The sequence below is a fragment of the Anser brachyrhynchus genome (genome assembly GCF_964034855.1).
Source record: "Anser brachyrhynchus genome assembly, chromosome: 3".
Taxonomy (NCBI): domain Eukaryota; kingdom Metazoa; phylum Chordata; class Aves; order Anseriformes; family Anatidae; genus Anser; species Anser brachyrhynchus.
In genome coordinates, this window is record NC_137696.1 from 119,698,106 (window position 1) to 119,841,353 (window position 143,248).

General features: G+C 39.2%; 1 protein-coding gene and 2 long non-coding RNA genes across 4 annotated transcripts; 1 reads left to right on the top strand and 2 right to left on the bottom strand.

The window, feature by feature from the left end:
- Positions 1 to 15,463: 15,463 nt before the first annotated feature.
- On the top strand, positions 15,464 to 114,831 carry PTCHD4 (patched domain containing 4). Of its 2 annotated transcripts, none has more exons than XM_080584916.1 (3): positions 15,464 to 16,222; positions 41,785 to 42,265; positions 103,274 to 114,831. In XM_080584916.1, the coding sequence occupies exons 1-3, from the start codon at positions 15,623 to 15,625 to the stop codon at positions 104,905 to 104,907; spliced, it is 2,715 nt and encodes a 904-aa protein (XP_080441042.1). In that variant the 5' UTR covers positions 15,464 to 15,622; the 3' UTR covers positions 104,908 to 114,831. The 2 variants fall into 2 exon arrangements, with proteins under 2 accessions (XP_080441042.1, XP_080441043.1); XM_080584917.1 differs by having other exon boundaries at positions 15,464 to 16,048.
- On the bottom strand, positions 48,545 to 70,972 carry LOC308191590. Its single transcript, XR_013948155.1, has 3 exons — positions 66,146 to 70,972; positions 61,372 to 61,451; positions 48,545 to 52,536 (listed from the first exon to the last, which is right to left on the bottom strand). It is a non-coding gene; the product is annotated as an uncharacterized lncRNA (long non-coding RNA).
- A 14,040-nt stretch (positions 114,832 to 128,871) lies between the features above and the next one.
- LOC308193646 lies at positions 128,872 to 142,215 on the bottom strand. The gene is made up of 3 exons (XR_013949835.1): positions 141,004 to 142,215; positions 131,713 to 131,888; positions 128,872 to 130,715 (listed from the first exon to the last, which is right to left on the bottom strand). It is a non-coding gene; the product is annotated as an uncharacterized lncRNA (long non-coding RNA).
- Between the last annotated feature and the right edge of the window lie 1,033 nt (positions 142,216 to 143,248).

The following is a 143,248-nucleotide window of genomic DNA, read 5'->3' on the forward strand; positions in this document are numbered from 1 at the left end:
GAATGCCAAGGGCATGGAATTAACCTTCAGACTTCCTGCTGGTCAGCTTCTCTGCCTGTGCTGGTTTTCCCAAGGCTGCTTTTGCAGGAATGGCATTGAAAAAAAAAATAAATAAATAAAATAAAATATATTTTTTTTATTTTTTAAAAAGCACTCCTTCTTTCTGTATGACTGAAAGAAAAACACCCAAGATAAAAAACAAACAAACAAAAAAAAAACCACTTTCACAGGGGAGTGCTTATATGGAGATGAGCCTTAATCTCCTTTGGACAGCAGCCTGGGCTTTAATTCATGTAGGAATGCCTGAACATCTGATGGTTGATGTGTGAAAAATGCACTTCCATGGGGGAGATTGATGTGGGCATGAAGAGAAAGTGCCAGCCTGTCATGATGAGGCCATTTTGGGATTACCTCATGATAGATAGGTCCAGTTCTTTGTGTTTGCTGAGAATTGTATATGTTCACAGAGCCATGTTGACATCCAAACAGAGGGGGAAGAGACTTACTGAAACACTCCCCAAAGGGAATGTTTCATGTCCAAAAAAAATGTTTCTTGCCCAAAGGGAAACTTTCATGTCCTTCCTGACTGGGTTTTTAATCCCCATTGCAGTGAGATTTATTAGGTAGACCACCTGGGTGAATGATGGTAGCTGACAACACCAGTGACCACTATAACCTCCAAGGGTATGTTCGTTGTACCTGACCAGCCACCTGGAGGTTAGGTATATGGTCTGAACTTATCATTCAGGAATCATCGATAGTCCCAACACAAACAACCATATCCAAAGGCTATTTCGTCCCATGCTAACAAAAATATCTAGTATAAGTCTGAGACAAACCTCCTGCTCAAGATTTCTTGTTGATTGTTAAAGGACTTACCTAACTAGATGTTAATAGGCACAAAAGCTTTAAACAGCTAATGATAGGTAAGTTGTGTCCCATCCCATAAATGAAGTTCATGACTTCTTATTGCATAATAATTCAATATTACAATACAAAATACACTGTAAACTTTGAAGTTATAGGTAAAATCGATAGCTAATAAAATGCTAAAAATCAATTATATAAGACAAAATGATGACATTTTCAATTAGGTTTTTGCTTCAACAATAAATATCCTTAATATTTAATTTGAAATCGACACCTCTGTTAATTTACTCAGAATAGCCTAGGAATTAGATATATAGTTACTGCTATATATATAAATCATTTAAACTAAAACAATTTCAAACAGCTCAGAGTTCTTACTAAAGTTATAAAAGAGTGAAGCCAGTTAACCCATGAAGGGCATGGAGCAAGTAACAGAAGTGGAATTTACAACCTAAATTGATGCCAATGCCACTAGACTCTGTCAGGGTCAATGCAGAATATTTTCTACTTATTCCAATGATACAGTCAACTTTTTTTAGGTGCTAGTTCATTCAAAGTAAGGAAACCAACTGGGAATCAAAGTGGGAACATTCTTTATTCCAGTCTGGAAGGATTATATGGGATAGGATACAATTTAGCTATCATTAGGTGTAGAGAATATGGAGCTCTGAAGCAAACAGTGCAATTTATTTATACAGATTATAGTTTAAGTTCATCCTAGATGCAAAACATGTCTTTAAAATCTCTTCTGCTTTGCTTATGCATCTATGACATTCAAGATAATTTTATTTAACTAATAAAAATGATTCTTATAATGCTTGGTTTCTGTACTCTAATTAAATTCCAGGATCCATGCAAAAGCTATTTGGCACTTACTGTTGGGGGGGGAAGGGAAAGTTAATTAACTCTTAAGTAAATAAGCAATTTATCATTCACACTTTTTCAACAAAACAGAAATTAAAAAATAAATAACCTAAATGTAGGTAATTCTGAGTTATTCTGTGTATTTGCTTAACTAAATTCATATAAATAGACAATATCCAGTATTTGCAAAAGGGTGTCCCTGATTCTGAAAATTAACCACTGAAAATTCTGACCACTGAAAATTAACGTAAGAATATACCACGCTGGTTTTCATATTTATTATTGCATTTTGTGAATTCTTAAGAAGGGTAAGGTTGAAGAAATATGTTCTGCTTCATGGATGATAAGCTCCATCAGGAGGAACCCCTTCATTAGGAGCAACTCCATCAGGGGGAACCCGTCTATCAGGAGGAACTTCAAAGCAGAGACCACTGAGAAACTCATAGCAGACTCATAAAACCTTTCAGTGCTGGAAGTCACACCCCTTCTCTGGACAGTCTTATCAGTTCATTGTGTTAAAAGTTTTTGGTGTAAGAACGACTTTTTTGCAGAAGTTTATTTCATGTTATTCTATTTACCAAGGACACATAAAACATTAAATCTTCCTTCTTTTTAACTAAATTCCACATATTTTGGAAAAAAAAATAATGTCGGCTTTGGTCTTTACTATAGCATATGCAGACTGCAAGGAATATTTTCTTAGAGGGAGCAGTACTGTCTCAAGCTGAAAGTACTGAAGTAGAGCATGAAGAGCTGAGAAGTCTGCAGAGGGAAGAAGGTTTAGGATTAGGGAGACATCTCATAAATACTCAGGAAGCCACCTTTTTCTAGCCATTAACTGGAAATACACACATCTGATAGAAACAGGTCCAGGAGATTCCTAAAACACCTTAATGGTAACTTCTTGGTACAGGTACTAAGGGAGCCATCTAGGAAAGGTGCCCTCCTAGATTTGTTGCTGGTAAACAGAGAGGGTCTCATAGGTGAAGTGGCAATTGGTGGCCATCTTGGCAATAGTGACCATGAAGTACACAAGTCTAAAATCTTTAGTGACAGGATAAAAAATGCCACCAAAACTTCAGCCCTGCACATGGGGAGAGCAGACTTCAGGCTGCTCAGGAAACCAGTTAGTGAGATCCCCTGGGAAAGTGCTTTTGAAGGCATTGGGGTCCACCAGTGCTGGTCAATTTTTAAGTACCACCTCTTAAGAGCACAGGAACAGGCAATTCCAAAATGCCAGAAGTCAAGCTTGTGGGGTAGAAGGTCAGCTTTGCTGAGCAGAGATCTTCTTCTGGAGCTTAGACAGAAAGAAAGTGTATGGCCACTAGAAGCAAGGTCTGGAAACGTGGGAGGTCTACAGAGATGCTGTTCACTATTGTATGGAGAAAATTAATGTAGTCAAAGCTCAGTTAGAGTTGAAGCAGTCCAGTACTACTGTGAAGAATAAAAAAAGGGCTTTTTAAAATATGTTAATAGCAAAAGGATGGCCAGAGATAACATTAGTCTATTACTTGATGAAGATGGTCACCTCACAAATAGGGACATAGACAAAGCAGAGTTTTTTAATGCCTTCTACATCTCTGTATTCAGCCATCTGATGATGGGCTCTGAGAGCCCTGGAGCCCTGAGTTGGAGAACCATGACCATGGTAATGATAAACTCCCAGCTAACCCTGAACCTGTGTGGGATTTGCTGCTCCACCTGGATGCATATAAGTGTATGGTGCCCAATGGGATTCATCCCAGGATACTCAGAGAGATGCCTGATGTCATTGCAAGATCTTTCCCAATTATTTTTCAATGGTATTGGGAATCTGGAGAGGTCACAGTCAATTGGAAGCTGGCAAATGTTGTCCCAATTTTCAAGAAGGGCAAGAAAGAAGATCCTAGTAATTACAGGCCTATCAGTCTTACTTCAGTGCTTGGTAAAATTATAGAAAACAATTATTCTGGGAGTTATTGAAAAACACCTGAAAGACAATAATGTCACTGGTCACAGCCAACACAGGTTCACAAAGAGAAAACTTCTGCACCCAGAGAGTGGTCGGGCACTGGGACAGGCTCCCCAAGGCACTGGTCACAGCGCTGAGCCTGCCAGAGTTCAAGAAGCGTTTGGACAATACTCTCAGACATAGGGTCTGGTTTTGGGGTGGTCCTGTGTAGAGCCAGGAGTTGAACCCAATGATCCCTGTGGGTCCTTTTCAACTCAGGATATTTTATGGTTCTATGATTCTAAGTTAAGAGAAGCACCTAATGAGTTTCATAGCTACTGATGTTTGAGCTGGACAACCTGACTACACAGGAGATAGAACTAGAAATATATAAACAGAGATGAATTTGCTTTTGAAAAGTTTTGTTTATCTTTTATTGCAATTTAATTAAATGCTATTGAGATCAAATGATGAGGTTTCTACTGTAGTAGTTACTCAGGCAATCATTTTCATGCTGATGATGACAGAATCTTGAAGTCAAACCCAATAATTAAATTCAGCAAAGAACATCAGAGGAAAAATATTGACTGAAACATCAATTCATGTTTTTTTCAGGAGGTACAATATCTCATGCATTGCAGTGGAACCAGTTTGTAGTGAAGTCAATCTGATGCATATCATGGCTTGTTTTGGGGTAACAAGTATGACAGAAGTGGGCACCAATTTCTGAAGATTCCTGTCATAAAGATATGAATTTGCAAAGGATCAAGGAGGAGGTCATTATTGCAGTGATAGAGATTTCTGTAAGTTGAGGTCAGTAAGGAGACAGTGATGTTTTATGTCCTCTTCAGGGTGGGAGAAGGGAGACAGTCACATTGTCTAAAGGTAAATGCCCAACTTAGTTTCTCTTCTTATATTTACCTATAAGCAATGGAAAAGATCCTTCAACAAATGAAATGAACAAAAGGATGATGATGGCCTTTTTTAAATCAATAAGTAGGAATCAAAGTTCAGAGCAGATTGGTTATCATGAAACAACACTGAGATAAGATTTTTCAAATAGTAATTGGTCCTCAAGTTATGCCCTCAGAATAAAAGTCCAAGCCTGGGCTGCCCTGTATGCTTGTGGATTGAAATGTGCTTCTGCTTCACCTCTTTGTGATTTACAAAACACTGGGGCTAAGATCAGCCATTTCAGGCTTTAAAATGTAAGCTGAAGGATTATGTGACTCACCATAGAAACATATCCTATATGACACAGTAAAAAAAAAAAATATTAATCCAGATGTTTTGTATCCATTATTATTATTGGAGTGTAAAAACATGTGTTCAGTCAAATTACGTGCATTTCTTTCACCCTGTTTAGATTTCTATCCCATTCTCTCATCTTTTCATCCCCCACTCCATTTGGTTCCACTTGCAAATGTAATAATTCTATTTCCTGTTTGATCATCCAAGGCATAACTCAAAATATTCAGTAACACCTAACCAAAGAAAGAGTTCTGAAAAATCTTTCACAGTCCAGCCATTTGGAAAACGAAAAAATCATAATTACTTCCATGCAGTCATTCTATGACCAGTTTTTCACCCACCTTATTTTGGTTTTACCAGAAGAATGTCTCTGCAGTCCTTTTGGGAGAAAATAATATCAAATAATGTCAGTAGACATCCTAAAATGAAGTATATTACTACCTCATCTTCCCTCTTCTGAAGCCTTCTATGATAAGAAATAAATCCATTTGTCATTTTTTTCTTAGAAAAAACATGACTACTCATTTTTCCCTATGTCCTTTCAAATTGTTATTGTTCAGTTTTACCTGTTGTTGTTTTGTTTTTGAATTGAATTGAATTGAACAGAACTGAAGTACGGCTGGCTGGTCAATATTCTTTGGGTTTTTCTTCCTACTCTTCCCTTTTAAGAATGCTCATTGCATTTACTTTTTCCTGTGTTATGGAATCTCATCTGACTTCCAGGAGTTCATGGACACTGAACAATAGCACCAAGATATTTTTCTTTAAATTATCTAAGAATCCAATTTGAATACACCTAAGTGTTCTCTGCAACCTTTTCTATTTTTTTTGTCTACTCTGCTTTTTAGTTTTTAGTTTCTGACATTCACTTTTTTAGCCATCTGATATGATACGGTTACAGTTGACCCTCTTGCTGAAAATGGAAGCAAAAAGCTATCAATTATTTAAACCTTCTTAAGGCTTCTAACAAGTAAGATTGAAAAGAAGTTTCTTAAAATACCTGTCTTGCTGAAAGATCAAGAATATCCAAGCTAAGAAAATGTTAATGAGTTGGTGTATAGCAGTGCCCATTCCCTCCCATCAATCAGCAGAGGTTTTTCTTCTCCTAGCCCAGAATAATACTGGACTCTTGCAACACAGAATGAATGCTGGGATGAAGTACTCTGTCCTTGTGTACAATAGTTTGTAGAAACCTGAGGTTTATGGTGATGTCTAGAATCCAGCAAAGACAGAAGAAACTGGCTTAAGGAGGTGATTTTAGGAAAGCAATACATGCAGAAGGGAGAGGAAGAAATGGAGGGACACAGTGTTTGTGTACCTGGGTGGGCTGTGAATGATGTGATATTCTTAAAATTTTGGGGGATAGGTGTAGTACATGTCAGGTCTTAATTGCCTATAAATATTCTCACTGTTCTAGCTATCTGTACTAACTCCCATATTTCAAAAAATTCCAGGCTCATTTGGGACTGGAGTGTTTTTCCTGCACTTGCTACTTCTCTTTATTCTTTTGTATTCCTTGTCTCCTATAGAAGTTTTCTGAAATGACACCTCTGGTTTTGACAGAGCTACTCAACACAGTCATGGAAAACTAGATAGGCTATGTACAGAAGAACAGGAAAATTTTCTGGCTGAGACAACTTTCATGTCCAAGAGTTTCTAGAAAAAACTTTTCCAAAATAACAAAATCCAGGGGATGTTCCAAAGGGTGGGAAACCTGCCGATGCACTTCAATAATAACAAATGATGAACAAGATCTCCTGGGAAAGCCAGTGTAACATCAATAACAAACCAAAAGAAAAAGAAAAAAAGCACAATTAATACAGAATTAATAAAGTGTAAATAATTAATATGGAGTATTACTAATTAATACTAGTCTCCAAATTTTTACAGAAAACATGTCTCATAAAACAAATTCAATTTAAATATTTGATGATTTTCCAAGGCTGGCTAATTAAGGTAACAACAAAGATGTAATATATTTAGACTTCCATACGGTGTTTGACTTTTTGCTGCATAACATTTTGATTAAAAAATTAGCTCCATATATTATAAATAAAGCACGTTATAAAGAGATTAAGAACAGGCTAATTCACAAACCTGAAAAAAGGTTTGTCAATGGGAAATTGTGACAGGGAGAGGATGCTTTTAGTAGGGTTCTGCATAGACTGTTGCTAGGTCTGTTGCTATCCCATATTTCTGAAAGGCAGTTTGCAATCACCATTGGTAATATTTGCAGATAACAAAAAGACTGTCAGCATGCTAAATAATGCAGAGAACGGAGCAACAGTGCACAGCAATACCCATCACTCAGCAAGTTGATCCCAGACAAGGTTATATAGCTAGCAGTGAGGAGCAATGGTGAGGAGGATCCTCAGGGCTTAACATGTGAACCTCTCTACATGAGCTCTGATGTATCAGGAAAGGGTTTGCAACTTCTGTAGAGAGCAGACTAGCAAACAGGGCAGGGAGGTGAGTCTTTGCTCAGGGACACGCTTTTTCCCTCTCTCTGCCACCCCATTGTTCATATGTGATTTCTCCAGTATAGCTTTTCCTCGGAACAAATCCAATTTGCTTGGATTGACTCCTGAAGAAACACCTGTTGTTTTGGCTCCTCTTCATTCCTATTCACCTTTATAAAAATATATTGTCTCTATTGAAAGAGGATTCTTCATTGTTCACTCACAGGTATTAAACTGCTAAGCAGTTTTTCTCACTATTAAATCCATTAAATTAGTCCAGTGCAACAAAAATATCATACTCCAACTCAGAATTGCCTTCACCAGTGCATATAGTGTGTATACTGTGTCAAAAATTATGAGCATCCAGAGTTTTCTTTAAAGTCAAGATGCAATCTAAGTTAAATTCTTACTTTGCCAGGATTTGGGTCCTAAAAACTGAATTTCCAGCTGGTGTAAATGTGGAGAAGATCACTGAGTTCCTGGTTTTATGGAGAAGTAACGGTCCTTCCTTTTCCTAATGGCATGCTTTTCTTTTCTTGTCTATTTCTCAGTTCCAGCCATTCATAATCCACTCTTCTATTTATCTATTTTATAGTTATCCCACAGGAGTAATGTGAAATATAATCAATCAGTGTTTGTAAAGCACTCTGAGGCTATCAGATGGAAGGAAGTGTATAAATGCAAATTTTTACGATTGCTGTTACACTGCTGCCAAGAGACCTGCAAACAGAATCAGGCCCTCCTATATTCAGAGATACACAGACTTAGTCACACCTTGTGAAAGCAGTCAGAAGATAAAAGCTGAGGTAGCGATAGGAAAACATAAGTTTAATGAAGTGTAAGAAAGGATGATTCTAGGACTGTTTACTAGTTTAAGACTGAATCCTTTGCTCTTCCACAGATTTTTGCCCAGTTTTGCTCCTGTGATTTACTACGATACCTAGATTTGGAGTGTCTACAAGAGCGATCTACATTGATCTTAAGGCGGTGACCTAGTGTTTGCTCTTACCATCTTTGTTATTTAATGCAGTTTTTTTAAGGTGCAATCCATGTGGTCATAATTAGCATCCACTTAACAATAAGTAGATTTTGTGTGATGACAGAAATTATGCCCAAGTGTTTCTCTCCATTGACAACAAGGTAGGCCCAGGCAACTGTCTCACATGTGGACATCTACATTTGTTTAAGCAAATCCCATCTTACAATTCCCTCTGTCAGTAAATTAAACAGTGCCAGGGAACATTCCCAAGCAGCGGAATGCAATCATCTAATTTCTTCAATTTGTAGAACGGTCCCTGGAATGATTTTGGCTCAGGACAACCAGAGCTTTCCCAACCCAGACTTGAGTGTGGTTCAAGATCCAGCACCAACCAGGGACCATTCTGAGCTGTCAGTTTGGATGCAGCTACCCTATTGCAGAGGCTGAGAAACTTTAATGTCATAGACACAGCCAGACTGTGCCAGCTGGCCCCAGGGCTAGAAAATGGGCCCTGGCACTGCTTAACCTACTAGGATAGTCATATCCACAACTCAACATCCATCATAACTGTGGCTGGAAACATTTAGCAGTTTGACAAAATAGACCCAGTGATCCCAAGCTGGTAAGACGCTTACAGCCCCAATGGATCTAAGCCATTTGAGTAACATCCTGTAGAAACTATGTGGCAGGAACAGGACCAGATCCCCTCCAAACCACATTCAATTGCTACACATTCCCTCAGTCTATTTCAGTACCTTTTTGTGTTGTTTTTTGAATTCCACATTACTCTTAATACAAACAGGCAGAAAGAAAGAAGCTGTGCTTGGACATTTGGCAGGTTTGCTTTCCATGAACCCTGTTCTGCTGGTCCCCTATTATAAATAAATTAAGGCAATGCAGCTTTTAGTAATAATTAAGTGCTTCATCTTGAGATTCTTTTCTTATGTAATTCATTCATTAATCCTCATGATTCTTTTTACCTTTCGGTGAAAGTGCCATGCCCTTTACCTCCAAATATACCTCCAAACAGCCAAAAACAGCACTAGATCAGATTTATTGCATATATTCTGATTTCATGTTGGTCTAAAGAAATAAAATCCTGACACTGGCTGCACTTAAATGATACCTTTGCTCCTTCCCATCAGTTTTGATATCAGCTTCTCTAACTGCATTCAGCCCTGTCCTCAGAGGACTCACAGCAAAGGCCATCTCAGGCCATCTTAGAAAAGGCAGTCAGGCTGGCAAAATTAGCAGAGCTAGCTTGTGATAGAGGAGCATCAGGAAGTCTCTTAGGAGGAGGTTTTATGATGATGGTCTCTTCTATAAGACCAATAGTATCGCCTTTTCATTTTGAACACAGCTTTGTAAGCAGAAAATGACACTGACACCTGGCACCAACTTCTGATTTGGGTTAAATAACAAGACTATCCTCAATTTACAAGAAGGAATTGAAATAATGCAAGGCAAGTATCCAAGATGTTGTCAGACTGAGGATTAATACCATCCATTTTCTTACTGGGATTCCTGTACTTAGGAGTGTCTTTTCCAGCTTCCTTGGGATCTGTAGCATTAAAAATACATTGCAATAGCATCACCAGGTCAGCTTGAAAACCCACAGGATAGATAGAGTCTCTTTATAAAGCCCTCAAGGAGGACACTCATAGCAGGTATAATTTACACTTCCATAGATCTCCATCTAGAGATGGATTTTAACAGACATCTTTGTTTTCAAAGTACTTTTCCAAATAGTCAGGGACATGAAAATAAAGACATATGGCGCCTGAAGAAATGAATATTCATTGTTAGTATTTTATGATCATAGGAAGCACAGTAACAAGAGCTGAAAATACGAGTTTTAATTTTTGCAGAAGTGATAAGGAGAGACATGTGGGAATGTCTTTGATTTTTTCACTCATCTGAGGTAGATTTCTCAGTCATTTCCATTTTCTCTAGCTGAATCAATATTTTCTCTCTCACAAAAGAAAACAAAACCACAACTTAACCTCCCCACCCACACAAAACATATTACTTAACTGTCTGCTGCTCCCAGCTATCTTTGCAAGCTGTCTTCTGTTAGCATTTTAATTTTTCAGTCCTCTCAAGAAATATAATACATTGACATTATGCATTTTGTGAAGCTTTTATTTGTCACAGATCTCTCAGGTCTTTGCTAACAGTAGAGGCTTTTATCAGGTAACAGTGTGAATTAACTATAGCTGCTTGGAAAATGGCAAGCATATTTTTACAACCAAAAAAAACCAACTAACAAACATAAGCAGGAGCAAAGCATGTTTATTGCTTTCTAGTACACTTCCAATAATTCTTCCAATTTCTGGAAAAAAAAATGAAAACAGAAAGTATTTAGAAAGTTATTCAGAAAAAAAAAAAATATTTAAAGCCTATTCCCAAAAGCTTGATTTTTGAACTGGCAGATTTTACTTTTCAAAACTAAAAGATAGTGTTTGTTGTAGGAGAGGCAAAACAATTGAGTAAATGCAGAGTGAAGCAGTAGCTTTATGCACAATATTTTTCAAAACCTCTTTTTCATATGTGAAAACATTTCATATGTGACAAATTTTATTCAAAAAATATTAACCTTTAGATATCCCTGGCTTGGCAATCTTTACTTACATGAGTACTTACATGAGTTACCCATTTGAGCAATGTCGCCAACTGCCTTGTACTTACCCAAGGAAATAACACCTAATTGGGGATTTAAAACTTTTATACTAAAGCTGAACACTTGAAAAAATATCAAAACATAAAGGATCTGATACCTGCTTCCTCCCATACAAGAATTTCAAAGATTCTTTAAGCACCTACTTTTGCTTCTAGTATTACAGCCTTGTCTCCTTACCCACAAGCTGACTGACCATGGCTTTTGTTAATCTTGGTTGTTTCTGCATAACACCTCCACAATTTATGAGTGAAGGTTTATGGGTCCTAAAGTGTCTAACAACCTCCCCAAAGGACATCAGTCACCTCAGTGTTTTGTACCCTCTGTTTCAGCAGTCAGCAGGTTTTTCTCAAATGTTGTCAAAGGACAAAACAGCAAACTCAAACACAAGCGTGTTTTTTTGTTTGTGTGTGTATGTGTGTGTCTGTCTGTTTTCATTTGTTTATTCATTTTCCTCTGGAGCTTGCCCTAGCTATTACATCCTTCCTCCCATGCCCTCATTCCCCTGCACTATCCTCTCCCTTTTCTTACCCCTGCCTCCTTGCCCAGCTGCTGCCTAGAGCAGGTCCTGCAATGCGAGGAAGGTCAGAACTTAACTGAGAATTGTGAACAAAGGATTTCCTCTTAAAATCCACACCCCTAAAACTAAATTCACAGTCACACTAGAGATTTTCCCACTCTGAGGTCAGAAAATCATTTAAGTGTATGGCCACAGACTGCCTGTCTGTGTCAAGCCTTTTATCTACGCTTATATACATAGCCTCTGTGGCTACTCTAATTAATGACACTATTTATTGTCTTTCAGTACCTTTAACTGTTACTATACCCACCCCACTATTAAACAACAACGACTCAAAATCACTATGTCAATAGTATTCTATGTGTATTTACTTCTTTGTAAATAAATTCCTTGCTTGTGAATAAATGTATGGCAAGCTGGCTCTTGGGCAGCCAGCTCTTCCTTCTTCTGTACCTAATCAGTGTGCCTGTGACTTAGGATATCTCTGCATGTAAATTTGTATTGCTTTGTCTATCTGATACATCATGTTTTTCTAAACTTGTGTCTACCTTTCCCTGTGCTCTTTTTATTATTATTAATTTTATTTTATTTTATTTTTGTGCAAAATGATTTATTCCCAAATAATTTGAGTCCCTTCTGGGAGTAGTTATCTCAAATTTATTTTCCCCAGTTATAATTGCTGGGGATAATTTTTCCAAACTAAGTCTCGTTTCAAATATTTCTGAGAGTATTTTGAATCTCTTTGTGGTTTGTTGTTTCTCTGGGCTCTAGACCCTGTGAACCAACATTCAGCTCCCCCAGCTAACATTCCTGATGTGTTTGGTTTTCCTCTTTAAAGAGGATTCATATGAGGACACCAGGGGTGTATAAATATCAACATATCCCAAAGCTGTTTTCAGAATAGGTGTTGATGCACTGCTTGTTTCTGAGGCACACTTCAAACTGACTTTGATTTTGCCATTTGAGATGACCAGCAAAATGCACCGTTCACTTCATCATCTATGTTAGCTGTGGGTACTAATGCCAGATCACACTTGGCTGTTGTGTACTCCAACAGGCAAGACCCACCATCAGTGGTGTTTGGAAATACCTATCTTCCTGCCCAGCAAGGAAGCAGCACGTGCTCAGCAACACCTTTCACCACGTTTCTTTATTCTCTCTTTGCATGATCGGTGCTTCAGCAGCACCATGTCTGAGTGCTCCTGGCTGACAGCATCTGAGAAGACAGAAGTTGGAGAAGGCCCAGAGAAACTACAGAGAAAAAACAGCCTTTATGTTACCTTATTTAGACAGTAGAAGGACCTGCTCCTCCTAGGGTGATCTGGATTATTTGTGCTGGGTTCCTGAAATCTTCCTCTGGTCACCAGGAAGATCTGGCCAACTTCCTGAACAACGATGAACTCTGTGGAGAGCTTCCTGGGCAAGGCTGTGGCATCCAAGAGATGTGACTGCAGCTTTCTCCCTGCTGGATCAGGTAGCAGCACCACATAAACCACAAAGAGTACCAAGAACCCAAAAGCTCCAGGCAGAGATCCTGCAGCCTGTGCTGAAGCCCTCAACGTGTAGGTTTCCCTGCCAGTAGCACCCACAGTTAGATATTATGACATACTTTGTCAAAGGCTGTTATAAGCCCGCCTGTGTAGCAATGAGGAATCAGGTTCTGACTTCCCACTCAAGGTCTCGCTCATGTGTGTAAGTACAAAGGCTCAATAAAGCCTTTACATTTAGACTTTATTCACTGGGAGCACTCAACCATTGGCATAAGTGCATCATAAAATAGACAAAGAGCTGTAATTTGTACCAATGGAGCTTAGCATTTCCTAGGGTTGTTGAGGCAGATTTCCATCCTGGGGAATGCTTTAAGCTGAGCAAATGGGAGGCTGATGGGGTCTTTTGCATGGTATTTCCCACCTTCAACCGGTCCTTCTTGCTCTCTGTAAGAACACCAGCCCACATTTGCAAGCACCTCCAGATCATCAGTATCTAGGCCACTAAATAAAAACAGCCTGAATTTGAAAGGCGTGATGTGCTTGCAGCAACCATTCAAATATTTTTTTTAAATAAGCCAGTTTCACCAAAGCAGCTGTGAATGTAACCACAGATTTTAGTGAGGTAGGTTACTAAACCAATACTTCTGGACTACCTATTGCATCACTTAGAAGATGTTCATCTTTCCACACCTCTGCAGGACCTCAGGCTTCCAGTTTGAACGAATCACTGGCTCTGTGACTGAATACAAGCCCTACAAAGCCCTCAAAGATGGGGTGCTCCTGCGTATGTCATGTCCATCCACACAGAAGGGTGGGGTGTAAGGGGGTTAGCATGGAAGGGATTGATGAAATAAATGGGTTTTCTCCAAAACACTGACAGTTACCTCAAGCTGAGCACAGTCTGCTTCTCATCTTGGGCAGAGTGTGCTGAGAGTCTCAAGCTCCCCAGTTTCCACTCTCCCTCTCCTTGTTTCAGGAAGGGTTTATGACAGCAGAACCTTGCTCTCTCAGGCTTTGCACAGTGTTCCTGGTCCCATCCCAAAAACAATCCAATTACTTCTTGACAAAACTAGCTAAAGTATAGCAGGAATTTGATGGTGGGGATGCACCAAGAAGAGATCCAATTCTGGGGGGTTGGTTTTAATTATATTCCTATGACTTAGACTTACGATTTAAATATAAGCCTCCTGCAAGGCAAATCCTTCCTTTTCTCCTGCCTTGCCTGCAAGGGGCTGTCAGGACTGCCAGGGGTGGATCTGCTGTCCCAAGCAGTCCTGAACGAAGCTCCTGGAGGAGCAGAGCTTCCTGCCTGGAGAGTTGGTGGGCAGCCCTCCTGCTGCAAACGCGTGCATTTCTCTGCTGCTCTCCCTCGGCCCTGGGAGCTGCAGAATTTCTCTGCTCTTATGTAATGGACTGCCGGTGGCTTTGCTTGGAAAACCTCCTTTTTTTTTTTTTTCCCAGCCGGAGGGGGTCAGGACCCTGTCCTACCTCTGCTGGGTCACAGCTCATGAAGCTGCTGGCCGTGGGGGCAGAGATGCCGGGCAGAAGGGCTGCAGAAGGGAGCACCGGGGCAGCTTCTCCCCTTTGCCCCAAGCATCTCCCGGAGCCACTTTTTCCCTCGTAGCACCGTGGGGCAGCTTCTCCCGGGCGACCTCGGGCTGCAAACTAGGGAAAAAGGAATGGGGGCAAATTTGGGCTGGGGGGCTTTGCCTGGAGCGGTTCGTGTGTCCCCTCCCAGAGCCCAGGGGGAGGCTGGGGTAGGGCTGGATGCCTCGGGGGGGTGGGGGTGGTGGCCGGGGGGGGGTGGGATGCAGCAGCCTTGGGACCGGGACACAGGGAGCGCAGCGTGGCTGCTGCCGTGGAAAGAGCTTCGGAAAGTGTCCGGGCAAAGCCCTCCTCCGGCAGCCGGAGGGGAGCAGGGGGACCCGGGGGGGTCGGGCGGGGATGGGGCGGGGGGATAGGGACGTGGGGGGGGCACGGTGGGGTAGGGGGATGTTAAAATGCGGCATCATCCTCTCTCCCCGGCAAATTCCCCACGCATGTGTGTGAGGGGGGAGGAAAGAGGGGTGCAAAGCGGTGTTTCGGAGCCGGGGGGGGGCGGTTTCGGGGAGGGGGGGGTCCGCAGCCGGCTCTGGCTGCACCGCCCGGAGAAGCGGGGCTGCGCGGAGCGGGCACTGCAGAGCCGGCGGCGCTCCCGGTGCAATGCCCGAGCCTCGGAGGGGAAAGGGGGGCACCCGGGAAAGGGTGGTGGTGGAGGGGGATGCTACTCGATCGGGGGGAGGGAGGAAGAGAAAAAGAGAGCGAGGGAAAAAAAAAAAAAAAAAAGAAAAGGCAAGGAAAAAAAAAGCGAGGAAAAAAAAAAGGCAAGGACTCCCCCCCCCCCCCCCCCCCCCCCCCCTCCTTTCTCTGCCCGGTCCCTTCCACCCCGACACACACACACCACACACACACACACACACCCCATTGATCAATATTTGGCTGTCTTGCTGCAACTTGCTGCAGTCTTTTAAAGGAGTAGTAGAGCGAGAGAGGGAGAGAGAAAGGGAAACTGACAGGAAGGGGTAAGGAGCTACACATGTCACATGTGCTTTCTAAGACGGCCAGGAGCATCTGCAGGCTGGATCTGGTGGAGGATGCTGCGGCAGGTGATACACAGAGGGCTCCAGTCGTTTTTCTACAAGCTGGGCTTATTCGTGAGCAGGCATCCGGTGTTTTTCCTCACTGTGCCCGCAGTCCTGACCATCATCTTCGGCTTCAGCCTGCTCAACCGCTTCCAGCCTGACACTGACCTGGAGAGCCTGGTAGCCCCCAGCCACAGCCTGGCCAAGATCGAGAGGAGCTTAGCCAGCAGCCTTTTCTCCCTCGATCAATCCAAAAGCCAGCTGTATTCGGACTTGCACACCCCGGGGAGGTATGGCAGGGTGATTCTCCTCTCCAAACCCGGAGGCAATATTTTGCATCAGGCTGATGTGATCCTGCAGATCCACCGAGCCGTGCTGGAAATGAAGGTGAACTACAAAGGCTATAATTATACTTTTTCCCATCTGTGTGTATTGAGAAATCAGGATAAGAAATGCGTGCTGGATGATATTATTTCAGTGCTAGAGGATCTGAGGCAGGCTGCCCTCTCCAATAAGACAACAGCCAGGGTGCAAGTGAGCTATCCCAACACTAAATTAAAGGTATGCTCTTACTGCATGCTTTTGCCAATTAAAGAGGCAGCACTTCATTTCTTGTCCTAAACAGCAGGAGAAATATAATCATATCTATCTCTTTCTCTCTAAATATGTGTGATCTGGGCTTTCCTCGGGAAGCAGCTGAAACTGGTGCCTTGCTATTGTTCTGTACGAGGAGGGAGGGCGGGGGACACGGTACGCTAAGGAACCGGGAGCAGCAGGGAGTGGAGAACAGCCTCGGGACCGGGAGAGACCTTGCAATGCCTTGAGGGATTAATGTATCAGGAAAAGGGACAGGAGGTCGTGAACTTGGGGATGGGGGGCTTAGGGGGGGCTCACTGTCACCTATTCCAGCCTCACTGTCGTGGCAGGGTAATTTATCTTTAATATGGCCAGAAAAAAAGGTTTTCCTCAATGGCACAGCAAGCTCCTGTGTCTCCCTGCCTCTGCGAGTGCCGTAGGAGCAGCGGGAGGTTTGGGCCAGGAGAGGTTCCAGGTGTCCTGCCTTCTTTTTCTGTTTCTTTACCTGCATGCAAAGAACGGGAAGGGAGGTGGAATTTTTTCTCTCTGTGTGAAAATAATTAGACCTGGTGCTGACTGATGCGCTGGAGTTTTGGGACAGATCCCATCAGCTAGAGGCTTCCAGCAGAGGCGAAATGAGGTAAAAGGTGAAAGAAGTTTCAGTCCTTCAGTCCTAAAATAATAAATAATTCAGCACAACTATCTCAGGAATATTCCCCTTGCACACCAGCACCTCTTGCCTTCTGACAGGGAGCAATCGGGCTCACTAACCTGCTATGAGCAAATAAGGTGTAAAGTTTGCAGGTGGAGGGTGGAAGAAATTTCTGCAAATTACAGCATATCTGCATGCTCCCCCAACCATCGCAGGATTTGCTTAACAGAGTTTAACAAAATCCTTAAGATGCTAGATACTCATGCTCAGGACGTAGGGAAGAAGACATAGTCCTTACCGTAGCCCCTCAAGGATGGGGGAGATAGTGCTCTTGCAAGTACCATCCACATCCTGAAGTTATCATTTGTTTCTTACTGTTTGTTTACTAGGAAAAAAAAAAAAAAAAAAAAAGGGAAAGGAAAACCAAAAAAAGTTAAGTCAGTCCCTGCCCCAAAAACTAAACCAGAAGTGCAGATTGTTTTTATTGGTCTTTTTCCTTCAGTAAAAGGGCTGGTTGGGACACATGGGATTTGGTCCCACTGCTGGACATGTTACAGTAATTGCTTTGTGCAGAGTTGTGGCTGTTTGAGCATGTGGAAATGGAAAGGTGTCCTTGCTGCTGTCAGAAAGTCCTGAGTGCAAGGAGTGCTAGAAACACCGAGTTACTCTGGATTAAATACCCCTGAATAATTTTTGTCATTTAGTTCATTATGAAGAAAATTCTGCTATTATGAAATAAATGTGCCTTCATTCCACTTTTTTTATTTATTTTTAAAGTTGAGATAAAGCTAATTTGGTGGAGACATGGATAATCTGGATTAATATTGCTATCACCCAGCCTCGTACAGAAATAGTTATTCTACTCTTAATCCAGATTAATTTCCTCATGTAGAGTAACCCTAAATGAGCCTGTCACAACTAGGTTGGGTCACTTGTGATGTGTTTTTTACCAAGAGTGTGCCTACAGCTCATCCTTTTTTAAAGATAAAAACAAAGTTAAAAAAAAAAAAGTGGCATGAATTAGAGATTTAATGGAATATAAGAGTGATTGGTAGATAATTCACATGGACAAATGTTTTCCCAAAGCATGGCACCTCCAATCCTCCAACTAGTTGTTGTGTAAGGAGTAGATGTCCTTAAGTATCTAGCTTTAAAGTGGGATAAAGCTGGGAGCTTCCTACCCACCTCTCAGTAAAGGAAGGTAAACCACCAAAATCTGTGGGTACACTTTAGAGAAAAACTAAAAAATACAACCTGTGTCTGTGGAAAGGCAGAGTCCCTGATGCTGCTGGGAAAAAGACACACACTTTGCAAGAGGTTTTCTTTCTCTGGTACAGCAAGGACTCATTTGTGGCATTGTGGTCAGCCATGAACCTTGGCTGGCCTTCAGCTACCCCATGTCCTCAGAGATTCATCTTCGCTGGTCTCTTTGACTCCAGCTGCTGGGGATAAATTACTGCTTTGCATAGATTAATTATCCAGGTGAGCTCCCATTCTGTCATCTCAGTGCCCCATCTATGAAGATACAGGGTTAGGAAGCTGAGGGGAAACATTTCTTGTTCTCCTTCAAGCCATGGCCAAAATCCCAGTTTAATCCAGGCTCCTGGATTTATTTACTGCCCCCCCCCGTCTCTGCACCTCTGAGAGAAGGCTGTGGAAACCTAGGCCTGTGCCACTTGCTCCAGGGCTGTCTAACCATGAACACCTTGGATGCTACACCCACTAAGGTAGATCAGTGTCTGGATGTCCAGCAAAGGCAACAACCCCAGTGGCTGTAGCCATGAGGTTTCTAATCTCTTTTTGAGTCACGACACGAGTTGTGGCCAGACCTAATGGGAATGCAAACCAGAGAGCCAAGTCTGCCTGCCCTTACCTGGTTCATCACACCGACCAGTCCATATCCTTGGGTGCTATCTCAGCTAAACTTCCCTGTAAGCCATAAAGACCTAGCAGGGTCTTCTAGGGCTTCCTCATTTTTTGTTTAATATTATTAGATTTTTTTGTCTTGTTCTTTTATGAACAACATCAGATTGAATAAAATTCTTCTAAGAAAGATCCTGTGGGTTTACAAACCATGAAGCTATCCCATCTGTGTGGTTAGTCTGCATCTGACATGGGGCAAGTGTCAACCTGGGCTTGTTTAGGAACCACAGTGAAAGTCTTGAGCTGTTCCAGCCCCTCTCCTGCTCTGTCTGGGACCTGCAAAACCTCTTGAACTCTTTTCCTTCTCTATACGCCAGATTTCATCAAACTGCTCTGGTTTTGAAACAGCTGGTTTGGGGCAAAGTGTAATGAAACTGCTTGGTTTTTCCTGAGAAAATCTGTCTTCGTAGAGTAATGATCATTTAATCTTTACTTGCTGAAGTATTGGAAGGGCTTATGGCCTTGAATACATCTATCTTCACTTCCCCTCCATAAGGAGGGAAGTCCTGGTCTCTCCATTCGACAGAGGAGGAGCAGAGAGATGGCACTTAACATCCACAGTGCAGATTGCAGCATGTTTTCAAATGCCTAAGGTGGGTTTAAAATCCACTCTGGCAAAGCAGGGGTCAATGTAGACAGGTTTACTCCTCTGAGAGGCCAGGTGAACCAAGATGTACGGAAATCCCAGCTCCCGTTGCTTTGGGGCAGTCCAGCACTGTTACAGCCATTGCTACGTGATGCTGCAGTCTGCAGCCCAGCCAGAAAAGTGCCTTGCCCAAGGTCATGCAGATAGAACGTGGCAAGCAGGAAACCATAGCTGGATGTATGAAGCCTGGATGGAGACTTCTGAGATATGTCGTGGGGCAAGATTGCTCATGTTTTCCCTAGGCCAGGTGGTGCAGCAATGTTCCTGTACTTGGGGTGTGGATTGTGCCCTTATCACATAGACCAGGCAAATCTACACTGAGCACTGACCCTTGTAAACTGTGAATTCACAAGTGTGGTCCCAGGTATGATGTTTGTCTGGTAGTCATCCCAGACAGTACCAGGGAATGGCTTGGGAGATAGTACGAGTCAGGGTCCGTTCTCAGTATTCATAACTACTCTGTTTGTTCTGGGGATAATAGTGTGTATCTGCTTGGTTATGTGTTGCCCCTGACACATGGCCAGAGGTCTGAGGCATATTTTATTTATTAGTATGGACAGGCTTATTGATTACATGGGGATTGCTTCTTGTGTACTGTCAGATACGAGGAAGGAAACTGTGTTTAACCCTGATTTGTCAGCAAGCCCAGCAAATTTGCTGTCTTTGTCAGGGAACAATAATTTAAAGAGAGCACTGCAAAGAATGAAAATTATTTCAAAACACAGTCCTAACCTGGAAAAAAATACATATGTGAAAGCATTTTTTCCAAGTATTTCACTTTTACTCTTTCTTTTCACGTTTATTGTCTGAGAAAAGATAGTAACTTGGAACTTATTTCTCTGAGATCAGAACAAATACAACAACTGCTGGTTAGAAGGAGCCTTTGAGAGCAGATTGGTTTTCGTAATACTGCCTTCAATTATTTAAGTATCAGTCATTTATGAACACTACACTAAACAGCAGCCAATAAAACAGACATCTCAATTTCCAGAATTGTGATAAGCACATCAACAGGATATTGAATCCTTTATTGCTCAAGTAGAAAAGTTACTTGCATTCACTTAACATCTTGAAACCTGTAATTGTGGATTTGTTACTGGCCAGATTCTCTCTTTTTTTCTCACTCTAGCAGCTGTACTTCTTAATGAGTCTAGCTCCATTTGCATTTGTGGAGTTTTTGCTGCTCTAAGATTAATCCCTCCTTAGATAGCCCTGGCAGAGCATCATTGGACAGAGGGGATATAAGACCACACCCCACCCAGAGCAGAGCGGACATCTGCATATCAGCAGTAGCCACAAACTGATTATTGCTTCTGCAAAGTTTTTTCAGGTATGAGGTCACTCCGACAGCAAGTACAAGTGTTCTCCAGATGCTTCCTTGGTGGCAGTGCAGCTCTGTACCCATTCATGGTCCCTCCTGCCCCAAGCCAAGCCTGTGGCTCAGGATCCTGTGAAGTGCTTTTTGGCTGGCAAAAGCTGCTAAGTCAAATCAAAACAATAAAATGTGAGCAGGGAGAGGATCAGAAGAGGAAGGCTGGAGGCAGCAGATAGTTTTCATCTCAGCCTCTCGGATCAAGACATGATTGGGCAGGCTGCACTTGGAGCAGCTGCTCGGTAGCATGAAAGCAAGGCAGAATATTTTTGAAGGCAAGCGGCTTCTTCTGGCTCACAGGCTGGGAAAACGTATTTCAAAACAAAACAACACCAAAACAACCCTGTTGCTCTTCCAGCTGCGTTTTTGTACTCTCCAGCAGGACGAGGCAGGGCTTTGGACCCACCTTGCTGGAGGGGCTGGTGGAGCTGCTGTCTGCAGTGGGTTTAGCTGTGTCCTTGACACAAGATGTCCCTGCAGCTCTTATGGTCAGACAGCCTGCTTCCTCACTGTGGGCAAGAAATGAAGCATTTCTTGCATGTTTAGGAAAATCATCCACTCCTTCATGCACTCAATACATTAAGAAAGGTCTCTTCCATAGCTCTGCTAGACTGGGCTCTTGTCTAAAAGGAAGGTCAGACCATCAGCCCTGACTGGGCTAGGGACATGTAACAGAATTAGTCTGTACCAGGACAAGCTGTCCTAAAGCTAAAAATAAAATAAAAATAAAAATAAAAATAAAAATAAAAATAAAAATAAAAATAAAAATAAAAATAAAAATAAAAATAAAATAAAATAGCAGGAATAGAGCAGAAACCTCTCAAAGCAATGTTAAGTTTTAGGGTGTTCTTTTTGCACTGGCATTCTTCAGGGCAACACATCACAGCCATAAATTTCCTCTGGGATAAATTCCACCTTCACTCTAGCAGGGCAATGGACAGCAGGTTCCTTGTGTTGGGGTCTCATTCCTTCCCCTCTAACAGTTGAGTTTAATGGCCACGATGATAAATACAAAGAAAATATTCTCCAGTTGCTCAGGGATTCAGTAGTGCAAAGCTTGGGTGGATAACTCATACTCAGAGGTCTGACCACTGACGGGGACAAGAGCCTTTAAACTCAGTCCTGCTAACTAGGGATTAATAACAGGAGCAAATTTAATGATGTCTCAACCTTACTATTACTTTTCAAGCATGTGACATACGATGCAGTTGTGTAAAGAGGCGAAGTCTAAGAATCAGGCAGCTGTGAGACATACTGTAATGCAGGCAGGGTATAGCACCACAGAGTCAGAGCTGTCTGGTATCAGAGAGAGGACGTGGTCTCCTCTAACATGGCAGATGCTGGTTTTAATTTTGGCTTTGCCCTTGACCTCACAGACGACCCTGGTCAGCTGCTTCATGCCTTTCCTTCCCAGCTATTCCGCTCTTTAGTTTTGTCAGCACTTGCGGGGAGGGACAGCCTTTTATGCAATGCCAGGCCATTTGGAGACCTTGCCGTGATGTGAATAATAATAAAGGAGCAATTGGAAGGTTGTTTGGGTTGAGAGAAAAGGAAGATGCAATTCCAAGTCCCTGTGGTGAGTAATAACTTCTCACCACTTTGGATCTGGGCTGAATGTCAACCAGTAGCCAAAGGTGGAAAGTCCAGTAACACTTTGTTGTCTTCCTATGATAGCTGTTCCTCTGTGGAGAGAAAAAAAAATAATATATATAATATATATATATATATATAAGCATATATATAAAAAAATATTTGTTAAATATTCAGAGTTAAACTCATAGCTTCATCCTGTAATGTGCGGGACGCTAAAAATGCCTCATTTTCTCTAGACGTCCTCAAACAGTGTTTCTATGCTGACATAACATCTTCTAAACTCAGCCATTCCCAATGTCTTTCTTTCCAAAATATGTTCGGAAAGGAGAGGAGAGGAAAGAAAAGGAGAGGGGAGAACAGGACAGGACATGACAGGACAGGACAGGAGACCCTTAAAAGTTGGAGGAACACTGTAAGGACAAGATGTCCGAAGTTCTTATATTTAACATCCTATATGTATACGTGTGTATACATGTTGCATACATGTCATTCTTAGTAAATAAAAATTATGTAGATAAGGTTGTGCTGAATATTTTGAAAATACTAATCTAAAACAAAAACTATATTAAACCTTATCAGATATTAAGAGGTAAAAGAGCCCTATGCAGAGGTCTGCACAGTTATCATTACAGAAATAATGGTGAAAAAAAATGCTGACAGGTTTTCTGAGGGGAATGAAGTAAGTGTTTAAAACCATGATCATACATTTCTATGAAAGCTTTTAATTTATGCAAACCCCACATCCATTGCACACTCCTGGTGCAAGCAGCAAAGCATGCTGTGCGTGACTGAGACTTGAGCTGAAAAGCAGCTTTAAATACCTATGAAACAAAGTCTTCTACAACTTAGGAAAGCAAGTACTGTGTGTAATGGTAAAGAGAAAGGAAGACAGAAAGTACAAGCTATAAAGTCTTTATATCTCTGTTGCTCACTGTTTTAGTCCTGATCTCTGATTTCCTACCTACCAAGGTGCAGGAGGCTCATGTGGAGAATAGATAGTAAAGAAACTGCTTGGTAGAGGAGCTGTGAGGCATCCTGCAAAGGGAGAGAGCAGTGAAAGTGCTCTGCTGTACTGTAGGGATGCTCACATGCAGTGGCACATGTATTAGTCTCACTTTTACACTGGTCGGTCCACTGGGGAGCAGCAGCTTTGGGTGAAATGCTTGGAGATGGTCTTTGATGATACTCGCAAGTATGATGTGGTGGCAGCAGGAAGATTTCCAGCTATAAGAAATTACTGTGGAACCAGCTCAAGGACAAACAGAATAATTTGTCAGTAGGCAACTCTGGTACGGCGCAGAGATTTTGCTGGAGATTTTAATCTCCTTGACCCTGCTCAGGCATTGGTGGGTAGTTCCTGCGCAAGGCCAGTTCTGCAGGTCCAGCAGTGGCTCTGTGAGACATTGGTCAGCCCTCTCACAGCCACGAGGTCAGCCTTTCTCCCTGGTTTTGCATTTCTGGCCCCAAATGTTCCCTCTCCCAGTGCACTCTGCAGCCAGGGAGATGACATGGGATGGCAGATTGTGAGACTGGCACGTCACTACTTGTTTTTTAGTGCAGAAAGGTTTTACTCTGGTAATGGGCTACAATTAAGATGGAAAAAGTCATAGGTGTGTAAAATTTCTTCAATTCATATGAAGGCAGACATTCTGGCATCTCCCAGAATATTTTTTTCTTTAAAAATACCTATTGCACCAGACCCAAAACCAGATTGCTTGTCTACTCTGAGGGCATCTGAGAAGGCAAAGGGTTGTCCTGCCTGCCTGTCCCATGCCTTTGAAGGCAGTGCCACCTCCCAGAGGATTAAAGTGTAATGAAGCCCACCTACCTAAAGTAAGCAATTTGGGATTAAAGATTAAGCACCTAATAAATCAGTCCACTTCAATTAATTTCCTTGTGCAGCTGATGGGAGACCTAGGAGATGCCATTGAATACCACCACGGGAAAGCCTGAATGGCTTATCTATATCCTTCCACAATATACAGGAAACATAAAAATCACCTATAGGTCCAGTTCAGAGGGCACCTAAAAAGTTGCCCATGTGTAAGAGAGGGTCTTGCTTTTCTTGCACCTCATGTAGCTGTTCCCAAGAGTGTTACACAAGTGCTGTCATTCTGGTGGGGAAGTGTCATTCTTTCCATATACATGGTGTGATTTTGCATGTGTGTGAACAGCTAAATAAAGGGTACAGTGATTCTGAAGTGACCATGGACTGTTTTGCTACTTCTGCGCTAAATCACACATTATCTGTGCTGCTTGTAGGGAAGGCCCATAAAATTTCACCTGAATCTTTTTCTCTGAGAAGTTACAGTACTCCTGAAAATAAAAGTCTCTGTGAAATAATGCCTACCTTGCCATTAGTTTTTGTCTTGTGGGGAGAAAAGGGCAGGGTCTGGTAGTTTCTCTTGGACATGCCCCCAGTTAAATACCTATATTTTTCATGATGCAACAGTTCTTTCAAAGTGTTATTTCAGAATTGTTCCAAGATAATTTGCTCTCATACTATTCCATAGATTAGAAAATAGAGGGTAAAAATAATACTTTAAAATGAAATGTTTTCCCACATTTTGAACTGAAATAACTCTCAGAACTTTTTCATGTCAAATTTCAAACTCTGGGGAAGTGGAGAATGCTCCGTTTTAAATAGTGTAGAGAAATGAGGTCTTCAAACTCTGCCCAGCAGGTTTGCTGCATGGCTGAGGACACAACCCAGTCTTGAAGGACGTGAGTGTGCCCCCATCAGAACGCTCTGGCTCTTGTGAACACCATATTTCATTGGAGACCAAGGCACTGTATTGATGGGCCAAGTGATCCGCACTCCCAGACTTCCAAAAGGGTTTAATTCATAAAGCAATATGCAGTTCATTAAGAAGAAAGATGCTGTTAGCAGTACTTCATTATGCAATGCAATCTGTTTGACATGGCCTGAGACTTAAATACAAATCGCCTTTTTCCCAGACGTTTTCCAGGATGGCTTCTTAGAATAGATCTTGATTCATTAACTAAATGCATTAACAATTTCAAAGATGAGCAGATACAACATGAAAATATTTTTTTTCTCCTTAAAATCCACACTCACTTTGCTCACTTTCTTGACTCGTTCTACTGAGAGAAGTGCAAAACTACCCTCAATAGAGACCTCACCACAAACTGTTCTGGATCCAAATGGCAAACACGTTTCATCTCTTCAGGAGCAGTTGGAAAGTGTGGTATTAGATGCTCTACCAATGATGTTTCTTCATTAAAAAACATTAATTATCCTCTCCATTGGTTGATAGTCGGCTGAATATGAACCAGCAGTGTGCTCAGGTGGCCAAGAAGGCCAACAGCATCCTGGCTTGTATCAGAAACAGTGTGGCCAGCAGGTCTAGGGAAGTGATTGTCCCCCTGTACTCGGCTCTGGTGGGGCCACACCTCGAGTACTGTGTTCAGGTTTGGGCCCCTCGCTACAAGAAGGACATGGAGGTGCTCAAGACAGTCCAGAGAAAGGCAACGAAGCTGGTGAGGGGTCAGGAGAACAAGTCTTACGAGGAGCGGCTGAGGGAGCTGGGATTGTTCAGCCTGGAGAAGAGGAGGCTCAGAGGCGACCTTATCGCACTCTACAGGTACCTTAAAGGAGGCTGTAGCGAGGTAGGGATTGGTCTATTCTCCCATGTGCCTGGTGACAGGACGAGGGGGAATGGGCTAAAGTTGCGCCAGGGGAGGTTTAGGTTGGATATTAGGAAGAACTTCTTTACTGAAAGGGTTGTTAGGCATTGGAATGGGCTGCCCAGGGAAGTGGTTGAGTCACCATCCCTGGAGGTCTTTAAAAGATGTTTGGATGTAGCCCTTAGTGATATGGTTTAGTGAAGGACTTGTTAGTGTTAGGTCAGAGGTTGGACTAGGTGATCTTGGAGGTCTCTTCCAACCTAGATGATTCTGCGGTTCTGTGATAACTTATTTTCTATCTGCAAGTAAAACCTGCTGGTCACCCGGTTGACATACACACAGTTATCATTGTAAATTGTATAGGAAGTTGGGGCACAAGCAAAGAAACATGAGCATTGCTGAATACTTACAGATGTCTCTCCAAAGCATTCTTTCCCCAGGCTTCAAGATTACCAAAAGTATTATTAGGCTTTAGGTACATACCCAAAAATAAATTCACAAGCTTGACAAGCTGAAGAGCTCCCAACCCTTCTGAAGTTTTGCATGATTTTTTTTTTTTTAGTAGAATTTAATTTAAAAGAAAAGATTTATTTATTTATTTGTTTGTTTGTTTGTTTATTTACCTCCTAACAGAATCAAGTTTTTATTACTGCAACTTTTGCCATTTTCTTGGTTCTAGTGTTAGATTTCAGAGGTGGGAGGAAAAGGAGTGCATCCTTGAAGGGAAAATGTGTTATATAAATGCCAAATACTATACTAGCATATGTTCAATGATCTTTTCATCAGAATATTCACCTCAAAAAGAGAGTTAAAACAGGTAATTTGTCACTACTTAACAGATCTGTACAAAGCTCCCTTCAGAATGATTCTGACACTTTTTTGTTGGAAAACCCAACTAATCTTTGAAGTAGCAAAAAATGACAGGGAAAAATAAAGGCAGAAAAGGATTTTTTTTTATTTTTTATTTTTTTATTTCCACTTCCTTTAAAGCAGCTAAGTAAAAGGTAACCAAGACAGAGAATAACCCAGGATGAAACTCAAAGAATCAATTACATCCTTAAACCATTGGACCAATTTGAACTGAGTCTTTCTTATAGCCTCTTCAAGCAGAAAACAGGGCAGGAAGGACAGCTGTTACGTAAAGGAACGCTTTGCACAGTGGAATGGTGATTTTGGTGCAGGACCACATCTTCAAGAATTCATATTCTGCTGCAACTCAGATCTTCCTCATCACATTGATTTTTCCATCACAGAGGAGTGCTATGGTGCAGCTGGAGAAATTCAGTCAGAGGCGTTGGAGTTTTATGGGCAATCTCATGCTTCTGTGTAACATTAAGAGGTCAAAGATGTAAAAGGTTTATAAGGTCATTCTAGCCCATTTCCTGGCTAGTATGGGGAAATCCTAATAGAAAAACTAATTCAGATTGGCTTGGATGGGAAATCAGTTATGTGGGTTGGAAAGTGGCTGAAAGATTGTAAATAAAGAATCATGATAAATGATAATGTAACAAGTTTATGGAAGGTATCTTTCATGGTATCTTGAGAATTTGCATTAGGTCTGGTCTCATCTAACATCTCTATTAATTATCGGAAAGTGGAATTGAACTGTGCAGAAATGGAATTCACAGATAGTATTAAACAAGGAGGAGTTGTCAGCACCAGCTGAGTCAGAGAATTTACACAGACACAACTGGAGCAGTTAGGAACTTGAGCAGAAAATAGAACAAGTTTCTGCAGAGTTTTGGTTGCATTCTGGTCCCCACTGGCCAATCTGGGTTTGTCCCTTGAAACAGATTCCTATTAGCTGAGTATTGCAAATGCTGTATTGAAGATACGGTGCTTAAATGGTATGACCAAGGTCAAAGACAAAGTTGATGTGAAAGTCAGGATTTTATAGCCCCCATGGAAAGAGCATTTGGTTTTAATTCTGACTCTGACACTGCTTGGCAAGTATGGATATTTCACTGCTCAGTGCTGTCCTTCATCCTTCGTCTTATTAGCGACCAAGTTCTGCAGGACAAATATCACTCCATACATTGAATTTGAACAGTGCTTCGGATGTTGTAACTGATGTGTTAAATAATCATGGAAGCCTTGGTAGATTTTCCTTTTGTCTTGGTCCTTTTTTTAACTTTCTAGAATGAAATCAGTTTTATTCTGGATTTTTGTGCTGACTGTGAATTTTTAATGGGCTGGACTTGTAGCGGTTTTGCCATTTTGTGCTAAATTCCCCAGGACTTTAAATTGAAAAACCCTCATAAGCATGATGTCACTAATTGGCTCCATGTTGTCCCTGTTGAATTTTGTCATTCGCTAATGAGGTTCTGGTTATGCCAGAGAAAAATTCTTGAAGCAGACAGTGTAAAAGCTCAATTGAACAGGATACTTAAAAATATTCAGCTGGATCTGTTCTGCTGTGTTTTGGTCCCAACTGAGTGCAACTGCAGACCAAAAGCTGCATAAGTCTCCAGGAATACATTGGTGATGTTTGTGAAATGGATTGTGGAGTTGGGCCACTTCTCTTTCTCTTCACAAATGCCCACAACAGCAGGACATTTGCTACAGTGAGTGGTACTTGGTCAGGTCTGGAGAGTCAGACCCTGCCCTACCACCCATACAGGGAGTCACTGTAGGAAAGCGTATCCTAAGTGCCAAAGATGGGATACATTTCTTCTATTTGAGCCTGTTTATGTTCACTGTCTAGTCTAAACAGGGCCCAATGAGTAGCCAGAGAAGGGAATGGCGAACCTTCAGAAGCAATGCATTTCTCTTTTTCTAAACATTTACATCATGAGGAAATAAACTTGCTCATTGGAGACATCACAGATGAGAAAAAATGCTTTGATTATGCATTTACCTTTCAGTTGTTTAAAATTAGGCAGCTGAATTCCACTACACATTCATTTGGAAAAAGAAAAGAAAAATCACATCAAATTTCCATAAGCATGGGAATATACTAAATCTGGAGATCATTACAGCAAAGACTCATGTCAGGTGAAGTGTTTCTGAATGACCAAGGGAATAATCAATATTTGCATTGACTTGAGAGGAAATTTCCCAGCATCTTTTCATGGGGAAATTTGAGGTTTCTTCCCAAGCTTATTGCAGCTTTGTTTCACAGTAAATCTCTCTCAAGGTTTTGGAAAACTTTTATGGAAATTATTATTGGACAGTTGCAAAGGATCTAAAATATATTAATCTGAATAAGGAATTAGCTTTCACTGGAGGATCCAGAATTAAATACCATCCTCCTGTAAAATATATTTCCAGATACTAGCAGTTCATTGCATAAGTGAGACAGAGATTTTGTAGTGTGCTCAGAAGACAAATACTGAGATTCTATCCTCTGGCAATGCTTTGCCATGTGTTTACTCTTTGGCTTATTTTATCAGATTTTTCCCTAAATAGTTATTTCTTTAAAATCCAAAGGTGTCTAAATTACCACAAAACCCCACCATCTGCAGCATTTTTCTTTTAAATTAAAAGGCCAGTCATTACCTTTTCTTCCACAACCAAAACATTTCCAAATAGATTATGCTAATATGAATTATAAAATCACTTTGCACTCCGGGAGATTTTGAAAATACATTTTTTTTTTTTTAACATATATTAAATTAAAGTAACTTTAAAATGTCTATGTGAGGAACAAGTTTTGATGTCTTGCAAGGAAACATTCCAGATATAAAGGCTATAAAGTTATTATTACTATTATTATATACAATGAATACACATTATTATAAGTGTATACTTATATACTGTAGCTGAATATTCTTCCTACTTGGTAGCTTAAAGTCATTCTTAACAATGGAACTGCATTAACATATAAATCTAGGAACAAGTATAACTCAACTTTAAGCATTTAATGCAGGTATTTAAATCGGGATTTGAGAAATTATTGGCTTTAAGAGGATTAATGCTCCCAAGAATGAGACCCTAAGACTGAAGAGACATCTAAGACCAAAATCAGCCTCTGGAGGAACCCCATTTTTCTCATCCACCTCAGCAGGCAGCCAGGTAGCCCCAGCATTTTTAACCAGGCAGGCTCTGTTAGGCAGTGTGAGTCAGGGCTTCCGAGAATAAATTTTGACTTTTCATGTTTTGAGTCTTGTTCTGGTTGAAGAGACACATCCAAATCAGAAACTCTGCTTGAAGTTAATAGCAGCTGTGTACTCACACGAAAGGACAAATACTCAGCCGTGAAATACAGCCACCTTGAGGATGAAATTATTCAGGTGTTGCAGAGCTGACACTGCCACTGAACTACCAGCTTTGAGCTCAAGAATTAAAGAAATCCTGAGCCAGCTGGCAGCAAGGAGGGAATTATTTTTTATTATTTTTTTCTCATTGAATTTTGCATAAACCTGGATTAGTTTTCCAGTTCAGTTTACCTCATTCCACAAAAATTGCTGCTCCGTGAGCTTGACAGGGATGAGGTGCAGACTCAGGAAGGAGAGGGAAGGGTTCCCTCTTTTGGCAGCATCACCAGGTTATACCATGAAATACAGCAACTAGAGAAACTCCAGCAACAGAAGGGAAGAACTTCGGAGCATGGGCAGCTTCTCTAGTTGTGTATTTGTACAGCACCTTGCACAGCGGGGTCTTGGGCCATGCCAGAACCTCATGGTAACCAGTGACTATGGTCTGAACTGAGATCTCAGCATCCTCTGTACCTCTTGTGGTTCCTCTCTGGCCTCAGCAGTGCTAATGCTACATCAAGATGAATTGTTCCCAGCATGTGGAGCTTGATAACGGCAATTGTTACCAGCTCCTGCAATCTCTAGATGAAGGTTTTGGGCTGATGCAAAACGTTCAGGTTGTTGCACACTGTTGTTTAACACTTGTTTATCCTTGCAAATGTGCTCTGTGCTGTCTGAGACAGCATAAGAAGTACCCTCTCCCACAGTGAATGGTTGAAAAAATAAATAAATGCTGGGCCTGTAATGTCAGCAGTCTTCCCGTGGTAGACCTTTGCAGTGATGGGAGGCAATGAGAAGCCCGAAGTGAAGAAGATAACAGGAACTTTTAAAATCTTTTTGTTTATTTATTTATTTATTAGATTGTAATAATAATTAAAGAAAACATTTTAGAGAATCACTGAATACCACCTTCAAGTTTATGGGCTACTATGAAAAAAATATCAAGAAGGCCATGCTTTACAAAGAGATCTCAAGAAGTATTTTGCAAAAAGAAAACTACCTGCTTATATTCATATGTGGGAGTGAAAACTCTCCTTGAATATTTTGAATCCAAAATACCTTAGGTGGGAGTCAGCTATCTCTTATGCAGATCCAGAATCACAGCAAAAGTTATATTTTAGTGTATGAATACCGGTGTACTTAAATGCCTCCTTCCCACTATCCCCTTCCAGATTCAGGACCAACCTTAGGAAATGAAAAAACTCAAAAACATCTGAAACTTGACATTTTTTTGGCTCTCTCCATCTACCAAATGGCCAAGCTCATTAAAATACAGTGTGTGCTGGAGGGGAGGAGGGGGTGCTTTAGAGTAGAGAAATGGCTTCACAACGCCAAGTTTGAGTTATTTTTTTTTTTTAAGAGAGAAAGAGAGCGAGAAAAAAAAAAAAAGATTAATTCTCTCATAAGAAATTTTCAGCAAGAAGCATAAAGTGTTCTTAAGTGTAGCTGCTTTCTACAGTACCTTGTTATACCTTATGGAGTGCTGCATGAATGGAGCTCTCCTGAGCAAGACCTGGGGTGAGAACAAGCAGCACCCTGCATTCAAAGCCTGGGCTTAGCTAAGCCTGCAAACGGCTTAGCTGGAAGTTAACCTCCTAACCACCCTAGCCCCAAAATCTTGTCACATCACGCTTGGCTCTGTGATTTCCAGCATTTCTTTTTTCCTTGCCTTTGATAAAACATTATCGCAGCCTTTCAGTACTTTGGCTGCTGGTCCCCAGAGAAACTGAGAAGAGCAGAGACAAGAGAAAATTAAAGAGATGTTTGCCAACATAAAACATAATTTTTTTTTAAAAAGGCACTCTTTTCTGCGTCATTATTGAAACTTCAGGTTGTAAGAGCTTAAGTGATTCTTGTGGATCGGCTACACTCCTCACTTCTTATTCTCTGCTGTTTATTGTTTAACATTTCCATCATATGAAGTGATAACAAAGGCAAGTCCAATTCCTTTTGCTTCTTGTCAGGTTCTCTTCCCAATTCTTGTGTGTGTTGGACAAAACAATGTAGAGAAAACAATTAAAAGAGGTACACAGTGGGATGCACACAAAGCCAGAAGGTTTATGAACCTGTCAGCAAAAAACTGTGACCCATTTTAGGGACAATTTTTGTCCCCTCAGAAACCCTTCAGCTTGGCTATGTGAGTGCATGAAGTTTTTGTTCCTTTTTTCTTTTGTTGATATAGAAAGACAGAAAGAAGGCAGGAAAGGGGGTTTTATTGATTTTTGGTGTTTTCTACTGTTTTTTTTTGTTTGTTTTTGTTTTTTTTTTTTTTTTACTGTAGGAATTAGATTCTTGTTTAGCCCGTAACTGCATGGACTTCAGGGAAGCTTTAAGATTAAGCCAATACCAGATACAGAAAAAAAATCTGTTGTAATATTGTCCTATTTACACCCATGTGGAGAAAGCCATGGCAGTCTTGAAATAATAAAATGCTCTTGGATGTCACTGGGGGCAAGACAGCTTTGATTCATTAACCTTGCTTATACTTTTCTGCCAATGTCATTCAAATCCCTGCATCTGGGAGAAAGATTTATTTGTTAAAAATTGGACAGGTGTGTTCTTTCTCCCTCTTTCCAGCAGCTCATTTCAGTCTTTTTTTGTTAAACAGCCGGAAGGCCCACAATACCTACAGAACCCCCCAAAGCATTTTCCAGCTGTATTATGGAACAAACTATCTTGGTGTGTCATGCCTTAAACATGAAAACTGGACTACATGGACGATTGGTCTGCATCAAAAAAAATATATTTTTGTTTTGTACTAACTATAATTTTCTTGCCTTCCTTTGAACATTTTTTAGCATTGAGTTTGAGTTGTATGTGAAATTGGAATTAATATGAACTGTTCTTTAATATAAAATATCCATGCTCTAGATTCTGAGAGCTTGCCAAATATGGACGTTGGCAAATGTGTTCTTCTTTGACATGCCTGCACATGTAAGTGTGATGGGTTAATGGTCTATACCCAGACACTGCTGTTTTGCACATCTCCCTTGAGCCAGTGCTCCCTCCTTAGAAATTCATTCCTACTTTTCTCCTTGGCACAAAGAAAATCGTTGGGGATGAACAATAGCTGTGCACAAGACAAGGAAGAAAAGCTCAACTCTTCAAATTGGACCTGAATAGCTGAATTCATGGCTAAGCACCTGCCAGAGGCATAGAAATGGTCCCAGTTTGCACAGCCGGAGGGCCACAACTGTACCATCCAATGCAGAACTCATAAAGCCATGTGGCGTCTCATTTTGTAAGTCAGTCATAAAGCAGGATTTGAAAATATGAAAAATATGAACTCTGTCCATCTTGTTGATGTGAGGAAGCATGGGGATTCTGGGGTAGAAAAACAGTTTGGGGGCAAATTGCTGCACCTTAATATGAAGTTCCTGGTTTGTTGCCCTCCATCCCACTGCTATCGAGCTGGGCTGAAAATAGGGCAGGTGGGAGAATATGTCTCTGCTCAAAAATTTCCAGTAATCAGGCCATGGCTCCTGTGCACAGCAAAGGTAAAACACTCATCTGCAGTCACAGTCCCGGCTGCTTTCCAGACCAGAGGCAGTGCCGGAGTTATTCATGCCACCCCATCCCTCTCCCACACTGCACACCCTTTGCATGTCGACCTGTTCCAGAACAGTGGTGAGACCCTCAGAAATGGGGATGGGGCTTGAAACACCCCTCAGAGGTCCACACATACATCTAGGGTGGCATGGTGGAGCTGCACAGGGCTTGCAAACTCCCATTGCTTGGGAGCAGGCATGGTGTGAAGCATGACCCGGGGGAACAGCATGGAGCTGGGACGGGGAGGGTCAGTCTGGGTGTTAGGGAAAGGTTCTGCACCCAGAGGGTGGTCAGGTACTGGGACAGGCTCCCCAGGGCAGTGGTCATGGCACCAAGCTGCCAAGAAGCATTTGGACAACGCTCTCAGACATAGGGTCTGGTTTTGGGTGGTCCTGTGCAGAGCCAGGAGCTGGACTCCGTGATCCTTGTGGGTCCCTTCCAACCAAGGATATTTTATGATTCTATAATTTTGGGGGTGGAAACACTTGAAACTTTTTATTCTGTGGGGTTGAGCTTAGGGTAGCTGAAGCTGGCCGGGAGCACTCTCCTCTCTGCTCAGCACCCCGGGGAGGTGGGAAGGATCAAGGCGATGCGGGGAGGTGGCAGCCCGCAGTGCTGCTCCCAGGCAGGGCTGCGCTGAGCAGCTGCCAGTGGCACAGCGTGGTTAGGCTGCTCGGCTGCTCACAGGATGCAACTGCTGCCTTCATTACCTCTCACGCTGTATTTTCTCCTTCCAGGCTCTTTAAGGAATCCTGCTGTACAGTCCTACTTTTATTTTTCATTTGCTACAAAGCCTACTTTTTTTTTTTTTTGTATTGTTTAACCACTTTCTTCCTATGTACCCTACAAAGCACACTCCCCAGTCAGTTTGCCCATAACCATCCCTTGGACATGAATCCATTCATGGGTTGGCTGGGGAAACTGCTATTCTGTGTTGATTTTTTTGCTGTCATCCTTCATCTTGCGGTATTTAGGAGCCAGGGTACTGGGATGCAACTCGACTCTTTGCTCTGTGCAAACAGAAAATCTCCACTCACAGGAAAAAGCTGTGAAAAACAGAGTGCTGAGCTCAAGGTGACTGCGTTCAAGGCTTTCCATCCTGGACAGGACAGAGCACAAGCTCAGAGGACAATAGAGCAGTGGGGAGGGAGCTGTGGCTCTGTGCCTGCTGGAAACAAGAGGACAGCAGTATTTTAAGACTGACTTGCTAGATTTACACACCCAGGCTCAGGCACAATTTGAGGGGTCCTGCCAACACGAATTCCCTGGGGAGGGCAAACCAGTGTCACCGACAGCCAGTTGTGCTGAGCCAGCCACTGCATGGCTCTTCCTCTCCTGTCAAGTAAACCATGTCACCAGTCCCCAGGCTGGGTGCCCAAAGCCATCTGTGCCCTTTATCCATCTTACATCCATCCCACAGGGCTGGGGTGCAGCCACCTCACGCTGCCTGCACTGTCAGTGTCAAAGCTATTTCCCTGCTGTGCCCGAAGTCCTGCTGCTGGTGGAGGGAGTATTAAAGAGCAGATAGATCAGCTGTGCCCCAGAATTACTTCCAAGTGCTTGCAGTCCTTTCTGTGCTGCCTGTAACCCCTATCCTCCAGCAATTCCCTTCCCCACACTGGGGAGGTGTGTAGTCACAGCCAGCATGGGTACTACCCAGCAACTTCAAGGACACCACTGTGTCCTTGGTGCAGGTTAGGCCAACCAGGGGCAAAGCTGTTCTGGGATTGAGCTGAGTAATAAATCCATCCCTCTTTTCCCAGAGGAACTGGTCTGGGCTCTGAAATGGACAAAGCAAGAGTTTGACCTTGATAGTGAAGGAGTCAGTTGAGCAAGGAAGAGCTTGAAGATAGGACAAAGAATACAGGGACAAAGAAAACAATACAGGACAAAGAAAAGCACGTGAAGGTGAGATACAGCCTAGGGGGGGAAGGTTTGGTGCAGAGTGAGTTGGTCACTGAGAGCACTTATCTTGTATTTTCTTTCCTGGAGGATGTGCATGGGAAGCAGAAGGAGAAAGGACACCCTTTTAAGGTTTCCCTCCAGCCTCCCCCTTTCAAAAGGTTTCACTTGACAGAGATGCCTAGTTTAAAAACCCAGTGGTGATACCAGATGAACAAAGTGGGGAAGACCACTCAGAAATGCTGCATGTCCAGCACCTGGAGTATTGAATCTCTTCTGCAGAGAAGAGCTCTCTGATAGAAATCACACTTTGCTATTGCACTCTTATGAATTCCTCCATAATTTGGTTTACTTGGAAGGAATGTATCTGGGCTAGGAATGATTTGCATTCTCTGTTATTAATCCTAGGATATATAGATCTCTTGAAATATTTTTCTCCTGTTCTTGTCTCTTTTCAAATTATCTGAATGAAAACTAGAAAACCCAAAACAGTAAGAGAAAGGAGCACGAGCCCAGACTCATCAGAAAGAAATGCAGACATTTCTGGTTGTCTTTTGGGAGTTCTGGGTACACACGTCCTGCACTTAAAAATCACTCTAGTGGTCCTTAATATCTCTAGTAGGGTGTTCAAACTCTGTATATTTGTTAACCTGTGGGACATGCCAGTGAAGGGACCAAAAATGCAGGGATGGCAACTCTGGCAGCTAGCTTTGTTCTTCCATCCTTCGCTGGGGGTGGGTTAATCTCTCCTGACTTCTTAGCCTGATAAAATTTAGGATCAAGTCTAAGTAGTCTTGTGGCTGTGCTGTAAATGGAGAGAGACCTGCATAGGGCAAGTCTGTTTTCAGCTCATACCTTAGGTTGGGGCAGATCATCCTCTGGACGTGCCTGCCTCTTCCCGATGCTTATAAAATTAATTTAGTTGAGTAGCTGGTGAGCTGAATATCACCATTGCCAAATAGCTGGAAATAACTTAATTGCTTTTTATTGCAGCAGAGACCTAGAGTACTATTTCCTAGACAGCTTCTCATGACCATTTTCATACATTTTATTTTTTGTTGAGTGAACATGTCCATTGCTGCATTCCTGTTCCTAGTCAGCTGAGGTGCAAATTTACCTTGAATGTGTTGCCCTTGGGGATCACTTGTTCTGAACTGTTTACCCATAGTTGAGCAGTTCAGAAGAGTTGTAGATTTTCCTGAAGCATACAGGGACAAACACAGCAAGCAGACTGGTGGGTGTGCAAGAGCACCAACACAGCAATGAGGGCAGGCAAACTGTTCTGCTGGCATAGATCAGCATTACATGTGACTGTTTCAAAGGGATGTTTCAGGATTTGTTGGTAATTGGTGGCTTTGCAGTTGGGATCAACTGGTGTAAAGTCTTCATGGATAACTATGTTAGGGGCAGGGACAGAGAAATCTATTTGATGAAGGAGAAGAACTCCCTCCAAAGTTTTACTTTAAGTCTAGAAGGAGGCAAGAGCAAACCAATATGTTAAACCTTAACTAGTGTTACAAAGAAAGAAGTATGGGTTTTTTTGTTTGTTTTGTTTTTACCTTGAAAATCTCAGGTGAACTAAAGCAACAAAATTCATCCTAATCTGTGTGGATTTTAGCGTAATACTTTTTATGACCTGTATTTGGTAGAATAGGAATGTCCTTATCGAGGGAAGAAACGGCTGCATTAATTTCATTAAGATGTTTATCACACAGTATATTTCAACAGACATCCCTGGTTGCCCTCTGCTGAACATTTTTTAGCTTTTAAGATAAAATAGAGTTTAACTAGGATTTCATGCTTTGTCTGTGCATTGCTATAGAATCGTAGAACCATTTTGGTTGAAAAAGACCTTTAAGATCATCAAGTCCAACCATCAACCCAACACAACCAAGTCTACCAATAAACCATGTCCCTTAGTACCATGCCCACTATAATATAGATTGATAATTATCTATCACTCCAGCTGATAAGAGGTATCAGTTAAATAAAAATAAAGAAAAATTGGATGACAAAGACCCTGCAAAGGTGCTTAGAATGGGAGTGCTTTAGCAGTAGGGTGCAAAAACTAGGAGTCGGGGAAAAAGGTCCCAGTGTAATTTAGTAGTAAGGGAGCATTGCTGGTACCCCTTAGGGCTAAATGCACCAAGGATCTGTGACTACATTAGCACCAGTAAAAGATATTTAGCTCAGTAGTAGCAGCTGGTTTCAGCCTGCGATGTCTTGTCAGATGACTTTGTGGTATCTAGGAAAAGAGAGAGTAGTGAGCAAAAAATAATGCAACAGTCTCCACTGAAGTAAAGATTTTTTACTTGGTCCCTGTTTAAAATCAAATATTACATGCCCCAGCAAGTAATTTTTATTTCATACTATTTTTAAACATTCTCTGGAAAGAGTTGACTGCCATCAGAATGGATAATGGGCCTTTTTGTACCCTAGTAGAACAGAGACCAAGAAGATTTGATTAGACAAACAGAAAGAAAGAAAGAAAGAAAGAAAGAAAGAAAGAAAGAAAGAAAGAAAGAAAGAAAGAAAGAGAGAGAGAAAAACACAGAGTTACAGTATAGGAATCTGAAATTCAGTCTCCAGCCATGCTTGTAACCTTGCAAAAGGAAGTTATCATCTTGTGTTGTAGATGCCTTGGAAAAACATGGGTGTTAAAGGGTGCACAGCCAATAAGTATTGTTAACACTCTGTTTTGGTGGTCTGCTTTTCTTTGTATAAGATCAGAGAGCAGCAACATCTGCAGGTAAATCACGTAACGAATCTGCAGTCTGAAACACAAGGCTATTATGAAATTAAAACCAGCATCACATAGACATATACCATGAAGAAGATGCCAATTAATGACAAAAAGTGTTTTTATTGTTGTTGTTTTTGTTTGTTTGTCTATTTGTTTTTCACTGAGGAACTAGGCAGAATGAAGAATCCTGTTCAATTGCTCTTTGGTCTTCAGGCCTCATCTGTAGAGGTCACTGTGGCCTTATTTTGTTTCCCAAGCCTTAGGCCCAGTCCACAAGCTTAGCAATTCATGTCTCTTTCAAGGTTGTCCTGGAGGACGACTGAGAATTTGGGCTGCTGAATAACTCCCCTAAGTGCCTACAAGTCATAAAAGGCTAGTTAGGTCCCCGGATTGGAGGCCACTAGGAAATGGTGAAGGTTTAGGTGGCTATCCTGGGTCTTCATTTTTCTACACTTCAGTCCACATCCGTAAAATGGGATGAATGGCAATAATTTTTCACATCTTTTGTTCTTTCTGAGGTTGTAACCATTGATGTGTTAGCCCTGCCTAGGACCGTTCTCTCTCTTGGAGCATTTGGCAAAGCCAACATGTGAGCTATATTAGAAAAATTCCCCATTTTCCAAATGCCACAGTGGCAGATTTATATTTACATGCTATAAAAGCATCAAAGGCAAAACACTTTCACAGCTAGAAAGCCTTTGTAAGGAAGGGGACGAACAAAACAACCTCAAAGAAATTCACCATCTGTGATTTCCTTGATTCCCTCTGAAAGCTCTCTCTCTATTTTGCTGACATATGAGCTGGGTGCCCTACTGTACATCAGTGTAACAAATAGCCGTTATCTTCCGTTTCATGGGAGATACGGCAGAACATGATTTATTTGTGCCTGCTCTGCTGCCTCTTTTGAAATGTTGCCGTCGTTCGGTGCACTTTTCACAGAGGGGAAGGCAGATGGTCATCGCAAAGTTTCCCGTAACCTTGTGGTGCATGCTGCATAGTGAATCAATGAAATCTGAATTACAGTCCATTGTCTGAGATGGGAGCTGTGCTGCTAAGGTATCCTGCAGTGACTGAAAACGTTTGAATGTCAATACTGCATATATGCTGAGGAAATATGACATTTCTTCCTAAAATTTCAAAGTGGTGCCAAGGGGGATTTTTAACTGCAGAGTTGCATCCGATTTGAGCAGGCACTGCATTGCTGAAGATTTAATTACCAGCTTGGAAACATACCTTTTGTGAGTGTATGAGTATTAGATATGACCCTCCTTAGGAAAAAAAAATGTAGAAATACTGAATCAAAATGGGTTTCTAACATGAAATGCCAGGGAGAAGGATTTTTGGAGTCCAAACAGCACCCGCTGCCCCTCTGTGCTAGCTGTTTCTGCTTATATGACATTTGTAATGAGTCTGCAGGTGATTTGAGAAGCTGGCATTAGACTGCAAATCACCTTTTGTGTCAGCTAGTGCCAGGATACCTCGCCAGAAGCCATTATTTCAATGGGAAATAACAACTGGGAATAGGGAAAAAATGAACTTCTGAAAAGCACTTTGTCACATTCCCTGAGCAAATGCTAGAAACAGTATGAGCTCTTGCCATGAAAGCAAGTGTAGTGAGAAATTTCTCACTGGGAGGATTGCCTCCTTTGCATACCAAGAAACAAGACAAGGTGAGTATATAAAACATTTTCAGCACTGTCTCTCAATTTCTGATATTTATTTGCTGTATGAGCAGATGTCCCAGAAGACATTTATGTTTCATAAAGCCTGGTATCTTGCTTCATTCATTTTTCCACAGGATGGGAATCATGAGGAACAGCAGGAGTAACCTCCTGCACAGGTCTGGCAAATTCAGGTAGCAACCTTAGTGCAGCACAGGTGTTTCTAGAAATGGTTAATGTTTGGCATTATAGAGGATAAAAGCACCTTCCCAAATGCTTCTGGCTTTTTTCAGATGACGGCTCCGTGTGTGTGTAGGGCAGAGCATCTCCCAGATTTAAGCTGTCAGTCAGCTCATTCCTATAGCACATCTAGGCAAAGAGTATTATCTCATGTGACCTCACTGTTGCAAGATGTTTTATATATTAAATGGCTTGAGAATTTTATGTTTTCATTAAATACAAAAGGAAAGAAATCTGAGAACTTTTAATCCCATTTACAGAAAAAAAAAAAAAAGTGAAATGTTGTTATTTGGTGTTCTGCAGACATTTAATCCCTCATTTTAGAGTTATTTTTTCAAAGAGATTATTTGTGCTAGGACATTTTTATCCAATCTACTGAGTCTTCTTCCTTAGTTTGCAACAGGGTTTTGATCTTCTAAATCCACACAAGCTCACCCTGATGTGAAAGGGGCAGATCACGGTTATTCTAGAGAACTGGAATAACCAGTGGCTTAAAAGTTTTATTAATTGTTCTTAAATAAATAAATAAATAAATAATAAAAAAGGAAACAGACCAAAAAAAATAAGCTAAGCAAGCAAACAACCAACAACAACCATCTATCTAAATGTGAGCAGATAACTCTACTAAAATAAAAAAATAATGGAGGGGGGACAGGGGAAGCAGCTGATTCTGAGTGTACCTGGTGTCTCCTTTACTCGTTTTTGTGGAATCTTTATGTCCTAGCATATACTGAAATAAGAGAGACCAGGTAAGGTTTATGTTCTTGAAATATACATATATAATCATAGCTAAATCAAGGGCTAAGGTATATTCTTATTTCTGTGCCATCAAATCCATGAAATCTCAAATAAGCAATTGAAAGAGTCTGATTTTATTTATATTGTTCTAGAGCAAGAGTAGCTATTAAACTTTGCAGATCTACCTACATTGAAGTACTCTTTGTACTGAGGACCCAGAACCCCATTTTTCTGTACATTTCCAACTCTTTAAATCCATTTTCCAAGTGTCAGAAAATTGCAAATCTTCCAGCTTCCAACTTTTCATACTTCAGTAATTGGAGGTTTGTTGTTGTCTGTCAAGTTAAAATGTGGAAAAGCGCTCTTCTCCCCTTGCATGAGGAGCTTGCATGCAACATTTCTGTCCCTGAACATCTGGGACTGCAGTGAGTATCTGGGCAGTCCCTGAGCTGCAGCTCAGAAATGCAAATGAATCTATAATGAATAAGGAACAGAGAGGTGTGGCAGGGACCAGGGATGTGACCCAAAGCCCACTGAAGTGAACAGCACGACTCCTCTTGACTGCAGTGGCCTTTGAGTCAAGCTCTCAGCCCGTCTGTGAAAGAAGGGCAGATTCAATTGGTATCGCTGTGACACATCTTACGCAGGATAACCACATGCTCATCTTTTTACTTTCCCTCCCAGGATGGAAGGAGCAGTTTTATTGGCCACCAGCTCGGAGGGGTCATGGAAGTGCCCAACAGCAAGGACCAGAGAGTCAAATCAGCCAGAGCCATCCAAATCACTTACTACCTCCAAACGTATGGCTCTGTCACCCAGGACCTCATTGGGGAGAAATGGGAGAGTGAATTCTGTAAACTGATGCACAAGATGCAGCTGGATCACCAAGATCTGCAGCTCTACTCACTAGCGTCCTTCAGCCTCTGGAAGGACTTCCACCAGACCAGTCTCTTGGCCAGGGGCAAGATTTTGGTGAGCCTGATGCTGATCCTCCTGACTGCTACCCTCTCGAGCTCCATGAAGGACTGCCTGCGTAGCAAACCTTTCCTGGGACTCTTGGGAGTACTCACTATCTGTATTTCCAGTGTCACTGCGGCAGGGATATTTTTCATTACTGATGGAAAATATAATTCTACTCTGTTGGGAATCCCTTTCTTCGCTATGGGTAATTATTTATCTTCATAATAATAGGATTAACAGAGCTTAATGACAGGATTGTAAATTACATCCTGGGTTATAAAATGCAGATTTTACCTTGAGTGAAAGTCTAAGTTGTTTTCATCTTGTTAAATTGATCTGTGCCTTGCCAAAAAAAAAAAAAAAAAAAGAAAGGAAAAGGAAAACAAAACAAAGCAGTAGCAACAATAAAGAGCAAATGACGCTGCTGGAATCTCGGCCAATATGAGAGGGGGGCAGTTTTATTGATCTCTGTTACAAAACAAAGGAGAAATTGCTATTGAAAACTAGTCAGCTCAGCACAGAAAATGGATACGTGTTGACCTGACTTGGATGGGAGGCCAGCCAAAAGAGTGAGTTAAAATAGGAGGAGAACGTGGAAGGAAAGATTTTAGTGGCCTTCCTAAGGAGGGCTTCTCTTCCAGCTCTGTCTGAGGGGCAGAGGGGAATGGGTTGGTGTAAGAATAAGATTGATGGACTTTATCGCAGAGAGGAGATTACAGCTGTGGTGTTTGCCAGGCTGTAAGCAAAGGGGCTGTCAGTATCTGTAGTACATAATCCCTCAGTTTGTGAAGTCCAAGATCAGCTGCAGAGATTTCCTTTGTGTTGCACCCTGGCAGGGGAAGGTGCAGCCAACAAATGGACATAAAAACAGTTCTTTTAGCTGAATTGTTTTCATTATTTCCACACTCATTCTGTTCCAGCACGTTTATCTCATCTGTGTATTTAATTAGTTTGTTAGGAAGGTATGCTGGAAAGGAAGAGGGAAACATGTCCAGAATGGCTTGCTGAGGCAGTGGTGTTTGGTGCCATCACATTTACATCTGCCAGAGTTTTGTCATATCGTTAGTATGAACCCCACTTATGACTCTATGCAAAGTCTCAACAGAGGCAGCCCAGACCCCCAAACCTTCATGCTCACTTTTTGAGGTCAGAAAACCTTATCTGTGGAAATCTCTCTGCATCTTTACAGTTAATTTCTTAAACTTCATGCTTGCAGTACTCAAGCTTAGCCCTCTGCTACACTAAGAGATAACTAAGTATGCAAAGGCACAAGGTAGAGTTAAGATTTGGAGCAGGTCTTATATTTTTCTTTAAAAACTCACCCCATCAGAAAACAAGTTTTACTTGCTCTTCTTCTCAAGAAAAGTCCCACAGGCATATGCATCTTCCAGCCCTCTGCATTCTATTTCATCTGTCCCCTGCCCATGCATTCATGTCCCTAATCAAGGAGGCAGGCTGCTTCCTTCTTGGTCTTGCACCCACCATCAGCAGCTATCCAGGGTAGGAAGGAGTGGATTGGAGTGGATGGTCAGGAATCCAGCTGCAAAAGGGAAAAGTGAGGTAAAAAAAAAAACAAAAACACATGGATTTGCAAAATTGGTTCAGCTTCATTAATGCAGATAAACAAAGCCATCCCAAAGTCTCTAATTCAGTCATCAGCACTGTTAAATCCTGACAATGACCCCAGAAAGTTTGATGTGTGCCAGTTTTCACTCTTCTATGCATATCCTATGCATGTTTTGATGGCTTGCTGAAATGGTGTGATTTGGATGCAGCATTTGTTTTGGGGAAGAATAGAATTTAGCTGTATGGTCCAGGATTGGACCATTCCTATTAGCTCCAGGACGAGAGAAGAGGACCTGAAACTACTTTGTTTGAGGGATCTGTGTAACAGGATGGAGAAAAGATGAACAGTATCAAAGGGAAGACTCATGCTTGTTATCAGTTAGTGGCAACCATTTTGTTGGGTGTCAGGAGATGCGTATCAACTAAATGGCACTGCCTTGCTTTGTGCAGCAAGCTGAAGTGAAGGCCAAAATATATATATATATATATATGTGTGTATATATATATATATATATATAAACAACCTGAAGTGGTAAAAAGCAACTTCCATTAATTGTTTATTTCTCTGCTGGCATCCTTTTTCAGACAGCTGTGGAGATCAGGGAACATGCTCTTTGCTTGATGGATCCCCGAGTTGCCACTCCCAAGGAACAGCAAACATTATCTGTAGAAACTCATCTTCAGGCTGACCTGAAAAACATCAGCATCCATACATCCCAGGAGCATCAATTGTAATAACAGTACATTGTGCTTAATTCATACATGTGCTGCAGCCCCAGGATTAGACAAGGGTAGGAGTTTCTGAAAGCAGAGTGGCTCAGTTTCCCATTTAGGATGGTGGAAATTTAAGAGTTCACTGTCTAAGGAAAAGTAATATTTATAACTTTCTGTTGTGCTTTGTGCTGTCACTTTTGTCACAGCCACTGCCAAGAGCAAAAGAACAACAACCAAAAAAAACTAAACTCTCTTGAAATGAAACATTTCCAAGGATTGCTTCTGTAACATTATATTGAATAAATTTCATGTTGAGAAAGAATACACTTAAGTAACCTTTTACAAAAATTTCATTCAGGAATCCCAAACTGAATTGGAAATATATTAGAGAAGAGATGTTACAAACAGTTTTTGGAAAATATTAGGGAACAGTTTTTCGGTTTGATCAACTAAAAGATGTGAAGCATGACTTTCCAAAGTCCTACAGGGTTACTCCTGTGAAGAGCCCAATGCCTTTAGTGCCTTGAATGGTGGTGCCAGCTAATGACATCTTGCACTGCCCATGCTATGCCCAGGGCTTCACAGAACTGGGATCTTCACAGGGCAGAGATTTCTATTGAACCTAATTTACTGTGAAGTGATCCAATCATTAGAATAGATTCATTGAAGACCCCAAGGCTATTAATTCTGTAGGGCAATGCATAACAATGGCCCACGTTGTACCAGTGTCCCTTGCTGATAGAAGAAACGAATAACGCATCAAATAATAATTCTGTGAATGTAAATAAAAAGTTTGCAAAACAAAGTTTCCCAGAATTAAAAATACAGATTTACGAGTCAGACTTTCAAAGTCAAGCTACTTAATTGAAGAAGCAGAAGCAGCAGAAGCAGCAGAAGAAGCAGAAGCAGAAACAGAAGGAAAAGAAGCAGAAGAAGCAGAAGAAGCAGAAGCAGAAGCAGCAGAAGCAGAAGAAGAAGCAGAAGAAGCAGAAGCAGAAGAAGAAGAAGGAGAAGGAGGAGAAGGAGGAGAAGGAGAAGAAGGAGAAGAAGAAGAAGAAGAAGGAGAAGAAGGAGAAGAAGAAGAGGAAGAAGAGGAAGAAGAGGAAGAAGAAGAAGAATGAAGGGATGAAGGACAGGGACTCCTGATGGCTCTTGAACAGGAGACATTTATTGCCCTTTTTCACTACTACATACACTTTCCCCATAGTCCCATGCACTGTCCACGTGCACAAATCTGTCATATAATTGGTTAGAGACCCTCAGACACGCGCCTTGAGCCAGCCAGCAATTGGCCACTGCCCAAAACTCATCTTTAACACTGTAGCCAATTTACTTTATCTCAACCTTTCTCAAGTTTTTGTTTCTACCGCTTGTTTCCTCATTATCTCTAATTCAGAGACGTGTGAAACAGCGCGAAGCTACCTGCGAATTCCTTTCCCACAGAAGAAGAAGAAGAAGAAGAAGAAGAAGAAGAAGAAGAAGAAGAAGAAGAAGAAGAAGAAGAAGAAGAAGAAGAAGAAGAAGGAGAAGGAGAAGGAGAAGGAGAAGGAGAAGAAGGAGAAGAAGGAGAAGAAGGAGAAGGAGAAGAAGGAGAAGAAGGAGAAGAAGGAGAAGAAGGAGAAGAAGGAGAAGAAGAAGAAGAAGAAGAAGAAGAAGAAGAAGAAGAGGAAGAGGAAGAGGAAGAGGAAGAAGAGGAAGAAAATAAAATCAGGCATTTACATGGGTAAAACCACTAAGTGCCCGGCAGTGCATTGCTACCCAAAATACATGAACAACATGAATTCTGGCAGCTTTGTAATGATTCAACCTGACATTTGCAAAATCTTAATTTAAAGAGTATTCAGATATTTATTTCTTATTCACTTTATTCAGAAATACACTGTTTCTTCTGACATCCTGAAGAACTAATTTTAATGAAATTCTGTGTTGTTCATCTGCACTTGTACTTTTCTTGCAGAGCAAGATGCTGTCATACAAATAACAGGAATAGAATCATAGAATCATCTAGGTTGGAAAGGATCTTCAAGATCATGAAGCCCAACCATCTCCCTGACCCATTGAGTCCCATCAGTAAACTACATCCTTTAGTGCCAAGTCTACTCGTCACTAATACCTCCATGGATGGGGACTCCACCAATTCCCTGAACAGCCCATTCCAATGTTTGACCACCCTCTCCATGAAGAAATTCTTCCTTACATCCAATCTAAACCTCCCATGGCACAACCTGACACCATTTCCTCATGACCTATCATTTGTCACGTGAGAATAATGCCTGGCCTTCTACAAATATTTAGGTCCATAATTTCTATCCTAGTGCAGAACTTTTTTGTGTTTCAGCAAGTGATAGAAGACTGTATAAAAGTGAAATATTTAATATTATTTATAAATTTAAACTGAATTACTTATACATTAATTATTTACAGCAGTCCTACCTCTAAGAGAATGGTCTGCTAGGAAAAAACATGTCTCTGAATATTAGTGGAAGAGCGTTAGCTCAGGCTGGCTTTTCTTTATTCTTCAGACAGAGAATCTTCAGTCTTAATAAGGCAAGAGGACAGTGGCAGAGAACCCTACTTGCTCTGAGTCCCTTTTCCTAAAACCCTGGTCTTCTCAGCTGCCTCAGGAAATCCGCCTTCCCCAATACAGTATCTACTCTGTTTTGTTCGAGTCATGAGGAGAAACTCTTAAGAAAGACCCTATGCAGCTACTGATCTGAGTGCTAGAATATCCCTCAAACAGGTGCTCACTTTTAGCTCCTTATACTCCAGTCAAATGTCTAAATATAATAAGGTAGTGAAGAGGTATTTTTCTAGCTTCAGGGCTTACTCCTTTAGGAACTGAACTGGACTTAGGTGCTTTTTTATTTATTTGTTTTCTATCTTTTTTGTTTGTTTTTAAGTCTGTTTTCATTAATTGCTATGTGAAGTCAGAATATGGGACAGTTTGGCCTTGCATCTAACAATGATTTATCTTCTAGGACAAATACAAACTGATATTTCTTCTGCAAGCTTGACACTAGCAGATCTATCATCACTGGAGACTTTTAGGAGATAGAGTCTCTGGGTTCTGGATTAGTTCTAGGCATGAGAAATGTACCTAGTTAGATATTACATCTGCCTTTTTTTGTTTGGATTCACAACACAATTTCAAAGAGATGTTACGTACGTGATATAATCGTGGTTCCCCATGTCTAATCATCACTAATTAATATAACCAGAAGGTTAACTACATAATTGAGATATTATTGCTCCCATGATTTGTGTTTTAATGCACAGGAACCAGACTAATATCATCAGAGAGACAATAATTTAACTCAGATGAGAATATGACTATATTTTTAAGTACAGGTATATTAATTATGTAATTTTACACCATAATTATTTTTGGCCAGTCAGTGAAGTACTTCATTATATAATGGAAATCTTATGTAAAAAAAGTAACTACCAAGTACTAGAGTGTAATTATGCTTTTTGTATTATAAAATATATGTGTTAAACAGATGGATTCACAGTGACAGGATTTTTCCTCTCCGTAGTCCTGAAGATTCTAAGATCTTTATGGGAAAGATTCTAAGATCTTTATGGGAAATGCCACTTCTCTCTGAGTCTTAAGGCAACACTAAGCTCAAAGGATGCCCTACAACACATTGTATTATTACTACTACTAACAATGATATTGGTAGTAGTAGTGCAGTAAAGAGGTACAAAATCTATAGGAAGCTAGAGACTACCTGTTTCCATCAGTAAGCCTGTGCCTAATGTGAAAATGCTAAATAGCAAGGTAGAGATTGTGCCTACAGTGCAGACTTTTCTGTTTAAATTCCCGGGTATTCCTTCCCTTGGCTAAGTTATTCAAATGGAAAGAGGAGGCAGAGCAAAATCAGACAAGACTCCAGGCAGTTATTAATATTTCAGGCAGAAGCCATCTAACCTTTTTCAGAGGACAAATATAGCAATTGTTAAAGTTATGACTGGTGATCACCTTTAAGCAAATTTGAGATGTCACAGCATTACCATTAGTGGTAAAATCACAGGAAATTACAGAAAGATGTCATAGTACAAATGTGAAAAGTATTTTGTTTTTAAATCTCAGAAGACAAATGTGAGGGCTGAAGTGCATGCTATCTCTAGTTTACCTGTACTTGACATATCATAGTATTTCTAACCTTAGAAATATTAATTAAAAAAATTAATTAAAAATTAATCTGTAATTTTATATGTTACAGTAGCTCATGTCCCCATCCACTTAGCAAATCATTAAGGATTTTGAAATACCTTGTCCTTTATTAAAAAATTTCTGACCTTGACTCTTACAGTAGGAAATGAGAATAACAACAAAAACACAGGGAAGTGGAAGGAAAAAAACGGAAAGATAAAAAAATATATATTTAAAATAACCTGTTTGAACGGCCGTATCACATAGATGATTCAAATGAATGGCTTTAGATATTTTCCTTATTTGCAAAGATGATTTTCCAATAATCTGTTATACTCCCTAGCAAGTCACAGTTCTACAGGTTGTTTTTGTTGTTGTTGTTGGTTTTGTTTTGGTTTTTTGTTTTTACGTATCTATAGGAAATGAATATTTTCCCCTCCACCCCTCTTTCCCCTGGAACATTATCCTTTCCTGGATTATGAGTAGAAGACCAAGGTCTGTCTGGGATCCTCTGCTACACTCATACCATGCGGTTTGGCCCTGCAGGAATGTCTTGGAGCTGACATGCTTAGGGAGAGATGACAGGACTAGGGCTGTCCCTTATACCCTCAAACACAGGCCAGATGAGGATACCTCGTCACATGTCCTTTGGACCTTCTCATACCCGGGGATGAAAGAGATGCAGAAACAGCACAGCTGGCCTCAGTCCTAACAACAGGGCTTGTAGCACCTAATTCCAGCTGTCCCAAATGTTCTTTCCTTAACTAAAGTGACAAAATCTGTTTCTTTCATAGTCAGTGGAGAGAAGTAGGTGACTCCAAAGTCATGTGAATGAGCTGAGTTAATCTCTAGAGGGTCCTATGCATCTCTACAAAAGCTAAGTTGACTGCTTAGACTTTAACCACTGATGTTACACACACAAGTTGTAAGCTATGCATATATACACGTATATATATAACACAAATATGCATAATCTGACTTGAATCCTTTATAGATTGCAGACTACCTCTTTTTCTGTAGAGACTTAGGGGTAAGTCTCTTCCTCTTATCAACTCAAACGTCATCATCGTTTAGGGCAGTTGCCCCACCCCAGGAGCTGGGTCTGCAGGTCTTCTGGTCAGAGACTGAGGCTCAGCTTAGGTTGAAGCATTTGTCCTTGGATCATTGCCCAAGCACAGAACATCACTACCAGGTCCTCCATAATGACAGAGAAAATACAAAAGACATTGGTGTTTTGTTTTTTTTTTTTTTTTTCTTGAAAGCAGACAGCTAAACTCTTCCTTCTACTGACTCCAGTGTGAACCCATGTGTCCAAGGTGAATTCTCCAGTCTTCCCTCCCCCCTCCCCTTTTCCCTTTTTCTCTCTTTCTTTTGTTAAAACAGCTTTCTCAGCTCTCCATCTGCAGCTAACAGACTAGTAGCTGTCATTTGAGCTGCTTCCAATTTGCTGCAAGCATTTCTGCAAGTCCTTTGAAAAAATAGTTTGATAAAAGAAGAGAACATGTTCTAAGTGAAAAAGTCAAAGGCTGAAAGGAATGGTTTTCTTTTGCACTTGAAAATGTATGTTTAGTACTCTTAATACACAAATTCTGTTCAAATAGTAAAGGATGTTTCCTTTTCAGGTGCCTCATGCATTTGTCTGAACACCTCTTGCTTTCATTTTTCTACCCTTTCATAGCAATCCTCATTCCTACCACTGGGCTATTTAAGGTTCTTTATTGGATACACCTTTTCTGCCCATTGATCTCATTTAACAGGAGTTTCATTCCTTGTACTTAATGTGTATCGATGCACATCACATTTACATTTGGTTCATTCAGGATGGAAAGGAGCTGCATCATGGCAGAAATATTTTAGCTCTACATATATCATCCCTAATAGGGCAATGTCAAATCCAGCCTTGAATAGCAGCATTGCTAGCAGCTCCATAACCTGCCTTGACAGCTTGTTCCAGTGCTTAAATAGCCATACAGTTATAAAGCTATTTCTTAATATTTTCCTTGCTGTGGTTTATGCCTGTAACTTCAGTCTGTCTGGCCTGACCATGGAGAGTAATTTTTCACAGCATATATGCATTTGCAAATACTTTCAGGATATTTTATATGTAGGGCTATGCATACTTTAGCATGGTTATCCTTTCCTACCAGATATTTTTTCCTGGATATTTTACCATGGCTCATACTTTCTTGTGAACTCCATCCATCCATGGTGGCTTCTGGTTTTTGTTGGAACATTGTGGATCCATGGGAAAAAAAAGAAAAGTGGGATAGGCTGAGCTTCAGAAGGATATGCCCTGTGTTGTTGGTGTGTGGAGGAAAAATGTAACCTTGTATTGTCCTTTATTTCAAGCTGGGCAGGAAAGGTGGGCTCTGCTGCCTGAGGCAGCATAGAGTGAGTGATTCTGTGCTCTGTCAAGCACACTGTCTGTTCTCCACGGGTACCTTGTTCCTTTGTAGGAAAACACAAAGTTGAGCTTCCATTTTTGAAGTGAAAATGAAAGGCAGCAAATGCATTTACCTTTTCCTGGAATACATCTTATGTGCAATCAGCCCCTGGAACTCACCACTGCAAAATAGTTATGACCAAAAATTCAGCCTGATTTGGAAAAGGTTGGATTGTTACACAGCTAGTTAAAATTTGTTATTTTGAATAATATTGCAACAGTAAAAAGTAATAGTAAGGAAGAAGTATAAAAATTAATGACCGAGTTCAAAAGCCCAGTTCAAAAATGGTCACAAGGAAATTTCACTTGTGAGGAAATTTTCCCATAGCTGCCCTCTTTCTGTCTGATAATCTTCCCCTGAAGAGTCAGGAAAAGGATACAGAACTGAATGGACCATTTGCTAAACATTTTAAATCATTATTTATCTGCTACTTTCATTGCAATATAAAAACTTAGTACAGAATGAAAAGCTTGAAAAATCTGTTGCAAATGCAAAACCAACTAAGACGACTTTATTTGATATTTTATCATTTATATGTTCTCCATTGTACAACCACTAGCTAGTCAAGGTTTTAATAATTCATTTTTTTCTTCCATTTCTGATCCTTTTTGTAGTCCATTTTTTTCCCATGAAACGACTTCTTGTCTCCAGTGGGACAACTGCCTGCAGTTACATACTGCATGCTGAAGCCACACTGCCTCCAGGCTCATTCTTCCATGAGTGGTAACAAATAATAGCAGCAGCCTGCTTGTTCAACAGATATCTGCCATATCATTGACATAACTCTGTGTTACTGGCCTTCAGACAAAGGTATACGCAGCTCCTGCAGCTGTGACTTTCCATGTGTTAATGCTGCTGGATGTGGTGAAGCAGGCAATGTTTCATCCACGCTTGGCTAACTGCAAGATGAGGAAGGACATGCTATTTTGGATGCTCACAGTGGTGCCGAGGGTTGTACCAGTGATGGGTGTCAGCACAGGGCTGCATGTGGTACCAAGTGAGTAAGACAAAAAATCAGGCTTTTGCAGCTTTGGATCACTAGAGATGCACTTTCATTTTTGTTCTGCCAGAGTGAGGATACCATACTCAGTGCCTTGGCTGAATTTCTGTGTGGATAATTTCATTTCTATCATCTTCAAATTCCGGACCTGTGGAGGCTAGGAGCACTGTGCAGGTGTAGCTCTGTGCAGCAGTGTTAAGCAGCTGCTGGTTTTTACTCAGATGTGGCTGTATTTGACCGGTGAATGCAATGACCACATTACATGTCTTGGCAGTCTCTAAATAATTGTCTTCCCTGAGAATCCGTAACTGCATCCTGGCATGTTCTCATCACATTTCCCTGCAGGCAGCTGCAGTATTTCAGCAGTCTGGAATTTTATGCTCATACCTTACACCTGAAGTCCAAGGAAGCGAAGTATTTCTTTACAGCCTGATATGCCACTTAGACCTGTCTATCCTATACATCCCTACCCATATTCAAACACAAATCTGAAATGGAGATTTTAAATGTTGGAGCTTTTCCTGGTGTTTGAACTCAATTGCTGTTGATACCTTGCTTATGGAGAAAACCATTTTGCTAGCACAGCCATGATGAACCTGTTGTAGGAGGAGTAATGAGCTTCATTCATTAGAAAGAAGCAGTGATATATTTTATTGATATAATATAAAAATTTAACAAAGTTTGATTGTAAATAAAATAGTGACTTAAGGCTCAATGGCAAGGTAGACCCAGTTATCTACTGCACAGAAGATAGGGTTAAATACACTTGCCCAGGAGACTCTCCCATTGAGTCAGGAGGATCAGAACAGACCCCCTTGCATTCTAAACTCCTTTGTTTGCTAACACAACCATAAGACCAACCAGTAGTATGTCAATAGGCAAACTTTACATAAATTCAGAAACAGCAGGTATAACCTACTAGAGGGAGCACTTGCATTGCTTTATGAAGAGGACCAAACAGCAGATTGCTGCACACCCTGTGAGACCCTAGATGATAAAATTTTCTGCTTCTTTACATTTCTAGTTGACATTTCTACTATTATTTTGGAGAAATTATTGTCCTCAAGGGAAGATACAGAGTTGCAGAAGAATGCAGAGAGATGTTGTGTATACCTGGTGCAGAGCCCTGAAGCTTTTGTCCTTCTGCAGTGACTTTTAGAACAGTCTAGCATGAAGTTTTTGGTTAAGGCATTTTAAACCTTTTGAAATTAGACAGAGCCCTGGGAACAAAAAAGCTGTTTGTGCTTGGAGTAGATAGCACAGCAAGAAGAAAGTGCATGAAGAGCAAAACCAAAACTCTTCTAATGCACAATCTTCTCATGGGAGCAGCTGTAAGGGAAGACCCCAAAGGAGAGCTGCTAGCCACATTGCTGAAAACATTACCAGAAGATGGGATGTTGGGGCTAACAAGAACTGATTATGCTAGTCAAAAACAGTGCAAATACCACCCACTTCACACTGCCAATCAACTTCAAGGCACCACTTTTAAGAGCAAGAGAGGTTCTGGACTAACCTAGTCCTCATCTCTATGCAAGAGTACAGCTCAGTGCCTTTTGTAATCCTTTATGTGGGCTTTCAACATCTCTTCCATCAGAGCTAAGAAACAGTGAGAACTGTTAGCCAGCTTTTAAATGAATAACCTTGGTATGAAGGAGAGAAGGCTTTATAATCATAGATACAGATGTTCTACCTCTTTCTCAGGTTATTTGATGTCAAACTCTGAACAATGCAGCTAACGAAGGAAGTCTCAAAAGATCTCTCTATATAGATTGTGACCTCTAATATACTTATTCTTTCCCTGGGGGGAAGTAATAAGATATTACTCTATATATAGATCTCTATATTATAGATCTCTCTATATATCGATCCTCTTTCTTATATATATAGTATAAACGAAAGTAATATATATATACATATATGCAGTAAACAGTCATGATTCAGCTTTCACTGCAGTGAAATCATTAAACCTCATCCACTTGAGACATTCATTCACAAGCTGGAAAAGACATTTTGTCAGCTTTTAGAATATTTTCAGTGCTTCAGGAGACTTTTGCTTGTCTTTTGTGGCCTCTTTTACCCAACCCTGTCACATTTGTATACCACTTCACTGGGACCTGACAGTGTATTACAAAACTGTTGAAAAACAGAGCAATACTTGCAGATGAGGTTCTTCCATGACTTTTGTGTAAATGGTGTCCATGACAGGGTCACTGATCCAGTGATCACTTGAATGGGAAGTGGATTATATGGTGATATCGGAGGTCCCTTATCAACAAAGTTAGTCTGATTTTGTTAGGGATGATCTTTCTTTTCCCATGGAGATGACTGGATTTAACTTCATATGAAAAAATAACAATGACATGTCTCAGGATGATAAATTTTAGCCTAATACCCCTCTATTGAGTTTGGCATATGGCATAATGGGTAAAATTCAAAGGAAGCTTTAGATCATTGAATCCAGCTTCTTGGGACTGCAAAATCTCGATGTTACAATGTCTTAGATCTGAAACACAGTGGATGAGTATCATCCCAGATGATGTTTCTAAAATTTGTGCATCTGATCTAAACTCAAGGGTCATTTCTCCTGTCATAAGGACAACGAATCTAAGAATGACTCTGCCAGGCTATAGATTCGTCTAATTGAATGCCCTATCTCTGGCAATGGCTGGTAACAGATTTCTTGGAAAACAGAGAGGATAGGGAAAGCTCACAGTTCCTGGACTGTTCCCTTAGTTCAAGGATCCACAGATAATAACTGCAGCTAGCAGCTGTCAACAGATTTTCATTCAAGGATTTTGCTACTCAAAAGCCATAGCACCCATATTATGCACAGGTTTTTCTACCATTGACACAGAATTACCAATTTCCTTATTTGAGTTCCTTAAAAAAAAATCGCCCCAAAAAACACAGAAAAATAGACAAACCATCACTGTAATCTAGAAACATATGTGGAACTTAAACATTTATAGCTAACTTAAAATTTAGTTGACAATAGATAAGTAGCCAAAGGCATCATGGAGCAACATCACAAGGTAATTGCTCAAGCCTCTCCAAGACCTTAGCAGAATTCTAAAGCCCCTAATTAACCTCTGTAATCAGTAAATCCAAACTGACCCTTGTTATCTGTTATCTGGATTAGTACAAAGTTACTGAGGGTTATATGAGCTTTATCTACACATAAGGATTGCTTGAAGGCCAACAAACAATTTAAAAATATTTCTTTATCATTTTGTGACTCTCACAAGCATTTGGATTTATGTTTCAAAGAGTCCTCAGAGAACTGAGGATTCAGGTTCACCAAAAGTCAGCAAATTTAGACTGTTATTTCTCAAAAACTCCTTTGAAAAGAGATAGTAAAAAATGTAGCTGTTCCAAGTTTAAGAAACTTTTTTCCTTGAGAATGAAATAAAAAGATATCTGTTTCCAGTTATCATAATGTTTAAATTCTTTACTTTCCATTCTAAAACATTTTTTTTCTTTCATTTTTTCCCACCCATTGAGAAGAGTGAAATAAAACAAATTGGAAAAAAAATCAGTATATGAGGAAATGAAGAATCAAAAACTTCCAGGGATTCCTTTTTCTTTTTAAATTGTAAAATTACAGGAATATATAAAAGATTTAAGTAAAAAAAAATAAATTGTCTCCTAAAAATCTTAATATTGAATCAGATGACAACAAATGTTTTAACACCTTAGATCAAAGATTTATCTGGAAAAATCAGTAAATATGCCATAAAATGGGCTTTTAAATGGTGCAGTAATAATTCCCTTGATATCACAAAAAATAAGCCTTATCAGACACACCTGATTTTTAAAAATGAATCTACAAATTTGCACATGAAAAGAAACTATGCTGCTGTAGCATATTGAGATAATGGCAATTTGATTTACTTCTGCACATTTTGATACATGCGTTTGTACTATGTTAAATCACTGTAGCTTCTATTAAATGTAATCATGAAATATTAATTTGCAATTGTACACTCTTCCTCCTGGGAAGACATTATTAATCAGGCCAAAAGGAATTTCTTTCTCTGTGTTCTGGTGTGAAAAAAATCAATAGTAGCAAAACTCTCAGATAATGCAAAATTTGGCAGATTATAATAATAATGCATCCCACAACATCAGGCAGGCTTCTTTTTGTCAACACGTGCTTCATCACAGATAAGTGCTAGATTATGCATCTAGAAACAAAGAAACTATTCACATTTGAAAGATGAGGAATTGTGTCCTGAAAACAAGAACAGTGATATCATAGCAGATCATGCACTGAACATAAATTCCCAGAGTGCTGCTGTTGTTAACATGGAAGAATGAAATTGAAAATGTGTTAAAGAAGGAACAGGAAGGTGACAATTTGGTGAACAGCATTAGTAAGATGCTAATTAGCATTTTGAATTGATTCACCTGATCAGAAGTAGATTTCTGTAGTGTAAGCAGTATCCATAGCTGAGCTGGTCTCCACAGACTCCTTTAGTCAATGGTGAGAAGAAGTTTGGATGACACTTTTTAGCCCTTTCTGAAGTACTGAAAATAGACTAGAAAACTGGAGTTGTTCACTGGAAGAAATACAACGTTTGTGCTGATGATTTCTTCCTAATTCTATGATCCTTTTGGACTTGTTTTTATGTCTTGGATAACACGCTTTTACACCTTTGTGCTTTCTTCAGTGGTCTGCAGCTTTACATTACACTCAAATTTACTGTATATTTTGTCCTTTTGTGTGCTAGACACTATTTCTTTGTTCTCTTTGGAGAACCCTCACCCTACAAGGAATATATCAGAAATCCAAAATCACTTCTAAAACCTTTCTTCTTAATATATTTTAATAAGTGTTCGAGCTCCACTTACTTATTTGATATACATAGAGGTTTCTAAACTTTTTTTGGTTTATTTTTCCTAGAACAATTCTAGTTTTTAGTCTTTTCGGTGCAGCCATGACTCATCTGGAAAACTCTTGTAGGCCTACATGTCTTTTTATTCAAACAGGTCCAATGCCCTCAAAAAATCTGGAAATCTGTCATTATTCATATGGCTCACTGACCTTTGATCACATTTTCCTTGAACTGATATGATGGTAGTACTGTCTAGGTAGGAGGTCAAAGGGATTTTCTCAAATCAAGACAATGCATCTTTTCCACTAGCTTCTGTTCTCCAGTTACTTCCATCCACACATTGTTCTTAACATTTCTCTTCTGTAAATCCATCCAGTGTTTACTATCTTGTGGGTGGGGTGGAGTCCCAGCAGAGAACCAGTGAAATGCTCATATATCTCTTGAATCATGTGTTGCCTCTCAGCAAAGAGATTAATTTCATCTAGTTCCCTTATCTGGTACCTTGATAAGAGTATTCCTCTTTAATACTTATCTTTCCCTTTGTCTAGACATGAAAGCTAGTTTCAGTGGTTAGTAATTGCTGTACTCTGTCTCTTCAGATGAACATCATGATTAGTTTTTCACCTCCTCAGTTCTTTGACACCCCTTTTTGTGTCTTTCCAATACAAACTGGCAGCAATTCAGTGAAGCTGGTCATGACCGTAATTCCTTTCACACTGCTATGGTAGATGACAAGGATGAGAATTTTGGCTTTATGGAATACAGTGAAGAAGTCATGGTAAGAGCTAAAATTCAAATTCTTGATCTGGGTTGTAGCTCTTGCTTCTTAACGTACTCAGTTTTCTGATAATCATGATCTGAATTTCATAACAGCATAAAAGCCATATCCAGTGTCTCAGATGGTAACATAATGAAGAAATAGATCTCTTAAAGCTTTCTCTCATAACAGCTACACATTTTTGGCTTTCCTTGGTAGCTTGCATTCTTTAAATCATTTCTGGATACTTAATTTCCAGCTTTACAGACTAAAGCAATACCAAATCATTTGTGAACCTAACACTTCCTGGAAATCAGAAAGTGCTGCTTTATGCAATCTGTGTTTAGAAATGTTAACAGAAGGCAGTGATTTTTAAGGAAAATGGAAATAAAACAGTTCTATTGCTTTTTCCTTTTTTTTCCCCAAGTGCATTTTTATTTGCTGCTGAGATATTGCCATATCATTTGACCACTTCCTCACATTCACCTAATCATACATTTTTCTGCCATCCTGTTTTTGCCTCCAACATTCCACGCTTCCTGTGGTCCAAGTAGTTCATAAAATGTTCTTCTTCCATCCTTTATTCCTACAACACTACATGCCCTTTTCTTTTTAGCCTCAAACTGTGATCTTTGTTTCTTTGTTTCCAGCTGTAGAGTTTGATTCTTATTTGAATCAGGCATATGACAAATGAACACAAGCTTCCTCTAACCACTTTGTAGGTCTCTTCTCTGGTTCCTAAAAAATTCAGGATAACTATGTTTCCCCGCCACCTCTTGTTCTTAAAGGCAGCATCCTTGTATGGAAATGCTGCCTGTACTGATAATCCCCAGACGAGGTGACTTTGTGCAACTCTAATCTATAGTCTTCTTGCTGCCTCCTCATATCTGATAACTGTTCTTTAAACAGAAGAACACAATCTTCTCAATGGTAACTAAGTCCTCAACTTCCCTGCACAGAGCATCAGAGGACCCAAGAAAAAAGTAAAGCTACGAGGGGAATTTGCTTCCAGTGCCATCCCATGAACCCTGCAATATGTACTGCCAGATTGCCCAGGTACTGGTTTGTAGCAACTTCTCACTCCAGCCCCTGGAATCTGTGAAAGCACAGCTCTGCAGTGTAGCTGGGTAAGGAGCACCGAAGGACCACACTGACTAGAAAGGCCTCAGCTCTGAGCATCCTGGAACCTTTTTCTATATTGTTGGAAATTATAGAATCAGTGTTTGTATTTTGGAAGGACCCAAAGAGCATCCATTTCCAACCTCCCTGCCATAGGCAGGGACACCTCCCACCAGACCAGGTTGCTCAAAGCCCCAGCCAACCTGGCTTTGAGCACTGACAGGGATGGGGCAACCACAGCTTCTCTGGGCAACCTGTGCCAGTGCCTCACCACCCTCATAGTAAAGAACTTCTTCCTGATATCTAACATACCTACCCTCTTTTATCCCTTATCACTGCATCCCCAACAAAGAGTCCTTGCCCAACTTTCCTGGAGGCCCCCTTTAGGTACTGGAAGGCCACTCTGAGGTCTCCCTGGAGCCTTCTCTTCTCCAGGCTGGACCACCCCAGATCTCTCAGCCTTCTCTCTTTGTTCTTCAGAGAATGCAGTGGTAAAATAAACCAGGCTACAATATTCATCTGCACTTCACTTCTTGGCTTTTGATGGGTGAAGTTCTGTCAGGCACACCAGAAGCTGTGTTACTAACAGCCTAACTGGGTCTGCCCATATTTTCCTTCAGGCAGTATTCAGCTTAGTTTTTGTCCCTCAGACCCTCTCTTATCCTGTCACAGGCAGTCAATGTTTGCTGTAGGAACCTCCACTGACAGAAGGGAGCTCTGAAGAGCTCCACATTGGGTGGCTTTTCAGAACCTCTCTGCCCTTCCTGCTCTGTGATGTTTGGGCCAGGAGGGGTTTACAGGTGTGGTCCCAGAGAGAACATAGAAGTACACCATGAAAGAAGACAGCTCCTTGTAGCAGACACTTCTGAATGCTTGACTAGAACATGCTTGTATTTTACTGCTAAATATATATTTTTATATATACTTAATATATTATACATATATTGTTGTTTTGTAGTGAGAAAAAATATGTATGTGATGTCCTAAAGAAGGGGTTTCTCTGCTTTTGGGAAGATCAGAGACTTACTAGAAATACCTCTTAAAGGAAAAAGAGGAAATTTTCTATTGCTCAGTGAAAAGATAAATGAACAGACTATGTGTCAGCCATGGTGCCAGCAGAATTGCTGGCAACTTTACCAGAGAAGTATCAGCAGCAGTAGCAAATAATAAACCCTAGCCGAAATCAGCATCCTTCTCTTGAAGAATCTAGCTGAAGTCACAGCATAATCTTGACCAGGATGTAAGATCAGCAATGTCCTGAGGAGACTCACACTGAAAGAATATATACTGTCACACCTGTGAGTAGGAAAATCATATTAAATTCTTACCAGAAATGTTGTGTTATAGGAATAAAATTCATTTAAAGTAAGATATAAGGCCTGAGCATCAGTCTGTTAGAACTTCTTTTGCATCTCAGAAGTGCACCCAAAGCCACAAGCAAGATGAGGCTCAGCTACACACTTGCATGGTTACCGAAGTGCTATTGATTTGGCATATTCTTAATAGACTGTTTAGCTGTCATGTACTTTACAGAAAAGACACTAACTACCAGAAAAGCCCAGCAGGCTGTTTTACAGGTTGCTCCTGGGTTGTGTAGTTATTTTGTGAAGAGCCCCACATTTTATATCTGGGTCTGGCAAAGAGCAGCCCTGTTTGCAAGACTGTTGGTAAAGCTTTATCCTGTTTGGCCCTCCAGGAGTGCAATGTATTTAGGTAGGCAAAAGCTCTGAAATTACCACTTAAATATGGATTACTTAAAACCAGATTTTCTTCTTTCAAGATGTTTGATTGAGTAGCTGATAAGGTTAACCTTAGAAAATTACTGAACATGAGATTTTTGATCTGAGAAGTGAGCCTGGAATAAAACAAGAAAATGTGAGCACCTTCCACCAATAGCACCTTCTTGCACAAGAATGGAAGATTTATATAATGTGGAGAAAATGTGGGAAGAAATAAGCTAGGTGAAAAGGAATCCTTCAATAGAAAAGCTCCGCTATTGAAGTGAGCTCATGAGTTCCAGGATAGAAGAAAAAATAAAGAAAAAACACCCAAAAAGAAACAACCACACACTGAATCTTCTCTCTGTTCTGGTGAAGTTTTAATGACTTAAGTTACTTCCTTGTGTTAGTTAAAATATTTTTAATATCTTCCTACACAATCAATTTCTACTCTGAAGAAAGAAAAAGCATAAGTGATATATTCTCAGAAACAGCTACTGTAATTACACCATAGTTATGATGAGAGAATAACATAGCTATACTGCTGTTAAGTTTGAGATACTTTTCTTGCCCATTTTTCACATAACTGACAGTCATCTGTGTGATGGAATTCTACTTCCTTTGTGCTTAATAAGCACAGTTTGTGGCATAGAACTTGTAAAAAAGCATTTGAACCTAAAATATAATTTTGCAGAAACCACTTCACAATTATGGCATAATTGAAATACTATTACCCTCTACAAGCAGTTTTTGTACAAGATAATGTACAAAAAGTACAAAAATATGTAAAATTGGTAACTTTTGAAGTGATCAGATATTTTGGGGCAGGCCTGGCAGTGGATGGAACACAGATGAGTTAAAAATATTAGTGGGTTTTCTTTCAGAAGGAATGTCAGTTCCATGAAAGGGTTTACACTCAAATCTGCAATTCGCTCATCCTTGTTTTAAATAGAATATTAAAAAAATACAGATTAATATACAGTATATAGATTCTTTGCTCACCTGAGTATTTTAACATAATTTTCATCTTTGACTTTCTGTCCTTCCAGCATACCCTTAACTCCAGTACAAATAGGGACAAACTGAAGGTAGGAACAAAATGGTATATGAATTAAAATGTCTGATAATTAATGAATTACAATAGCAGCATTGCTTTCTATTTTGAGCCAAATGAAATAAAGAGGCTAGAAGGATTCTTTAATAATTGTAAACATGGATCTCTAATTCCTTTTCATGCTCTGTGATCACATACAAAAGATCTAATAAAAATAATTGCATTAGATGTCCTGTTTCTGGAAAAATGCATAGCTAGTATTTAGGAAGACTCTTATTGCACTGACTTATCTATTAATGAAGCAAAACCTAGTTAATTACCTAATTTGCATGATATTTTGCATCCACTTAGAAACTGGTATGAGCATTGAGGAGCGGTTTTACATCAAACCATTTTTACTAAGGTAGTGGAATTGCCTGGGCTGACTCTGCAGATGAAAACATCAGGTGTTTTTCCTGTTGGACTGAAAATTTGAAAATCAAGGTATAGATCAAACAGTCTTTGACCTGGGAAAGGCAGTACTCAGGCCTCCCACTGCCAAGGTCCTGCAGTGGACCCATACTGAGCTGTATCAGAGCTGTGCATCCACATTGGGAGCCTAACCTGCTTGAGGTCCCATATTATTGTCCCACGGCCTTCAGTGGAGGCAGTGAGGAGGACATTGTAGCTTGTAGCTTTCCTACACTGCTCCAGTGCACCATTACTCTGAGACAGGATATAGCTCCCAAAACTGCCAGCCAAAACTAAGTCTGTAATAACCAGGCAGAAAGTGGTAGGTCTGCAGCTGCTTTCCCTTTTTTACATTGCACTTTGTGCTCCATGGTATTTCTTCCCACTCCTCCTCTGCCACCCCTCTCTCCCCTCATGTAGGGGTGTCTTTTCTCAACTACTTATCCTTTCATCAGTGTGTGCTTGATGTTTCTGCACCCCATGTATCTATCAGGAGATAGTCAAGACATAACTCCCTATAGGAAAGATAATACCTATACAATTTTCTGTATTTCCCAAGTCCTATTCAGTAGCCGGTCTGATTTGCTGTGTAAAGATGTGTGCAAGAATGCACCTTTCCTAACATTAGCTATTTAAAAACAAGGCATCCAAGCTATGATACTTGTCCATGCTGAACCTCAGAGTCCAGGGAGTGCTTCCTCCCACCCTGAGGTAGGAGTTGGAAAGAGGTTTTGAAATCTCTCCTTCATGTTCTCCTGTTTCTGTGTTGATGAGAGAGGGAGCCAAAGACAACAAATTGAGATTATACACAAAGCTGTACATGATTGAAGTTAAGAGAGATTAATTTCATCATTAAGGTCTTCTGGAAAACTCCCACATGCTCTATGCAAGCACAGAAAAAGTGCTATTAAATACAAAAACTCATGAAATAACCTAGGTCTTAAAATGCAAGCATCTGCCATTGCAGAAATGCGGGAATTTGGCAGGAAAGAGCTCTCTGAAGATCAGTCCATAGTCTCCCAATATCTGTTGCTTCAAGTAACAGCTACAACATATGAGCCATTTAGTACCAAAAAGAGGGCAGACTCTCCTCACTGGAAATAAATTACTTGTCCTAGAGACTCAGCTACAACATAAAAGTAACAAACAGCTAAAAAAAACTATTGTCCTAATTACATTGGGTCATATATTGAAATATGGTAATTTGAGTGCGGAGTCACCAGCAGTGCTGAGGAAAAGCTTTCTGCTATAAAACAAAATTGTGAAGTCTGTGGTTTCTGTTCTTAAAGCCATCACTGGGAATAAGATACATAAAACCACACTGGCTTTTGATCTAATCAACATAATTATGCTTGATTTTAATCCCCCTTTTTGTTTATACATTTGGAGTTTTATTCAGGTGATTCACCTTTGTGCCTACGATGAATTTAAACCACTAATGTGACATTGAAGCTCAAAAAGCAATTCAAGCTCTTTATTATCCAGGGCAGAAAGACCATGGCTCTCTCTAGACCCAGTAGAGAGAGGTAGATGCCTACACAAGAGTTCATCTTCTGTACCATAGCTATTCAGAAACCAGGCATATAGCCTAAATTCATTTTCTAGACTATTTTAGTTGCTGGTGACAAGCAGCTACCCCAGAAAATAATTCTGTATTTACCTACTCTGTGGTGTGGTCAAGTTCCTGTCTCTCTGTACTGGTTTTAGATGGACTGCGACAACTAGTGTAGACTAGGTGCATAACTTTCAGATTGCTAAAATTAGTGAGAAGGATCTCACCTGTGCACCAGATGATTTCTGTTGTGCACTCCTAAATTTAAAAGTACATTGTAGCAAGGGCAGGCAAAGGAGGTATTTTTACCCCTGATGTTCTACAGCACTTCATTCAAAGCCAGAGGGGTGATTTACTTGAGCAAAAGCTGAAGGGGGATTATGGAAACACAAGTTTCCAAGACATTGAAATTTCTAGCTTGTTGGACATTAAACAAGTATCAGTAGAAGACAGTATCAACATGAAAGAGTTTGCAAAATAGAAAGCCTATTAACATCAGTGAGTATGTGTCAGCATAGCCATAATTCAAGGAAACATTTCTGTTTAAGTGTTTAATACTGATGTTAAATAAGACAAAAGTAAAGCACTCTTGAAGAATGTGTTCAGCACATTTAATTATGGTACTGAAAGGCATTTAAGATGACACTAGAAAATAGGAAAACCATGAAATGATCAATCTCATTAAAAGTTGTTGTAGCATACTAAGGATATGCCTGAACTACTCAGCCAGTCTTGCTTCAGTGGGGAGAAAGAGGCAGCTCCAAAGGGCAATTGTCCCTCATATAGCCCTAGGAGGACATGGGCCTCTTGCTGTCCCTTTGTTGCAAAGGAGAAGACTGTCCTTAGCTTGGACATCTCACCCAGAGGTAACAGTGAGGGCAGAGGAGTACCAACTCCAGCACCTAGTGCTTGTGATAACATCCTATTTGAATGAAGAGGTCCTCCCTGAATATTTTTACCTATATTTCTTTTTCTGACTATTAATGCTGGTAGCAACTGGCAGAGTATGAGATAAATAACCAGGTACCTACCAGACCATTGCTATTTGTGTCTTCTCTGAGTCTAATCTGAGATCTGTGTAGTTCATGTTCATAGGATAACCTTCTCATGCGACACTAATACTTATTATACTTATGTGTGGCATACTAATACTACACTAATACCTGATTGTCCATAATCCATAAGTGACAAAAACACTTCCAAATACAAGCTTTAAAAAGTACTTGGCTTCACTGAAAAGTGTGCCAGACACCTCAGTTTCACACACAGAATCATCTAGATTGGAAGAGACCTCCAAGATCACCTAGTCCAACCTCTGACCTAATACTAACAAGTCCTTCACTAAACCATACCACTAAGCTCTACATCCAAACATCTTTTGAAGACCTCCAGGGATGGTGACTCAACCACTTCCCTGGGCAGCCCATTCCAATGCCTAACAACTCTTTCAGTAAAGAAGTTCTTCCTAACATCCAACCTAAACCTCCCCTGGCACAACTTTAGCCCATTCCCCCTCGTCCTGTCACCAGGCACGTAGGAGAATAGACCAACCCCTACCTCTCTACAGCCTCCTTTAAGGTAACTGTAGAGAGCGATAAGGTCGCCCCTGAGCCTCCTCTTCTCCAGGCTGAACAATCCCAGCTCCCTCAGCCGCTCCTCGTAAGACTTGTTCTCCAGACCCCTCACCAGCTTTGTTGCCCTTCTCTGGACTCTCTCGAGCACCTCCATGTCCTTCTTGTAGTGAGGGGCCCAAAACTGAACACAGTACTCAAGGTGCAGCCCCACCAGAGCTGAGTACAGGGGGACAATCACTTCCCTAGACCTGCTGGCCACACTGCTTCTTATGCAAGCCACAATGCTGTTGGCCTTCTTGGCCACCTGAGCACACTGCTGGCTCATATTCAGCTGACTATCAACCAATACTGCCAGGTCCTTCTCTGCCTGACAGCTTTCTAACCACTCATCTCCCAGCCTGCAGCAGTGCTTGGGGTAATTTTTTTTATTATTTTCTTTCTACAAGGAAGAAAAAGAGAAGGTCATATCTGTGATGGACACACAAACAGTACAGATCCTTGCAGAGGACTCAAGCACAGAGACCAGAGACAGAAAAAACCCTCAGGTCCACAAACACCAACAGGACATGAATGCACAGCAACCCTGGCAGGGGTAACCACAGACTTATCCTTCACAGATGAAAAAGGTGACCCTGCTCAGTCACTTGGTAATACTGCACCTATGTGGTCAAGCCCCTTGCAGTGCATACTGAAGCTCTTTGTGAATCCTCAGGAGAGTTACACAAATGACTTGATATACCCTGAGATTAAAATATAACCCAAAAACAGAAGTGTACCCCACCATCACATCCTAAAAACAAATTAGCTGGCAACCTCTGCTAAGTATCCCTCTATTAAGGGAACTCCAAGCACTTAAAAAACTGTCCCTAGCCCTGAAAAAGACTACATCTTACATGCTTACTTCTGCTGTTTTCAGACACTTGCTGGCATAGGAAACTTGGATGATACATTTCCCCTAAATCCTGCTCCATCCCTTTAACATCAAGGTTGTAACTGATAATATTTGACATACAGGTGAAGGCATAAGGTCACGTTCACAGTAAGCCCCATAATTCTGCAAAAATCATAAGAGACCTAGAACCACAAAGCAAACAGGCAAAATAACATCATCTTCCAATCCATAAACATGCTCTAAAAACTACTCACCTGAAGAAGAGCTGCATACAGTAAATGCACATGCTACTACATAACTTGCTTTACTCTAAAAGATCCTACTAGTTGTTACCTCAAAAATACATGCTCTCAACTCTCTCTCAACTTAGAAACACATCAGCCCACCTAAAGAACCCCACAAGTAACCGAAGGAAAAACAAAGCACTTAACCCCAAAGAGCAGCTCAAGCAAAAAGGACTCTCTGATGGGAGACCTGCAGCTTATATACCATTAGGCCCACCTGGCACCCAACCAATCACCTGGGTAAGGGGTGAGGCAAAGCAAATAAAAGTAGAAATCAAGCAGAATGAGCAGCAGCTGTGTTGTTTTTATTTATCTGGCTTAGCTCAACAGTGTGTAAAGCACAGCACAGAGAGCTAGGCTGTTTTTTAGAAGCAACAATTTCTGTGCTTTTGCTTCATCCTTGAATATTGAAAGGACAATATGACTGAGTAACTGAAACTATTTCATTACGTGTTCTTTTCTAAACATCTCCCTAAGCTTAGGTCAGTACTTGTGGGCACTTTTGATATTTTAATATAAATTGCTTTGATGCCTGAAACATAATGAAGTAATGTTACATCATTTAAAAAACAAAACTGTTACCCTTACTAGTATTATCATAACATAGAAAACATAATACTAAACTGGGACCCCAAAGTAAGAAGCAACACTTCTGCACTCTTCTTCCTATTTTAATTTCTGATTGTCTTGAGGAATGATATGATAATTTCCTGTTTGATTAGGCTAAAATTTCTGTCTCAAAACCACACAAATGTGTGGCAGAGCTAGCATAAATCAGTTGCAGCCTGATGAAGCTGACAATGAATTGAGTTCTGGTATTTTACCCAATATTTTTTCCTAAGCATTATTTTTAGTCCTGGGTGATGTGCTGATGGAGCTCATTGCTTCACACAGCACAGGCTCATGGGCACAAGCTCATATACCAGCACTATTTCCATGTTGGAATTGGGGTGACCTTGCTACCAAGTTTTGGTGGGTACTGTTTTATACCATAGTGCTGGAAAGTTATACACAAAACACGGGTAGAAGAAAAAATGTCAGTTCCAGAATTTAATAAGGAATCTTGTGATTCCTCTGAATCATCTGGTGATTTAAGAGACTTTCTTTCAATAAGCAGGTGCATGGGAAAAAACACAAACAGTAGTTCATCCCTTAGATCCTCTCCTGTCCTGGAGCAGGTCCGGAGGAGGGCCACAGGAATCATCAGGGGGATAGAGCACCTTTTGTTGATATTATCTAGTGCAACTAGATATAAAATTCAAAGTCCCTAATCAGGCTGGCATTTAGTTGTTCTATCCAATGAGTTGGGAAAAACTATCTTACAATAGAAGTAAGTATATAAATATGTTTGTATTTCTGAGGACAGAATTAAAGTGTCTTTTCCGATTAGTGAGAGCAATTTTTAAATATATATATATATATATATATTTAGCTGAATCTGAGGTGTAACAAAGTAGTACCATGTGCTCTGGGTTGATAAAACCGAGTGAATTTCACAGCCTGGGCAGATTTGGTTGAATTACCTCATTACCTGATGCAATGATGGTGTACATTCCATTCCCAAGAGGTGGGAGAGGACCGTTTCAGATTTGCTGAGGATTGGGGGTTTTGTGAATGTTTTATGCCACATTGCTTTGGTGTCTGTGCTAAGAGATACTTTCTGCATGAGGAAAAGCAGCTGACACTGGAACTTTCCAATTAAAATTCTTTGTAGGGCAGAATGATAAAAGAAACCATTGTGATTGTCTGGTGGAACCCACTCCTAGGACCAAAAATAGAAATCCTTGTGGTTCTTCAGCCAATTGAATAAAGCAAGAGAAAGAACGCCAGGCAATATGCCCTCATTTTCCTTGTGCTGTTAACTTAACTCCACTGAATTTGTTGTCTGCCCTAGGTTAATGACCCTTGTGAAAATCACAGATGGAGCTGTTTGAAGGTGGTACCCCCAAATTGAGTGAAACTTCTGAAAAATGTAGGCTGCAGTCTTATTCCCCAAGTCCACTGTATTGGGTCAGACAGAATTTAAACAGACAATAGAGAATATTGGGAATGGGTATGATCATGGGGAATAAAAACACTCGTGAAGAGGGTGTAGGAGTAGAGGGAATCCCTTGGCAGTAGATACAGTTCCTGTGAACTGTAATGTAATTAATGACAGACCAGAGGAAACTTGGCTCTTCAAGGGGAAGACAAAACAAAACACATAAGCAAAACAGCAACAACAACAAAATGCATTTCTTAAAGGAAATACTTCATAGGAACACAGGGGTCAAAAATGAGAGGTTAATTCACCAGGGTTAAGTTGGTGTGACCAGATATTACTCTTTCCATGGTGTACATACTCTTCTGATATTTACTATTGCATTCCCTTTGCCTCATGCTTTGTTATTCTCAAATGATGATATAGAAACTTCCTCCCTGACTGGGTTTTAAAGACAGAATATTGTCAGGAACTGCTTCTGAATTAGATCCCTTTCTTCAACCCACACGATTATTTTCCTGGAAGCCATAATATCATTTTTTTTGACATCTTCCTCTGATGCAGCCTGAGGCTTACCCTGCTCTCTCCTAATTCCAGGCACTTGGCTGAGAAGCTTGCTTGCCCAAGGCACTCTCTATAGCCAAAGAGAAAAAGGGATCTCCAGCAGTTGTTTCTGATCTCTATAACTTTCCTCTTTCCAGTAATCCTAAGGAATCCTGGCATAACTGACTGCTAGTGTAGGTATCTCTTAGTTTCCTAAAATTAGGCAGGATGAAGCCAGGTGACAACATCTAAACTTGAATGCCGTATTCCAAAGAAGTTATATGAATAAAGATTGTACACTCCCCTTGTATTAGGATATTGATGTCCTAAACTGGATGAACCTTTCTTTGAAACCATGTAATGTCTGCTTGACCTGCTATTTTTCAGCATTACATCTTTTGTTTCTTCATCACTATTTACACAGTGATACACGAAGATGCGTACTTAGATCTTTCGTTCTTTTTTGTTAGTAGGTTGTCATTTTCATGCAAAATTGTTCTCTTGATTTCTGCTGTCCATGAGAATACTGTGGAGTTTCACTGATCTCATTTTTGAGAGGCAAGTGAAGAGAAAACAGGTTGAGAAGGGATATTTCCTTTACAATGAGACAGAGCTACCGTCACATGTAGTAAACTGAGTGATCTCTCATTCTTCAGTGTCTCCAAAACTTTATTTGTTCTATTTTTGAATTACTGAATCATATGTACAACTGTGAGCAATGAAGCTGGAGCCTGGGAGGCTAAAATATGAGAGCAAAATCTCATCTAAACTTTCCAGTAGACTTCTGTGATAATTGCATCCAGCATCATTCACCAGCACTAGGGAATGTTCCATGATTTAGCACTTCAATCTATTTCTTTGTTGCCAGTCTGTGCCAAAAGGAATATATCTATGGATTAGCTATTTGAATGACATGAACAGGAATACTTCCAGTTAATTGCAGGATTAAGTTCTCTAACCCTCTGTAGTGAATATGGTACTATTTTCCTCTCCTGGAAGACCATAAAAATGAAACAGAATAAAATATACCATGACACATCTGTGATCCTGTAAAAGCCATGTTTCTGAAAATGCCAGTACTGGATGCTTTGAGGGGTCAAGCAAAAAGATCACTTTTTGGGACTGGAAAATGTGTTGGGAGTAATCACATGATCCTAGTCCTCCTCACAAGGGAAACTATCTTGTATATGTATAAATTGTATAATACTTTCTTTAAACGTCAAGGTATTGATATTTCTCTAAAAAAAAAAAGGGCATAAATTTAAGTTGTTGTAATTTTATAACGGATGTCTCTAGCAGATGGCACACTTTAACGAGGTTGAAAAATCCCTGTGGGCTCAGAAGAAGAACAGGGAATGTAATAAGCATTTCATAAGCAAACTAAATTGAATCTGTTTTTAAAATATATATACATATATATATATATATTTCTCAATAACCAACCTATATAGTGATCTTTTTATTCTCAGGGGTCTTTAAAACAAATCAAACCCCAACCAACTTAAATGTGATTGAAAATCATTTGCTGTCCTCTAGGATGTTTCTCATAAATGTTTTACATTTGGTTTCCACCATTAACATGCTTGAAGAATTCTGTAGAGAATTACTCAGAGTATATTTATATTTTCTAAGGGCTGTGGCCAAACTAAATAAATAAATAATCACCTCTATCCTGACTTCCATCAAGGCAACCTAATTTTTAGTGTAACTTCTCAGATGACTAGACGGAGGAAAAAAAATTGAAGCTGTAAAAAAAAAAAAAAAAAAAAAAATGAAGCTGTACCTATGGAGTTTATTCATACAGGAATGATTCCAAAGTAATTTAAGAAATTTTAGCAGATGCGTTTGCCTTTATGACAGTATAATTAAGATGAAAATTCAGAGAAGTATTTAAGTACAAACGTAACTCGATCTCTGTTCATGCTCAGCTTTAAACATGTGTTTAATTCAATCACTTAAGCACATGCTTAAGTATTTTCCTGAATGAGATGTTTTCCTGAATGACAGCTTAGAATCTAGAATGATGTTCACATTTAATGATGCACAGCATATTTAGATAATGTTACACTTCACGTGCAATAAGAATGTGAAACTTAAAATGGTAGTGATGTTTTAAAACACCCTTAGTGTTTATTATGCAGGCTTGTTTTGTGGCTCTGGATTTAGAATTGTTTTGACCTCTCTTTCTAGTCAGAAAAAAAAAAAAAAATTCCTGGATAGCTTAAGTTACAGTACCATTATGCTTTGGATCCTTCTCACAGATTAGTCTCTTTAAGATGACCAGTCATTACAGGAAAGAGCATGGGGAATTTCAGAGAAATATTCTCTTTGTATCCTGCATATAGTATAGCATAATGTAGTATTTGGATATTATTTTTGAAATAAGTAGGACGTGATTATGATTGGAAATTAGGAGACATTTCTTCTCAGAAACAGTAGTCAGGCCCTGGAATGAGTTGTCCAGGGAGGTGGTGGAGTCACCATCCCTGGGGGTGTTCAAAGAAAGGTTGGACATGGTCATGGTTTAGTGGGTGACATTGGTGGTAGGGTGATGGTTGGACCAGATGATCTTGGAGGTCTTTTCCAACCCTAATGATTCTATGATCATCAAATCATTTCTTAGTATTTCTCAGTAGAGAGAGAGAGACATCTATCTTAGGTACCTAGAGGGTCTACTTTCTCTTTCCTATGAGCACAGAGGGAGCAGGGGTGACCATTTTGGACACCAATGACTTCCAACCACCCTTGGTGTCCGTAGTGTCACCTTGGCTACAGACTATGATCCATTACTGAAGCAGAGGCATCTCCATTTGCAGATGCTTCTAGATTGCTCTTAGACCACAAGGCTGTAGGTGAAAAATGTGTGACATAAAGTCATGCATTATTATGGGATTTATGCAAGCATGTTGTGGGGATTTGCATTTATATTTCCATGCTTTTTCTTTCTAAAGCACAGCTAATCACAAAAAGACTTGTTAAGATCATTCTCAGCTAAAGAATTTCTAAATAAAAAGCACAGGCTCCTTCTCCACCCCCTGCCCCCCTATCTCCACACCTTGCCCCCAGGGAAATGCTTGCTTGACAAAAATAAAAGAAAACCACTGACTATGCTTTCCAGCAAACACTTGTTTTTAGGTAAAAAAGCAGCACATTTTGACTGCTAGTCACCTAGTAGTTTCCAGTTAACTGAAACTGGTTACAAGTTCCAGTTACCTGAAACTGGAAACAGTACAAAAATTAAGATATCAATTGAAAATTTTAACCAAAAATGAGTTTACTGATAGAAAATAACTTTATTTTCTCACTGACTCTGATACTCTAAACTGTTCTTTTCTTCTTTATAGACACAGTTACTTAAAAATACTGTGCAATCTCATTCTGAATGAGATTAGCTGTGGGTGTATTTTGTGGAAATATATCTACTGTGTTCACCTAAATCTCTTTAGATATCTTGCATAAGAAAAGAACGTGGGCTGCTATTTCTTCATGCTTCAGGCTTTTTTTGTTCTCTACACCTTCACATTTCTGATATCACTACTGATTCCACTACCATAACACTCTAGCTGAATACTCTTGGCTATTTTTGCAATTAGATTTTTGTTTAGATCAATGTCATAGAAGTCAACTTCTTCCTTCCCCTGCATTTGAAACACTTCAGATAACACACATTATATTCTTCAGGTTATAAGGGATATACGCTATTGCATTTCTAATCCTGATGGATGTCTCTGGACAATATTTTAGTAAAATATATTTATTGCCAAATGGCTTTTCAAAGTTAATGGTCCATTGTTAAAAATGATATGTCATGGTAAATTGAGCTTTTCCTGAATGTAGAACACTTCTCTATGCACCAATGTAACCTCATCAGACAGAAAAAATGAATTGTTATGAGTGATATCCTGATCTAGTTTTTATATTATACCTTCTCATCCAGTACACTTAGATCTGTTTTGCTAGAGAAACACACAGTAAAATACGAAGATGCTTAAACACAAAAAGTGTTTTCCAGACCCATTTTTATGAAATCTTACAATATATTTTGCTGACTTTGAAAAATAAATTATTTAGGGCTTATATTTCCCTTTTTTTACAAAAATGTTGGCAATCTGATCCAATAGACTGGGAAAAGGCAAAAGCAAAGCTTTGCTTGTCTTACGTGACACAATACATACAGCAGGTTGTACCTTGATGTTGGTAGGGCATCCTTTGTCACCCCTCCCTCTCTCAAGTTCCAACCCCTCTAGTAAATTTGTGACCTTTTATGATTTTAACTTATTTTGAAGCACACTGACAGTAGGAGAAGCTTTAATTTTTTCTCTAAGCTCAAGCTGAGCTACAGGATTAGAGCAAAGCAAATGCTTACAAAAGAAGTAAAAAAAGAAAAAATTCTTTGATATCTCTTATCTCATCTTTGGAAAGATAGGAAGGAGAAAAAAACAACATTCTTTCATCTCTTCCTTTCAATGGTTACAAATCAAACAAAGCCTGACTTTTCTAAATTAAACTCTTCCATTTATTTTTATTCTTTTTGTTCTTCCTGTTGTGTACAAGTCTCTGTCAATTATAGCTGACCTCACAGAAAATACTCGCTGAACATTGATTGGAAAACTTGACTTCCAGACATTTCAGTTAACATAGAGGCTGTTTTTGTTATATGTTATACAATACTTAAAAATAAACTGTCACCTTGGGAGATTGTTATATTGTACAAAGAACTTCTTGCACTAAGAGCTTATTCTTATCCTTTTTTTTCCCTAAGAACATATTGCAGTAAGAACATTAATTATGCAAAGAACAATTTTTTATTGGCTACTGAGGAAACAGTAGGCCAAATGTATTCATGTTCCCTGCAATCCCATCGGTTTTGAAAAGCTGCAACAGTAGAAAAAAGCAAGTAGTGGTGGGAACACTAGCTGTGAATGGAAAGGACAAAGAAATATCATTCATGAAACATGGTATCTGCTAGTGCTCTTGAGAGTGACATCCAAATATGTTCAGCTAGTCCCCATAAACTAATGAGCCTTTGGATAATTCCAGATTTCTGGAAACAGAAGAAATAACTCTTGCCTTCCCAGTTTTTTAATATGGCACAAAACAGAGCATGACAAAACAACTACACTTACCTGCATTACCTACTTAATTGTCACTGTTGTCTTTAGTAACTTACTATATACTTGCTTGATCTATTTCTGCACTTGCAGTTTCCTAGAGTCATTGTCATATATTCGTCTCCCTCTTTCTAAGTATTAAATTTATTCATGGAGATTATGTAAATCCCTCTCAATAGTTGGATCAGTCCTGGCAGACCTGATAAGAAGCTAACCCTCCAAGTGGGATATTCCAGGAAGAAGACCCTTGTTTCAATGAGTGACTTTTGATGGCCACAAAATCCACCCCCTTGACCTTTCTTCAGGGCCAGAGAGTAGAAGCAATTCAGTCGTGTTCTGAATTTGGGATTGAAAACAATCCAAGTTTCTTGATGCCAATCCAGTAAATATTGAAATATATGATGTAGAAGTTGGAAAGTTCCACCTGACGTGGAGTGGACTCCACACATAGTTTCTGCTATAATGTCAGAGTAGAGATTGGTTCTGGTACCCTGTGCAGGAGTTGCACAGGATTTCATTGTTATGCCATGATATCTATATGGGAACAACCATAGAGACTATTTCCTGACACTGGATGTGATTCACAGCCAAGAAGGGAGGAGAAAAAGAGGAAGTGGGAAAGTGAACCGAAGGAAGTGAAATCAGGTAGTAGATGAGATTTGCATGAAACCTGATATTTTAAAAGATACCTGACAATTTCATCTGTTGCAGAAAACAGCAGTCTCTTTACAGAAAATTTTACTCGTGTTTTAAATTCGAAGGGACCTTGTCTAAGCTTGCAAAGCTGTTTATTATTTACCCACCCAGTAACTTGCAAGCAAAACACAAGAATAAAAGAAAAACTTTTCTAGGACTTCAAGTAAGAGAGGAAATGACACTCAGTGCAGGAGAGATAATTCAATGTGAAAAGAATCCAGAACTTCAAAGGTATTTGGATATCTTATCCCGTTGATATCAGTCAGGATTAACTTCCTGAGCACCACTGAGGATTTAAGAAAGATCGGAAGCTTTTTTATTCGTAAGACACATTTACCAATCCGTTATGGAAAGAAAAATAACATGGAATTACCGAACTGTGCTAATTATTCATTCTAAAAGTCTGAACAAGCAATTGAATTGAGACAGTTTGGGAGTTTCTGTTGACTAATAAGCAAGAAATATTCAGGAGCTTAAAGGCAAGGAGTGAATTGAGAGTGAGTGTTTGTTGATATGTGATTGAATTTACCAAACCAAGGAGAAGTTTATTAGCATGTTTTTGCTCTTAGGTCGTCTTCTACAGAAAAGGATAATTTGGAAAGAGTTTAGATATTTTAGGCACACTCTGAAACATAAAATTATTCAGACAGTAAAAGGTTAGAGTGAAAACCCTGAAGGAGAACAGATAAGATGTACAATGATCAATATTCTTATGCAAAGTGTAAACTAGACAAACAAGGAAGAAATAAAGTAACTAAATAAAGAACTTAAAAAAAAAAAAAAAAGAGAGAGAAAAGGAAAAAGAAAGAAACAGACTAAGAAGGAATTACAGAGAATAAAACATTTATTATCACAAAAAACAGAAAGACAACAGACTGATCCGGAACTTGTTTAAATAGGTTTATGTCCCTTGTTTTCTGTACTCTGATGTCCACTAAGCCTTGCAGAGCAGTAAAAGTTTGGTAATATAAATATATAAATAAAATTAGAAGGCAAAATCGAAACCCTGAAACTCACACCTTTAGTGAGATTAAAGAAATAAAGGGTGTGCTTCATCTCTCATAATGTTAGCCATGCACAGTATAGAAGTCTGAACTGGTTCCCTGAGCTACTCATCATAGATTCCCTTTGCAATGTGTGGGATGAAATATGCACTGTTAGGTCATAATTCATCTGTCTTGTTTTAGAAGCTCTCCTAGACTGAAATGAACTGTGCCCTTAAAACAACTATTCTCTGATGGAATAAAAAGAGTATCTAAACAGCTAGCTCAGAGTTAAGTTTGTCAAGATGAACTGCACTCCAGATGTTTTGTAGATGTGTGAAAGACCAAGGAAGAAAATAGGGTCTGTTTTATTCTATGTAGAAACTATCGTAGCAAAGAAGAAAGATAATTTGTAGCTTAGGTTCCCATTCTTGTACACATTTATGCACCTAATAAGCACTGGAAGCAATATCTGTACCCATGCTAGTTACCAAAACTGTGCCACTGTTTGTTCTTTGGCATGGAAGCCTGCTGGTAGTAACTGACAATATCCATATGTTTTAATTCTCTTAGCCTTCAACACAGGGCAGCCATATCCAAATTGCTGACTGGGAATGGTTCCTGGCCCACGATACATCGTAAACTGTCCCTGGGAGCTATCTGTGAGAATGCTACTTGGCCCCAGCCAAACCTGTGCCAGGGACATCTCCGACAATCAGAAATACTACAAATAAATTTGCCATGTTCATTCCAGAGCATTGTTTAATCTACTAATATAGAGGTACCCATTGTAATTTATAACACAGCTTTAAGAATTTAAGCTTCAGTATCTGGACCACACTTTAGCAGAGACAGTGGCACAAAACATAACTCAATGCATGATGGATCCCTTTACTAGTTACCTTCTCTCTATTTTCAATAAAATATAAAAGATTTAGAAGCTAGGACAGAAAGTGATAATATAGTGAAAATGAATGACAGCTAGTTCTGATAAAGGGGAATATTTGCTGGGTAACTTAAGAATATATGACTATAAAAGATACAATCTATGAGAAATGGACATTAAACTGATCACTGGCAAGTCAGAGCAGATCAAAAGAAGAGAAAATGACTACACAGTTTCTTTCTGATCACTGTATATAATGACACAAAGCAATCACAACAATGTATAGCTAAAATTACAGCTTATCTTTTAAGTCGATAAAAGGATAAATCTGGAGTTCCATAAAATTGTGTATTTGTAAATGAGTAGTAAGTAGCCCAGTATGACTTTGGGTATATCCTGGCAAATCACACTGATCTCAGTGGGAATAGGTGGAATAAGAATTTCACCAGCCATAACGCTAACAAAATATCTAGACCATTACAAAAATACAGGCTTTCAATAAGTGCGCCAGAGTGAGTAAAAGCCAACTTGGTTTCCTGGAGAACGGCAAACGAAACCTGGATGATTATCAACAGGCTTTCCCTAACATCATCGTAAGTTCAACTGGTATTGAAAAAAAAATAAGCTTCACCTAAAGAGGAATTATATTACAATAAAAAAAAGATACACAAATATATCTGAAACATCAATGGACTTTTATGTTCAGCAACCAGATTTCATCACTAGTAAAGAAAGCATAGTTACTAGAGCTTTTCAGCTGATCAGGCACAGTTGTCTGCTTCAGGATGTGCTGAATGTTTTTCTAAATTTCACTGACTATGAGGAGGTTAAGGTTTCCACTGACCATGAGGAGTTTATTAATACTTTCTTCACAGGTTCATACCTACAATTATACCTATATTTAGGTACCTGAATTTGGATCTGAATCCCTTCTCTTCCTGTGGGTGTCAGAATCAACAAATTCCTCTTTCAAGACCCTATTCAATTTTCTAGGGGTATAAATCCTGTCATTTATTTTTGTATATCTTGGATACTGTAGCAGTGGACACCAACATTTAGACAACTGAATTAAGCCCATAGTGATTTTGGATAACCATATACTGTCAAGTAAGATAAATATCTCCAAGCCAGCAGAGACTGATAAGGCTTATTCTGCAAAAGTTCAAGGAACTATCTGAAACGATCTTGTAATATTTAGCAATTACTCCCTCAAAACTTGTGCAGGCTAGGACAGGCACCAGAGGATGGAAGAAGGGCAGACATAATACTTACATTTGAATAGCAGAAAAAAAAAAAAAGAGAGAGAAAAAAAAAAAGAGGATCCAAAAAGTTAAGACCAGGCAAGCTAACAGTGAAAGTCACAAAGATAGAGGAAAAGATAGCTGAGCAATCACTTTGCAAACACTAGCAGGATAATGAGGTGATAAGAAACAGCTAACGTATTTGTCAAGAACAGGTCACATCCAACCAATCTGATATCCTTTCTTGATGCAGTAACTAAAAAGAGAAAGCGGTACAGGCAATATGCATTGACTTTGTAAGGTTCTCCACACCTTTCCAAACAACATTCACATAAGTAAACTAAGAGGATATGGCGTAGGTTAGAATGTTGTATTTGGTGGGTTGGGCAAACAGCTGGTTCGAAAATAAAGGAGAGAGGACATTTGAGGAAAGGCCCCAGAAGAATTGCTCTGTGGGCAGTATTCTAATTCATGATTTACAACACAGACTAGACTGTGCCTATATACAATTTGTAGATGGCAAGCTAGGTGGAATAGCGAGCAGTTTGGCTTCCTTACCTCTTGAAGATATTATGGCAACATAGAGTTTATGTAAAAAAAAAAAATTGGAAATAATACTTGTTTCAGGTAATTACACATGGATGATTTTCCTTTAGTTGTAGAAACATAAAGTTTAATGTGAAAAGGGAACATAAAGTGATTTTAGTGATTTTTGTATTTATTTTCATTTTGCGATAAATAAGAGATCCTTAGTCCCTCTTAATGTGCTTTTTACGTCTTGTATGTGGCAAATGCCTCTGTTTGATGTGTGGTACATTTTCTAGGAAAATGTCATAATTAATTGGCATTCTGCAGTAATTGTCCTACCTTGGCAAACATGATAGAAAGCATATATGCCAGAATTTGTGACAGAAGTATTGCCACCATGAGAAATTACTCACATTCTTGATGGGTTCCTCTGAATCAGTTCCACAGCGGTGTCTATCATGGTCAATATTTCTCAGTTAATCACATTCCACATTGATACTGTCAGCCTTCTTTCCCCAATACTTACACTGGAATTCAGAATGCCATTGGCTTAAACACAGTTAAGCTACACTGATGTAAAAGAGAGATACAGCAGGTTTTCTGAGTTAGAGAAACATTAAACTCAAAGGTCCTTTTAAAGTTAAAAGCGGAGCACTCAGTAAAATTGTTTATAAAGGTCCAAAAGTCCAATTAAGATTTAATAAAAAATTATTGGCTAGTATTTGTGAAAACCCAAGGCTTCATTCTTAATCCTTTTCTGCTTAAGATGTAATAATGTAAATGTCTACAGTGTTGAACTTTTTCTTTTGCCTCTATCATGGTGAACTTTTCAGTATGGACCCCTAATCATATTTCATTGCATGAAACCTGCACTGAATTATAAGTTTTCAGGAAAGAACTCAGCAATTGGAAAGATGTATAAATATTAAAAAATGGACTATAGCTTGGTGCACTCATCTTTCTCAGTATATAGTTTGTCAGTACTTTTACAGCCTTCAGTTTTAAATAGTTCTCAGGAAAACTGGTAGGGTGATATTTGTGAGGTTGAGTATAAATCAAATTACAAAATTTTCAAAGGTAAAAGTGAAAAATGGTTAGATGTTTACACATGCAGACAGGCTTATAGAGGGATTTTCAAAAATGCCCTTGACATAGACGGAAAAATGACTTTGACGTCAGTCAGTTAGGAAATCTACATTCATTTTCAATTGCTTTTTTAATGTAGTGAGTGCCCAAAATCTCCATATTATTGCACCAAAAGTTATCAGTTTGAGGGAGTCTAGAAGTCTAATTTTCAATAGTTTGTGATGTGGGGTGGGTGTCCCCACAGGACTATCCATCCACCTATTTTAAGATTCAATTAATCATTTGTTTTGTCTCAAGAGGAAGCCCAGGTGCGTAACTTAGACTTGGTGTCTTTGAAAAGCAAATGAGAAATACTAGGGTTTACCATGCACAATCTTGCAGAGAAAACATTTGGGAGTTGGAGCTGAAGGAGCATCAGGCTGGTTGTTTCCCTTTTAAATTAATTATGGGCTGAAAAATGAATGTGAACAAGCTAAGCTTTCAAGATATCAGTCTAGGACCACATATATTAAGATCTCTAAAATTCATGTGAAAGTCAGTGTTTACTAAGGCATTACAGAAATGGCAAGGTTCTTTTTAGAGTCCTCTAAATCATCTGAAGGATTTTCTATATGAGAATTTCTTGATAGATTTGTAAAATTCTGGTTTAAGATGGGGAGTATCAATCTGAAAGACTTACATCTAGTTCTCCATCCATTTCTTGACAAAATCCTGGTGAAAAAAAAAAATATATATATATATATATATACTTTTTCATAAAATATTTAATTCAGCTAGAATAAAAGCACATTTTTAGACTCTTGAAAGCAAAACAAAACTAAGCAAACAAACAAACAAAAAAACTACTAGCAAATGATGAAGCAAATGGTTGATAAATGATCCTCTTCCTGCCAAGAGATCAATGGAAAGAGCACTGGCGTTTGCTCTACCAGATCCAGAGTTTGTTTCCCAACAGCACCAGTATCCACTTCCATCACAATATCCAAATCACCAGGCAACAGGAGAACTGGGGATGAGAAAGTGCCTATGTAGACACAACTAGTCTGCCCTGACAATGTCTGTTGAATTCAACTGAGATGTCACTGGATTCAGTCCCAGCTGAGTAACATAATCACAAAACAAGGCAATCGTTCTCTTTGTTCCCATTTTGTCTTATCTCACTTGGTTTATCATTTACAGGCACCTACCCTAAACTAGACCCAGAGCCATCCCCGAAGCTAAAGGGAGGACAAACAGAGTACAGGCACTGCCAAGGGACAATTCATATAACTTCCGAGTGTTTTCTTTAAGGGAAGGTGACTGAGAGATTTTATCTTCTTGATAACATTTGTTGAATGAATGAATCCTTTCCTTAGCTGCTCTGATAGTATATAAAGAAAGTGAAGGGATGAAAAAACATGCCCATTACATGCAAAGTCTTGTTAATGGCCGAAAAGAAAACACATCTTTTATATAAAACTAAGAACAATTACACTAATTAAATCTTAACAGTCTCATTAAAGAATCATTACTAGTCCAGGTGTAATTATTACGGAAATGGAAGAAACAAAGCTATGCAGAAGAGGTTCAATAATAACAATGATGCTGCTTAAGTATTTGTACACACACTTGTTTGTTCCTACACCTTTCCTGGTGTTGTGCTGACCCTTCCCCTGCTTCTCTGGGTCCTAAAGTCAGAGATTTCAGTCTCATGCTGGTGGTCAAGATGTTACAGTGAGATGTGAATATCTGGAGGCCTTCACTAAGAGGAATGTGATGTTCATATTCATTTCTTCTTCCTCCCTCTCAGGTCCTCTTGTACTCATTTTTATGTCTTTTCTAACACAGTTTACACCTTTGCACTCTCTTCAGTGGTCTGCAGCTCCATATTTCACCCAAATTTACTATATATGGTGCCCTTTTGTAAAATAGATAGTATTTCTTTATTTTCTTTGTTACCCCCACAAGTTCTATCTAGTCCAGGTCTGCATTTTTTTTACTGTCCATGGGTGAGCTCTTTATTGCTGAGGGGTCTCTAATGCCAAGTCTGTATCCCATCTCATATCAACCTGTGACAGTACACCTCCACTCTACATTCCATGTCTTCATCTTCTCGAAGTCTCTTCTGTCTTACCAAGCATCAGTTTCTCTACCCTGCATCACTATGCTGAAGTCATAGATACCTAATTTAGGAACAAATAACTGCTTTTTATTGTTATCTGTGTACTGTTTTATATATAAAATCATGGTTGTGCCATGCAAAGATGAATAAAATTAAATCAAATTAGCCCTAGTTTGCTGGTCAATCAGAGAAACTGATGTTACAGCTAAATCAGGCAAAAAAAACAGCTGGAGGCAGGTTAAGAAATGTTCAGACGTTAATACTGACCAATTCTGAGGTCTGGCAAACAGTACAAAGCCTGTGGATGGTTACTAGTAATGGCAACATCACATTGGACTTGGTGCTTAGGGACCTGTTTTAGTGGGTGATATTGGTAGTAGGGTAGCGGTTGGATCAGATGGTCTTGGAGGTCTTTTCCAACCCTAATGATTCTATGATTATAAGGCTATGTGGTTACACAGTGTGCCTTGGTAAGAAAAACACACTTTAGAAGAAAGGAGAATACAAATCCGTCTGCCACTGCTTTTGAGAAGGGAAATCACCCAATATCTTCCATCTCCCAGTGGGAACCATGACCTCCTGGGTAGGAGGCACCATGAAGCCCTTAACTCTGAACAGACAGAATGCAGAAACTGAGGAAGAAATTTTCAGGGTACTCTTTTACATTGACAACAAGCCTTGTCAGCATCAGTGAAAACCTCTCTTTGTAAGACTCCAAGACGTATGTCTAGAGAATTCCTCCTGCAGTGTAGGAATAACAAAGTTTTGTCCAGCCTTTGAAATTTTGGGGGTGGCAGAAAAGTCATGTAAACCAAAATGGATGTTTGCAGAGAAAGAATAATATTTAAAGTTCAGAAAAATCTTTCAGGAGAGGTGCACTCCATTTACTACTTCCACTTGTAAACCCAACTCCTAAGAACAGGGGAGGAAAGAACTACAGATTTTTACATAACACATTAGCACTTTACATTTGCACTCTGTATATTTCTAGCAATCTAAAACCAATTTTTATGGTACAAGATAGAAAACAGAAGTAAATATAATTACTACGATTTGGTTGGTTACCTCAAAGAAAGAGGATTGAAAAGTTTTCTTATAAGGATTCCTCATTTGTTCCAAATCTGTTCTCAAATAAGCCTAAAGCAATTTGGTTAGCACTCTTATGGAAGCTGAATACTTACAAACAAGGCTATAGTACAAAGTAGTTCCTCTTCATTAGTAGAAAATAAGAGGCAGATGGGAAGGATATTTGAGATGTGTTAGGACACTCCAAGAACAGTGATAAAACGTCTAAGTATAACTACAATAACAAGGTTTGCAGCTAGCTCACTTTGAATAGTTGCCTCTTCAAGAAGGAATTCAAGTCTGTGTCTGTGAAGGTTGCAACATGCCCCCAGGGTTCTTCTTTGAGGGATGGTGTACATGGGGTAAATTACAAGTTCCCCAGCTAACAAGCCTGAACAATAGCCAAAACAGAACCCTTGCCTTAAGTAACTTCTATGCCTGTATTTTATAGTTTATGTGCTTCACCCTTTTAGCCCAAGAGCTTAAAACTTTTGCTTCCTCTGAACAAAAACTTGTGAATCCCATGAGAAGTTTGTCTTCTTGTTAAGGCAAGCTCAGGGCCAACTGACCAACATTAAGGTTTTTGTGATTTGTTTTTTGTTTCCTTCTTGTTGGTTTTTTTTTCTCGTTGCTTGTTTGTTGTTTCTTTTTTGTTTGTTTGTTTGTTTGTTTTGTTTTGTTTTATTTTTTCTTTTTCAGGCCAAAATAGGGTGGTAATGGAGGAAGTGCTGTGATCCACAGCAAAGCTGCAATTGGGTTTCCTGCCATGTAACAAGAATCACTGAAGGGGAAATGGGCAGGCATCACTGAAAGCCCTTCTCCCAGTGAATAGACACTGGAGAAAAAGCAAGTTATTCCCCAACAAACAAACCTGTTTGTCAAAAGCAATTGAAAAAGATCTCTCAATCACCTGTGCTAAAAGAAAAAAAAAAAAAAAAGAAAAAAGAGAGAGAGAGGGGCCAATAGTGAGAATGGTGAAACATTTCATTTTCTGTTCTACTCAGTTCATGAAAGCCTAGGAAGCAGAGAGGAGATATATGGGCACATCCTGCCTTCATCTGGGCTGCTGACAAGTTTGCTCGGACACAAACTGCCCATTCTGCTGTTCCAGAAGTAATAAAATCTGCCAGCATCATACAGCTAGTGCCAAAGGCAAAGAGGAGTTTTCTGCAGAAGGGGGTTGCAGAAAAATTATTTGATGACAGGCTTCTTGGCAGTTTGCAACCATAACGTTTGTATGATGTGCTGATGCCATGGTTTTATTCCCTGCTAATTAGATATTGCTCTCTTTACTGTGCAAGGGCATCTCTTCTAGCTATTGTTGGTATGGAGATGGCAGACCTCCATACAGTAATAACTCAAGACCACAACAGCTTTCATTTCATATCAGCACATATTTAATAAGGTCTCAGAATACTCCCCAGAAACAAACTCAGCACAACAGCCAAAATGTCAATCTGCCTGACCACCTCATGGTGTAGAAATCAAGCTTTGCAAGCCTCCTCCTTGGCCTCCATACAAATTCATACCTCACCAAACAAGCCTAAGAGATTCCTAAGAGACAATCTCGCTCTTTATTTGCACAGACCTAGGCTCATCCCACCCGACATAACTGAGTTGTCTACATTTGGAGCTCTGTCTCTCTGAGCTCCCCATAAGTTAGTAGAAGGAGGCAGACATCTGTAGATCTCCAGAGCATCAAGCTGGATTGTTCTCTCTCTGTCTCTCTGGCTACAGAGGGAGCATAGGGTGATTGGACACCTTAGATAAATACCTAAAGTTACATAGGAAAGAGAGAAAAATCAACTCAAAGTGAGCCGCTCAAGGTATCTAAGTGGAATGAATGTCCTTGAGATGACTTTCAGGATGCATCTATACCAGTAACATCACAGTGCCACAAGGCAAGCAGGACACTGGATCCCCTTTCTCTGTACAGTTGCAGAGTCTCTGACATGCTCATAGATTCCTAAGCAGTTCTCCAACAAATCAGAAGTCAGGAACTCTTTAAAGCTAGCTGTCCTGTTTGAGAAGTATATATTAAAGCTATGACCAGAGCCTGCTGCTGACCTCCAGACTAGGGAATGGTCCCTACCTTCATTTATTTACCAATATATATGTAGTCATGTTGAGTGGATTGAACTATGGAGACAGACTGGAGGAGTAAAGAAGGTAAGACTGCAAATACTCAGAAGTCTATAGTGAGGAAAGTTAGGTGAAATACACACTAGCTTGGAAAGATGAGCTCTGCTATGGAGCAGTTTTCAGGTGAGAGAGAGTTGATAATTGCTGCATTGGTACATCCCAGCATGAGGCACATCAGAACAGCTTCGTATCACTACAGACAGAAATAGTTGTGACCATGGCCCCCTGCATGTGGAGGCAAGGAACAGACAATCTGCAATGCCAGGCGGCTGGCGAGCAGCACAGAGAGCAGTGCAGATTGCATACCTCTGCAGCAGCCGTCTGCATGAAGTGACAGCAGGGGCTAACCCTCCTGCACCGTGGGACAGCCTCAACCCAGAGCAGTCAGCAATGGAGAGGGACCAGAAATCTGCCCTGATGTATCCCACTCCTCCATGACTGTAGGGTCTATTTCTCAATAGATTTGTGTTTGTGGTCCCCGTGACTAGCTAGCACGTAACTGCATCCCTCTTCATGTCCCCAACATGTTTATCCCTACTCCCATACTTCCAGGTGAGCTCCACACCTTCTCGCCATACTGCTAAGCATCCTTGTGCCCCATCTTCCCCAAGTACTTTATATTCTCTACCTTTTCCCACAGTACTCACAAAGTCTTACTAGGTCTCTTATGCCCTCATATTAAAACAACCCCAGCTTTTTCTCTTATCCCTTACCTTTTTCTCCATACCATCAGCTTCAGCCACGTTCTTAATTTTCATAAATACATTTTTCCAGATATATGACAATTTCATCCCCTTCCCATGCTTCCTGCAAGGGTAGGCAACTCTTTCTCGTGCCCAGAGAAAAGAGGGAAGCAGAAATGAGGATTCTGGGGAAGGAGAGCAAGCCAGCCCCAGTACCTCATGCTCAGGAGGTGACCTACCCCATTGCAGCCTGTGCCTGTTGCATGCTTATCACAGCTCTTCCAGGGCATGGTCATTTCCAGCAATATCTGTTTTCCCATGTCACTGGGAATGGCAGAACAGGCTGCAACACCAAAATTAGCAATGTACTGACTCCAGCAGGTTGAATAGAGCTTTATAAATTGTTTATCCTCAGAATGCCTCCAAATTTGCCAGTCCAAAACCCGTCTTTGGTCCACAGGCCTCTCTCTCTCTTTCTGTGATGTGGGGCATCACCCAGGATAGATGTGGTTGATTTAGAGAAATACATGTGTGACTGTCATGGCAGCTTGGGCTTGCTGGCCAGTTGGCAGGCATTATGGGTTAGAGGAAATAGCAGAAAAGCTCCTTTGCTGCTCTGCCCTGACACTGAGTAAATAAATCTTTAGTTTCTTCTCAGCTCCTGGTTGTTAAGAGATTCATAGCAATTTGACATCTCTCATGGAGCTAAATTTGAAAGCAGGAATTGAGTGTGTGGAAAAAAAGAACAGTAATGTAAGTCTCTGTTATTGAGAACAATATCCTATAAAACTAATTAGCTCTTTATATGGGTTCTGTGAGCCATTACTGGCTGAAATCATAGCAGTTGAGGTGAAGTGGTTTGGTTTACTGCTTAACCAATGTTCAGCAAAGAAAACAGACATATTAAAAGACAGAGACCTCTTATATTTCATAGACAACTTTTAAGACAGTAGAGTCTTTAATTAGAAAGGCGATAATTCTGTTTCACTGGAACTTTTCAAGAAGCATGAGAAGTGCTTCCAAATCAGTTGAACTGCCTAGGGAAAAAATAAAGGGGGGGGGGGGGGGGGGGGGGGGGGGCTGTTCAACACAGTGGACGTTTTGTAGCAGAATTCACCTTGAAATTGTCTTTAAACTTCTGAGACAAGCAAAGGGGAAGAGAAGATGGAAGAAGAAAGCAGAGTGTAAAAATCTTCATTTTGCTCAATTGAGTGCCAGGATTCTTGCACAGGACACCAGAAACTGGAACTGTTAGAAGATTCACTGCTAACCCTGAGAAAATGGCAAGGGGTAGCAGGACTCTGATGTTAGTCCTGCAGAGCTCTGTATATAGTGAGAGCATGGTTACATGATGTTCTTATCTTCCCATTTAATATATATGTGTGTATATATATATATATATAAAATGCATATTTAATACTGAAATTACATCTCCTAGAATAACATTATATTTAAAAAGAGGTTCAAAGATGCAGATTACATAAGATTTTTTCTAGGGATAAATGTTTGTTTTAACAACTTACTGCTTTTCTTGAAAAATACACTTTGGAAGATTCAGGGTACATCTTACAGACCTCCGCTGTTGTTACAAGAAAATGAACTTTAATACTCCTTGCTGTAATGTTTTTTACTTTTGCCCTAGTGCTCTGGTTTCTATTCAGCAATCTTTTAAGCTTGTGCAGTGCAGTCAGAGCCTTATGAATGAGAACAGCAATCATTTATCAGCTCAAGAGATATAGACTAAAACTGTACAAATTTCTGACTCAGTCTTATAATGGTAACTTATGACAATATGTGAAATCACTTTTAGTTCTTTAAAACTGGAGGGAAACAGCAATTTGCAGTGTCATAGTTTGGATGAATGGGCAACATTCTCAGAAGCAATCATCTAAAATCAACTGATATATAGGTTTCTGTAGGAGGCAAACACTCTTGAAATGTCTTTTTAAAACAAAACATAATTTTGGATTCTGTTCCACATTTAAATTGCAATGATTTATATAAATAGTTCATTCATTTTATATTTATTGTTATTTGCCTAAGTAAATTCAATGCACTGAGAAGTGCTACTCACAAAGCTTTGCTGACATAAAAGTAATATAATGGGAAGTATGCCGCGAGATCAGTGATTCACTAAGAACAGTCAGCACCCTGCTTCTTGTATAGATTATAATTTTATTTCTTCTGAGCTTAGTAAGCAAAATCCTTTTTTTTTTCTTTTTTTTTTTCTAGCACTCTGACAGGCTGCTACTTTCCAGATTTTTTTATTAAACTCCCAATTACAACCATCAAGCAATTATTGTGGTCTGCAGTCTGCGCTCAGGTTATCTCTGTCTTAAGCTCCTTGTAATGACTAGCACTGCAACAGTTTAAAAAGAATCAAAAGCATTAAAAGCAGAAGGATTGAAGGAGCTGGATCTAGCAGTTTCTCCATTTTCCTTTCACAGCATTGGGATTTTTACAGGGAGCAATATCCTCTTTGTCAGACTTTTTAGAGAAGGAAAAGAGGCAGAGATCATGCCCTCAATCCCTATTAGCATGCAAAACTTGTCTGTTTCTTAATGGCAGAAGACATTAACAAATACACACAGTAATCAGTGAGGTAGGAATGACAGAATATTTTAGTGTCTGGTCCTAAAGCCAACATTAGTGAGGTACTATTGTGTCAGTTTCCTATAAGGTGAGGCTCACCTTCCCACCAGTGCTTTCAATTTTTCAAGTTAGTGCTTTCAGCCATCCCTACAAAAGAACAATAAACTATATTAGCACACTGTGCTTTCTCCCATGTCCACAAAGAGATTAAGACTCCTCACCCATGTTTATTAGCATAAATACGAAAGTTGCATATCTTAACCAGACCAGGAAATTCAGCATCTTCTTGTGATTGCACAGTTGACAGACCAGCATCACTCTTTCACAAAAGCCTTTATTGAAGAGGACCAGAACAGTAATTCTCTATTCTCTATTAAATAGTTAGATCCCTGGCATGATTTTGTTCTCTCCATGGCACTTTCCCAAATAATTCCCAGGTGCAAAGCAGGATTTAAATGTGACTATTCTATTTTGGAAGCTGAAGATGAATAATGCCATGGAGATGCTTCGACTGAATGAGTTGGCTTCGGTGAGAGAGATTTAACCCTAGAAATGTTTAATTAATTAGAATGGATGTAGAATCTTCAACGACTGCTGTAAGGACATATGTACAAAAAAAAAAAATCGTCAGAGAAGGTATTCCCTCTCCAATCCTTCTTCCACTCTGTTCCCCCTTGATATAATAGGAAAGTACACGGTCAAACTGATTTCATATTCAAAATTATTTGCGTCTGAAATTATAGATATCAAAATAGTAATATAGAAAAAAATGGGCAGCTTAAACAGCAGGCTCATTACTGTTGGTATCCCCAGAAAAAAGGACCCCCCAAAAAAACAGAAATACTTTTCATATATCACTTTAAGATTACATTGAGTGTTGCCAGCATGATACTTAAGTGGAAAGCTTAATTATACCCCATTGGGACAGACTGCTAAAGGTCAGGTTTCAGCTACGTTAACGAGCAGCTAAATGCTGCTGACTGGGAAAGGTTTTTTTAAGTCCTGCACAAGCCAGTGCTCATATTTTTAATGCCAACACTGGGTATATCAGATGTCTGTGGGAGCTTTGCCATGAAATGAAAGCTCATCTTGTGCTTTATTTACAACCATTTCACCAGGTTTTACGAGAAACAGCTTGGAGATGAGGCCATGCACCACAAAACTGGGAAAGAGCTGGTGGGTTGAATTCCAGCTCTGTGCAGGACCTCTGGGCAGCAACTTGGGGGTAAATCAGACCCTAGCTAGAAAAGAGATTGTTGTTACTGGCAGCCTTGTCTCTTAAAAAGGCTGAAGAACACCAGAGGAAGGCATTGAGAGCTTCTGCAAAAAGCATCATCATTTTCTATCTTCAAAACTGGGAAAACAACATATTTTAACAGATGCCTGTTAGATTGTTTTGCTTTTTTTTTTTTCTGCATTTTCTTCTACCAAGATATTAATCCCCCAAATAGAGCATATGCATTTTATTGATTGATACCAGGATTTAAACATATAAATTGTAATACAAATTCTGTGATACATGACAACAGCAAGGCCTGGTCACCTCTATGCACATGGATGGATCCCGGTGATACTTTAAAACTAGATTTCTTTTAGTATCAATAGTCCTGCTATAAAATTGGGGCGATACCTCTAACAACCTCATATGGTCATGATATGCATTAATGTATGTAGTGCATTTGGGAATTGATGCACCCACCACTATAACAATCCACGGCAAATGAATCAATTTGTAATCAGTGCTATGTTCAAATGGTGAGGGGAAATAAAGCTTGAGACTATGCAGTGAATGTGATAACTACTTATATCAGTTCAAAGACAGGTTTCTAAATGGCATTAAATTAAGACTAAAATTAGTAAAGTGAAAACTTAGGGGACATAAGACACCAGAATTAAGGGCAGGAAGAGTTGCACAGCTTTAATTTATTCTTCACATGCATACAGATTTTAATGTGGTCAGCCCAAGAATACACATAGGGACAGAAAAGGATTTGGATTGGTTCAGGCAGAGAGGTCTGTCTAGCTCAGCATCCTATATCTGATAGAAGCCAATAGCAAGTGCTTAAAAATGAGGGTATCAACAGGTCAAGCATAAACACTCCCTCAGGCTCTGCTTGCTTCTTGGTTCACTGGCTTCCAGAGCCAGATCTGTTGTCTATGACTTTAATGACCCTTTTAATGCAGTTTTCCTCTACGAAAGTATGCAAGTCCTCTTAACCTCCTGACCGGCCCATGTTACACAGTTTTTACAGGTTTTAAAATATTTTTGATATGTGTCTAGCTGAGAGTCATGGAGCAGCCAGAATAGCATCCATATGTTGCAGTTGTATTTTTTCAATAGAGCTACATACAAGGAGCAGGAACCCAGTCATTTGGATGAGTCATTTCTTTGCTCTGCTTCATTTTCCTTTTCATTCTTTGTCTAGCAATGTAGAGAGTGAACTCTTAGGTCCAGGAATGGGCTCTTGCCCATGCAAAGGTATGCTGAGGACCACTATAACTGTCCTGCATCCCATTTGAAAGAATCCCTGTATTACAGCATCCCATGGCACTGATGTTTGATTCCTGGTATTTAAGTAACCTACGGATCCTGGATCTGCATCCTATGACGCCCAAGGTAAATTCATAAGGGCAAACTGGAAATATGGCAGAGGGCTTCTTCCCAAATGCTGGCTCAGCAGAGCAGCCTTCCTCCATACTCTTGTGCAAAGCAGAACCCAGGCTTGGCTGGTGGGGAAGGGAAACGGAGATTTAATTCCTCTCTTTTGAATTGCTGAGTCAGTCCACTGTATTTCTTTCACACCCAGCAAACAGAAGGAAAAGACTAGCACTGCCTCCTGCTTTGCCTTCCTCCCATCTCTTTTCTGAAGTACACAAATGTCAGCAAATTCTGCCCTCAGAGCGCTGTTAAAAATATCACCCTAGCAGCAGATGGGTTCATTCACTTCAGTCTGGAGCTCTCTCTTCATTGTAGAAGAGGTGTGTTCTTACATCAGGATGAGGAGTTTAGATGGAAAACTTAAGTGGCTGAGTGAAGAGCAGGCATGCTATGTGCTGCACCACAGTGTCACCAGCTGGAGCAATTTCCAGGCAGAAATTATCAGAGGAGGAATGTATTTGACCTGCACTACTTACTGAGATAAAAGTTAGCCCTGCTTTTCTCAGCTAGAACCTGACCCTGGGATAGCAATTGAAAATGAGCTGTTCCAGCCAACATGCAGTACTTGTGCTCTTTAGCACAACTATGAACCAAGCTAGCCACAGGAACAGAGCTTCAGCCAGTCTAAAATCATGATGCCACATTAGGCTGTGGGGATGTACAAGAAATACTCTCTATCAGACACTCTTTATCCTTTTCAAAGGGAGATAAATCCACACAAAACTTTGTCCAGGACAGCTTCCAGCTGTTCAAGCAAATGGATGGTCCTATCCTGATTCTTTGAAGAATCTACAACTACTCTCCCATGTGAGTAATTAACAAGTAATTAAACTCATTGTGTCTATAATAATTCAAGTTTAGTACTTCTTTTGTATGCACGAAGCCACACTAGATCAGAGCACTTTCATTTCTGAAGAATCACTGGTACCTTATTCATCTGATTTTCTTTTAGTTGTTGCTAGTCAAAAATCCTGTTGATAAACAAAACTGCTCAGTGTCACAAATCCATCCTATTCTTTTTGCATAAATTAATGTATAATGAACTCATTAATTACTGGATCTAAATACATTCTGTTGTCTTCTATATGTCACTTAAACCCATATCAATAAATGACAGTTTCCATATGTGCAATCTTTGCTTACAATGTTCGTTAACAGGCTTAGATGAGAAAAAGAAGTATTTTAATTCATTGCTAAGCACAGCAGAGAACTAAGTGGGATTCCAAGTTTATATACAATTTGTAAGCAGCATATATAAGCTCAAACGTAAATCTCAGTAAATGAGGTTTGCAGTCTGCTGACTAATCACATCCGTTGAAATCTCAGCTGAATGTTCAGCTCTGTTTCAATGCATGAGATGGGGGAGTTGCTATTAAATATTTCACTTACTTTCAAGAAGAGGAGCTTCTAAGCAAGAAAAATTGTAAAATGTGACCTTATAACAAATTGTAGAAAGCAAAATCTTGAATGCAAATTGGTGTCAACATAGTTCATTTAGAAATGTGTTTAGGTCTGAACTAGCAAGTCTTTGGCTCTTCTCCAGTGCTCAGTCCTGAGCTTCTACACAGTGCTGTTTGAGGTGAAGCTCTAAAAAGGCCTTTTCAATAAGAAAGATCCCAAATTGGATACGATTTAAAATCCAAGATGCCAAATTCATGTAAGAATTAATTACTCTTATTCAAATCAAGATCAAGGTCCTATTATGCTGGTCTCTATATAAGCAGCCATAACAGAGTTTGCTTTGGAGAGTCTAAAGTATGAGAAATAGAAACTGATAAAAGATTGAGGATGTGGAGAAGGGATATGATGTCTAAGTAAATGATCACTGTGTGCTTTCACTCAGATAGACATAAGCTGGTTGGTTATGTCTGGGATTCTTTATTTTGAGGTGGATGGGAAAGGGTAGACTGATGGGGCTGGCAAAGACTTTGGAGCTGATTAGCTGAAGGTAGCATGTAGAAGCAGACTAAAAGAACAAATGAACCATAACTTTTCATCTGTGTTTCCAAAAGATTGGTGCTGATGTAATTTACAGATTGGCGTTCCTCAGGATCTTAGAAAGCAAAATAACAAAAAGACTTGCTATGACTGGTACATCATTAGGTTATTTTCTCCTACAGCATATGCTTCTGCATAGACTTCCTTCTCCAATGGAAGGATTTAAGAAACCAGGATGAAGACAGAAAATATGATTAATATCACATAATTTTAGTAGTCTAAAATCAGGCTCATAATCTAAATCTTTTAACCAATGACAAGAGAGAGGCATTTTCATTTGGAGAGTTGCTGCGTATATGTAATCTTAGTCTAAAGTAGTCACCGTCTCCTGCTGTGGTCACTTCACAATACCATCTACTACAGCTCTGGCAGTGATGAAGAAGTTTACAATATTTTGTGGGAGCAGTGATCGTCTGGTACTGGGTTGTTCTGAAAGGCCAATATATACCAGCCAGAATCAAGTGTTTCCTCTTTCCTTATTGTTTTTTAGCCTCAAACATTCACAGGGTTGATGTTTGTCAGACTTCACTGAAATACCCATGAGGAGACAAACTTTTTTATGTTCTGGTCTCATCAGCAATTCCCAGAATTTTTTTTAGGGCCTTTAAAAGTGAAATGAAATAAATGCAGTCACATGGAGCACACATCAAGGCTTGAGTCATAGTCTTAATGTTTAATAGAAATGCCCCAAGATGCATGAATGGATTGCAGCTGTTTTTTTGAAGGGATTCACAATGCAATGGGGATACACCACCACTGGGAGGTGGGAGCCACTAATGTGTGCAGGCCTGCAAGGTGGCCATTCACTAGCAGAAATGTTTTAAGGAATTCAGAATATCCATTAGGCATAACTGACTTCATTTATATTACTACTAGCTTCAAATGCATTTTCTGTTTCTGTTGAAAGTGCTAAAATCTAGCAATACCAACACTCTTGTGTAGCACTGGAGATTTCCCTGAGGTCCTTGTTGCTGAAGATGCATGGTTCAGCTAGCTGAGGTTTCACTGCACTTGCTTAAAGACTCCTGTTATTGAACCCAGCTCTGTAAATTAGCCAATTTATTATGATAAGGATGTGTCATTTAAAAGAACAATTCTTCTCTGTGTACTTTTCAAGATGAAAAGACACAGCAGGGTATAAAGTCCTCTGTCAGCACGTCTGCATAAATGTGGTTAGCTCAAATGGGAGAAAAAATGCATATGCCATGGCATCAGAAGGAGAATGTACCTAGAAATGATTTAATTTTTCTGTTTAGATGTTTTTTTATATCACAAAGAGCCATGTCCAGATGAAAATCTTATGTTTAGAGAAAATAAAATTTCTGCAGGAGACTCATCAGCAGATCTTGGCTAGACTTTATTTATTTGTTGTTGTAAGCTCAATGACATCCAGAAGATACTATAATAGCACTGATAATCAATTTGGCTCAAGGAATCTTTGGAAAATGTTAGTGAGTGGAGGACATTGCTTCCACAGTTATATCCCTTATCCACAAAATCTAAACCATCCCAAGTGTCTTAAAGGTAGGATGAGAACCTACATCACTTCTCTCATTGAGGTACTGGACTGAGACAGAAACATTAACCACTGAAGCATTAACTACTGTGAGAGAGGTTTAGTACCTCACCTGCCTTAGTTAGTAGATCAGACCCCCTTAGTTACCCAAGTTGCCACTAATGAAGCACACAAGCAAAAATTAAATAAAGAAGGTATGGCCAGCAATCCAATTGTGTTCGATTACAATCCAATTATTTTAGAGTATAAGTAGAGAAATAAAAAGGAAACCATGCTTTTATCCACATATATTTTAGATTACTCCCACAAAGTACACTACCTTTTTTCTTATCCTTAATCAAGCTGCAAAATTCTTTATTCGGCCTCATGGCCAAGTTTTAAGTTCTTACCCAGATGCATTGCCCTGGGAATTACTTTCATGTAAGAAGATCTAAATTAAGGTACACATTTCCTCATCTACCCTCTTGGTGCATGAGGTCTCACCAAGTTTCAAATTCTTCTTGCCTTCTGCACAGGGATGCCACAGTTTTATTGACTCTCCTTAAAGAAGTAGATTAATCATCCTTTCTATTCTTTCTTCCCTTCTGATACGTGAATGGCCCTTGGCCATGGAAAGTACAATCAGCTCCTGTCCGGATGGTCAAGAAAATCTGCAAATTAGTGTCCCAGTATCTGGCTAAACTGCATAAAAATAATCTAGCTGCATGTCAGAGTGAGGGTCAGCTATTGTGAAGAGCATTTCATGTACTTAAATTGCAGGTAAATTTGAAATGCCAAACTTTACACCTGAAAAGTAGTACAGTGGAAGATGTCTGACAGATAGATAACATAGCAGAAATAAGCCTTGTTGGGATGGTGATGTGATCACAGCTTTTGACTTTGGCTTTAAGAAAGCTGATATTTCACTATATTAGCAATGAGGGTTTTCTCACCACGCACCATCTGAGTTCTTTGTTAAAAGTCTGATTTTTGTTAAAATAATATGTAGCCTTTTATGTGGATGCAAATAAAATTATATCCCTTCCTTGCTCAACTGAGTACCTTAATTAACAATTATCACTCTGTGATCAGTTTGCTTAACTTCTTTATGCCTCAGATTTCAAAATGAAAGTAGGGGTACTAATATTAGTGATTAGGCAGAAGAATAAATGAATCCTACATATATTGTGCTGAAATGAGAAAAAAAAAAAAGTGATTATGTGAGCCTAAGCTATCTAAAAAAGGGACATATTTTTAAATAAATAGTCCCGGATAAATTCATAGCTTTATAAAGTTTAAGGCTAGAACAGAGCATTAGTTCATGGCCTCACCTTCTGAATACTGCAGGCTTAATGCTCTGTTTCACCCAAATAGATGATGTGGTCTCAAAACATTTAATTAGACAAAGATTAGGTCATGCCAATATACTACTAATGGCCATGGCCCCCGCTATCATGAGGCATTGATTAGATAAAACAAGCCCAGTTGTTACAGAAGATGAATTGGGCTCTCTAATGTTAAGGAAGGAAAAAGTCTCTATATGCCCTGGTTGTCTACTCCCAGGAGAAATAAAATAAAAAAAAAAATGTGATTCCACCCTTAAGCAGTTATAGGTTGCTTTTTCTAGACAAAATAATGGAAAGCTCATTTTCGACAATCAGCAAATAATTTTAAAATGTATTAAATGTGATTAAAATGTATTTCCTGTCCACTTTAATGATTTCAAAGAAATCAGTCCTTGCTGTCTGTATACACACGACAAGATTACAGGTGTGGCTGTTAATGAAAATTGAATGTAATGGTCGAGCATCTTATTGCAACAATGCTGAGTAAAGCTGTGCTATGGTACTTGCTTCTAAAGCTTTTTATTATTATTATTTTTTTCCTGTAGTTTAATGCCATATGATACTTTTTGTGATTATATTATGGTTTAGTCCCAGCAGGTGGCTAAACCCCACACAGCTGCTCGCTCACTCTCCCCAGGTGGAATGGGAGAGAGAATCAGTGCAAGAACTGATGGGCTGAGATAAAGGCAATTCCCTAGGTAAAGCAAAAGCTATGTGCAAGCAAAGCAAAATAAGGAATTGACTCACTACTTCCCATCGGCAGGCAGGTGCTCAGCCACTTCCAGGAGAGCAGGGCTCACCACGTATAACAGTTTCTTGGGAAGACAAATGCCATCACTCTGATCGCCACCCCCCCCCCCCCCCCCCCTTCTTTATTCCAGCTTTTATTGCTGAGCATGATGCCACATGGTATGGGACTTCCCTTTGGCCAGCCTGGGCCAGCTGTCCTGGCTGTGTCCCCTCCCAGCTCCTGGTGCACCCCCGGCCTCCCTGCTGGTAGGGCAGCATGAGGAGCTGAAAGGTCCTTGGCTGTTTGCAAGCACTGCTCTGCAACAACTAAATCGTAAGTGTCTTATCACCACTATGTTCATCAAAAATCCAAAGCAGAGCATCATACAAGCCTCCATGAAGAAAATTAACTATATCCTAGAGAAAACCATGACAGATTAAAAGTCACATTACAGTGCCTATTGCAGTTTCTGTTTGAAATACAGCATAGGCAACGTGGATATCACCTATAGAAGCAAACTCTTTTCCTTATGCCTTGATGCAAAAGAGCATAGTCATGCTCACCCTCCTTCCTAGAAAGTTTACAAAAACTGGCAGTACCCAGCACCTCCTTTCAGCAGTTCTAGTGGCTTCATACTGGGGTCTTGATGAATATTATGATGAATGATAAATTCAGATGAAATTCCTACCCCAAGAAGTTGACAGGTTGTGGCAGAAGCAACATGAATGCTGAAAAGTCATGTGAAGACAACACTGAAGGAAGGTTGGTTTTCATACTAAGGTACTCTGAAGTATCTTAACCAAAGTTAAGCACTTCATTATCTTAAGTCAAAGCAGAGATGTAAGAGACCTCAGGATTCACCTCACAGTACTAAGAAGGGATATACGTAGCACCTGCATTGACATTTCTTAATCTTTTTTTTTTTTAGAACACTTTATGACCTTCCTAGATAGTGTTCCAGTGTTTAATAAACCTTAGAGAAAGAAAGATTTCTTTTTCTGATATTTAACCTAAATATGGTTTTTTTTTTCCCTTCCTTTTATTTATTTATTTTTTTCTGCAAATGAAGCTGATGTTTCCTTGTCCTCCTCCTAGTGGAAATGAGAAATAATTGATTGCTGTCTTCTTTATAATAACTTTTTCATGCTGAATGTTATTGAGTGTCCATCCATGTTCTAGTCTGTCGGGGAAAAAAAGGACAATTAATTCAGTATTTTTTTGTGCTTTCTGTATTTCACAAACAGGTTATCCTTTCTTGGTTTTATTCCCCAAGGTATTCACCTCAATTTTTCTTTTTTTTTTTTTTTTTAAATATGATACCCCATTTCTAAAAAGTGCTCCAGCTTATGCCCCCATCACACTAAACAAAATTATTGCCTTCAGAATCTTGTATGCTATTTCTGTTAATACAGTCCAGGATAAGCTTATTACATGTTGTAAAGGGATAGTATTGACTTACTCCCTAGTCACTTTGAAGTTCTCCATAGCCTTTGAACAATCTTCCCTTTCACATCTTCTTTACATCTTATAGCTTATTAAGTAATTCTTTCGTTTTCCTCACAAAATTTATTGCTTTGTGTTTATCTACATTAAATTTCATCCACTAACATTCTGAAATTTCTGACCACTTCTCCAAGTTTAAATTCTAATCTTGTTCTGCAGAGGATTTGAATTCCTCCCCACTTTAGCCTCACATGAAAATTTTGCAAGTGTCCATATCAAAAAAGAACTAGGCCAAAATATCCTTCTGAAATGTCCTTCTGAAAACTGATAGATCATTGGAAACAATTCCTTATGTGCATACTTTCAACCAGATTAATATATATTTCCTATGTCTTCCTCTGGACAGTATCCCCTTAATTTTCTTGTTAGGATACTAAACATTTTAAAACTTCCTAAATCCAAGAGAATGATTTTAAAAGACTTACTAAGATAGATATCAGGTTTCCTTTCCATTAGGATGGTTACTTTTCAAAGCAAGAAATGAGGTTCATTTGAAATTATTTGTTTTTTATAAATCTATATTAAATTTTTCTGATCATTTTCCTACCATCTCACTGATGGTAAATTGGTTTGTAATTTTTATTTTTTTTTTTAATCTTTGAGATATGAATTAATCTGTTGAACATTAGCGATCTGCAGGTCTTCTTCTTTCTCCTTTTTGAAGATATAGGTACTGTGTGTGCCCTTTCCATTCTTCTTGGACCCTCCCATTAACATTCATTCTCTAAGGTGACTGCTAATAGCTCAGAGATTGCTTTGGCTCAGCTTCTAATTGATTAACTTCTCTATATTCTTCCAGTTTAAATAAATTTAATAGAATCAAGTGATCTTCAATGTTATTTCACTCTTTTGGTTTCCATCCCTATCCTCTTCAAACTGATGGTAAATATCTTGTCAAAATTAACCTTTTGTTTTGAAAATTGAGGCAGCAAAAGCTTTATACACTTCTATCTTCTCTACAGCCTCCCTTATTTGCCCTCTTAACCTCACAAATAATGGATTTATACTACCTGTTGTCTTCTCTCTTGTTAAGTAGTCATAGACTGTTCCTTGTCTAGAAAATAAAAAATTGCTGTACTTCGTTCATGTCATGTTAACACCAGAGAAACTTGACAGTTTTGACCCAAAGCCAAAGACCTTGCAAACCTTCCTAGAACTGCTCAGTGAACTTAGCTCCATTGTCAATTTTATCAGTGACATTAGTGATGGAGCTGAAGGAATAGAATTTCACAGACTGCGGTGTCTGAATCATCAGAAATGTCAGGAAAATATTGGTTTCTGTCCAGTTCAGAAAAAAAATGGATTTGTATCCATTGTGGGAAAGGGCAATGGACCTGCTTATCTAGGGAGAAGAACAGAGGCTGACTGGAAAACTTGGTATCAGAGTAATGATGTGGGAAAACCAGTCAAGGCAAGATTTCTTCTACTGACAGCAAGGGAATTACTGCACTGTATTCTCCAATCCCTGTATTTGTGTGAGACAGATGAAGTTTAAGTTATCTGTAAGTTTTAAATTTGTGCAATAATCACACAAAAATTAATGTCAGTTTTCACACTCAACAGGTGAGGTTAAAATATGTTCAAATATCAATATTTTATTTCCTTTAGACATTATTTTCTCTACTAGAAAAATAAACAAACAAACCAAACCAAACCAACCAACCAAACAAACAAACAACTCTTGAGTTTAATTAGAATATTTAAATTTTGAGTATAACACAAGTCAGTGCATATATACTAGTGTGTACACTTGGTTAGTCTTTTCATACACATATGTTTCACAAACAAAAAACATAAGACCATAAAAGTATGTATCACTATCACTGGGAGGAAAAAAAAAAAAAAAAAAAGAGGTATGTATCCTTACAAAAACATGGTAAAGATGCAACTGTGAACATAATCTTGCAGGTGGGTAGAGAAGTGAGGTCTTGGATCAAGCAGAGAAAAATCAATATTACTGTAAATTTTTGATAGAGCTGGTAGAGCATTCCTTCACTTAAAGCTTCTTTGAAAAGTGCCAGTTCATCATAGCTCTGACTGTTTCAGTGAAAGGACTTCTTCTAATAAATTTCCAACTTAAAGACATTACAATGATCCATAGTACCTGTTTTAACATTTTCAATTTTTTTTTTTTTAATTTGGCTTTACTGATTATTTTTAGCTCTGATTTCTAACAGAAGGCACCCACAGTTATTGCCTCCGTACATATAACAATACACTGCAAATTATGAATCCATTTCAGAAGGCCCTTATTGAGGCCTACAGAAGAAGGACAGAGATCTCATAGACTATTGCAATTACAGAAGCTTTATAAAAACTGAATTTTAGAAAGAGGAAAAAGTCCCAGATTAGTACCTCCTCAAGGAGTAGAAGGCAGAACTCAGCTATTTGGTATTGAATTTGTTACATCCAGATGGCAAATTAGCAAATGCATCTTGGACAGCCAGCCAGGGAGCACATGCATAGCTGTGGACATGTGATCAAGGAGAGGTGTCAGAAGGAGGAAGGATGCTGTGAATCTTAACATGGGCGATTCTGGGAAAAAAGGACACATCCTTTGGACAGGAGGTTTGATTAAAGCCATTACTCATGGAACAACAAGTTTACATTTTGCTTAGTTCAGCCATAAAATTATACTGGCTCAGAGTTTGAACCAAACAAACGTATGTATTTTTTCATTCAGAAAGTAATAAAGTTATGGAGCTTCTTGTAGCAGGAAGTTTTGGTGGCCAAAAGTATGAGTGAATTTAAAAATTGATTTGACAGATGAATAAACGTCCCTCAACGTCTCCAAACATGAGGTTGCAAATACAGCCTCTGGTTTTGGCAGACCTTTTGGTTAAATGCCAGACTCTCACAGCTGAAATGGAAAAATTGCTCTATATAAGCCCTGCTTCCAATGTCTTTAAAAAAATAAAATAAATAAATCTGTCCCTGTACTTTGTAACATCAACTATATAGAGGTAGAGCAACTTTTGGCTTGAATCAGTGTGGCTACTGTCATGTTACAGGGAGAACAGAAGAAAGATGTTATCAGAGTCTCAGCTACGACCTAAATGAGGGTTCACAACGTGAGCTCTGTAAACCATGGTTTCCCTTAGTCTTAGATCACAGACGGGCACTTGGGAGAGTAGGAGTATGAGGTGGAACTCAGAGGTAGAAAGAAGCATCTCTGCTCAGTGTGATCCTTCTGCCCCTGGTGGAAGAGGCTGGATGGGTTAGGGAGGTGGGAGGAAGTATAGCAGGAATAGGAGTAGAAATCCTGTACTGCTTTTCAAACCCTCTGCATTCCTCATAACAGAAGAAAACAAAGAAAGAGAGAAAAGAGGGGTTCCTAAAACTAGAAGAGAAGGGGCAAGAAGCTGGAAAGAGAGATACTATAGACATATCGGATATGAACAAGTTTTAAGACATAATGTTGTACGTTACAGGGCCCTTCATCAGAAATGTCTGGATTTCAAAATCAGTCATTAGATGGGGTGAGCACAGACTTGAGGAAAATCACTGTGCTCTACTGTCCCCAAAACAGAATAACACACAGCTCCTATAGCATTATATTAAGCCATGCCAGGCCATGGGCACTGGAAGTGAAGACCAGCCAGCCTGGTCCACACACCACAGGGTACCTACACTCCTGCTTTAAGCACAATATAAAATCACAGCCTAGTCATTTAATTCTGCAGCTTTTCACAGCCCAAAGAGATGATTCTTTCTGCTTGACAGTCCAAATGTGACAGTGTACAAAACAGCTGTGCTTTGGGAATTTGGACTGACTCACCCTAAACTTACCAGGGACTCCAAGGTCCCTTCTGAACCAAGATACTGATTCATAAGACAGCAGTATTGCCACACAGGCTTTTTGCTAACTGCAAGATTTCTGTACTACTGTATATTTATCTTTCACTGGGGATACTGATTTGCAGTAAAACAGGTAACGTTCGAAGAACTTGTCAGTTTATATTGTAATCTACCCTGTCTAGAATGGCTGTCAGGAGTCTGTTTTGGGCAACATAAGCAGCTGTATGAAACCAAACAAATTAAATCAAAAAACAAACTCAACAGACTTTTTGTTTACTATTACACACTTCATTATTTGTAAATCTCCTGGTCACATTTCTGGTTTAGTTACAAGAAAATTAGCTCCTGGTTTGTTGCATGCAGTTCTACTGCAGAGAGCAGAGGCACACAGAGACATGAATACCTGCAATCTCCTACTTCCTTCTCTGCTCAGTAAGGTGTTTAATTATCTTGTTCAGAATTTTATCAGAGTTTGATCCAAAGTGCAGAGAACATTCCTCTTTTCCATTAAAATGTGTTTTTACTTTTTGAACAAAAAACTTGTTTGATAGTCAAACCCTTTTAGCTGTGTTTTTTTAATCTTATTTTTTCCTCCCAAAGTGTAATTCTTTACTGGTAAATAGAATGATATATATATAAATCATAATATACATATATTATGCATCCGAGATATATATATATAATATACATTATAAAAATGTATAAGAAAAGAATATATATCTAATATATATAATATATTAGATATATGTAAGATATAATATATATATTAGATATGTATATCTATAGATATATAATATATATAATATCTATCTATATATATAGATGTTAGATATATAACAAATATATATAATCCACATATAAATTATGTGAATATATATATGTATATAATGAATATCTTTTACAAGTTAAACCTTTTCCGGTAAGCTTAGCTTCAACTTTTTCATTCTGTCTCAAAGTTTATTCGCTGTAGATTTTCTGGACTGTGGCTGTGACGAGTAAAATGACAGGAAATCTCACTTAAGATTCCATTTCTAGCAGAAAAAAATATATCTCTAAAATAGTTCTCAGAATTTAATACAAAATAAGAACCTCTGGAGCACTGTTTGCCTCTGTCTCTTTCTTGAATGTCTGCTTATGTGAACTGAAGGAATTCCTTCTCACCAGGAGGAGCTGAGAGAGAAGGAGAGAGAGAGGGAGACAATCATGAAGAAAACATAAGTTTTCCAGACAATTAGTGTGAACCAAGGATCTAGCCACTCCTATACTCTCCATCATTATCACCAACATGTCAGCTTTAGTATAGTGTGGAAATTTGCACACAATCACTGAGAAGTGCCAGTTTTAGTTAGAAGGTAGACAACCATCATACAAATTCATCTGGTCACTTGATGGCAGTATATTTTTTCCTTCGTCAGGCCTTAAGAACCAAGGTGTCTCTTGGTCAAACCAATTTATTTCTCCAATAACACCATTAATTTCTATTTTCTGGAAGAAAATGTTGTGATTTGTATTAGTAAGCGTTTCAAAATGAATCCCGTAAACCTTGAGAGATGCAGTAAGTTGCCACAAGGAATTTTGAGAAAGAACCCTGAACTTAAGCTAAATTTAATGTTTTCCTTTTTCTTATATAGGCAGTTCATTTGGGAATTGTTCATTAAAATCGATGGGTGTCTTTCGAATGATATTTCACCATTTCATTGCAGGGATGATAAGCATTGAAAGTCTCAGAATATCAGGCTGTTCATCTAAATATCTGCATATTATTTCTGGTATCTAGCTTTACACAGACACATCACAATTTTTCATTTGTTTAAATGCTGACAAAATCATAAAAAAATCTTAGATGATTTTTTTTTTTTTGACTGCTGGAGGATGAAAAAGTAGACCTCCTTTATCTGTGCACATGTATATGCTTTGTTTTCTCATTTCAGGTCATGGAACCAAAGGAGTATTTGAACTTCTTTCAGGATGGCGTCGAACCAGAGAGAATCTGCCATTCAAGGACAGAGTAGCAGATGCCTACTCAGATGTCATGGTCTCCTATACAATGACAAGCTCCTTGTATTTCATAGCCTTCGGCATGGGTGCAAGCCCTTTCACCAACATTGAAGCTGTAAAAGTCTTTTGCCAGAACATGTGTGTCTCAATCCTGTTAAACTATTTCTATATCTTCTCCTTCTTCGGCTCCTGCTTGGTCTTTGCTGGCCAGTTGGAGCAGAATCGTTATCACAGCATCTTCTGCTGTAAAATCCCTTCAGCAGAATACCTGGACCGGAAACCTGTGTGGTTCCAGACCATGATGAACGATGGTCATCAGCATACTTCTCATCATGAGACCAACCCGTACCAGCATCACTTTATCCAGCATTTCCTCCGAGAGCATTACAATGAGTGGATTACCAACATCTATGTCAAACCATTTGTGGTGATACTGTATCTCATCTATGCCTCTTTCTCCTTTATGGGGTGCTTACAGATTAACGATGGAGCCAACATTATCAACCTTCTTGCCAGTGAGTCTCCAAGTGTATCCTATGCCCTCATACAGCAAAAGTATTTCAGCAACTACAGCCCAGTGATAGGCTTCTATATTTATGAACCTCTGGAGTACTGGAATGGCACTGTGCAAGAAGACCTAAAAACACTGAGCCAGGGGTTCAACACAGTGTCCTGGATTGAACAGTATTACCAGTACCTTCGAGTGGGTAACATTAGTGCAACCAACAAAAGTGACTTTATCAGTATCCTCCAGAGCTCCTTTTTAAAAAAGCCAGAATTCCAGCACTTCAAAAATGACATCATTTTCTCCAAAGCTGGAGACGAGAACAACATTATTGCTTCTCGTTTGTACCTGGTGGCCAGGACTAGTGAAAACACACAGAGGGAGGCAGTGGAATTGTTGGAGAAGCTGAGACCGCTCTCTCTTATACAGAGCATCAAGTTCATTGTGTTCAATCCTACCTTTGTTTTCATGGACCACTACGGTTTATCAGTAACTATGCCTGTCCTGATTTCTGGTTTTGGCATCCTGCTGGTGTTAATACTGACCTTTTTCCTGGTTATCCACCCTCTGGGAAATTTCTGGTTAATTCTCAGTGTCACCTCAATAGAGCTGGGTGTCCTTGGCTTGATGACCTTATGGAATGTAGACATGGATTGCATTTCTATACTGTGCCTTATCTACACTTTGAATTTTGCCATAGATCACTGTGCACCCCTGCTTTATACATTTGTACTAGCAACTGAGCACACCCGAACTCAGTGTATAAAGAACTCCCTCCAAGAGCATGGGACAGCCATTTTGCAGAACATTTCTTCTTTTCTTATAGGGTTGGTCCCCCTTCTCTTTGTGCCTTCAAACTTGACCTTCACACTGTTCAAATGCTTGCTGCTTGCCGGCAGTTGCACACTTCTGCACTGTTTTGTTATTTTGCCTGTCTTTCTAACCTTTTTCCCACCTTCCAAAAAGCACCACAAGAAAAAGAAACGAGCCAAAAGAAAGGAACGAGAAGAGATCGAATGCATAGAAATTCAGGAGAATCCTGATCATGTGACAGCAGTCTGAAAGGCTCAGAAATCATAATATTTCCTCTTTTTAAAAAAGCGTTGCACAGAGATGCAGGGAAAATAGAGCAAAGATCTCAGCTGCTTGTGCTGGCCAGGTCTGACAAGGCAAAGGAAGATCAAGAAGGGGTATTCATGACACATCAAGGTGCAAACTTTTTTTAACAAAAATAATGAAAGTAAAAATAATCACAAATATTTCCTTTGAATCCTCATTCTCCACCAGGGAAGAGTCTATTGGCCATTAAATGTTCCTGTATCTCAAACTGTAGCTCTAATGGGAATTACCTGTTCTGTCATAATTAAGACTGAAGCAAAGTTGAAAAGAAAAGTTACCACTAAGTAAACAGTAGTGAAAAAAAGACAGAATACTTTGACAAAATTGTCCACAAGAAAACAAACAAAACATTGCAATTGAGAAAAGGGAACAAAACCAAGAGAGATTTAAAAATGCCATGGTATTTTTTTTTCTTATTTTCTTGAGCAAGTTGTTTAAGATAAAACCTATGCACTTGGGAAGTCGATGTTTAAATCAGTCTAAGCCAAAGTACTTCCCAATTTCAGTATATCATGTATATCTACAACACCACAGTTCAAGTTAGTGTGAATTTAGATGGCAAAGCTGTACTGCCAAGGGAGAGAGTTATTGTTTATATAAGAGAAGAAATTACCATTGACCATTTGGAAATCTAACATTTAGTGTCTTTAAAACTGACACATGCCATTTATCCCAAGAGGTCACAGCTGGTAGCTATCACCATACCTGCATTTTGGCATTTCTGAATTGTGAAATTCCCCTTGAACTAGCAGATCCCATGAAACTAACCCAGGCCATTACCACTGCAGCAGTATTTGCAGTTCCTGCAGTGTAACACTTTTGAATCCTAATTTATCAGTGTTGACATTAAATACTGAATATTAATCAAGCAGGCGCTTTAAATGTAATGATGGATTGCATATCACAGACATAATGTGATCGTGTTACAGCTGAGTCAGCTCTGGAGCACTCGCACAGTATTATTATTGTGTATTTGGTCCAACAGATGAAGGGATATGTTTGCTGATCCCTGCAATATGCTGCAGGAAGTGGGATTTTCGCCTTCCTTAAGCAAAACATCAGTCAAATACTTGCAACATTAAAAAGAAAAAAAGAAAAAGAAAAAGAAAAAAAAAAACCAACAGGTTTGCGTGGGGCTGAAGAAACCCCTAGCTGTAAAAAGATCAGTCCCCTGTGGGAAGGGGAGGGGAGGGCAGAATGTCTTTATTATTATTACTCCTAAATATCTGAGTGTTGATTGTCTGCAACATAAAGCTTTGCTCTGGCAGTTGAAATTTCACAGAAGAGTGCAGAAAATCCACAGTTACTATGTGACACTAGAAATTGTACTGTAAAGAACTATGAATGACTTTCTCTGCTATACGGCATAGTAGCCCAAGAGAAGGGATGAAAACTGATTTAGCCATTTCAGTTTGCTCTTGGCCCAGTTCAGCACTGGAGCTCGCCATGTCCATCTCCCCTTTCAGTATTTTAAAAGGGCTTGCTTTCTACTCTCTGGAATATGGTATAGCATCACCTACATGAGCAACGTCTTCCTGAATATATAGTATCCATGAGGACACTATGTAAAGATATCACTATATGGAGTGTTTATATCTACTTTGTATTACTTGTGGGTACCTTTAAAAGACATCTGGAAGCAGTTTGCTTTCCAAAATGTGTATACGTGTTTATTTGTGGCTGGTTAACTGAGTCTCAGACATGCAGAGTTTGCTGACGAGAGTATGTACATATGTTTCACTAAAAAAATCTCTGCAAGAAGTTGATTCTTTGTTCTGTGACATCTCCCACCTCTTTCTACTGCTTCATGGTTAGGGAGAGCCAGACAAAATTCACCTGCAGCACAAAAAGCCATGTGAATGTCAGTTCTAATGTTCATTAACTGCTTCTGTTTTCAAGATATGCAGTTTTTCTCTTCTCTGTCTTTTCTGTACTTTGCCATTACCATTTGCCAAAAAATGACCTCTGTGTTATAGGAGTGGTCAAAGCTCTTGATTGTTCAACTTGTGCAACAAGTTTTAGAGAAAGGTAAACTTTCTAGATAGGCAAAGCTTCCAAAGTTTGAATCCAGACCTAAACTTCAGGTGTATCTAGATCAAGGTTATTGTTTTGACCCAAGATATTCAAGGGTCAGCTGCAAAACTGAGGTCTAAATAGTTTGGTAAGATTTAAGAGCGGGGATGTTTTAATGTTGGGTTATGGCTTATATGTGTCTCTAGTTGGGAAGTATTTACTGACTGTGATCTGCATCTCAAAGACATTGTACAATATCCACCTTTTCAGAACAGTTGGTTCTGAATGTCAAGGCTTCTATACCTTTTCTTACATTTCCCCCACTGTCCATACAAAACTGGATTATCGTAGCACACCTATGACCCCTGTGTATCACTTCTGAAGGTGTCCTTTTTCCCACCTGCTCTGTGTGTCACAATGGAAGTTATTGGTCTTCTCTTGTACCACAGAGATGTATCCCAGGGATCTCTGTCATGCATTGTTTTGAAGAACGTAACATTTTCCAAAGCCATCAAAGCAGGGATTCATCTCATCTAACTGTGGATGTTGACGATGTAGATATTAATATCTAAGCTTCCTTTATGGACATAAGAGGGGGACAGATACCTCTCATCTTTTTTACATCTGTTCATTAGGAGTAAATGAATCACACCTTTAAAATGCCTGTTTCTGACTATTGGTGGTAAAGGAAGCTCGGAGCAATTCAGACACAGATATCAGCAATGCCAATGCATCTAAGTTTGGTGAGATTAACCCCACCTAAAATGTCCAAACATCAAGTGAAAGAAAAAAGAAAAAGCCTTAGAAAATTGCCTTCCAAGAGTCTATTTTAGGGATAATTCCCTGGTGTAATTCAGCTCAAAAATTATGTTTGGCTTCTGAGGCCTTTATGCAAAACAGAGCTTATACAATTGCCAGGGAGAATAGTGAGCTAAGAAATCAGGAGACGTTAATATTGAGGGTGGGCTCACACAAATGAGCTAGAGTATAATGAGATGTCAAACCAGTTTCTCTCTCAGTACCATACATGTGCAGTGGGAGACACAAAATGCACAGAATGTACTCTGGGACTAGGAGTTTTTTATTTCGATGTCAACGCAGGAATGGAGCAAAAAACAAATCAGATCTTCCATGGAAATCATTTTGTTACTTTACTTACCAACCATTTTCCAGACCTACCAGGAAAGACCATTGCAACTGTTACTTCTGCAGATATGTCAGTCTCCGTGGACCAAGGAAAACTTCTTCTCAAGCTAAAAAAGTGATTTTTTTTCCTATAATTCAGCCACACCAGAACAATTTGGGGATGGGGAGTCCATATTTTTTAATGTCTTGTCCTATTTTTTGCTTGTTTTGCTTTCAGGATTTTTCAATAATTTTGACCCATTTCTGCAGCCTCATGGCACCTCTTCAGCTCAGCTGGAGCTACATATGTATGTGTGAACATAGGACATAGCCCACACACCAAAACAATTTGACACTCTCATCTATGCTGCATATTGGATCTTCATTATACTTTTTTTTAAACCAGTTTCCATAAGTTCCCTGGGATGGTGTACATCTTCCTTTAATGTCTGTATATATATATATATATATATATATTCTACATAAGCTGGCAAGAGTTCTGTGTGATTTTCCTACTTTGTTTGGTTTCATTCCCTCACTGTTAGTTTAAGTTCACTGTTGAGATAACTCTGTTGAAGTCAACAGGTTTATTTCCATGATATATATGGCTTTGCATGTTTTCTATCCAGCAAGAAGTGAAACCATGACAAATGAACCTCTTCATTGTTGATATGCTTGTTGAATAATGTATCTGTCTATACTATATAGCCATTGTTGCATGCTGCATTCAGGAGGCTGGAGTGGAGGTGTCCTGTAATTTTTTCCATTACACTTTTCCATACTGGCTGTTTTAACTGTAACTAACCTACTCCTGTCTTTTTTGTTAGAATTAAGGTTTTACCTCTGTAGTCCAGTACTTGAAGTTTCATAAATTTATTGCCTAACAAATCAACGTACTTTTTATGGCCAAGATAGGTATGAATGCATGGAACCTTGCATGTATAATGTAGAGATTACTTTCAGGACTATCATTCTCAGCCTTTTACCTCAAAAACTTCCTATGTAGGATGTAACCTGCTACATGCTAATATCTATCTGAGTTCAGCTGAGCAACTCTAGTTTCAAAATTTTCTTCAGTGGGAAAGAAAGGAACTAGGGGGGAAGGAAGAAATATGAAGTAAAGTAGTTGTATAATCAGCGTTATTTTTTTACCTAAAAGGCTCTCACTGCTCTGCTCTTAATTAAGTCACACTGAGTAGTGACTCAAGCATAATTAAGATTTATTTCAATGGAGTTATTCCATATTTCACTATGACAAGAACTTGGCTTATTGTCCTTAAGGAAGCACAATGCTAAGTCTCTTAGATTAATTTTTTTTGTAATTATAGACTTTAATAACTTGTTTTTCGTTGCAATGCTAGGTTTTTGAGTACCTCAAGATCTCATTTGAAGACCTAGGAAACACTAAAAAGAAGCAAAGCTAGGCAGTCAGTGAACAAGAGACATGTTAGGGAAAAGGGTACTTCAGAGAGAGGCAGTGTATCCTTCAACAAAGGTCTAAATAAAAAGTGATGTTAAGACTGTCTCAGAAGTATGTTACTGTGATGGAAATCCCCAGGTTAAAGTGAAGTGGAAACCAAGTGAAGCATGTTGTGTGGAGGATAATGTAAATAGATTATAGACAGTCAAAACTTTGATTCTTGGCCTATACAATCTTACTCAAACAAGAAGACATTTGAACTGGGAAGGAGACTGAATATGGAAAGAAGCTCATCCATCACCCAAAATGTTTCTTTTCACCATAGACTTGCATAAAGGAAAATCATAAACCAAGTGAGTGGGCCTCTCTACAACCTGTTTTCCACTTGCACCAAAGAAGGGATCACATCTTGGGTTTCACAACCCCTTGGGAAGAAAATTCAAAGCTGCTTCTTTACGTGATACAGTTGTGAATGAGAACTGGAAGATTCACACCATGTTGCAAGAGCACATGTTCCATGCCCTCATTGTTTGTTCTCTTCCTTCTTCAGCAGCACCACAGTCTCCTGGAGGTACCTGCCTGGCAGAGTTCCTGCATTTCTCCAGGAGTAATCTGGAATTCGTCATCACAGCAGCACACAGGCAAACACCTCACACCACGACATTTTCAGGGCTTTTTTAGAGGTGTTCTTTGAGAGATCCCCATTTCTCACTGCAGAGCCCCTAACAAAATCCCACCTGCCTGACACTGGAGAGGTGCACTTCTTCTTCTGACACAACAGTCAGGAAGTTTTGGGGAAGATTTTCATCTTAATCCACAAGGCTTTCTTTTACCCATGTGTTTCAACCTCCTTCATGGCTTAAAAGCAAACGATCCGATGTGAAATTTAGATGTTCATCCTACCTATAGTAGTGTGCAATGTTGCTTATCAACAAAGTTGATGTGGGTAGTTATTTTTCGGCACAAACATAGGGATCTGACCTCCCTGCCCAGACCCCCAGACAAAATCTTGCTGAAAACAAAGAAGGATGAAACAGTTTCAAACTTCATCTTTCCTTGGATTCGTTGTCTCCTCTCTGTCATACCAACGTGCCCGCACCACTACTCAAGTTTTCTTCCTGCTTCCTCATTAGAGAAAGTAAAGTTTCTCCTTCCCACTCCCTGAGGCTGTCTTTCCTTTGCAGCTCAACTTATTTTGTACTTTAATCTTCCATGTGAGCTCTCGACCTCTTCAAAATTTTCCTTTTTTTTTTTTTCTTTTTCTTCTTTTTTAAACTCTGAGACCATAACCCTGTTGAAATAAATGGGAGATGCTTGGATGCATCAAAGTGCAGAGTCTGTTACAGAAGCAGCTAATTTATAACAGCACTCAAATAGCTCGAAACTTTCATCAGACAGAAAATTGTAAGAAAACTCAGAAAATAATTAAGCTTAATTTTTTCTGCACTTTTTATCTCATAAAATTCTATTATTTGTGTTCTTTTTACAGTAGGCATTACTTTTTTTTAGCACTCCTTTATCTTAGAAGTGCATAGTTTTCCTCTGCATTTCTGTCTCAGAAAGAAAAATAAATGGATATTTCTTCATGCCCTAGAAAAGAAAATACTGTCCCTGCTAGGAACATTTTGTGCCAAGTTTCTGCTCAGAGCACATTTTCCAGGCTGAATTATACATGCCACTGGAAGCAAGTATTTCTGGTGGAAATGCTGATACAGTCTTAACTAGAGAAAAATTAATGGTACTTCAACATTGTACTGCTTAACTTCATCTTCTCTGCATCAGCCTGCTGGATATTCTGGGCAGTATTTCTAATACAGATTAATAATGGTGTCACCATTGCTTGCCACACCACTACTTTGGCAATATCAGATGGGTAGTTCTCGTAAACACACATCAGAGCCTATCCTGTTTATGTACTAAATTCCTGACGAGATTAGCATGGCTTCTGCCAGAGCAGGGATATATTCCAGGACAAAGTAGTGTGACAGCTCTCTATTGTAAGCGTGCTTCTCATTCTGGGCTTTGGCACCTCCCAGCTGTATGTTGGATGTTGCACTGAGTTCCTTTGTAAAGGACAAAGAGCATTATTTTTGTTTCAATAAGCCACTTGAGAATGTATCATGAAAGAATTTAGATTCACTCATGGATAGAATTTTTTTACATGGGAGTTGGAATAGGAATGTCAGTTATGTGATTTGTAAAAGTCTCCACAAATAGAGAAATCTTGGTCCAAAACATTTTTTTCTTTTGTTTCTACTGTAATTCTGGCATTAGATGTCTTTGATCTTATTTCATCTCATTGATATAGACTGGAGTTTTTTCACACATCACAGTGAAGATGAATCTTGATCTACAAAAATATCCTGTTTGTCAGAAGCAGACTTTCTTTTGGAGGAAGCCCCACTGGTTTCAGCTCCATGTCAATGGAGTTGCAGCATCTGGCAGCAGCAATGTTGGTTTGTACCTCTTCAGAGATAGGCTCTTACTCTCAGTGTGTAAACCTGAATATCAAATATGTAGGATTTGTGGGATGTGTGATCTCGTTTCGTCTCTACATTAAAAAAAAAAATAATAAAAATAATAATAATAAAAAAAGAGGTGGTTGCAAAATTTAGTTCTGCTGCCAAATCAACTTTCCATCATTAGGTAGAAAAACAAAGTGTGGCAAAGTCACCTGTTCCTGTGAGAGCTTCAGAAAAGTATCATCTGGCTATGAAAACAGCTAGAAACAGTGACAGCAGCTAGGCCTGAAGAATTTGTTCTCTTCTGACTACCTCAAAGATCCACATGTATAAAAACAAATTGCTACTGAACAGTACCATGAAACTTGCTCATACTGGCCATGATACAACCAACTGAAGTACAGAAGTTAGGGGCCAACCTCTTAAGACCAAGGCAATTGCCTTTGGAGGTGATTCCAGGTAATTGTATGACACAGGGACTGGAATTAGTCTTCAAAACTATGCAGTCTCTAGGGAAGATCCTGGCACAGCTTTGGCCTGGAAAACTACTTTCCCTCCCCAGCAATTTCCAGGCACAGTCTGGATGCTGGCATGTTCCAAGGACCATTCCCACCAGACTGTTTATTTGTAGTTACCCATTTTTCCGAATATAGGACAGTTCAATAGTATTGACATTGACAGACCATGCCAGCCTCCTTCAGGGCCAGAGAGCATCCATCCCCTGTCAATGCTCGCTTTATTGGAAAGTTATAGCTTTAGACCCTGATGCAGCCTATATTCATATCGGTATTTTACTTCTGAAGATCTTAATCTGGCAAAGCACTCAAGTAAATGACTTCATTTAATCAAATTCTTAAGTCTCATGGACTGGGACATCTTTAGATTTAAGCATGTGTTTAAGTACTGAGCTAAATAAGGATGCACTTATCTCTGCTTCAAGTTAAATATGAGTTGTACAGAAAAAGAGGCCTTAAAAGAAAAGGCCCATTTCCCATAACATACTAAATCCTGCAATTACAGTAGCAATTTCACAATATATAGGAAGACCGTGCCAAGGACATATATTTTTCAGGGTTTCAATTTCCCTGATGTGAAACATCTCAGGGACATTTTAGTGATTTGTTACAGTCATACAACACTCAGGCAAGAACAAAGCCTTGCTGAGCACTTCTCCTGGAAAAAGAGTAACAAGAAGATATTTGACTCAGAATGAGAATACAGTATTTTATGATGTTAAAGCTCATTTTTAAAATAAAAATATTAAACTTCTAATGCCATTCATTATTTCTTTCAAGTGATATTCTGGAGAAGTGCTAGATGTGCCTCTGTTATGGATGAGAGAGGAATTGCTTGATGAAATTAAATCCAGCTTTACCAATAAAAAGAAAAACTGGCTTTGTGCCCAGTATAAAACTTACTATGGCATCATCTGCTATTTTTTAATTAAATTAAATGTGAATGATGACATGCATGGGACAGAAGTGGAGAAGCATGCTATACATGTCCTTGGGCTGCATCTGGTGAGGAACACCTATGCACACCAGGAAGAGAGACTGAGTCCCCATTCCTGCCAAAACAGATGCAACTGCCAAGCCAGAAACATTGTGAATAATCCCACTGGCTTCAGTGAAGCCATCAGGATGTATTTAAAGATATGCACATAAGCCTTTGCCTGAGTGAGGATTGAGATAAGGAGATATTCTAATATTAAAAGGAGACAGAGGGTCTTAAATCAGGCATTTCTTCAGCATTTGTAAAAAGGTTCAGTGTAACTAAATTGTTCCTTAAAAGAAAAAAATGCTTTTTAAAAATAAAATATCAAGCTCAATAGCAATACAGGCAATATAAGTATTTAAGAGTCTAATGAGAAAGATAACAGTATTTTTTCAGGAAATTAGTTCTTCCCCTTGTGATGTCTGTAGCCAATGTATCATGGAAATGCACGATCACACAAAAAAGGAAGTAGCAGAATTCATCTGTCCTAACTCAGGCACACAAAAAATCAGATATCAAATAGCTCCCCTTCTGCTTGTAGTCAAAGGAGAGAAATAGGTACTGCAATTCATCTAGCTCAGATAGCTATTCTAGGATAAGGCCCCTTGCACGCATCCAACGGCAGCTAACAGAGCTGGTGAATAGCCCAGGATGAGTAGAAAATATACCTGTGAGCACGTGTCTAAAGAGGTGTCAGATTAGCCACTCCAAGGTATCTATGCTCATAGTAACTGCAATGAAAACGCCGATAAATAATTTTCCAATGATGGGTATCAATAGGTTTGATTTTTTGCATTGTTTGGGGAAGGGGTTCTAAAATGGGTCATTATGGCTCCAGGATGGGAGCTGGGTGACTGGAACATTGCGAACCATGCAGTTGTGAGCAGCCAAGAATCACTGCAGGGAGAAGAACACAAAAAGGACTGAATTAAGCAAGTACTGCAGGGTCAGATGAAGGGCATTTTTTTCTAAATGTTATTTATGTCCATTTGCACTCTAATTAAACATAATGTTTGTTCTTTTTTTTTTTTTTTAAGCCCGTGGTGATTAGCTTTTCTATCTCCCTTTTAAGTTGTAGAATTTGCTTAACCTTTCTTTGTATGAATTTAGCATTAGGTGTTTAATTACTGAAATTTCTCAGGTGTGGGCAATTTTACTATGCTACGAATAAACACCATGAGTCAATATTGTTTTCCCTCCCTCATAAAGCTCCCTTGTTGCTGAAAACTGTTAATGTTTTTCAAGATTATACCATGACCATATTTGTATAAAAGCCTTTTACTGAGCTTGAAATTCTATACCAAATACTTATGTCTTTGAAAGATTGGATTCTTCAATAAAATATATTCGTCTTTAATATTAGAATTTTCCCTTTCTTTAATGGAAAGATATTCAGTATTAATGCACACTACAGGATGATTTTGTCAGGTACCTGTTCCCCCACATTTAGTTTTAGAGGAAATGTACAGGCTTTTTGTTTTGTTGTTGTCGTTTTTTATTTTATTTATTTATTTATTTACGTATTTTAAGAGCAAACGTGAAGATAAGACCTTGGGCAGCACCAGGAACTGGCACCTCACAAGGTGTGCAGGGCATCTTAGAGACTGGGGAGAGGGGGTGAGGGAGTTGGCAGCCCTGAGCTGACATATGGACCCTCGCAGGCTATCAGCAGATAAACAATTTACAGCTGCCCTGAAGCTATGCTAAATGCAACCAAATGTTTAAGTTTCACAGAAAGGGCTGACTAGATAATTGCCTCTATAGGACATGACCCATTTCCTTCTCCACCACCCACTCATGTCAACACCTTCTTTCTCACCAAGTTATGTCTCAGCTTCTCCCCCTGCTTCCACAACCCTGGTAGTATTCAGCTTCTCTGTCCTCAGCAGTAGTGTTGGCACATTGTTTCCTCAGTTTTCCTCTGACCAGCTCTGGGAAGCCTGAGGGAACCTGTGCTCATGGTGCTCAGTGCTGTCCCTTTGCCCCTGCCTCTGTGCTGTCACTTCTCTTGCTTTTGATAATGAAGGTGCACCAGCAGATCTCAGGCCCCTGAGTAAATTTACTGTGTTCAGCTTTGGGCCCCTCAGTACAAGTACAAGAAGGATATCGAGGCCCTGGAGCGCGCCCAGAGCAGGGCTACGAAGCTGGTGAAGGGCCTGGAGCACAAGTCCTGTGAGGAGCGGCTGAGGGAGCTGGGGGTGTTTGGTCTGGAGCAGCGGAGGCTCAGGGCAGACCTTATTGCTCTCTGCAACTGCCTGAAAGGAAGGTGTGGGGAGCTGGGGGTCGGCCTCTTCTCACAGGTAACCAGTGACAGGACTAGAGGGGATGGCCTCAAGTTGCACCAGGGGAGGTTTATGTTAGGAGGAATTTCTTTTCAGAAAGAGCAGTCAGGCATTGGGACGGGTTGCCCAGGGAGGTGGTGGAGTCATCGTCCCTGGGGGTGTTCAAGGAAAGGTTGGACGTGGTGCTTAGGGACATAGTTTTGTGGGTGACATTGGTGGTAGGGGGACAGTTGGGCCAGATGATCTCGGAGGTCTTTTCCAGCCTTTGTGATTCTATGATAAATGGTGATCTTAGGACACATTAAAATGTGTATTTCGCATGCAAAAATCCCTTTCCCATCCAGTGCAAATGTTAACCTTTTTGTTTTCCGTTGAAGTCTCTGGCCATATCCTGAAGTCCTTGTTTTCAGTACCCTGCTGTATGGGAAACCTGCTGGACTAAGGCTCTGTCCTTACCCACTGAGCTGGTCTCCTGTGAAATGAGAAGGACAGGTTGGCACAGGATCAGATGGCACAACCTTGTCAATCACATTGGGGAGGGCACCTGACCCAGCATGTAGGCCTGTCCCTCTTGTCAGGCTATTTTCTGCAGACACACTTATCTTCCATTTCTAAATCAATCACCATTTCCCTAGGTGAGTTTTCTAGATAGTGGTCTCAAAATGCACTAAAAGGCCACTGCTGGAAAAGTGCTTCTGCTAGTGGATGCTGGCAAAATTCTCCTCAGTGAAAGAAAAGCAGCTAGTTTTCATTTCATGAGGTAAAAAGGTAATTCTGGTCTGGGTGCCACCAAATACTCCCACTGTGAAACCTGGGTAATACTGAGTGCAAGAAACACATGCTAATAGTGTAACACTGTGGCAGTTCAATTGCAAGAAGTCATGAAATTACTTCAATTGAAATATCATTTGTCATCAAAATTTTACAGTGCCTGTTGCAAATCACTGGTCAAACTTCAGAAATTTGTCATGTTTCTGCCTAAAAATTCAGGACTACAAGTACTGCAACTTATGAACACAATCAATCCACAAAATAAATGCTCAGCAGCAGCAATATATCTGTGCTGGCCCCACGTCAAATGTCCTCTTGTAAATCAACTGCACAGGAGCTCCCCTCTTCTGGAAATCAAGCTAATTATTGTATCAGAAAGATTCCTGCACTCACAGCCAAGAATCCCAGCTGATATAAGTCAGCCTGCATGATATAACTGCAAATGAGGCTCATCTGCTCACCTGCAGAGGACTTTGTCTTCATGTTTCAGTGTCTGACTTAAGACGGTTGTATCATAGATGTTTAACCAACTCATTTAGTAGCATTGCTGTCTTTTTTTTTTCCCCATTTTCTGTTTATATTTAACTGTTTTGATGTAAAATACACAATTTTATCCATTACTCTTCTTTCATTGGATTTATTTGGAGTTGAAACAAAAATGATTTTTTCTTCATTACATCTATTTACACAATCTTACTTGGGACTGCAAATTCACAAATAAATAAATAAATGCAGCAGAGGCTACTGTTGTAGCCTCAGAGGCTTTGGCTTTCCATGAGACCAGGAGAAGTCAATACTACTTCTGTTGGCCTCAGCTAGATGCTGCCATTTCTGCTTGTGTTAATGCTGTGCCAGTTTCACTTTCATGAGGAAAGAGCAAATTTGACCTGAAGAGAATAAGTTACCTCAGAAAATTAACTTTCTCTTTTTCTCCCTGTTTTCTAAGGAATGCCTAGTCCAGAAAATTCAGATTGCTATGACTAAGAAAAGGTAGGCCAGAAATTCTCCACTTCTCTTCATTGCTAAGGACTTCTTTTCATTGCTAAGGACACAGAAAAGCTTGGCAACCAGCAAGCCCTTGGACTCTGCTGAGCTCGAAGAAACAAGGACAATGTATGTCTGGCTAGGAGAGAGATACCCCAAAGCCTATAACGTGGTGAGGGCTTCTGCAACTACTTTTGCTATTGAAATTAGTGAAAAGATTAATATAATTTTCACAAACAAATTTCACTTCTAGATCTCTGTCTGTGGAAGGTTTCTCTCTCTTCCAACCCAGATCTGGTCTGGGAAGTTTTAAGAATAAAACAAAACAGATAAACACAAAACTGTCCTTCTGCCTTTCAGTGGCAGATCTGACATGCTGTCTGCAGGGTTTCGTGTTTGTAGCTTGTCATTCTAAAGTAGCAATTACAGTTCTAGTAGATAAAATCACTTAACTGAGGATACTCAGGTATAATATAGTCCCACAGTAATTATTATTTTTAAATTTTCAAAATTGAACAGTAAATGCTGATCAATTTATTGGGAGAAATAAAAGGTAATATATGAATTTGAATATGAAAAAAATCAATACATAATTATGGAGCCAATAAAGTTAAACTGTTGCCAGCTACTGAGATTTTCAATTAATTCCTCCTTTTTTATGCAGGTTGTATTTTTAGTTCTAGTTCTGCCAAAAAAAAAAAAATGTTCATTGTCATCATCGTTATTACTGAAAATAACTCCCTTGTCCCCTCTTCGCTGGATCTGTGTGGATTTTGGTAGCATGTTGATTGACAGACCTTAGATCTTTCCTGAGTTGTTGGCTCTTTTCCACCCACCTCAACAGCAGGTCTGCATTGGTCAATGTAACCTCTCTGTGTTAGGCAAAATTAGGTTGCATGCATATATTTTGTCCTCAGATAGAGATATATTTGCAGCTGGTCCCCAGGAAAGATCTGTCTTCTCTATAGAAAGACTCTACACTGCTGCCATGAAGTGTATAAATATTGAATATCAAGAATTTTATTGATCCTTACCTTGAATTTGAATAGATCCTTAAGGTGAAACCAGAGTATGGTGTTAAAGATCAGTAGTATCTTCATGGCAGTGCATGATGAGAAATGATGCTGTGGTTTGAAACACATGAAATTTCTCATAGCATATTGCAAATACATATATATATGTATATATATGTGTGTGTGTTTAAGGTGTCATATCTTAAGGGCTTAGCAGAGTCTCTTACAGCAAATTAAATGTTTCAAAAACATCAGTGGTGCTTCTATAAGAAACTATCATCTGCAATGAACTGTCCTATATAACCCACCTGATTGTGGGTGTTTGCATGGGCATTAGAGAATGGAGAGAGAAAGAAAAAAATATCTATATTTTACTCTGCCCATCTTATTCAGGACCACTTTTAGATTTTTAGCTGTAAATTATATTTTGCTTGGGAATTATGTGGTTTTGCTTACATCTGTTTCTCCATCTATCCTTTAAATTAATACAACTACTTAGAGCTCTGTTCTATGATGCATCACAGAGATACAGCTGTAGGTCATGCAGACATATCTGAGTTAGTTTTAGAGTAGGGGATGCAAAGCAAACACTTCTGAGAAGAGGGGGAAGTGCCTGAGCTTGCACTGAAATCTCCGCTGCCCCTGTTATCAGCAGTACCTATATTAGTGCTATTAAGACTGAATTTATCTGTGGCTCCCACACACACTACAGCACTCTGGCTTTGTCCAGTGCTTGGCAGGACAGGACAGGTCAATGCTCCTGCAGTCTGTATGTGAAGGAGTTGTGGTGATCTTCCCTTGCTCAAGTCAATGAGACATGCCAGCTGAATTTGTTAGATGAATGATCGGTCCAGGCTAAGCAGCTTTTCAACTATGATGATGTAAGGATCAGAGGACCAGTGTGAGATGTTGTGTCAACAAGATGCCACCATACGGAGAGAAATGGTTTCTTGCTTTTATTAGTCAGGGGGAGAAATTTTACCAATCCTTTTTGTCTAGACTTCCTTGCCATAGAATTGAACAACTTGAACAGGGTTGCATGACGTCCTGGTAGAAGTTTGTTGTTCAGATCATACTCAATATCTGAAAATATTTGGGGAATATCATCAGTGTATGCTGGATTTAGGTTTGTTTTTCTGCAGCCAGGTCAGGAAACAATTACGTTCACAGATGATGTGCCTGAAGGTAGCACAGAACAGCAGGACCAGGGATGGAAAAATACAAGACTTAATACCACAGTAACATTTTTTATGTCCTTTGCACAATCAGAGCTGCCCTCCTAATCATTTCAGATGGGCCAGCTTAATTGGAACCTTCCTAACCATGAGTCAGCCTTGCACGTTTTCTGCGTCTTTGCTAATTAAGAGAATTTTCACCTTTTATAGTCACTTCAGTATTCAGAGCAGTCTGCCGTGGGCTAATTATAATCATTGAGTGATGGCTTTAGAATTTCATGTTTGTGATGACATTTTATCACATTAAATTGGAATCCCATTACACTTCTTAAGCTATGAGTGATAGACAAGAAAGTCATCTCTATGCAGGGTATTATCCATCATGCAAGTTTAGGCTGATATTAGGCTTCTACCATGTTTTCTGCAAGTAAGTGCATTCAGAACCACAATCTTTTCTGCTCTTTGGCTGAAGAGATCAGAAATCCAGCAGATTCCTGACAAAAGAACTCAAAAATACTGAGTTCAACATCCATGGTACAACCCATTTACTTTCATCCCACAGACGCTGTTGTTTTGTGTGATTTGGGAGAACGGGATACCAGGGTACTGAGGGGCTGGGAGGAATGAAACAAGGCCATATATTCTTCATGGCATTGCTCCTCCATTTCCAAATCCATGGCATTTTAAGAGCTTAATCACTGATGCTGTGTGGAACACTCAGTCCCCTTGGGCTGAAGGAGCAATTACAGGAGCTCAGTCTCACCACAATGCAGTCGTTGCTTCTTACAGCCAGTGTTGTGTAACAGCTTAGAGCAGCGTTCTCCCTGGCTCTGTAAAAACTCCTGCAGTGGCTCTCAGGGGCTTCCCAGCATTGATGCTTCTCTGAAGCAACCCCTAAGAGCTCTCAGAGCTGCAAACCAGGACAACTTGATGTTAAGGCCCTGAAAATTCATCTTTGCTTCTTGGCCAATAGCTTTGCTGTTTATCAATTTAGCAGGTTCCAAAAAGCTGGAAAGAGGCAAATCAAGGCATAAATTAGAAGAAACATCACAAAGTAATCATATAAACATAAACATACTTTACTTAGCCTTATTCTACACTGTGCAAGGAAATATATCTACTGAATTCAAAATCTGCACAAACCCATAGTCTTGTGGGGAGTATTTCTCCACTGAGCAGTGCTGCAATGACGAGAAGATAAGGCAGCTTTGTGAGCACAGATGCCGAGCTGTGTCAGCATGGCACTGTGCTGGAGCTAGTAACTCCTGCTCAGGAATCAGACCAAGTTACCACAGGAGTAACTTCACACTGTATAAGGATTCCACGATTTTCAGAGCTGATTTAGTACCTTTACACAGATCCTCTACAACTAACACTGGTATCTCTAACCCTGCATAGTTTCACAAGAATAAATATTCTGACTTTTACTTATATCTTTCAAGCACAGGCTCACATCTCACTGGTGTCTGTGGGAGAGAAGCATGTGCTTATGGGCTTTGTTCATTTTGTTCACACAGGATTTGGGGAGTTTATTGAACTGTAAGTAGCTGGATATTTAATTCCTGCTAAGGCAGCAATAAAGACCAGTTGCAAATGGGATTTGCTTTGTTCTTGGTTGAGGAAAAACTACAAAGCTAAAAATGAAATTTAGCAAAGCATATCATAAACATGCTTCTGTTTCTTCTTGGCTTCTTGTTAAAAGAGTAAATGTTTCTGGGTACAGATGATAAAACTGAGGAAATAACTCAGAGAAAATCACATTTTTTTAAGAGCCTTCTTTTCAACTCATATGATGCTAGAGCCTGGTTTTCCTGATTTTTAGATAGTCTTGAAAATTTGCATTAAAGGGGTTTGCCTGCCCAGGAAATAATGTCAAAGCCAATGGTCGAGAAACTCCCACTGTAAATTTGAAGCTTGTCACTTTTGACTGACTATATACATTAGCCTGATATTTCTTCTATCTGCAGGTTGGGTAATTATTGCTCATATGTCTCTGCCACTATTCTGTTGTACGGTACATATGACAGGTTGTTCTAAATAGTTGACAAAAAATAACCCTCCAAGTGTGTGAGTGTGTGGACCAGCTCAAATTCTGCCTAGCTTGTTTAGTTTTTCTGTGCCATGAGATTTTGGGAAGCAAGTGCTTTCTTGTGTCAGCTCAAAGCCATGATATTTAAGGAAAAAATATTTATATGTGAAAGGTGGTGGTGTCAGCAGAGACCAGCAGAAGCAGATTTGAACAAATACCTGAAAAGTACTGTTAAGGATCTGCTTTCTTAGGACTACACTATGTAACGTGCAATTGTGATGATACAGGACTGCTATTCTAGAAAACCTCTCCAGACTCCACCATTTCCAGAATAGAGATTCAAAATTATGCACCATTACATTTCGAAGATGCCTGCAAGTGCACCACCATATGTCTGGAAGTTATCAGTCCTAATCATTTTCTAGAGTACATCTTAAAAGAGACTATCTCTGAAGGAGTTCACAGCCTGCGGAGTATTACTAAATCTATGAATGCATAAGGAAGGGGGAATCTCACTCCCTTTGTACGTATATAATGTCTGAGACCAGCCAACAAAACAATTAATAGCAACTGAGAGGAGTAGATCTATTTTTAGAGCTTTAATTTTCTTCTTCTTCTTCCTGGCAATTATCCAAATATTGGAGGTTGCAGTCATTTCTGATGGCAGGAGAAATCGATAAAAAATTCAGATATTTCTTCAACGTCCTCCTCTCTCATCTACCGGGCAAGTGAAAGGCACTGGCTCCCTGAATGCATCATGAAGCAGGCGGGGGGAGCACCTTCTCTGGCTCACAGAAAGCCCCCTGCTTCTCCTTGGGTTCAAACCAGGAAATGTTTGCGTAGGTGGTTTTCAGAACTGTTCTCCTAGTCTGGTTGTACTCTTAGTTAGTTTTATATTTGCATTCCCGGTGCCTTCTTCTGCCTTCTTACCTGTCTTTCCCTGCTACACAGAGCTTCAAATAGTCCAAAACAGTTAAACTATCCCTTCCCATATAGACTGCTCATTCTGGATTGTGATGGATGGATGGAGATACATAGGTTGTTTCGCTCCATGGTTCAGTAGGTGAGCTACATAGTCCATTTTACTGTCTCAGTCTTCTTTCTTCCTTTTCCCCTGAGGCATATCCTATGTGATCAGTTATGTAATGAGGCTGGGGGTAAGAAAGAGGAAATACCAAGAGCATCTCCTGAAGTACATGGCATGATGTGTAATGGTTAGGCTCAGCTGTACAACATTGTCCTTGGCTCTGAGGTCAACAGAAAGAAGCCCTTGGCCTCTGAGAGCTCTGAATGAAGCTGAATTCAAGGATTGATATTTACAGACAACTCAGATCAGAGTTACATCCGGGATGTACTATGCTACACCCACCAAGCAAAATAATTAGTCTTCCATTAAAATTATTTTCTCTTCCATCAGCAATGCTTTGGTTATCACTGTAAATTAGAATTTTTTAACTGTGATCATTAAAAACAGTTACAATGGCACACATTTCCCATCCACATTCAGCCACAGAGATGACAGACAACTTTTTAAATTAGAACATATCTATTCCTACGTATAATGCACTGTAACATCAAAACTCTTCCCCAAATCAATTTGTACAAGAATGGAATACAAATGAGGATAACTTCATTTTTTTCTTGCATCCTTATAATGGAAAAGCCTTAGTTTACAGAGAATGGTAACAGCTAACAGCATGGTAGGATATAATTTTGGGGTATTTCTGTATATTATTATTTTCTCATTTTTCAGACCTTTAATTCACATCCTGATGTTCAAACAGAAATACTTCTTTCTTTAGGGCTTCACTGGAACATTTTACAACAAAAACCTCTGAGCAGCACAGTTTTTCCATGTCATCTTGGCTGCCCTGTTATAAATAGCTCATCTCCTCTGCATGGTGTTGCACTCGTGTTCTTAATTAATTAGGTTGCTATTTTTAATTCTTCTGAGGAATCCCGAGAGAAATAGTCCTCTTAAAACCACAAAAGCATGAGGGATCTCCTGCTCATAAAGTTTAACAAGCAGTCCTTTGACAGCTGGTTCCTGGAAATGTGATTCATGTGTTGACTTGCTAAAAATAGATGTAGCTGAACCAAAATGGAAGATCCGATGTAAGAGAAATCACACTAAAACACTGACAAAAATATAAGCAACCTCCATAAAGCACTAAGGGCACAAGGTGGCCAACAGCTACAGAAGTCAGGAAATGAGGCAGATTTTTGAAGAGATACCTAAAGATGGTGCCTGGCTCCCATTGAGGCTCACTGCTTAGAAGCTTTCAAAAATCTAGTAGAAGTGTACTTTTATCTTTCTAAAGGCTTTGAAAAGCCTGGCTGTGCAGCACCTTTGAGTTCACCTCATTACTGGAGTTCCCCAGACCAAGGGAGCTTCAAAAGGCCAGTCTTTCAGAGCTTGTATTTTCACCACTTTTGTACCCCTGAAGATATATCTAATCAAGGACTTGAAAATCCTTAGATGTGTTAGAATATCCTGGTCATCCTTGTGTTAATAGGGGCACCCAAAAATCATGGAATTGCCTGGAAATAAAACTGAAATAGACCAAGTTTCATTGCTTTTGAAGAGTGTGTTGCAGAAGGAAAGGGGATGCAAAGCCAGTTAAAAATGCATGAATCTTTTAAAAATTCACTCATTTTTAATAAGGTATAGTTTCCACTGTTGATGCATATAAAGGCAACCTGAAGAGTCTTTTTTTTTTCTTTTTACTTTTTTTTTTTTTAATTTTGACAGAATTCCTTTGATGTCTCAACCCTCTACCTTCACTTAGCAGGAGGGAAAGGTTCAATCCTGTTCCTTAGATCCATGCAGAGGCTCACTGAAATAGGTCACCTGACGTACAGACCTCTCCAAGCTGACCCACTTCCATGATCAGCTACTCAAAGCCAGTAAGTCTGCACTTTGAAGTTAAATCCAGGCAAAAATTTAATCCTGATGATACCACTGTTTAAGTGCTCAGAATAAAAATATTTTGGAAAATGCTCAAGAAAAGCCTGTGGAAATTGCAAGTAGTTGGAGCATGGGCAAGGGGTACGTATAGCTGAGAAGGAATAAAGTTCTCTTATGAAGATTCCTCCTACTTGAGCCAAAGAAGAGAAGTCCTGTAGGCTAAAAAGCTGGTGCCTTTTTAATATTCAGGTAGCACATTGCCCTCCTCCCCTTGGCTCTGCAGGTGCCCTGCACTGTCCTGACAAGTTTCAGGTCAGCAGAAATTGTTTCCAAGATCTCTCTGGTGGCTTAACAGCATTCAACATGCAGGTGCAATCTTCAGCTTTCACCTTAAAATTTCAGCGCTGCTTGTCAGAAACAAACCACAACCACAATTATATCCTAAGTGGAGACAATCTGGACCCTCATACAGTTTGTGCTTGTGACTTATGTTTGGAACTTTGGGAGCAACTGGATCTGAATGTTTGATGAGAGAAACCGAAAACCACATAAATAAGAGCAGAACAAAGAACATCAAGTCAGTGAGTACCTTTTAGTTGAGTAAGACAAGGCAACTGAGGAAATTTTTCAGGGCAACTTGAAATTTAACAGTTTAAGCAAAGCAAACAAAAACAAGAGCCTATTTTTTAATTATATTAAGTGGACAGTTAAGAGAAAACTTTCTCTAAAACACTACACTCAAAACTACCGTTAAGAATATATTTCTACAGGCATCTCTGGCATAATTAGCATCATAAACTAAAATCTTTGAAATATGAGGGGACCGTGCAATCCACAGGGATCTGCAAAACTTGATGACACAATGAATACATCCACAGGGTTGTTAGTGATGGCAGAGAGAAAACTTATAATTGTGCATTGCTCCTGTTCTTATCATATCCAGGTACCATTAATCTCTCCAAAATCAATAGGAAAAAAAGAATTCAAAATTTCTAGAGTGTGTGAAGAGCCAGATCTGAAGCTTTGGATACAAGCATACTAGAATTTTTTTTTGTGAACTTAGTAGCTGTGAAAACTGATGGATTGACAGTCCTAGAAATGTAATGCCTTGATGCAGCCAAAGAGATAAAGCATGAAATGCCAGATAACACAGTGAAGAATGTAGTGAGGAGATGAACGAAGATACAGTAGATAACAACAGAATAGGAGGGTTGATAGCAACCGAATAAGAGGACATTGTTAAACTGTTAATCTGCATGAGCTGCATCTTGGAGCTGTAAGGAGTTGTGACAAGTGCGTACAGTGAATTATTTTGTCCTGTGAGGGATTATGCCGGTCTGAAAGCTTTTCATGTACTTCTCACTGTGTACATCTCTCTGTGTTTGTGCATTGCCCATGGTGTTGTATTTGCACGAATGCTTTTGCATTGTGGTAAATAAAAATAGTCTGCCTAGCCCTGCAGTAAGGTTCTTCTAACTAGCAGCTTTGTTTTGGTAGCTGTTGAAAACTTTTTTTTTTTTTTTCTGCGTAGAAGGATGTGCTTATTTATGTAGTGCCAGTGCAAATGTCTCGACCTGAGAGGACTGTGTAAGTATCTGTATGGGGATGTGCACAAAGTCAAGGCCATTTCTAGCTTTGTGTAAGGGGGTGCTGAGAGCTCAGTAAGTTTCTCATTTAATAAGTGAGGTGGGTATAGGTATGTTTTACATTGCTTTGCACTAGCAACTTAACCTATGATGTCTTCCCTGTATTCCCCTGATGTGTAGAGTTTGAATAATCAAATACTAAATACAGTGATCACCAGTCACATCACACACTGGAAGACTCCTTGGTTGAGCTGTTGGGAATTTCTCAAGGCAGTGGTGGAGGCTCTTAAAAAGAAGTAGAACTGGTAGGATTTCCTGATCAAACTCAGCAATCTGTCTCCTCTACATTAGCTCAGCATGAAAACCCATTTGCTGATGATTTTCAATACCTTATGAGTTCCTGTACAAAAGTTTGTTTCTCCACCGTGTATTTGTCAAGCTCTATAGCCAAATGGCATATCTCAAGTGGTGTCAGTGTGGTGTATTTATAAGTCCCCCTAAAAAAAAGGGTCACAGAGCATCAGATCCCAGGCGAATTGCATTGACATCGTGGGAGAAGTAGCCCAGCATCAAGCCAGTCAGGAGGCTCAAATTATAATGTCTAAAGGCAGTGTGCAATGACAAGGGAACACTTTAATCTCCCAAGGACATGAACTGAAACAACTTAAGGTCAACAAATTGAAACAAAATATTTTGACGTTGAAATATTAAAATGCTCCATCCCTTTTGAAAAACAGCAAAAAGAAATATTTCTAAATCCAACTGTTCCAGAATTTAAGAATAAAATTAATAGTAATAATTGCTGAATGATAAATAACAACTGTAACAGTAAAATTCAACTTTTTAGTCTGATTTGTAAGAAAAGCAAACATAGATAAAACAGTATTTTCAAAAAAAAAAAAAAAAACAAACAAACAGGAATTGGTTGGTGTTAAACTACAACCCATGTTACCATTAGTTGTGCATCAGAGCCTGTAGGGCTCCCCTGCCTAGGTTCTTTTGAAACAAACAAAAAAAAAAGATTGGAGGAAGGCAGCTACAACCCCAGGTAGGGCAGATAGATAAAGACACACAGAGTAAGGTAGAAGAAATAATGAGACGGTTCTGGTAATAGCTGCCTTTGAAATCTGCCACAAATTTAACAGATTTACAATAGATTTATTTTGGCAAAACAAACAAGCAACCAAAACAAACAAAAAACAACAACACAGATTCAACCCTTGTATCTCCCTCTTACTTTCATAATTGTTCTAGGTTTTTTCTTTTGACAAGTGGAATTAGACTATTCTCAACAGACAGAAAATGAAAAAAAAATTATTGCAGAGTTAAAGGAGCAAGATCCCATTTCTGCTCTGCCTGAAAGCCTGGGCAAGGAGCACCATGTGTTTTCCCATCTGTGCAGCAGTTCTGCTGATTGCTCTGGATCAAAATTTAAGGGAGGAAGGACACCAGGGATTTTATTTCAGAACATAGTGATGTACAACACTAGCAAGAAAAGTTTCAACGAAATTTTGCATCCCTATTCTTGATTTTCCACCTCGGGGATAAATAATAGATGAGCAGCCTCATGTTTTATTGCAAAGTGTAAATAAATGATTCATTTATTTTATATGTATATCTATATATATTTAAACAGCTGTTTGCAGTCAAATGATAGGTTCTACTAGCTCATGACCCAGAGTTGAGTTCATCCTCCATGAGGATGAAAATTTACAGTATGAATCAGCAAAAGGCTCTGCTTTCTCTGCACATACATTGCAAAGTGTGACATTTCATGCATCACCCAATGTGAATATAATACTCAGAGCAAAGAAAACTCTTAAGTTTTCTGTTTCTGTGCTCCATCATTTTCCAATAATAGTTACCACTGAGCATTAAAATGTGCAATGTTTTAGTAAAATCGTCTAGATTATACTCTTATAAGGGTAGTGTGCTTAGTGCTTGCTGAACAGTAGGAATTTATGCATGTAAGTAAGAATTTATGCATGTTTGAATGCCTTGACCATCACTACAGTATACAAAAATCATACTGAATCCCACAAAAAGAGGAGTAGTTACATGATAGCTTTTTAAGACTTCAGTCCTTTCTGATGTAGGCTGCCCCTTTTACTCGTTTTGTCATAAATTGTAATTCACTTACCCTGAGGACTGCTCCACAGCCTTCCTCAGCTGTTGGAAATTGTTACCTTTGACTTCATCATGTTTCTATCACCTGCTACAGGTGAGGACGAGAATGAGCTGGTACTGCTTCCAAAGTTATGGTTATTACTTGACTGAAATATAAATTACCACAGTCTGTTATATGGACGGAGATAGATGGAACAGCAATACATCAAGGATATATGCAAACATAATCTCCAGGATAACATAACTTTCATCATTCTTATATTTGTTTATATGTTCTCTATACTTTCCTAGTATCCATTCAGTAGTTATTGATATTTTCAGGACAAACAGGAGATAATGCTTTCTGATCTATGTTATTTTGAATTTCCCTTTTCTTTTTGAATATCAAAATAGGAAAGGAGGATATGTTGCATTTATTACAGGTTGTTACATTCCCAACTCAAAACTCTTCAAGTTAATGTTTGAAGCTGAAACTTCAGTCTCATTAACATCATATATTCCAATATGAAAGACTTGTCTTTTCTTTTTCTTTTTCTTTTGGAGCTCTCTGTTCTTTTAGTTATGAATCAGCATTTTGAAACATATGGAAGAGCTTGAAATGCATCCATATATTTAGCCAAACCACCTGCACTTACAATGCTTACAATGTTGATTCTTCTGATAAGAAATTAGAAAGAAAAAAAAAATATATTCCAATTTCATTCTATTTTCATGATAGAATCCCATATCCAGCTCTATTTTCTTAGTTAAGACAAATTCGTCCTCCAGCAATTTGTGTTGTTAGGAACCCATATGCAACTTCAAGGTGGCAGTTTCCTGAGGGGAAAGAGTTAAAATCAGGCTTTTCTGTGTGTTTGAGCTAAACAACCCCACTGGCTTCTGCAGCTAAACTTTGCCTGACCTTGATCAGAATTGACAAGTAAGAGATAACAGCTCTTAAGACTTCCAACCCAAGAATATAAATTTAAATCAAGGCTCCATGAGAGCCTGGGATACTTCTGACCAAAATTAGGACATCTGCATGCAGACCTACCTTTCTAGACTCTACTCTTGGACAAGTGGGAGAAGTAGGCATTTTCACATAATCTGCTGTATCATAATGAAGGTGGGGAAAAAAAATGCAGGAAAAATGAACTGTGTCCTTAAAGCACCTATTCCTTTCTGTTGATGAGGAAGGGAGGTTGGGAGGTCTAGTTCTGCATATGATGCCAACATTGCAGAGGTGAGGTGAGGTGAGGTAAGTCCTCTGTGATTCTGAAGGGATTTCTGTGGAGTACATCTCCCCTGAGGACGACAGCCAACAGACAGAACAAGAGGTACAGCCAAATATCTGGAAAAACTAACTCTGGGGGAGTAACAGGAAAACTACAAACATCAGGGTGAGGCACAGGAGAGACCTGCCTGAAGCCTAGCAACAAGAATATTTTAATGAGCATCAGTGGGCTTTGGAACAAGCCTGCTGAGAGGGAAATCAGGGAATGAGTTGATAAATGCATCTCAGAAGAGGTACGGATGCATACAGAGGAATCAACAGTGAAGTGTCTTACAAGATGAGCAGCATTATTGCTGTACTCATTGTTGATCCTGACCTTGGGGTGAAAACAAGTAATTATTTTTAGTAGTGCTTCTATCAAAGTCCAGAATTAAAACTGTACGTTTACTGGTAGCTTGGGGGGAGGGCAAAATCATAGAAAATTATCTAGACAATGTCTAAAAGTTGGTAATTTAACAGTGACCACGTTAGACACTTCAATATACTTCAGTGCAGTAATAAATTATGTGCAGTTTGCCAAGTAATCTACCCAGTCCTCTTTTCATTATTTCAGCTTCAAAATGCTTTAAATAAACTGTGACATTAAGTAAATGACTGTGTATTTATTTAACTGTTTCTCTTAGACACTAATCATACAAGCAAGAAAATACCGTGTATTAAATGCACTATGCAAAATAGATACAAAACCCCAGACTTTAGGCTCCATTCAATTAATTAAATATGAATGATGAACTGCTCATAATTTTAATGAGGAGCATAAGCTAATGTAGATACTGTACATTCATTTCTCATGTGAGATTTCATTTCATCGCTTGGACACTTTTTTCCAGGGAAGCAGCTGCTTTGTAAACACACAGTAAGCAAACTGGGCTTTTTTCAAGTACCCTCACGTGTAGGAGCATGGTTGAGTTAAGCAGTCATCATGTCATTTAATGCAGTTCTACAAAAATATCCAGGTTGTGGTGTTGCATCTTTAGTCAAAGTCTTTTCATGCCAGTCTCGTGTGGAAGGAAGCTGGAGAGCCCTGGTCCATAGGCATACCCACACTTCATAGACAGCACAAGCACACCAGCAAATGTTAGCAGCACCCTGGTGCAAAAAAATTATGTAAAAGTTCAAGCTTTAGTGCTTAATCAGTTTTAATGCTAATTAATACTTGGAATTTTCTTTAAAAAGAGATAGTACTAAAATAATTAAATTTGATTACGTGCTCCCCTGCAGATAGTTGTTTTGCTGAGTTCAGAACATTAAAATTCCATGTATGAGTTTAGACCTCAGCCAGCTGCATTTCAATTCTTGCCAGTTAGAGTCACCAAAAAAAAAATAATTAATAAATCATCTAATTATTAATATAATCCCTTCAAGTCATGAAAAGCTGCAATAGGAGTCTATGACTTTTAAATAAAAGTTGATGCCTATAGGCTTTTTTGTAATAGGTAAAGTAGTACAGGGGGGAAGATAATCTGATGAATGCTGTTATTTATTTGAACTTTTATATTAGGTTCACAGACAAAAATATTCTCTCTATAACCTATAAAGATTTATCAGCTTGTGATATTTTATAATAAAGAAAAGACTGGTTTTCTAATTAAAAAAATTGTCAAATAAAGAAAATAAGTGTGCATGTATTTTCTCTCTTTGGGGGACCGTCATATGAAATAAAATGGTCGAGCTGCATTTGCAAAGTGCCGTGTCAATGCATTTCATTACTGTCTGTAGATTCATTCAAACCTCCGGGGTCTGAAAGCAATAGTCAATGCATTTGTACAAAACACAGAACTGTGTGATCTCTCTGAATGCTTAACCTGGCATTAATTTCAATTTTAGCCTACCCATTTTTAGATGCACGTGCCAAGGTTCTGAAAGCAGCATAGGGGGTTTTATATGGTTGTTGTTTTGATATGTGATGGATTATCCTATGCTTATTTCTCTACAATTTTAACTCTACATGAGCTGAAATAAATCCAAGCTCTTCATTTACACTGGTGAGGGGAAATTCCTTATCAACCCCTGCCCAAATATATATATATATATGACACATTGCCTTAAAACATATGGGTGGGAACAAAACAGTGTGAATGCCCACCAGTTGCTAGATGGGAATAAGGTGTCTGGTACAATAAGATCATCTTGTATTTAAGTATCCAAGATGCAAGATCCTCTTGGATTTTATGGTGAAGAGGTCTTCTGAATAATTTGTAATGTCAGGACTTTAGAGTCTTGATGCTGTTGGTCCAGATGAGCAGAAGTTCTTTGTTAGATCTACATGAAACAGGAAAAGATGTGAATGATATTGCTCCCCAGGGCAGTGGTCATGGCACTGAGCCTGCCAGAATTCAAGAAGTGTTTGGACAACCCTCTTAGACATAGGGTCTGATTGTTGGGTGGTCCTGTGTGGAGCCAGGAGTTGAACCCGATGATCCTTGTGAATTCTTTCCAACTCAGAATATTATATGATTCTACTATTTTTTAATTTATCTTTTATTTCAAATGAAGATGCATTCACTCAACCAAAACCCTGCAACATCCTTCTTTTGGGGTTTGAGAGATAATCCTGATGTGCTACTACCCATCAGCATTTCTCTCCTGACATCATGACGTCTTTTGGGAGAACTGTGCAGAACTCTCCAGAAATCTGCAAAACTATCACAATTGTCCCTCCTTTAGAAACCGTTCCTGATGTGGTGCCCATGAAGAAGTTTCTGCATTAGCTTGAGTGCTGCTGTGCAGAAACACGTTTAGAAGCAAAGGGCACAAACTGAAACACATCGGGAAATGATTTTATTCCTGTGCAGGTGACAGAGCACTGGCACAGGTTGCCCAGAGAGGTTGTGGAATCTCCCTCCTTGGAGACCTTCATAAGCTGCCCAGACATGGTCCTGGGCACCCTGTTCTGGGTGTCCCTGCTGGAGCAGGGGCTGGACCAGAGGGACCCAGAGGTCCCTTCCACCTCAGCCATGCTGTGATGCTGTGATTCATGCTGAACAACTATGTACCACTGTCTAGTACCTACTTGTCCTCATCCACCTGCTCCCAGTCTGCTTATATTCATCTCATCCCTTGCCTTTCTGTTCAGATCATAAGCACTTTGAGCATTTTTTTTTTCTTTCTATTTTTTCTGGACTTGTACAGCATTTTGGGTTTGTGGGTTAATGTCATTTCATATGTCATGTTGTATCGATCACAAGGGAGTTACATATCAAAGTTGACCCTTTGTGTACATAGGCTAAAGTAAAACTTTGTAAATCCATCTGATTTCTTTTCAAGTCTATGTCAGCGTGAGCAAAGTCTTTCTTTATAATTTTTTTTTTTTGTCAGCAATATGGTCTTCACTTTCTGCATTACCATTGGATCACTAAAATGCTCATCCAATATTATAATCATTTTAAAATGTGAAGCCCTTAAAAAAAAAAAAAGAATATTTAAGGTACCTTAGATATTTTTAGTATGATGAGAAATAGTTTTGAACTCACCACTGTGATTTATGATGTCAATAATCTATAACTCAGTACTGCAGCATCTGCAATTATGATACAATAAGTGCCATAGGCAAACCACTACTCATGGGTATAAAACAACATTACATCTCAAGGACATTTATTCTTTTAAAAATAGAAAGTCTTTTACAAATTTGGAAAGCATATGGAGGGGAAAGAAAATACATTGGATTCTTTCTGAGGGTCTGAATGCCCTCTGCCATTCACCCACTGGCGAAGAAACTCAAGACTCAGGCTAAACACATTGAGGCAGGGGATAGAACTGTCCATCCAAGGAATGAGACAGCTTGTTCTGGGTTCATGTGTCCTGCTGAGAAACAGGTGGCATAAAATAAATAAAGAATAGAAGAATAAAGAACAGAATATAGAATAGAATAGAATAGAATAGAATAGAATAGAATACTGATTAATACAGCAAAACCAGTAGACAGAACTGCAGTTAATTATTTCCAGAATAAAATGGTTTCTGGATTCTTAATATTTAAAGAGAAATTAAATGTCTGAAAGACAAGAATCAAAACCCTTTAAAAAGGACTTTTTTGTTCTTATTTCTTAGAATTTCTCTTACTATGCTCGTTAGGCTTAAAATTACTCAGTGTCTCGTTGAAGGTCATTGTGGTTCACATAGTACTGCTGAGAGCACGATTCCACTGACCATAAATTACAGTGGAAAAAAAACACCATCCCAGAGTGTAAAATTTGCCACTACTTAATTTCATTGGTGATCTCGTTAGCCTTGTGCTTTAAATTTCTCTTTTGCTACCCCTACACCATTCATTATTATGCATACTCCCATTATGTCTCCTCTTTCAAGTAGATTTAATGCTCTAGCATTAGCAACTCAGCCAATTTTGGGGAGAATCATCGTAATTTAAAAAAAAAAAAAATCCTATTCCTTTCTTCCCTTTTACCGGTACAGAAAATTTTCACACCTCTCCTGTGACTGCTGATATAGAAAAGTAATTTTCAAAAAGCACCTATACATTTTAAATGGCTTTGATATACTTGCATTTTTGTCTTTCAGAGAAAGGTTAATCACATTTCCTACTTTTTTTGTTTTACTTTTCCCTTCTTTCTGGTCTGTGGTTTTCTTCATTTTTGAAACTTTCAGGATCACCATCATACATAAGCCCACTCTCTGTAGATGCAGATAGCCCCTTAATCTCACTTTTAAAAGTCTGTTATCTCTCATCTCTGTAAAAGCTGAACATAACTGAGCAGTGATCATGATGTATTTTCTGGGCCACGGTTTGTAAGAGCTATGATTTTTGAAAATCAGTTTTCTGACTTCCTCTCCAAATTAGTATTGGCAAGGTAATTACACAAGCACTAAAATGTAAGATAAGGTTTGAAATACGGCATTATTTAAAACATTTTTACATTATTTAAGCTTCAATATTTCCCACTTTGCATGTTTCATGATCTTGCCTTCACTTTCACTTCTAACAGACCATACAATGTTTTGGAAAAAGGCCAGCAATTTTCTCTGAAAATCTTGCTTGGAGTTTGGGAATAAAGTTGAGAATAGTGACTGCAACTTGAAGACTTCTATCTGTGGGGAACAGAAGAAGTTCTCAAAAGGTGGAACAATTTGTCTTCTGACTCTCTGTCTAGTGACTGCAGCCAGCAGAGCAAAGGGAACTATTCTGGAGTCAACAGAAGTGCAGTTCAGATGCCTAAACATATGTAATAGCTCCATCTGAGACACGCAAATACATCTTTTAATTACATTTTACTGGTCTGCTGTAAATCCTGCATCATTTCTGACATGCTCACAGCTCAATTGAATACACCAGGAAGTCTTTGGTGGCACAAGACAGCTGTGATTAGGCAGCTGAGTCATGTGTGATGCAAAATGAACCTCTGATGTTTGTCCATACACATAGACACTATACCAGGAGTCTGGAGGTGAGTCCCCCTTGCAAAGTTGGGTGAGATTAATCCCTTAATGTGGTCACAACGTTAAGTGAATTGGTTCCCACCTAGTCTATTTAACTTGGAAAAAAGTATCCAAACCAGCCTGGGTTTTAATCACTTGCAGATTTTTAAGTCAGTCATGTTGCTTTAGGGTAAGTGAGGAAGGATTTTGTTATGGTCACAACCCTGCTTCATCTTTATTTATTTGGGAAGGACACAGGGCCAACGGACTAACTACATGAGCGCAGTTAAATCTCAGACTCCCCTGACAGCTGAGACACTTACTGAAATACACTGTCTTCAACAATGGGATATTTTCCTCATTCAATATTCTTTTCTGTGTTTCTTAATGTCAGTGTTAATAAATGCAGGGAAAAATAGTTATAAATCACTTGGTTTTGGTATTCCAGATCACAGTCCCTTCACTAATAAGGTTTGGAAATGAAAAATTCCTTCAATGAGATTGCTCAAAACAGCTTTCCAGTGATGACTAAACTCTCTTTGATCTCCAAATGACCCTAAAATCTGGGTTTTCCTTTCACATATTACGTATAAATATAAACTTCTAATTAAGATAGGCACTCTCCTGGTGTATATAATAGAAATGTCCTGAGTTAGTAAGAAATGGCTTTCTCCTATCTTAAAAATTCAGATTCTTCTCTAGTGGGTCTTTAAATCTTTGCTTCAGGAATTGATCATCCTGTTTTGACATCAATGGCTAATACTGAGGTTATTGAGTGCAGCAATTTTACAGCCAGCTCCTCTGTTTCCCTTCATGTTTTACAATTAGCCATAGCTTTAGCAGAAATATCAGCTGAGAAGAAACCCTCTTGTCATTTTAGATTCATCAGCTGCAGAGCTACCAAGAAAGGTCAAAAACAAAAGCAAACATATGTCTTCATATTTACATTTAAAACAGGCAGCCCAAACAGCAGAGAGCTCTTTGCATTTGTTAAGCACAAACAAAATATCCTCTATACTGAAGTGTGAAGGTGACTGATAATCCAGCCAGCAATATTTTATGTTAAGTGTTTGCAAAAAGAAGAATTCAGGACAGATGATTCTACTTGTCCCTTGGGAATATACTTACACATGACTCCACCTTAAAAATGGTTCCACATCAAGAAAAAGAAGAAACCTAACTTTGTACCTTCGTTTCTTTGTTTCTATCGCTTATCTATGTGACTCACTTTCCTTTTCTTCCACCTTTTCTTTGTCTAAAGACAAACTTTCTTTGTACTTTCTTGATATTTTTGTTCACTAACACATTTTCCTTGTGGAAAAATATGCAGAACTGCACAGATGATAAGCCAAAGCAATTAGATTATTATTTACCTATTGTTTTTCATATAAACTACCCCAAATTAAATTTCACAAGTTTTCTGTTCACCTTAAAATACTGTGCATATCTTTTATAATTTGGGATCAAACTTGCTGACATTTTATACTGAACCAAACTGATTGAAAATCATTTCCAATTTTTCCCTCTGTAGTAGCAAAGCTCATTGCCTGAAAAGTGAAAAGACTAGTGACAATAGACACAATGAGCTCCTACTGAAATTTTTATGAGATACAAGGGAAAAAGTTTCACAATAAAGGTAGTCAAATGTTGACACAGGTTGCTCAGAGAAGTCATGGGATTGTCATCCTTGGAGTTACTCAAATTCAACTGGATATGGCCTTCTGAAACAAAAGTGACCTTGAAGGTAGCCCTCTTTGAGAAGGGGTTTGGATTAACTGACCTCCAGCAGTCATCTTGCTCTTCCAATCTAGATTATCCTTTTTTTTTTTTTTTACAATATAATTTTATATTTTGATAATATTGATCTCTCCATATTGTGCCAGCTGAATTCAGCAGCAGAGAATGAACCCTGGCACTATTTAATTCTAGTACAGATGGAGCTTTTCTGCTCCAAAAATTGGGCGTTTATGCCAGAAGTCTTGTCATTTTCTTTCCTTGTTCTGTTTGATTATTCACAATGTCATATATATGTGTGTGTGTGTAAAAATATGTAAAATTTGTATATGTCTACATCAACAAGTCTTTGTGCAGAACACGAAGTTATTTTTACATTTTTAGGCAAGGCTTTTTCTATTTTTTCCCCCAAGAAAATTTGAAAAATTTTAAATAGCTATTAAAAAGAAAGAAAAAAAAAACTCTCACAAGGGTTGGTTTGCATTTTAGAAAAACAAAAAGAAGGAAAAGAAAATAATGTCACACTATAGCACTATAGCTTTCTTGAATATTTGATATATGTGACCAGCTCTTCATCTAGAAAAAAAATAATCTAAATTCCACCATGTTTCTGAGGTTCTAGTTTTAGTTGCAACAAGGTCAGATAATTTGTAACAGCAAATTGTGATGTATCCAACAAGTAATATTTAAATGATAATAAATATTCAATTTGCTTCCAAGCTATAACAAATCATTTTTATGCTCCTTTCTGATGTCACATGAAAAGTGCTTTTCAGGACTAGAGTGTTCTGAGATCTGTTGGAGACGATCCCTTGGTGTACAGACCATATAGTCAGGAAAACAGAGATCCGAAGACTATACCAAAGAAGCCATCTTCACCACACAATCAACTGAGAAGAAAGATCTAACAAAGCATCGGTGTAGCATCAGAGCTACAAGCTATATGCTTCTATTTCCTCCTTATCAACTAAATCAGCTTTGGAGGTGGCCATGTTCAAGTTCTTCTGTGTTCCTCTTTGCTTTTATTAAGATCAGTGCTAAACTCTCACCAGCTATATTAGGATGAGAGGAAGAGAGTTCAATCCACCATATATATGTACAGCTGCTTTGGCGCTTGAAGCATCAGCAAGCTCTTTCACATAAGAAGAGACACACATCCAAGCGACCATTTTCTTTTTCTTCATAATTAAGACCTTAATCACTGAAGTACTTAATACATAGAATAACCTTTGTTCTGTGTCTTTACCCCAGAAGAACAATGACTGTGATTCATAAGGTTCATTATGTGCTACATTTGGCACATTGTCAACTGTGCTACCTTTTAAAGAGCCAGGATTAAGAGTAATGGAATGGAAAATTTCCATTTATCCCGCTGTGGGGTCAATCTGGGTGTATCTCATGTATTAACTTGCAACAAAAGGGCAGAGTGTGTGTCTCCAAATCACATGCCCTTTGGGAATTTTTTAAGGGAATGCTACAAACACAAAGGAAAATGAAACAAAGTAAAGTATATTCAGTGACTTGAAAGACAGTTTGTTTCTCTTATTTTCTTTCTTTTTTCTCTTTAGCTGGCCTTTCCAGGCTCTTACTAAAAGCACAATTTAGTCAGAGGTTGTCTTTCTTTTTAATGCTAAATATGTGGGTTGAAAAGTACATATTGTCTGGAATTCATGGCTACAGATGAAATCCATTCACCTTCCTCTGACAATGCAGTCAGTGTCTGGCATTAGGAATTGGTCTGATTTCAGAAGGTTTTACAAATTGTCTATGCAAATCCCACCAAAACTGAAGTTTTCTGTTTGAATCCTAAATTACCATCCCATCCAAGAACTGACATATTCCATATATTACCTACTTTCATCTCATTCCAGACAAACCCCTTTCTCCCACATTCTGTGTCTATTCTACCATGCAAGGCAGTCAAACAGCTGCCAGCTACACCACCACGTAGTTATACTGATAGTATACTCTCCTGAGTCTTGATTGTTATTAGGTAAAATGTTCGTGTTCAAACTGCCTGCTAGAAGTCTTCTTGACTACTGTTGGATATAAGTTCAAGGAAGCAACAAATAATTCCTACCCTTCATGTTTAACACACACAGATTTCACAGAATCACAGAATGGCTCAGGTGGGAAGGGAGCTCTGGAGGTCATCTGGTCCAAACCCCCTGCTCAAGCAAGGCCACCTACAGCGGGTTGCCCAGGACCATGTCTGGGCAGCTTTTGAAGATCGCCAAAGAAGGAGAACAAGCCTCCTACAAGGTAATTGGAAGAAACTGTCACAGGTCCCAGTTTAGCTTGGGCACTGTGATAAGGACTTGCTTTCCAAGATCTGGTAGCTTCAGACAGGAAATCCCGTGAGGTGTGCACACCTGCATTTAGTACCTATGCCATATACACTCTGGTTACAACCTTTAAAAGGGGTTTAAAAACTGTAACCATTGGCTTTTGTCACCTAATAGACCTCAGCATGATGATGCTACAAAATGAAAACTCAAGGTCTTTTCTCCTAAGCAAAAAGGACAGAGTCAGATGAATTCCATCCAGTGAAAGTTTTGGCATCTCTGCTTGACCTTATGGCTCATCTACAGGATGGCTCCCGAGAATGTTACCTCAGAGGAATATATAAGCCCCCAAGTTTTCCGTTTTGCAATTCAGCTTAGATCTTTTCTGGAAATGGGAATTACTACACATAAATATTTACAGCAATGTGACACCTTAGACAAAACCTCACATTTGCAATTGCTGCATCAGTAAAACTGGAGCTGAAAGCTATATGAACACTCTAGTTGTTGGATACTCACACCAACAAGTTAATTTCAAGAACTTGTCATTTACGGAAAAGAAGTGGTGATAAGTAATGATGATTTATTAAACTCAGTGGCAGCAAACAATTGAAAAAAAAAACCAAAACAAAACAAAACATTTTGAACAGTCTCCATCCATCAACACTGCTATTTGAAGAACCAGGTATTACACAGCATGGAAAATGGGATCTGAGTGCTTGTTCTTGGTTATTTTCCTTTTAGATTGCTACATTGCTCCAGGCAGAAGTGAGGTTACCCTGTAGAAATCATCAGGCTTACTTCTTGAAAAATGTTATTTCCTTGTCTTCTCTCAAGCTGTGTACATTCTCAGCCTCCCCATTTCTCTAAAATAATGTGTGTGACTGTAGGAACATCTTTACCTAATTCTTTCTACATTCTAGGTTATATTCAATTCATCTGGGCTAATATGCATGCATTTGGATTTTCCAGCTAATTACTTTACTCTATTTGTATCATTAGTCTTATTGTTGCTCTTTTTAAGAGGCTTTTCCTGTGTAATTTCCAGATTTTTTGTTTTCCTGAAACACTGAGTTATAGAAGGATGAAGACTTCTTGTATTCCTACTCATAATGCCTAATTTCTGAAACTATTCTGTTTTCTCATTACTACTCCTAGCAAAAAAAAAAAAAAGCATTTAAAAGCTGTATTGCTCTTCTTGATGCCCTGTAGCAAAAATAACTTTTCCTAAAATAAAAATTCCCACATTCAGGGCATTTGCAAGCTACTCCTATAATTTTAAATACTGAATGCAAAAGACAGAGGACTTGATTCCATGAGGAATCTTGTTTCCCTAGATGCAATACCATGTCAACATGCTTTCAGTGTCCTGTCACCTTCTCAGACCACATCAGACTCTGCAACACAGCCATAGTCTCAGAGCCATCATAGCTGATACTGCTTGCAGAAAACACTGGCTTATTCTTGCCAAAGTACTGTGCAAGGACAAGACTCGATGAACAAAAGGGACTGTCTGATTTGTCCTTCTAATGTTCTGACACCATTAATTGATCAGAATAAAAAGAAAAAGGCCAAGTGTCTTAGAAAGACTGCTCCTGAAATAAGGAAATGTTTTCTAAGAAAACTCAAGTACCAAATTCATCTGCCTTTGTGTAAACTACAGTCCCTTGCCCTCCAAATAGACAGTCAACTATCTTCATCTGCTCTTCAACATCATATTTGCAGACGCTCATCAGTTTAAGGTGAGGGGCACAGTCAGGCCATCTGCCTCTGGGCTCTTGCATATCACCCTGTTGTGTGTCACCCAGTTACTCCTGTATGACAACCAGTAATCTACATATTTATCTAAACTGTATTTTTCATAAAAGCACTCAGGTCTGAACTAAAGATATCAAAGAATGACGAATCCATCCATTCCCTCCACAATTTATTCCAGCTCTTAGTCCAGGTCAATGCTTACAACATTTTATCCTATATTTTACCTCTAAGGATGTATTTGTATACTCCAAGCCGATTCTCCTCAGAAACATCTGTTGGACATAGTAATTGGCCTTCTTGTTACAACGACTTTGCTCTGGGATGGAGGAAGAGTGCTCATGCTCAGCTGTTGCTGAAAAAGCTCTTCATTACCCCCCTATATTAAAGTTAGCAGCCACCTGCTATTACTTACACCACTCATGTGTCTTGATGTCTCTCTACACCACAGTGAAGAGGCAGCTCAACCTTGCCCATGAAGGTTGGCCATCTCCAGGTTATATGGCCACAGTCTGCTCCATGAAGACTGGATGAAGAGTGATGAGTTCATAGTCCCCAGAGGCATTAGAAACTCTTCCTCGGGCTTTGTGGGCATTGCAGCAAGCTCCAAGAGCAGAAACTGTTCAGAGGAACCTTTCAAATATCTGCTAGGAACTGAATTGGATTTTACCCCAGATTTCTAGTGATAGTAGGGTAAGCATCCTAAAGAGGCTAATGTTAATAATTACATGATTGTTAAATGTGGATATCTCAATTCAGCTTTTGATGCCACCTTGAAAACCAATCGGTTTGAATGAACGCAGTCCTCACTGTGGTATGCCTCTAAATTTACTGATGCTTTCTTTCTTCTGGCATACACCTGGTGCCTATTAACAGCATAGGATGAAATAAATCCTTTCGTGATAGGTAAAGAAATCTTTCTCCAGAAAGTATCTTTCCTTTCTTAAGCTTGAGATATTGTATTTTTCTCTTCTGGCATCAACTGCTTTGCCAAGTATGCCACTCTTATTAATACAAATATTGGAGGTGTCACACTCTCCTACCTTTTGCTGAACTTGACCTTGGAAAAGGACTAGATTTGTTTGGTATGTGGGAACAGAAAAACACTCCGTCCTCCCCCTGCATCTCCCCTATGTCCTTCTCAGCCAGTTGACATCTTTTAACAAGCAAAAGAGATTTACATGAAGGTAAGCAAATATAATAAACTGATTTATTTGAAGATAAATTGCAATTTTTTTGAAGCTTTCAAGAACAGTTGTTCATAAGACAGTCACAGTCAATTTTTATTTCTGTCTGAAGTGTTATTATTTCCATTGTTATATCTTTCAACATTTAACAAGTGGAAAAAAAAAGTGCTGCTTAGGCATATAAACAGACTTGCAATACTTTGCAAAATAAAAATACTTGCAAAATGTATAAGCTATTACACACACACACACACAGAGGAAAAAAAAAAAAAACAGATTGGCAGCAACGTTTCCAAAATGAGACTACTATAATGTAATAAAAACGTTATCTTGGCTTGTGTCTACACAGAGAATAAGAAAAGTAATGAAACATGACAAGTTAGGACTAAGAGAATTTTACCAGGGAAAGGAAAAATGGAGGTGCGACTAGAGAAGAACAAAGGAAAACTTTATGAAAAGGCCAGAGATGTGCTCAGAGATGACTGTGATGCACTAGAGCATTAATGCTAGCTAATTTCTTTGTAAAATTCCATATGGCTAAAGTCCTGTGTATATTTTGTGCCTTCTGGAAGACTGTGTTGGATGAGAAATAAACAGGGATAGAAAATTTCAAAGCTTCAGCTTCAAGCCCTGTTTTATTTAAAGCTGGCAGTTTTATCTCGGCATCATTCATTATGCCTTTATTCCACTTCATTTACGTAAACACCAATGAGGCTTCAAAGAGAAAACTTTTATTTTTCCATTATCCTTAGGTCTATCTTAATGCAAGTGTGATACAGAGCAATAAATTGCTTTCAGCTAAAGTATTATTTTCTTCTTTTTTTTTTCTTCTATTCTCTTTTCCTTTTTTTTTTTTCCTTCTGATTTTCTTCTTTCTATGTCATTAATTCATGTTGGTACCTGACATAAGCACAAAACCACATCACGTGGCTACCAATTCATAAAAAATCCTAAACACCTTTCCAGACACTTCACTAAGGGATGTCAAAACCCACAGAATTGTGCCAGGATAATTCTAAGTATTGTAAGATTGATCTCCTTTTAAATGAATGAATCCCTTGTTAAAAGGTTTTTCTATCAGCTTGGTAAGAAAGACATTGTCCTAGGAAATAGTTTTAGCAAAGACTGATTTCATAGTTTAAGGTACTTGGGCATAAGACTGATTTCAGTGAAGAAAAAATTCAGAGACATAGAAACTGTGACTAACATCCATATCAAAAAAAGTTTGCATATGATTTTGGAACTGCTCTTTCAGAGATACAGCCTAGTTTCTTGGACAAGAATC

Coding starts and splice junctions, on each gene's coding strand:
- PTCHD4 (XM_080584916.1), top strand. CDS start 15,623: ATGTGCTTTCTAAGACGGCCAGGAGCATCTGCAGGCTGGATCTGGTGG. Junction 16,223..41,784: donor ATCCCAACACTAAATTAAAG/GTATGCTCTTAC, acceptor TTTCCCTCCCAG/GATGGAAGGAGCAGTTTTAT. Junction 42,266..103,273: donor AATCCCTTTCTTCGCTATGG/GTAATTATTTAT, acceptor TTCTCATTTCAG/GTCATGGAACCAAAGGAGTA.